This window comes from Dreissena polymorpha, chromosome 10, assembly GCF_020536995.1.
Source record: "Dreissena polymorpha isolate Duluth1 chromosome 10, UMN_Dpol_1.0, whole genome shotgun sequence".
Taxonomy (NCBI): domain Eukaryota; kingdom Metazoa; phylum Mollusca; class Bivalvia; order Myida; family Dreissenidae; genus Dreissena; species Dreissena polymorpha.
Window position 1 is genome coordinate 39,867,341 of NC_068364.1, and position 121,896 is coordinate 39,989,236.

General features: G+C 36.6%; 4 protein-coding genes across 6 annotated transcripts in view; 1 reads left to right on the top strand and 3 right to left on the bottom strand.

The window, feature by feature from the left end:
* Positions 1-9,313, top strand: part of LOC127848732 (uncharacterized) — a 15,831-nt gene extending 6,518 nt beyond the window's left edge. Inside the window, exons 3-5 of one of the 3 annotated variants that reach the window (XR_008034665.1) lie at positions 2,435-2,612; positions 3,957-6,505; positions 7,359-9,313. Coding sequence is in view for 2 of the 3 variants with exons in the window: in XM_052381340.1 (XP_052237300.1) it covers positions 2,435-2,612; positions 3,957-4,957 (1,179 nt within the window). In the remaining variant the exon portion in view is untranslated. Of the gene's footprint in view, positions 1-2,434; positions 2,613-3,956 lie in introns of all 3 variants that reach the window. The other 2 variants (XM_052381340.1, XM_052381339.1) reach the window with 2 other exon arrangements.
* A 36,684-nt stretch (positions 9,314-45,997) lies between these two features.
* Positions 45,998-117,284, bottom strand: LOC127849062 (uncharacterized). Its single transcript, XM_052381786.1, has 14 exons — positions 116,991-117,284; positions 88,429-88,514; positions 79,343-79,625; positions 74,138-74,667; positions 73,587-73,698; positions 72,766-72,893; positions 71,943-72,143; positions 60,712-60,887; positions 59,726-59,823; positions 56,233-56,376; positions 54,627-55,012; positions 52,633-52,744; positions 51,415-51,542; positions 45,998-48,046 (listed from the first exon to the last, which is right to left on the bottom strand). Coding segments are annotated over exons 2-14 (2,490 nt in total). The 5' UTR covers positions 88,431-88,514; positions 116,991-117,284; the 3' UTR covers positions 45,998-47,856.
* Positions 101,362-111,758, bottom strand: LOC127849063 (innexin unc-9-like). The gene is made up of 2 exons (XM_052381787.1): positions 111,706-111,758; positions 101,362-102,604 (listed from the first exon to the last, which is right to left on the bottom strand). The coding sequence occupies exons 1-2, from the start codon at positions 111,756-111,758 to the stop codon at positions 101,362-101,364; spliced, it is 1,296 nt and encodes a 431-aa protein (XP_052237747.1).
* A 1,237-nt stretch (positions 117,285-118,521) lies between the features above and the next one.
* On the bottom strand, positions 118,522-119,766 carry LOC127849064 (uncharacterized). Its single transcript, XM_052381788.1, has 2 exons — positions 119,517-119,766; positions 118,522-119,144 (listed from the first exon to the last, which is right to left on the bottom strand). Exons 1-2 carry the CDS (start codon positions 119,764-119,766, stop codon positions 118,522-118,524), a joined length of 873 nt encoding a protein of 290 aa, XP_052237748.1.
* Between the last annotated feature and the right edge of the window lie 2,130 nt (positions 119,767-121,896).

A 121,896-nucleotide genomic window follows, 5' to 3' on the forward strand; every position in this document is an offset into this window, starting at 1 on the left:
TAGATTGGCTGTATCTATCCCAAACACTACTGTAAGAGTTCAAACAATTATGATATGGGGTTTGTGTCCCAAACATTGCAATTATTATTCCATAGATAACCGGTATGTGTCCCAAACAATGCATTTCTTTTTCAATAAATAACCAATATGTGTCCCAAACATTGCATTGCTTGTTCCATAGATAACCGGTATGTGTCCCAAACAATGCATTGCCTGTTCCATAGATAACCGGTATGTGTCCCAAACATTGCATTGCTTTTTCCATAGATAACTGGTTTGTGTCCCAAACATTGGATTGCTTGTTCCATATATAACCGGAATGTGTCCCAAACAAAGCATTGCTTGTTACATAGATAACTGTTATGAGTCCTGATTGTTGCATTGCTTGTTGCATAAAATACCAGTATGTGTCCCAAACATTGCATTGCTTGTTCCATAGATAACCGGTATGTGTCCCAAGCATTGCATTGCTTGTTCCAGATAGCCAGTATGCGTCCCAAACATTGCATTGCTTGTTCCATAGATAACCGGTATGTGTCCCAAGCATTGCATTGCTTGTTCCATAGATAACCGGTATGTGTCCCAAACATTGCATTGCTTGTTCCATAGATAACCAGTAAGTGTCCCAAGCATTGCATTGCTTGTTCCATAGATAACCGGTATGTGTCCCAAACATTGCATTGCTTGTTTCATAGATAACCGGTATGTGTCCCAAACATTGCATTGCCTGTTGCATAGAATACCAGTATGTGTCCCAAACATTGCATTGCTTGTTTCATAGATAACCGGTATGTGTCCCAAACATGGCATTGCTTGTTGCATAGAATACCAGTATGTGTCCCAAACATTGCATAGCTTGTTCCATAGATAACCGGTATGTGTCCCAAACATTGCATTGCTTGTTCCATAGATAACTGGTATGTGTCCAAAATATTGCATAGCTTGTTCCATAGATAAACGGTGTGTGTCAAAAAAATAATTATTGTGCCATAAATAACATGTACATGTCCCAAACATAGCCTTGCTTGTTCCATAGATATCCTGTATGTTTCCAAAATATTGCATTGCCTGTTCCATAGATAACCAGTATGTGTCCCAAACATTGCCTTGCTTGTTCAATAGATAACCGGTATATGTCCAAAACATTGCATTGCTTATGAAAAAGATAACCAGTATTATTTTGTCCCACACAATTCATTTCCTGTTCAATAGATAACCAGTATGTGTCGAAAATATTGCATTGCTTGTGCAATAGATAAGCGGTATATGTCCAAAACATTGCATTGCTTGCTCAATAGATAACTGGTATGTGTCCCAAACATTGAATTGCTTGTTCAATAGAAAAACCAGTATGTGTCCCAAACATTGCACTGCTTGTTCAATAGATAACCAGTTTGTGTCCCTAAAATTGCATTGCTTGTTCAATAGATAACTGGTATGTGTTCCAAAAATTGCATGGCTTGTTTAATAGATAAACAATATGTGTCCTGAACAATGCATTGTATGTTCCATTGATAACCAGTATGTATCCCAAATATTGCATTTCTTGTTCCATAGATAACCGGTATTTGTCCAAAACAATGCATTGCTTGTTCCATAGATAACCGGTATGTGTCAGAAACATTACATTGCTTGTTCCTTAGATAATCAGTATGTGTCTCATTGCATTGCTTGTTCAACGGATAACTGGTAAGTGTCCCAAACATTGCATTGCTTGTTCCTTAGATAACCAGTATATGTCCAAAACAATGCATTGCTTGTTCAATAGCTAACCGGTATGTGGCCCAAACATTGCATTGCTTGTTCCTTAGATAAAGGTATAATTCGTTCCAAACATTGAATTGCTTGTCCTTAAATTACTGGTACTGTCCCAAACAATGCATTGCTTGTTCGATATATAACCTGTATGTGTCCCAAACAATGCTTTGCTTGTTCCATAGATAACTGTTGTCTCCCAAATATTGCATTGCTTGTTCCAGAGATAACTGGTATGTGTCCCAAACATTGCATTGCTTGTTCCAGAGGTACCTGGTATGTGTCCCAAACATTGCATTGCTTGTTCCATATATAACCGGTATGTGTCCCAAACATTGCATTGCTTGTTCCTTCTATAACTGGTATGTGTCCCAAATATTACATCGCCAGTTCCATAGTTAACCAGTATGTCTCCCAAATATTGCATAGCTTGTTATATTGATAACCAAGAGTCTCAAACATTGATTACGGTCATAGTGTGTTCAGTGAATGGCATAATTTACAGGTTGCATGTCTGATACATAACATTTTTCTAACAACTTATGTTCCATATATCATCACCCATATTGTGTGTTCCATTCATCACATCTCACACTTTGACTTCCATCTGTCCATTCATCACTGGTCGACACAATCATCACATATTTGCACACATCACTGTGAAAGTTCCCGTCACCAGGTGGGATTGCCCAGCCTGGATGACCAGATGATGGTGCAAATGGGGCGGGAGGGCGTAGAGATCGAGGCGATGCGCGCCACCAACAAACTGATCAGGATCCACAAGGCGCTCTTGGAGAGCAGCCACAGCGCACTGCAGATCGCTGAGGAGGATGGCGCTGCGAGTCGAGCACTTAGAAGTAAGTTGCTTGGTGTTAAAAGGGGCGAAATTGCTAGATTTGAGCCTTACTTTGGGAAAACGGGGTTAAATGCATGTGCATAAAGTGCTGTGCCAGAGTGGCTTAAAGCAGTCGTCACAGGCTTATAAGGAATGACACTTTCAGCTTTTATAGCATTGTTTCGTTGAAAGGAAGTCTCTTCTTAGCGAAAATCCAGTTGGGCAAAGAGTCGCGTCTCCTTTTAGCCTTGGCAGAGTCAGAAGCTCATTTGGGACGACACTTTATGCACATGCATTGAGCCCGGTATTCCTATAGCATGACACATGTTTAAAAGTCATGCACAATGAATTTTGTGTGTGCAATATTTATCCAAAGTCTGATAAATATTATTTTGTTCAATAAGAATAAGTAGTGTAAGTTTTGATATTTTTATGCTCCCCTCCCAAAAAAAATTGGGGGGGGGGGGGGGGCATATAGTCGCCGCTTCGTCTGTCCGCCCGTCCTTCCGTCCGTGCACAATTTTTGTCTGGGCTATTTCTCAGCAACTAATGACCGGAATTCAATGAAACTTTATGGGAAGTTTAACTACCAACAGGAGATGTGCATATTATCAGCGGGTTCTGGTCGGATGATTTTTCACAGAGTTATGGCCCTTTGAAATTGTCCATTGTACATATAGTGCAATTCTTGTCCGAGCTATTTCTCAGCAACTTATCACGGGAATTCAATGAAACTTTATGGGAAGCTTTACTACCAACAGGAGATGTGCATATTATCAGCCGGTTATGTTCTGATGATTTTTCACCGAGTTATGGCCCTTTGAAATTTTTTATAAACTGTACATATAGTGCAATTCTTGTCTGGGCTATTTCTCCCCAACTACTGACTGGACTTCAATGAAGCTTTATGGGAAGCTTAACTACCTTGAGGAGATGCGCATGTTATGAGTGGGTTCTGGTTAGATGATTTATTTAGAAAGTAATGGCCCTTTGACATTTTTATGTTAAGTTTTTAAACCATCCATCGTATTATTTTGTCCAAAGTTATGCCCCTCAAGACATTTACTTTTATCTTAATATATAGTGCAATATTGTGACAAAAAAACACTTTGGGGAGCATCACCCGTCTCCGACGGTTTCTTGTTACCATAGGATATGATCAGTCTTATGTCTACTTTTCAAAAAAAATTATATTGTTTAACAATTTTGTTAAAATTGCAGATCTGATATAATCTTGAATTATGTTTTTAAAACTGTTTTGTTGTTCATCCTTATAGTCGGTTATAAGAGTTTTGAATGGCAGTGAAAGAATTTCAACTGCAAACATGTACACATGTGTATCTTCATGTTGTGTCTGTGGTTACAGAAAGTGGTCGCAGGAGAGTCAGATGCTTCCCATCAGGCATCGAAGATGACAGTGACACACGGGCAATCATCGAGACCACGCGGGAACACTCGGAAACCCTCGGAAACATTGTACTGACTTTGATAACAGAGCTTATCAACAAGTACCGACTCCCGTCGAATCTCATGGCCCGACTTGAAGAAAGGATCGTCCAGCAGCATGAGGAAGATATGGCGGAAAAGGTAAACCAAATGCGGAAACTGAAAAAGATAAAGCAGAAAGAGGCGGGCAATGTTGTAAGGAATAAGAAGGCTAGGAAGAAGGATAAAAGAGCCATCTACAAGCAGCTGGCTAAAGAAGAGGCAAAGAAAAATGAAAGTGGGAACCAAAGTGAAGCCAAGGTTTCTCAGGTTTCAATACAAGGTTCAGGTGGAACCGATTTGGTTGAGGTTATTGGGGAAAAACAAAACGGGTATGGGGCAACAGCTATTCCAGTTGATGAGGCGAAGGCAAAAGAAGATGAAACTAATGATGACTGGGGAAATGACCGGGCATTTAAGGAGAAATTCTGCGCAGTCCTTCAAGAGAAATTTTCATACAAATTCAGCCATACTGAGGCTGAGCTAGAGAACACTGAAAGAGAAACGAAGAAAGAATCTGATGCAACTTCTGAGGAGAAGGAGAAAAAAGAACTGTGTCTTGAATCAGCTCTGGTTCGGATGAACGCGTCGTGCGCAAAGAGGTCGTCGAGGAACTGGAAGAAAACAGCGCTGTTTCAGCAGACAAACGAGATGTTCATGGTGAACTTCTACACGTTGTCAACCGCGTTTATCAACGAGCTGCACTCGATGAAGCATGAGGCGTTGGAGCAGAGAAAGGACCAGACAATGAAAGATCTCCACAACAGACTGCAGAAGATGAAGGATGAAATGGCGAGGGTTGAGGACGAGGTGGCTGCGGAACTGGCCGCAGAACTGAAACTCAGGACAAGACTGATTCTTGAAGGCAATTCAGATATATGATAACAAGGAAATTTACCTTGAAGTTGGTAAATGGTTTTTATTGTTTTATTGAAATTTTGAAAAATTTAATCGAAATAACTCAGGACTTTGCATCACCATTTTTGAGATATAATAATGAGTAAATTTGCACACACAAAATATTTAGTAAATTAATACTGAATATGATGTACATTGTTTTTGGTTCGATTGAAAGTTTTGAAAAAAAATATTGCTGAAAGTACTTGTGATGAAACTGAAATAAGATTACAACAGGTTCTTTGCAATTTGACTATAGTTTAAATAGAACACAGCTTATGCTTTTAGGTAACTAAAACAGAACATACCTAGAACAAAGCAGGTTCTTGAAAGCAGCTAGAAACAGAACTAGGTGTCAGGAAATCTTTATGTCAAATGGATGAGAACAAAAAACTGGAACACACGAGTTTTGTGAGGTACATTAAGAAGAATATTGTAAGTCAAAACTAGAACATTGCAAAGCATGTAAGCAACAAAATCAGAATTGTGTAGGTTTCAACTAGAACACAGCACATTTAAGATGACCAATAATGCAGAACATAGGAGAACAAAGCCACATTATGTCATGTTTTTTTAAAGCGGTTTGAACAAAGCCTGTCGGAGCAGGCCTAGAATGCATCACTTCCTTGTGGCAGCCAGACATTGACATGATAGACCAAAATTCCAGCAGAGCATCTCATTGATTTGGTACAACTACAGAAGAAAGAAGAAACTATATTTTAGATCTTTGAATGCTACAAAACGTTGTTTTTTTTAAGATACTAGTAACTCGAAAGAATCTAGAACAGAACATTGTTGAACATTACTTGAGCAGGACATCAAAGTATGTATATTGAAGTGATGTCTTGTTTGGAATATTCAGGGTTTTTTAACAGCCAGTGGCTTTTGAATTGGGGGAAAAAGCGCACAAAACATTTAAACTGGGAAAAATAAAAAGTTCAAAAGAAATTAATATTCCTTGTATGCTGATATTTTAATTAAATAAATAACGAACAAATTGAAAAGAAATAATTCTGCACATTGTTGAAATACTTTTGGAAATGTTGATTTAAAAAGATTACATGATATTAATGTATGTGATATTAATGTATGTTTAATTCTTGTTGTATGATAATTGATATAATACACTGAGACAAATTGAATTGATTATTAAAGCAAAATAAATTACTTAAAGGACATGTTTTTATTCTTCTGACAATTTTTTTGATATACTGGTCAGCATTTCGTTTGATACATGTATTCTTATATGGTAGTTATTATTTCTTAAGCATTCTACAGCTTGTTTGTCAAATGATTGTTTGCACAAGTCATTGTTTACATAGCTAACCTTGGCTTTTTGATTTGATCTCTGTACATAGGTGGACATACAAAGCCCCCAAATAACGATAAAAATAGATTAAATAAAGTCTTTGTTTCATACATTTTCAGAATAGATATTTGAAGTGATATCATTTCACTGAATATAGTATTTTTCTTCTATACTGTATCATTGTTATTTTTTTTCCAATTTTAGACAGGGTTTATTGAATCAAGGTACATGTTATTTTGATGTGTTTATACTTAAGTATAGTCATTTTGGGCATTAAATATTTATGTTTTTTGTTTTGTTTTGCAACATGTTTTAATGACAGGGACCTATACAAACAAGTTTGTATAGGTCCCTGTTTATTATAATGTTATATTGATTCAGATATAAGTGTGGATGGTGTAAAAAAAATACTAAAATAATTAAATGTGAGTGTGCTAAATATATTATAAACTGGTATATGTAATAATAATTTTGTTATTATGTATTGAATTGTAAAAACATATTTTTTAATAATTGTTAATATATATTGAATCTGAAAAATATATTGTATATGTCTCTCAGTTCATTTGAAGTTTGTACTAGTATTTATATCATTTTTTTGTCCGATACCGGTTTCACCGGAGGGGACTAATGGTTTGCGCTCTGTCAGTCAGTCAGTCAGTCAGTCAGTCAGTCAGTCAGTCAGTCAGTCAGTCAGTCAGTCAGTCAGTCAGTCAGTCTGTCTGTCTGTCTGTCTGTCTGTCTGTCTGTCTGTCTGTCTGTCTGTCTGTCTGTCTGTCTGTCTGTCCGTCACACTTTTCTGGATCCTGCGATAACTTTAAAAGTTCTTCATATTTTTTCATTAAACTTGAAATATGGATAGATGGCAATATGGACATTATGCACGTCATTTCATTTTGTTCCTACGTCAAGAATTATGGTTGCTATGGCAACAAATAGACTAGAAATAGCTGCTGAAAATAGTGGTTTTCTGGATCCTGCGATAACTTTAAAAGTTCTTCATATTTTTTCGTGAAACTTGAAACATGGATAGATGGCAATATGGACATTATGCACGTCATTTCATTTTGTTCCTAGGTCAAAAATTCTGGTTGGTATGGCAACAACAACAACAACAAAAATTGTGACAATAGTGGAATTTCTGACAATGTTGGAGCAGGTAGGGGACATATATTGCTCGGCAATAGTCTTGTTTTATAAGTTCTGTAATTGTAATGTGTTTCTACTTGCGACCTTCACTTGATTTATTTTCTCTTTTGGAACTGTTCATAATCTATTAATATCATTTATTTTTTATTTTGCAAATTTTCGTATAGAATATTAATTTGTATGTGATTGTTTTATGTTGTTGTTGTATGTTAATTTTATGTTCTTGTTTTGGTCTCAGAAGCTATTTTAATGAACTCTAAAATTGTAATTTAAAGTTACTTACTTTAAAAACGAACAAAATATAGACAGTTAACTGTATATTTGGTTAAAACATAAGATTTTTATATTTCAATATGACACTTCATCTTTGTAAAATTGATATTATTTTGATTGCATTTACAGTATTTATAGTCAGTTTACAGTTTGTTCCTTTAAAGGGACCTTTTAACAGATTTTGGCATGTATTGAAGTTTGTCATTAAAATGCTTTAAATTGATAAATATAAGCATAGGATCTAAAAAGCTGCAGTAAAAAATACCAAGAACAAGATTAAAGAAAGAAAAGAGTAACCCTCAACTGGGCTCGAACCACTGACTCCTCCAGTAAGTCTAACGCTTAGACTACATGGCCATATGTGCTCATACATTGAGTGCTGTATTGTATACTTTATATAAGCAATTCTCATAGTGTCACAAAATATAACGACAACAACAGAACTCTCCAAATTATTCAATCGTTTCGCGTTTCAAACACTTAATAATTTTCAGGTTTTTAAATGGTAAAAAGATGCATATCATGGATATTTTATAGCATGAATGTTCATTATTATTTTCTCCTCACAAATATCATAACTACAACAAAAATGTGCTGTCTGTCTGTCATTGTGTCAGTCAGTCACTGTATGTGTATGTCCCAAAACTTAAATCTTGGTTAAAGTTTGATAACTTTTGCATTATTGAAGATAGCAACTTCATATTTGGCATGCATGTGTATCTCACGGAGCTGCACATTTTGAGTGGTGAAAAGTCAAGGTCAAGGTCATCCTTCAAGGTCAAATGTCAAATATCATTGTATTTTTCTTTCCTTAAACTTTAACCTTCGTTAAAGTTTGGTCATAACTTTTTTAATATTGAAGATAGCAACTAGATATTTGGCATGCATGTGTATCTCATGGAGATGCACGTTTTGAGTGGTGAAAAGTCAAGGTCAAGGTCATCCTTCAAGGTCAAATGTCAAATATCATTGTATTTTTCTTTCACTCTTTTTTTTCATAGTAAATTATGTTATATAATTATCTGGGAGAGGATCCAGATAATGTTGCAAAAACTTGTAATCCAATCCCATGCATATTTGATGCAATAAATACGTTTAAACTATTTTTCTTTCCTAAAACTTTAACCTTCGTTAAAGTTTGGTCATAATTTTTTTAATATTGAAGATAGCAACTAGATATTTGGCATGCATGTGTATCTCATGGAGATGCACGTTTTGAGTGGTGAAAGGTCAAGGTCATCCTTCAAGGTCAAATGCCAAATTTATGGCTTCAAAGCGGCGTAATAGGGGGCATTGTGTTTCTGACAAACACATCTCTTGTTTAATTTTGTCAATTTGCCAAAACGTGAAAAGGTCCCTTTAAAGCCAGACAGTTCACCTAATTATGATGATGAGGCCGACTTCTCATTTACTTGACGATATATTATGTGTAAAACATGAACGTCTCAATGTTATTATGTAAAAATTACTTTACATGCCTTTACATGATAATTGATATATTGTTGAATCAAAAATGATGAATAGGCATCCCGTGGACTTTATTGAATGATTGTGTATGCTCATGTACATTTTAAATGGATGAATAACATCAGGCTGATCTCTATAGATAAGAGTCGTTGTTGTTACTTCCGCCAGTCAAACGGATTTACCAAACATTTCCTCGTCAGGCTATTGAAAGCCCAACAGGGCGTATCAGTTATTTTTTAACATATTTGTATAGACCATTTTGGCTATCAATAGATGTTATACTATTTTATAATGAGAAATCATCGTCTCCCCCTCCCCTAAAATTTCATACATGCATGTATATTAACGCATATATAGCGAAAATTTAATACCATTATCCGATTGTTTTAAAAATGTTTAGAACGTCGAATGTTTTGCTCGGGAAGATGTCGGGACGAGCGTCAAAACATCGGCAAACATATTAACAACGTTCTAGATATTGACTCTGTCTATCTAAGTTATAAAACAGTCCATTGTTGTCGTCTATGTCACTAGTCGAGTGGGATGTGCCGACTCATCGCGTAGATTGTTTTACCATCAGCTTGGGATTTTAGATAAAAGTTAACATCTCATTTATCTTTTTAATAGATAACTGCTACCTTACATTATGATTAGTATTCAATTACCGGTAATACATAATGTATCACTATTTAAACTATCGGCAAACAGACGGCTTCGCATCAGTTTTAATAATTCGGACCTTTCATAACTTGACCGGCTTTCCCTCCGCTGTGGCGTCTCATCTGGATTCAAACTGTTAGCAAAGGCCTTTAAAATTCGGTTCCAGAACTGAAAGGGATATGCTTTTATCCTCAATACATGGGGCGATATTCACAAAGCTTTACAGGCTAAACTTGACAAAACTTTAAATAGCATATCCAAAGTTATATTTTTTTACAAGAGGATACATAGTTACACTGTACGGAATACACTGATGGTTCTAGTTTGAACATCTAAATGTTAAGACAAAAAAACTTAAACGACATTTATATGACATAAACTGGGACAAGAGTAATTATTTAAGTGTTAGCAAATTTTAGGACGAAAAGATATCCACATACATGCAGATCCTATGTAATCATTATTGTACTTGGGATAAAATATATTGCTTGTTAGATTTGATGTACTAAATTACTCCAATATACTAGAATACCGGGGGAGTTGATATACTAGGGTACAATTTATAACACGTCTCAGAATAGATTAGATGTACTAAATTACTCCCATATATTAGAAAATTGTTTATATACATGTACATGTATCGATATCACTTGATTATCGGTCACTCCACTGTCGCGCAGTACAGTAAAGCCCTTGCAAAACTAGAAACGTCCTGTAGAAGTACAGTAAAGCCCTAGTAAAACTAGAAACGCCCTATATAAGTATGCGAACGAAGAAATGAATTTTTAAGGGGGCTGTTCTGGGTATGTGCATAAAATGTAAGCGGATTAAAGCTGCTATGTGTAAACACCGTGATAAACTACGAAACACACGCGGAATTTCAATACTTAAAAAACCGATTGTTATACAGGAATTTCGGTTTTATATATTCGTGCGTTCCGTAGCGCTTTCTGGTTGTGGCCGTGGCGTGACGGTGGTGGCTTTGATGGCCAATGATCAATTTCACCAGACACGCAGAGAACCGTTAATTTTTCGGACGCTATCAAAGTAAACTCCGCAATTTAATATCATTCTCAAGGGTGTCGTAAATGTTAACATACCACTTTGGTTATCTTGGGCGCTCAAAACGATTTTTGAGTGTATCTGTTTCGAGTGATTAATTGTAAATTGGGGTTATCTAACGGTATGTTTTGACATGTTTAATACCCCTTCTCGATAAAGTTCACATAGAGGTACTTAAAGACGTTACATCGTCAATATGCTCCACGTGAACACCATGTTTTGAAAGTTATCTATAATTATACTGCGAACCATTTAGGTTGATGAATTGTTTAACCTGTGGTTATTTCTGTTTTATTGCTCTGCATGATCACATTTTTCAACAATCATTGTTTTTCTTCACAAATCTGTGGACAATGTTATCGGATTTGTAATATTTTAACGGGCAATAACGCGAATGAAATGAAACGACAAACGCGTCGGTATCGAAGAGACGAATCTGATTCTAGTACATATCAAAAACAGCATGCAATCCATAAGTGCATGCCACAGGCATTCGGCATTAGTTGCTACTCCCACTGCCCCGCCCCCCCTCCAACAAATAAACTAATTCCGAGTGACTGTGGTGCATGTAATACAAAACTAGTTATGAAAAATAAGACTAAGATGAGTCAAAGTGTGATGATATTTTATTAATTATGAGAAGAACAAGCTCTTTTTTTTCACCGACGTGAAAACATATTGCCAAACGTAACTATTCGCTATTCGATAACGTAAATTTATGCAGTAAACTTGGGGTTTTTTTACCGAAAATATTGAAATGGTAATGTATCTGGTTTGCTTTATTTAACACGTATTATACTGTGCATGATGTTGTTGAAGATGGCATTGAATCGATTAGCTCCGATGTCATTAATCAAATGATGTGAGTGTTCGATGTTTTTCCTGCAATTTGATTGACGTTGTTAATGAATATAACGAATTGATGTCGATTGAGATATTGACGTATGTATTTGAAATTATGCAAATGTTTTTACATTTCTGGTTTCAGTTCATATAAGTAAAACTTTAAGACGTGAACGCATACTTGGCTAGTGATCCGCCTGCAGGATTATGAGCCTCGCTCTGGGAAAACAGGGCTTAATGCATGTGCGTTAAGCGTCGCTCGAGATAAGCACCCGCAGTCCGTATAGGTAAATTAGTAACGACACTTTCCGGTTGTATAAAAAAAAATTTCGTTTAACCCTTTGCATGCTGGGAAATTTGTCATCTGCTAAAATGTCGTCTGCTGAATTTCTAAAATTAACATTTATTTGATTTTTTTTCAAAGAATACTATCAAAATAGCAAAAAGTTTGGATCCTGGTGAGACGCCACATTCTGTGGCGTCTCATCTGGATCCAAAATGTTTGCAAAGGCCTTTAAAATTCGGTTCCAGCACTGAAAGAGTTAAAGGAAATCTCTTCTAAACGAAAATCCAGTTAATGAGGGACGTTTCGTTCGTAAGGAGCTCGTGTGTACTTCACATGCGTATCTTGGACGACACTATGCCTCGTTTACGCAGAGCCAGAGGCGTAGCGACATTAGTCGGCGCCCGGGGACAATGTATAAATTGTGCGCCCCTTCTCCCAGTGAAACATTGGAGTGCAGTCTTCGGTCTTCATGTGCCACAAGTTTTTCAGTTGTTTTCCACTTTTTAAATCCATCAGCCAATTCAAAGGAAGATTAAATAACAAACAACAAAAGCAGTATGCAGCTTCCTCAACACGAATACAATGAGTCTTCTTCGGGCGCCCCCCCCCCCCTTATGTTGGCGCCCAGGGCAAAGTGCCTCCCCCCCCCCCCTCGCTACGCCTCTGCGCAGAGCGAGGAAACATCCGCGCAGAGATTTGACTGGAACCAGCATAGCTGGATCAAATCCCTGCCTTCATAACCAACCAGGTGATGATAGCCGAGCAACGGGGTACAATCATTGTGCCGTTGTTATTTTTCGGCGTAAGCTGTATTAAGCCAGCTTTTCACCCTGACTTGACCTTTGTAAGTGTCCAATAATACTCAAATAAAATTTCCCGCGGCTAGGTACGAATGAATACACTTCATTTATTCCATTGGCTGATTTGAGTATAACACCAGAACATTGGAAACATATCCGCGTCTTTGTAGCACTGTTTTACTGCATGATACAATTTTATTTCTAATGAAAAGGCTCAATAGATAGAACAGTTTTACAATCAATTTTCGACATAAATACAGTTTGTGCGTTCACCTTTTATTTTCAGAGAATTACCAGCGCAAAAGCGTTTATACTAAAGGCTATGTTGTCATATTTAGTACTTACTTGCATTGCATTTCAACCCGCGAGGTTTCGGGTCAATTCGCGGCCATTTGTGAAAGTCAGAGTTTATATACAGTTCATCACCGGAGTTCGCAGAAGGGGTTGCGATCATTGTGTTACACCGGTCTTACTGACAATAACGTAGTGACTGTAATGCATTGCATTCCAATCCGCAAGGTATCAAGGTCAGTTTGCGGTCAGTTGCAGAAATCTTTATATAAACGCCGTCTCGTAAACTTTGTGCACTTGAAGTCTGTTTTGATCAGAAAGATACTAAATAAAGATATTCGGCGATATTATTGTGGTATGTCAATCATCGATTTTTAATATGGTTTCAACATTTGCATGATAAGGACCAATTTTGATAAAATTAATTAGAAATATTTATCCATTTAGACCAGTTTATTAAGCATGAGCACAATAATTCACTATACTATAATTATGCAATTAAATAAGATTCGAGTATTGCCGGCTGACCTATATGCACTCGTTTATTTTCATGTTTCTTGTGTTTTTCTATTCTGTAAATATAGATATCTGAGTAATAATATCACATAAAGCAAAATAAGCCACGAAATCTGGCGCAAAACCACGTAATTGATTTGCTGATGATGTAGCTAAGAACTGCGCAGAAAAAAGGCATCCGCTACTTTTTATCTCATAGAGATAACTTTTGATCGTTCATAAACATCGACCACAATCAACGCCGTATATCTTTTTTAAAGATATTTCTTGTTTACTCTATTTTTAATCTGTTTTTTTTTTATTAATTATTAATTAATTAATTTTAATAGTTATGAACCTACACTAATACACCATTTTCAAAATTTAAAAGAAAATTAAAATGCTTTTCATAATATAAATATCCTGCCAAATCTGGTAGAATTGTCTTGTGATGCCAGAGATTGTATGTGAGAGCGAGGAACGACAACTCTTCGTGGATATTGAGAAAGAGGCTCGTGTGATACCTGGCTACGGACGATATGCAGAAATAAAATTTGTACAAAGTAAAAAGCTTAATTCATAAAATAATTTTCGTCATTTCTTATGTGACCTACTGACTTTCCCTTTGATTTGATATCTAAGTACGAGATGACGGAAGGAATGTTTCTGAATGACATTGCAGTTGTATTTACATGTCTACGCCCTTTTTGGATATTGAATCGTTCACATCTCTATTCTATTTTACTTATCTATTCGAAATATGGAGACATGGGGCGATTTTGGCTCTTATATTTTGAAATTTGCTTATTGCTTATGGATTACAAACTTTACACATGTGCATGGTTTTTTAATTAAACAATAAACATGGTAATGGTATTTCATACACATGATCATATGTGCGACGAGTCACGTAATTTGCGAACACAAGATCGGCATTGAACGTAATTGCGTAGATAAATCCGTTGAAAAAAAAAGTACGAACAGGATTTGCATTGACACTGAAGAATTACCCTTCATTATCGCCACGCGGTGCTAAGCATTTAACTACTTAAGTACTTATTTACATTGAATTCGAATAAATCTTGCAAAAGCTGTCATGATTTGTGTTTTTTCGACCCTCGGTGTTTCAACATTTCGGTGCGCGACGTGCTATCGGAGAGGTCTTGCATCAGGTGCTTGTAATCTGTAACGTGTGGGGTAAAGATACGGTTACACACAAGTTGGGATCGGATCGAATTATTAAAGCCTTGCTCTGGGAAAACGGGGCTTAATGCACGTGTGGAGAGTGTCGTCCCATATTAGACTGGCAGTCCGCACTTTCCGCTTTTATGATATTTTCCGTTTAAAGAAAGTCCCTTCGTAGCAAAAATCAAGTTTAGGCGGAAAGTGTCGGTCCTGATTAGCCTGTGCGGACTACACAGGCTAATATGGGACGACACTTTACGCACATGCATTTAGCCCCATTTTCACAGAGCGCAGCCCATATAATTATACAAACTTATTATGTCTCGTGCAAAAAATTGCTAGAATCCATCGTTAACGCCTATGTATGTGTACTAGCAGTTTAATGGCATACTTTATTATAGTATTATTAACAAGACTATTGCCAATCAATAAAAGTCCCCTACCGGCTTCACCATTGTCAGAAATTCCACCATTGTCAGAATATTTTTTATTTGTTGCCATAGCAACCAGAATTTTTGACCTAGGAACAAAATGAAATGAAGTGCATAATGTCCATATTGCCATCTATCCATGTTCCAAGTTTCATGAAACAATATTAAGAACTTTTAAAGTTATCGCAAGATCCAGAAAACCACCATTTTCAGCAGTATTTCTAGTCTATTTGTTGCCATGGAAGCCAGAATTTTAGACGTAGGAACAAAGTGAAATAACGTGCATAATGTCCATATTGCCATCTTTCCATGTTCCAAGTTTCATGAAAAATATTAAGAACTTTTAAAGTTATCGCAGGATCCAGAAAACCACCATTTTCAGCAGTATTTCTAGTATATTTGTTGCCATAGCAACCAAAAAAAATTACGTAGGAACACAATGAAATGACGTACACAATGTCCATAATGCCATCTATCCATGTTCCAAGTTTCATGAAAATTTTTAAGAACTTTTAAAGTTATCGCAGAATCCAGAAAACCACCTTTTTGAGCAATATTTCTAGTCTATGTGTTGCCATAGCAACCAGAATTGTTTACGTACGAATAAAATGAAATGACGTGCATAATGTCCATATTGCAAGTTATCACAGGATCCAGAAAAGTGTGACAGACTGACGGACACAGAGCGCAAACCATAAATCCCCTCCTTTAAAACCGGTAGGGGACTAATAAGCGTTATATAGTTAAAGTTAATATTTCAAAAAGCGTTATCTACGTAATAGCAATTGTTCTATTATAACAACTTCTTCAAAATTTTAAATCCGCACTTGTAAAGTCTCGCTTTTAAAACCCTGAAGTGAGAACGATACGGGTATATGCTAGACCGTTGAAAAAGTAAATTTTCTGTAACGCTGCAGTTTGAATGCGCACACCCGGCTCCCTTAGAAGTTTACAGCGTTGATAAAAAACTCATTTGTTAAAGTTAATGTCTCCGGTTTGCCTAAACAGTCACTTTTTAAGTTGTTAAATATTTGCTCATTTGTATTGATTGGGATTGAAGCATGCTGTTAAACGGTTTTTATAATTTTTCCGTAGCGAAAACACACTGAACATCACTGTACGATTTGAAGCCAAAGATGTGTTCCGTTCGTTTCTTAGCGATTATGCGGAGGCTGGTCACGTTGTTGGTGCCGATGATGACTGTGGTGATGAAATGATGATGAGGACGACGATGGTGATGATGCTGACGACCATACCAATGTTGACAACGACTATGATGATAGTGTTGTATAAAATGATGATGATTTCGATGCTGTGGATGCTGATGACCTCGGTTATGATGCCGCTACTGTTGTTGATGCTGATAATTATTATGACGACAGCGATGGTTACGATGATGATGATGATGGTGGTGATGATGATCATGATGATCATCATGGTGGTGACGGTGACAATGATAAAGATAGATGACGTGTTGATGAATCGCACGTATGTATTAATTGCGACTGGTAGGACCTACAAATGCGTTGTGACATAAGACTCCCAACAGCTAGAGACTTTTGTCGAGATCCTTTAACTCTTTCAGTGCTGGAACCGAATTTTGAAGGCCTTAGCAAACAGTTTGGATCCAGATGAGACGCCACAAAACGTGGCGTCTCATCAGGATCCAAACTGTTTGCTATTCTGATAGTATTCTTTGAAAAAAATCAAAGAAAATGCTAATTTTAGAAATTCATCAGACGAAATTTTAGCAGACGGCAAATTTCCCAGCATGCAAAGGGTTAAGCAGCCTTTATGGCACTCGAGAAACTTTGATTGGTTTGCACCAGGAAGACTGTTTTATTACGAATGCCCTCGCACTTTCTTTGTAAACCCCCCCCCCCCCCCCAAAGTGCGTATTAATCAATATCAAAGTATCGTCAATGTTAAATCAAAGACCTATAGATAATCTATAGGTCTTTGGTTAAAGTTAAGCGAGTTGTTTGTTTTACTAGGCTTCTACGTTTTCTCTTGCATCAGCCGCTAAGGTGCAGCTAATCTTTATCTACGTATATATGTTTCTTTACATGCCCTTCAAGTCTGATAAGGGTGTTATTGAAACGTGCAACTCAATACAGACTGCTACTACGCCCTACATATTGTGAGTCCTTTGTAGTAAACTATACAGTAAGCAAATGTGACAAATTTATGGTATGCGCAAAGGTACGCATTTATATATAGAAGAAGAACACATAAAGGGCAAATATTGTTACAAACTTTGTTTATGTAGGTGGCTGTGGGGTTTTGTTTCAATAAAACCTTTAAGAAAAATTCAAGTGGGCGGATATGCAATACACGATATAATATTTCTGTTATGAATATTTAAACCGTTTCTCTTCATTTTAAACGCGGTCAATTTGTGCGTACATTCTGAAATTAGCTATGGATCGCTTACATTTAAATAATAGTTAATACGTCAAATTTTCTTATTTATTTTAAAAAGAAAAAACCGATATGTTTATGCAAACAATAAAAAGTAAAAAAAAAATCGCTAAATAACGACGTTAGATTGGTCGGTAACTTGTTTTTGTTTAATTTGTATGATTACTTTATTAAGATATGCAATGAAATGCAGAAATCTTCCCAAAGTCTATCTAATATTATTTTTGTTGTGTTCAATCGATTTAATGATCATATTCAGCGTAAATTATCGAATTAGCAAAATTATCGCACATGTTATGAGACGCGTTTTGAGAAAACGGGACTTAATGTATGTGCGTAAAGTGTCATGCCAGATTAGCCTGTACAGTCCGCACAGGCTAATCAGGGACGACACTTTCCGCCTAAATTGTTTTTTTGCTAAGAAAAGACTTCATTTAAACGAAAAATGTCATAAAAGCGGAAAGTGTCGTCCCTGATTAGCCTGTGCGAACTGCACAGGCTAATCTGGGACGACAATTTACGCACAAGCATTAAGCCCAGTTTTCTAAGAACGCGACTCAAATTATTGATTTCGTGAATGTTATCGAATGTAGCAAAAACTGATCGCAAACTCAACATTGAATCATAAAAGTTTAGAGTGCGCTAAACATGGAATTCAAAAAAGTTTAGAGTCGGCCAAAAAGTTGAAATTCGGTCGGGGTAAGTGGTAACACACAACTTGTTTTCGCCTTATTTATACGGGACTATCATCAGGTATGTTATAGTCCGTGTTCAGCCGTTTTTGTTTACAAACCTTGTCAGTACACTACAGATGGTGACAGGAAACGCTGTGCCTTCCAGTGTGTTCAACTTTGCCTTTAAATACGATTCATACCTCAAAAGTTTCATATAAATTGTTATCAATACTAAAATACGAAATATGAGCCTCGTTCTGTGAAAAGGGGGTTTAATGCATGTGCGTAAAGTGTCGTCAAAGATTAGCTTGTGCAGTCCGCACAGGCTAATCAGGGACGACAGTTTCCGCTTTTATGATATTTTTCGTTTAAATTCTCTTCTATGCAAAAATCTAGATAAAGCGGAAAGTGTCGCCCCGGATAAGCCTGTGTGTACAGCACAGGCTAATCTGGGACGACACTTTACGCGCATGCGTTTAACACCATTTTCACATAGCATGGCGCATTTGTTTTAGTTACTGTTCTTTATTGTATGTGAGGTTCGCTCTACAAAAAAAACGTAGTTTGATGTATGTGCTTAAAGTGTCGCCCCTGTGCATTCCGCAAGTCTGCTTAAAGTGTCGTCCCTGTGCATTCCGCAAGTCTGCTTAACGTGTAGTCCCTGTGCATTCCGCAAGTCTGCTTATAGTGTCGCCCCTGTGCATGCCGCAAGTCTGCTTATAGTGTCGTCCCTGTGCATGCCGCAAGTCTGCTTATAGTGTCGTCCCTGTGTATTCCGCAAGTCTGCTTAAAGTGTAGTCCCTGTGTATTCCGCAAGTCTGCTTATAGTGTCGTCCCTGTGCATGCCGCAAGTCTGCTTAACGTGTAGTCACTGTGCATTCCGCTAGTCTGCTTAAAGTGTCGTCCCTGTGTATTCCGAGAGTCTGCTTAAAGTGTCGTCCTTGTGCATTCCGCAAGTCTGCTTATAGTGTCGTCCCTGTGCATTCCGCAAGTCTGCTTAAAGTGTCGTCCCTGTGCATTCCGCAAGTCTGCTTAAAATGTCGTCCCTGTGCATACCGCAAGTCTGCTTAAAGTGTCGCCCCTGTGCATTCCGCAAGTCTGCTTAAAGTGTCGTCCCTGTGCATTCCGCAAGTCTGCTTATAGTGTCGTCCCTGTGCATGCCGCAAGTCTGCTTTAACAGAACCGGTATAACATCCTTTTTACAAATTTCAATATTGAATATTTAGTTTTACACCTTTTTAATGAAATTACATAAAAGAACGCAAAATAATACCATTTGGTATTTCACCATTAACTTTAAAACTGGAACTCGACTTCGTTAAATAATCGAGTTAAGTCAGTTTTTCTTCAAATTGATTAAGAATTTTCGAGAAATTGGGTCTGGTATTTTAATTCAAAAGCAAATACGCTGGTCAATCAAGAACATACTATGTTGATATTCAAGAAGCAACGGAACAAACAAACAACGTTTCTGAGACCTTTGGCATCATGCACTATATAAAGGCCACATTTATTTGAAGACCACGCGGTTGCATATATGCGTCTAACTGTTTTATGTAGCAGTTAAATCTATTTGTTATTTAAAAATACGTTTGCCCGCAAAAATGCAACGGAAAATGCTGACGAATTTCGAAGTTTGTGATGTCCGTCCATGCCTTTTACTGCCGTTTGTGTGGATCTTGAGTGTGTTCCAGCACACCTACCTAATTTGGTTAATAGTCTCACAAGTTTGTTGTGGTATTGTATTGTGGTCGACGGGGGAGGCGGAGTACCCGGAGGAAACCCCACCTGTCCAGTAAGAGGAACACCAGCCAAACTGCCGTGCTTCCGGTTGGTGCTTGAATAGCGGGTTAAATTTATTTGACCTAGATCTATCTACAATCAATTCATTCATGTCAAGAGGATCGGACATAAACATCTCATTATTTTAGGACTACTTATCTGCAATATACAGTTCAACAAGCAATTTGCTGCAAGCCTTGCGATGAACTGGAAAATTGGATAACATGATTTCGCCTTAAGGGCCTTCAACGTCGATTGCCAGCGATAGGTATCAACAATCATCACATTATTGTGCATCAACACCAGACGATATCTCCGCATCCCCGGAGCTCTCAAAGCCATAATTAACACCAGTATTTGCAAATCGTGTTTGTTCCTGTTTGTTCCACCTTTGCAAACATTGTTATTGCATACTTATGTGGCCATTCAAGAAAGAATGGCTGTGTTTATAGCGGTGTCTTTGTGTAAACAACAACGACAACAATATTTAGGTTATGCAAATTATAGTCAGCTATGTTCTTGCGGTGATAATCCTTTGTGATTCATGTATATGATGCAAATTTTGTTATTCCCAATGTATGTGCACATGAGAGAACGAAATACTTTGTTTACAGCATTCAAAGTGTATTTGTATGTTGAATGTATTTGTATACAATGGTCGATGTTTGTTGATATTAATATTGGTCAACAGTGATTATTTGTTATATCACAATATCACGTAACAGTGTGATGTAAGCCGTCTCGACTTGTTACAGAGCGTTACACAATACACTATTTGACTGCCCCAAAAGGATCTCTCATTGCGATAAATATTGAGCTAATGTGATAAGTATCAAACAGATAAAAATATCGGAATAATTTCCTAAATACACACATGTTGTTCCCAATAACATGTTGCCTATGTAGGCGGCAACCTTTTATTTGAGAACAAGCCGAACTCTTCCAAAACTAGATCCAATAATATTCTGGGCTGGTTATTATAACAAAAACATTATACGCCCAATTAACTGCCGAATACATTTATTGCACAATACCACAGCGACCCGCAATCATCACATTTGTATTATTTAAACATAAGACATCGACTGGGGTCAAATTGTTGACACGTCTTCCAAAGCGTGCCTGGTAACGTCAACGTATTTTTTAAACGTTATTGGCATGCGTAGGCGCACATTTACATCTCTTTGCGCTGGACACAGATTTAACACTATAGTTTCTGATTTTGGTATTACCAACGTATTTAAAAGTTTATTTCTTAGATGGCATACGCATTTGGAATTAAATTTGCAGTAGAAAAAGCATATCTACAGCCGTTGTAAAACTTTTAAGTCATCGCTATACACCCCCACCCCTTGCGAATTAAAGGGAGTGTACTGGAATCATCATGGAAGTTTGTCATTCAACGTGCAATTTTAAAATAACATCAAAGGTCAAGGTCACACTTATATTTTGAAGGTCGGATTTGGGCCATAAAACAGCTTGTTCGGACTGTAACTTCACCAGTCATGCAATTTTTAACCTGTTCACCATAAAAAAGCAAAGTGAAAATGGCATTTGCAACCAGCATAAAACCAGAACAGCCTGCGAGTAACTCGCAGTCTGTTCAGGTTTTATGTTGTTTGCTGCTCATCAGTATCCAATGATTTGCAATCAAGCCTGTAAAACTTGAATTTAGCGAAAACTGTCTTAAATTAAATTTAACTTCCTATCGAATGCGTAAAAATACGTATCGATGCACAGACGGCGTGTCGCGTATAACACCAGTCTTACTACTTCAAAGATAAAGGGTTTTCATCCAGTTTAGACCAGTATTAAGTGCCATTTACGGTCTAAGTATATTACGTCAAAGATCAAGACGGCTTTGTTTATATTTACTGCAGATGCTGTAACCACGATTTACCTAACATTACGACATAGCTGTTAGATGTCGCAATCCGAATATCGCACGAAGTTTGCGACACAATCAAGTGGCACATTTAATGTTTGGAAATTAAAATGACGCAACCTAAAATGTCATCCACACTAACTTGTGAAACGGTCTGACACATCTGTTGTTAAGTCTGAAACAGCTTTTCCCGCTGTTAGTTTTAAATAAAATATAATATTTATCTTCTGGCGAAAATAATTGTTAATTGTTTAGTATTGTCTTGTATCGTAAAGTCAGTTGGTCACTTGCCCTAAATGAACGACTGGTCGACGGTCACATTTCTTTCCTGATGATATTTTGGGGGTTTAGTCATTCCATATTGTAAGGTCACCTTTCTACAGTACACTTGTTAATATTTTAGTGTCGTATTCTGAGAAAACTGGGCATAATGCATGTGCGTAAAGTGTCGTCCAAGATTAGCATGTGCAGTCCGCACAGGCTAATCAGGGACGACACTTTCCGCCCAAATTGGATTTTTGCTAAGAAGAAACTTCATTTTAACGAAAAATGTCATAAAAGCGGAAAGTGTCGTCCCTGCGGATTGCACAGGCTAATCTGGGACGACACTTTAAGCACGTGCAGTATGCCCAGTTTTCAGAATACGACTGTATATTGATATTCGAAAGGTCATACAATTATATGGACCGCGTTTTGGGGAAATTGGTTTTAATGCATGTGTATAGTGTCGTTTCAGATAAGCATATATAAAATTCGCACAGGCTAAGTTGGGTCCACAATTGCAGCGTACCGGTAGAATAGATTTTCGCTAAATAGAGACATCTTTTAAACAAAAGATTCCATAACAGCGGAAAGTGTCGTCCCTGATAAGCTAATCACGGACGACACTTTACGCAAACGCATTAAGCCCGGTTTTTCCAGAACGAGGCTCATTGATTGATAGTCAAAAGGTTCTTTCATTATACATGTATGTGCACACATGAAATCTCATATTGACCGCAGGCTTTAAATGGCGGATATTTTGCGTGCGAGTGACTGCTCGTTTTTGATCATTTTTGACAAGCAATAGTGTCCTTCGGCTAAATGCTCGCCCAAAGGTGGTCACATCTTTCCAGATCTGATGTCCTGCTGTTACGCCTCATTAAGTTAGCAAGTCATCGAACTTAAAACTTCGGCCAGTGGGTCAGGATTGGCGCTAAAGTCAAGCGTTCGACATTTATGTATTTGTGTTAACCTGTTAATAAAGCTTGCGTGACGATAGCATCTGACATAAATAACTCTGGGTGTTTGAAGTAGCCAAAATAGCTAGTGAGGGCAAAATAAACGACGTTTATTTCCTTCGGGGAATGATAATATGGTTCAATAAAACAGCAAGGGAAAACCTTGAAAAAGATTGTTATTGAGCGAATATTCATGAGTTTTATTATCATTATTACTATTATTATTATTATTATTATTATTATTATTAAAATATATTAATAATACATGCATTCATATTCTTCTTCTTCTTCTTCTTCTTGTTCTTGTTCTTGTTCTTCTCCTTCTTCTTCTTCTTCTTCTTCTTCTTCTTCTTCTTCTTCTTCTTCTTCTTCTTTTTATTATTATTATTATTATTATTGTCGCCTATCGGCCAAACCGGAGGGGACTTATGGTTTGCGCTCGGTCTGTCTGTCAGTCAGTCCGTCTGTCACACTTTGCTGGATCCTGCGATAACTTAAAAAGTTCTTCATATTTTTTCACGAAACTTAAAGCAGGGACAGATGGCAATATAGAGATTATGCACGTAATTTCATTTTGTTCCTACGTCAATAATTCTGGTTGCTAGGGCAACAAATAGACTAGAAATATTGCTGAAAATGGTTGAGTTTCACCGGTAGAGGACCATTTTGCTTAGCAATAGTCTTATTATTATTATTATTATTATTATTATTATTATTATTATTATTATTAATTATTATCATTATTATTTTTATCATGATTGTTATTTTTATTATTATTAGTAGTAGTATTATTATTATTAGTATCGTTATTATTATTATCATTATTATAATAATAATAATAATAATTATTATTATTATTATCATTATTATCATTATTATTATTATTATACCTTCTTAATATTGACAATCAAGTATATACATGTAGTAGATCAGTGTGTTATAGAGAGAGGTCTATTTATCTAGTTATAAGACTGTACGTTTTATGTAAGACGTATCTAAACTGATAACAAAACGTGTGTTCTGTGTTACAATACCTATTTAGCGTCTCTTTTGTTGTTTTTCTTTCAAGTCAAAACTGTTTAAGTCCTTATTCTATCGTCTTAATCACCTCAAGCCAATTTTAAATGTATTGTTATCAGGTAAGATTGATAAGATTTCGGCTTTTAATCAGATAATCCCAAAGTTGCGGCTTAGTAATTGTATATAAACATGCACATTTTAAGTGCTTATAATTAGCACGTGATTTGATAAGAATGTTAATCGCATTGAGTAAGGTGATTGCGACTATCTGGATCGAAGCCGCTTGTTAAGCCGAGTAAAGTCATTTTGGTACAATCACTATCTAAGTATTGCTTTGTATGCAGATACGTTTTGCATACTTAGTATTAACTACGGAATACCGTAAGTGCCATCGTGGTTACACATTAAAATCCAGAGGGCGACAATGCGATAGTACGATGGCGACAATGCGATAGAACGATGGCGACAATGCGGTAATACGATGACGACAGTGCGACAATACGATGGCGACAGTGCGATAATACGACGACGACAATACGATGGCGACAGTGCGATAGCACGATGGCGACAATGCGATAGAACGATGGCGGCAATGCGATAATACGATGACGACAGTGCGAAAATACGATGGCAACAGTGCGCTAGTACGATGGCGACAATGCGCTAATACGATAACGACATTACGATAACGCGATAATACGATGGCGACAATGCGATGATACGATGGCGACAGTACGATATGACTATCGCATTGTCGCCATCGTACTATCGCGTCGTCGCATTGTCGACATCGTATTATCGCATTGTCGCCATCGAACTATCGCGTTTTTGCATTGTCGCCATCGTACTATCGCATTGTCGCCATCGTACTATCGCATTGTCGCCCTCTGGATTTTAATGTGTAACCACGATGGCCCTAACGGTATTCCGTAATTAACAATATGTTAGCCTTGTTCTTTGAAAATGCATGTGCGTTAAAAGTCGTCCCATATTAGCCTATAAGTCCGTATTGGCTATTCAGGGACGCCACTTTCCGCCTTAACTTGATTTTAATTTTTAAGATAGTACTTTCAGATAGAATAACACTACTTTTGATATTGGGAAACTGCAAGCTTTGCTGTTCAAATGCATTAATAATCGTTATAGTTGAATCTAAAAAACAAGGTACACTTTAGAATATGCGTACATTTTTGTTCGATCAACTTTTTTTCTTAAAACAGAATTACATAAGCTATCTATGAGTAGAATATACGACGAAACAGTGTTTATGTTTAGCCCTTAATCAACACTTGGAAAGAACATTTTGTGTAAACATTCAAAGCAATTCCGAATGTATTTTTTGGTGGTTATGCATGTGTATGCTATAATTAATTACACCTTTTGAGTGTAAAATCGAAAATAAGTTTATCAAAGCTTGCTTATATCAATTCAGATTATTAAGCCTTTACGAATATAAGCACTCCTTAACCAATTTACGCCTAGCGTCTTGAAAAAAGGCCTTGGCAAACAGCGTAGACGATGATGAGACGCCGCATGATGCGGCGTCTCATCAGGGTCTGCGCTGTTTGCTTAAATGAATTTCTGTAAGAAATATTATAAATATAGAAATACATATACTAGACATCCCTAGTTTTGGAAATAAATTGATCCAATTTAGAAGAATGGGTGAGTCCACTAGGCATAAATGGGTTAAATGAAAGATATACCTTTTGACAATTCACTGCCTTATGACTTCATGGTATATTCATTCGAATGCGAGTTTTTCCTTATCGGGGATTTGGGAGAGAAACATCTGGGAATATTAACTTCATCTGGCATAAAGAAGTCATAATTCAAATGTTCATTTTTTACATAAATGTATGTATATCGAAAGTGTAGGACGAAAGCATCATAAAATGTCAACCTGTAGAACAATCCGTGGGGCATATTGTGATAAATTAAAAGACATAGGAACATGTTTTAGCCCACGTGGGTTTGGATTTTTTTTACATTATCAGCTATGAGGACAATAAACATACATAATTGTGCCGTGCTCTGTGAAAAGGGGTTTCATGCGTGTTCGTAAAATCTCGTCCCAGATTAGCCTGTGTAGTCCGCACAGACTAATCAGGGACGATACTTTCTGCTTTTATGATATATTTCGTTTAAAGAAAGTCTCTTCTGAACAAAAATCAAGTTTAGGCGGAAAGTGTTGTCTCTGATAAGCCTGTGCGGACTGCACAGGCTAATATGGAACGGCAGTTTACGCACATGCATTAAACCCCCTTTTCACAGAGCACAGCCCATATTATCTATGCAGGTGTAGGTTGTTCTGGTTTTCAATGATAAAGTTATCTAGGATTGACAATTACACGATTTAAAGTGCAATATTTATATGCTGACTCATGACACGATTGCAACAAAAATACTCATTATCTAATTTATGTAATTTATTCTATTCACAGGTGGTTAGCGTGTGACTATGATATTAATTAGTAAAAACATCATTTTGATTGAAAAATAATCGAATTATAACGAAAAATCAACTTCTCTGAAAAAAAATCACTATCAAATAAATATATATTTGAAAGTGAATTATTTCCCCAGAAAAGTAGATTTTTCGTTATAATTTGATTAGTTTTCATTCAAAATGATTATTTACTAATTAATATCATAGCCACACGCTTTCCACCTGTGATTCTATTAAGTTACAACCAAAGAAGAAAGAAGTTAAATACCGTTATTTTGAACAAAATTCTACCGTGTCTTATAATTATTTTATAAGGAAGCACATTGAAAATGATATTCAAAGAGAGTCCCGATTAAAACACGATGATCTCACTTTGCATGTATTTGTACATATGTGTCATACCAAAATCTAGGTATACATTAATAAACATAATTAATTAACTACATCTGGTTCATGTACACACGATCGTTTAGACATAAAGTCTGACAAGCGTTGACATTTGAACCGCGGTAGCCAAGCAACCGGGCGTACCTGTCACAGAATAAACGTCGCCGACGTCAACGCTGTACACGTTAACGCGCCGTTTTTGGCCTGTGGCGACGTTGATTCACACCGTTACGTTGCTAATTATAAGCAATTAAGAATAAAAGGTTTAATATGATTATAGGTGCTACCTAATTTACGGGCAAAAGCTTTTTAAGTTTTTTTGATAACCATGTATTATTAATAATTGATTGTGTTCAAAATATGATAATTGTTGCAATAATTTAGTAATGCATCCAAAAAAATCAATCTTAAAACGAGTTACATGTTCCAAGCTTGAAGATCTAGCATCTTATAAATTTTTTTGTTTTCTAGCCACAGGAATTTATAGCTGGTTCGGTGTTTGTGGTATAGTGGATGGGGTGTCTGCTAACTGGCTTAGTCACTGGGAGGTCTCTGTATTGATCCTTTAAGTGGGAGTATTCTTTAGATAACCCTAAAGACATACTATGGCGTACCATTTGGGTTGAAAGTCAAGAAGACCTACACGTTAAAAAGAGAAATGTACGTCGAAGTACAATAAGTACGTCGACATGAATATAAAATACACTTCAAAGTATATATACATGTTTGTACTTCTACGTACACATTTTCTGAACAGCCAATCAAAACACTAGTCTCTTGAGCCGCTTTTCCTTCAGATTTATTCATAATAAATGTTTAAAACTTTAGTTGAGGACAAAATGAATAAAAATATCAGAATGGCAAAATAACGTCACATAGAAGTTTCAAGTATTTAATGCATTGAAATAAATTATATACAAATTTGAAGAAGATTCAATTGTTACCTTTTTAAAATTAAAATTGTTCAGCATATTGTGTGTCTGAAATGATCATGCGGGGCGGAGTATCACGACCGTCCAGCGCATTACTGTGTTGGAAATTCCCAACGGTAACCAGTTACCAAGCATTAATGGGATAAATAATGTATTATAAACTCCCCGTTGGTGGTATTTTGTGATAACCATATTTTGCATAAGTCAGAGGTTAATTCCGCCACGCCAGGCCAATAAATACGCACAATATCTATGAGTTAGCGGTCGATAGTCGCATAATTTGGTATAAATTATATTAATAATAATGTTTCATAAATACGCACAATATCTATGAGTAAGCGGTCGATTGTGGCATAATTCGGTATAAATAATAATAATAATGTTCAATGTCAAAAATCTCTAAAAGCAACAGACGTAAGGTGTCTTCTGATTGGCTAACACTCAAGGGTCGGTGAAAATTGTACGTCGAAGTACATTTCTCGATCTACTTAGTAGGTCTTGCAGACTTTCGACGTCATGGTACGTCATATAGACACTAAGTACTGGTCCTACTCAGGAAACAGTTTGTTTCATCAAATGTCTCAATTCAACTTGACAGCTTGCTAAAGCAGTTGCATTTAGCATACAGTACACTGATTTAACATAATCAAAATCATGTGATGTGTCAAATCAATTTTGATTGACAAATTTGACAGGATTTTTGTTTAATCCAATAAGTTTTAGACTGTCAAATAACACACACTACGTATTGAAAGCCATACCTGGAGCTTTCGTCTGTATATCACTGACTTCATCAGAAGAATGATTTCTACTGTTGGGAAACGTTAACACCACTAATTGTCTTCTTATTTATTATCAATGTATAATTATGTGTAACAGCATAACAACATACTTGATTCGCAATTAAAATATTTAATAAATACAGGTATCTTGCAGGTTTCTAATTTTCTTTCGCAAACTATTGTTGAATAGTTTAAATTTTGTCGCCACTAAAAAACTAGCCATTTTGTAGCAATTCTAAAATCACAGTCTAAACTGCATACACTTAGCTCTATAGTTACAATATGAATGCAAATATTAGAATGCATCATGTTATATCATCCATTTTTTTTTATTTAAACATTCAAATAACACATAACACAGTACATATATAAAAAGGTATGTGGTATTGTGTGGAGATACAAAACACTTCACATCATTTATTTGCACATAAAATAATAGTTACAAAATAAGTAAAACTAAAACACAATCATCAACCTACATTTCAAGAATATTTACGTATATGAAATTACTAAGTGGTGTTATTGTATTACCTTTTACAAAATTAACATTGCTGGTTTTGTACTAGCCATAAAACATTTATCATGGATTAACAAGTAACAACCAATTTATTAATTACACAATAGAACGGAAATCATATTAATTACATTATGCATTTACTAAACAAGCTATTTGCTACTGTTTAGAATTACACTATCTTACTAAAAATGATCACAGGTACTTAGTGCTTTTACATACTTGTGGTAAGTTTTGTATTACTAGTTTGACAATTATCGGCAGACACTTGTCGATATACAGACAAAATTTGCATGGGAACTTCCATTTTTTTTTCAGCATAATTGCCTTCAAATTGTTAATTTAACAACCCTTTGACATTGTTTGCACATCTGATCTTATTATACAATAGCTGATTTTTGTTTATAGATAGACATATATAGACTTTTCAAAGTTCTATAAAAGTTCACACATGTTCCATCCAAGTAAACAAGCAGAACCAATAAAGATCACCACAGATAATAACTGTGTGTATAGCTTGGAAATTTGATAGATCAGGAATCCCTCCTTTGTTGATTTCTGTAAACCAAAACTGTCAGTTTTGCTGGATAGAATGGCTTGTATGATGCTCAGCTCTTGCCTTCGGCTTCGCAGAACAGCTTCTAAAAACGGAAAACCAACAAATATCTTAAAATTTGATCAATAATGCAGACAATTTATAAATGTCTTGTTTTTTGTTGATTTCGAATCTGGAAGATTTTTTACGTAAGATTGTAGTACGAAAATCCAACGGTATCGGATTTTGTGGTTTTAGGCCTAAATTAATTATAGTGATATGTAACCTTTCGGGATATCGGTAAAGTGCGAGCAGACGAGGTGTAAATACGTTAAAAATTAAAGCTAAAAGACTAAAAAGTTAGATCGGAATATCTTTAAATTTTGTGAATAAATGTGTTTCTGGTGGATAACAACGACAACTTACCAGAATATTGCTCATAATCACACGTAAAACGTCTTTCTGAGACATTGTGTACACACCGGTCTTACTCGCAATAACGAAGTGACGTCACCATCTATGTATAGAATGCTTTTTGAGAGCGAATGAAAATGCGTCACATATTCTGACAAATAAACAGTAGGGTGTCGTTATTGAAATACCGCGAGAATACTGGAAGAATAGAGATGCCAACTATAATGTTTAAAACAAATAATTTTTTAACAAGCGTTTGTGATTTGTCTGGATAATAATAACATTAAGATATCGAAAAGATCAAGCAAATAAATTCGACAGAAATCTAAGATTCGGCAATATATTTAAGACGGGTTATGTTCACTTAAATTGTGTTTGGTAAAGACTGTAACTATATGTAGTGAACCAGTCTTCGGCTTATACTCACTGAAGAAGAGCATTGAGGGGAGATAATTGAGTAATGACTTAATTCTGGAACGGTTGCGAAGAAAAACAAATAATGCGAGAATATTTAGTGCGATTCGCTACACAATTATGATGTCATTGATATAACTTTTCCTGAGGTATGTATTTACATGTGATTTAGCATATGTCAAAGTGTTTTTGATTTGTTCAAGGCCATAAATAGCATCGCGAAAATATATGTCGCGTGGCAAATTTTTTTGAGACGTATCCATATGTGGTATTCTTATGTAATTTTATGTCTAAATTCCCATATGTATGAACGGTCAACGCCCGCTTCGCGGGCTTTTGCCCGTATAAAATGTTGCCTGTTTTGCGTCGGCAATCAGCTAATGAATGTGACACTAATTAATGAAGCGACTTCTACAAGTAGGTCAAATGGTTGTTATCCATATATATACACCTTGGTATTTGATGATTTTTTGGCATACTCTTTTTCTTTTGTGTACATTTATTCTAAATTTGTCTTAAACCGATTTTTTAATAAAGTCAGAACTCCCTTTTATGTTTCTTACAAAAAGCTCTCAAAGTGTATAGTAAAAAGTCATTTCATAAGCGTTTTTGGCACTAAAAATGTATTCATATCGTTTACATATGATGTGCATACTTCATGAAAGAAGAAATCGCATGACTTATAGATTTTATAATATACTATAAATATGCACAGCATTCTCCCCTTGTTTACGTTGTGAGATATATCGACCAGTCCCAGGTCCACCACATCGTATTGATTATGAGCCGCGCTCTGTGAAAAGGGGGTTTAATGCATGTGTGTATTGTGTATTTTTCAAGAAGAGATCTTAGCAAAAATAAAGTTTAGGCGAAAAGTGTCGTCCCTGATTAGCCTGTGCGGACTGCACAGGCTAATCTGGGACGACAGTTTTCATATATGTGTGAAACCCCCTTTCCACAGAGCACGGCCCATACACATGTACAAAAATGGAATTGTTTTTTTTTCTTCTTCACAAAGTTTACTGCGAACACAATGTTGATTTATTTGTCAGTGTTTGAAAGAGCTAGGTATAAACGAACAGTACAATTGTTCAAAATTGGGTATGCCACTTCAGCCAGCTGCACCTTTTGTCAAACTGGATGTGAAATTATAGAACATATATTTTGTGAATGTAAGCATATCAATAAGTAAATAACATAATGGTTTTCTGGATGTATTCATTTGTTAAACTGAATAGATATGCTTGCCTTTCTATTGGGACATGAACATACAAATGGACCATAACATTTAATATGTGCTGTGATCAAAATGTTTAAATACAATTGTAAATGAAAGAGACTAAATGCACTCTTAAAACTGCAAAATCCTTGCATTGCCATGTACTTAATGAAATTTTAATATACCAGTATGCTAATTGGCAAGATTTAATTTAAAAAAATGACAAATTTGAGCTACACAATTATTAAACGTGCGTTATTATGTTTGATATATCGATATTTCCCAAGGCATTTATCAAATGTACGTGAATTGTAATCTAGCGTTCGAGGAAAAGGACACTAGAGTCGTTGTTGAATAATCATAACTCCCGCTATCGATGACAGGAAATGATTGTAAAACGTCTAGCGTGACATGTTTCGAACTTCCTGTAATGATGTAATAAATGTTGACAAATCGTAAGGGTCGTAGGTGCGCAAACAAATTTACTGGTGACACTTTCTGCTACGTCGCTCGCATAGTGGTTGAGGCATATCCTTTATCAAAATATGGAATGCTCACTTCGTTCTTCGTTGTACCTCTTGATACTTCAGCTCATCTCATCTTCGCCTTAAGTCACGTCTGGGACATAGGCCGCAAAGCAGCTTACTTTATGCGTCTCTGGATTCCCTTCCGCTTCCGATCCGCCAAGGTCTTCAAGACTTTGGCCAGCAGGACCAGGAAAAGTGAGAGTATAGCCTTGTCTTACTCCGGTTCTCACTTCGAATGCGTCGGTGAGCTGTCTGCCTTGAACGATTCTGCAGGTCATCCTTTCATAAGACTTTCCGATGATGCTGGTGATCTTTCCTGACACTATACAGCGTCACAGAAGGCTCCAGAGAGAATCCCGGTCAACGCTGTCGAAAGCCTTTTTATAGTCGATGAAGTTGACATACAACGGCGAATTCCACTCCAGGATTGTTCCAAAATGATGCGCAGGTTTGCGATCTGATCCGTGCATGATCTCTCCTGTGGAAAGTCGGCTTGTTGGTCACGGAGATGCGTGTCTACTGCGTGTTTCATTCTACATGTATTTGATATGATGCTATATAACACCTTTCCTGACATGGACAACAACGTGATTTCTTGGTAGATAGAGCAGAAGCTGAGGACGCCTTTCTTGGGGAGCTTGATGAAGTATCAATCTTTCCACTCTGTTGGAATATCTTCTTCCCATATCTTGCTGATACTAGGAGGATTGCTTATATGAAGTATAAAATACAGCAATCATGTTATGAGCACGGAGAGCCGAGTGGTCTAAACGATAGACTTTTACTCCAGAGTTTCAGCCAGGTGTCAGTGGTTCGATCCCAGTTGAAGTTTACCTTATTTCTTAAAAAAAATATTTTTTTTTTTTTAATGGAGCTTTTCAGATCCAGTGTTTAAATTTATCAATATAAAGCATTTAATGACAAACTTCAATACATGCACAACTCTGTGAAAAGACCCCTTTAAGCAGAATCATGCGTGGCTATAAGAGGTCACTGACCCCAGAAAAGGTCATTCCGTGCAAAAGTGGCCAAAAATCCCTACATGTAGCATATCCATTTACCATCGACAGCCCCTTTGTTCTCATGTTTTGACATTTTTAACTACATCATTGTATTCCAGACATGCACGCCACATTTAACTAATAGCCCTGTAATTATAGACGAGTTATTTCAGATAAACATTTCAACTGATTGGAACGTAAAGGTCAATGTTCGAGGTAATGAATTGTATATATTTCATTAAAGGTCAAATGGTCACGAATTTCACAAACATCAAGTACACTATTTCGGTCATACGAGAGAGTATTTCAAAGGATTCAATAGGGTGGTTAAACAAATAATTAGGGGTTTCAAACTTTATCCACTGTATATAAATTACCTAACGGCCTATTATGTTTTTGGCTACTGGCTATTGAAATACTACTGTTAACTTACATCAGCCTGGATTTTATGTCATTAACAACCTGCCTCCCATGATGCTACTTGACAATTGAAATCTGCTAACGAGTGACCGGTTTTAAGATCTTTTGTCAAAATTTGTTTTGTGCTCACACTTTACAGCAAACAAATGTGCCCGTTAGTAAATAGTTCTAACAATAGCGATACATCTTGTGTTAAAAATAGTCTTGCGTTTCAAATTCTTCGATGGTTACTTTAAAACACCAAGTGACGCTCCAAACCGTAAAAAACCCATTGCATTGCAAACTAAATAATGTGAATATACTGTACATGTATTCATCTTAAATGATACATGAATATTGATAAATAATTTCTCTAAATGATGAATACTGAAATTTAGTAGAAGCTGTAAAAGCGAATCTAATGGTTTCTATTAGATCTGAAAAATAGTTGAGCCTCTCTCGGAGAAAAGGGGGGGGGCGGTAATGCAAGTGCGTAAAGTGTCGTCCCGGATTAGCCTGTGCAGTCCGCACAGGCTAATCAGGAACGACACTTTCCGACTCAACTTGATATTTGCTATAAAGAGATTTTCTTTCAACAAAATAATGCGTATGAAAGTATGACGGACAGTGCCGTCCCTAATTAGCATATGCGGGCTGCACAGGCTATTCTGGAACAACACTTTACGCGCACGCATTAAACCCCCTTTTCACAGATCACGGCTCATTTAAACATAGTTTTATGGTATGAGTGGTGAGACGTGCAGGTGCATTTCAGAAGTTAACAGAGAACATTGCTGTGTAAGCAATCAGACAGGGTTTGCATACTGAATGCAATTATTTGTCATAGGCCGCAGTAAACACATGAGAGATCATAATTTAGATACTTTATATTCAGGACACTAAGCATGTGTTCGTTTTTTAGAACGATCTTAACAACTTCTCATTTCAGAACATAATCTATTACTTCACAAAAAACTCATTTCATATGTTTATAAAATGTGTGCAACCCATCGTGCATGAGTTCGTTTTGTAGAACGATCTAAATAACTTCTCATTCAGAACATAATCTATCTCTTTATAAAACCTGATTTCACGTCTATATAAAATGTACCGGTATGCAACCTGTGGGATGGACAGCATTGGGCGGCGCTTTGATTTGATGTTCGATTTATGAGTATATGAGTCTTATCCCGCATTATCTTCAGAGTAAATATTGGTCGCTAAAGTGCAAATATTGGTAGACATCGTTCATCATCTAAATAATGGACGTGTCTGTACGCAATCAAACAAATAGTGACGCGCGATGCCTTGTCATGGTTGCACTTTGTTTTTTAAATCTTTGCGGTATGGTCATGTTGCACTGTGGTCACGTAAAAACCCTTTTCGTAGTGGTCGTTTTTAACTACGGTTACGATGTAACTGTGTTCGTACCAATCGTGTGTAACTACGGCCATGTTTAACCCTTTACCACGTAGATGCGTATTTTGGCACATTTTAGTCGCTTAGAAAGCTATATTTAATTAAAGAACATTCTTACTAGATTTTAGTTTTGAAGGCTTCATCTCGAAACCTTAGATACTGATGAGCAGCAAACAGCAAAAAAAATATGAACAGACTGCGAGTTAGTCGCAGGCTTTTCTGGTTTTATGCTGTTTGCACATAGCCATTTTCACTTTGCTACTAAGTGGGAAGGGGTAAAACCATGCACACTTAATCTCATCGTCACGTTCAGATTAAACTACGATCACTTTTCGTCACGGTCATGTGTTAAACCCCTTAGGTGGCATAAGTCTACGTTTAAGACTTCACTCCACTTAAACAGCAGTTTAGACAAATAAGGTCAGATCCTTTTAAATCCATCGAACTAACAACGGGTTAACACACACAGTACCCTTTTGAAAAAGAGATATACTGATATTCTTAGGACATGTACTTCATTCTTATGACAACATTAATCTTCGGATTTCTCTAAGAAAATGTGATGTAAACTATTCAAACAAGTTTAAAATGAATACAAATGATACATTGATAAATGACCGCCTCTCGTATTTCTCGTAGAACAGGTGATATGAACTGTTCACAAAAAGTCTAACATGAATAAAATGTTGCTTTGACACTTTCTGCATAATTGACCGCCTTTCAAATTTATCTTAGAACAGGTAATGTGAACTGTTCATAAAAGTTTAAAAGGAATTTAAATGTATCTTTCACACTTTCCACGTTCTTGCCCGCCTCTTCATATTTATATTTTGTAGTGAGAGATTGCATGGTTTATCTTTATTTGCTTTGCGTATCCTTGTAATCCGAGGATTAGACAAGGAAGATGAATGTGAGCAATTGAGTGTATTGTTGTATGAAAAATATTTAAAGGGACCTTTTCACGTATTGGTTAATTGACGAAATTAAAAAAATAATGTTTAAGAATCGCAAATTTTCGTTGTAGTTATGATATTAGTGATGAAACAGTAATAATGAACATTTACCATCCTATAAAATATCCATTACATGCATCTTTTGACGATTTAAAAACCTGAAAATTATCAAGCGTTGCAACGCGAAACGATTGAATAATTTGGAGAGTTCTGTTGTTGTCGTTATATTTTGTGACACTACGGGGATTGCTAATACATATAAAGTATAAAATACAGCATTGATTGCATGAGCACGGATGGCTGAGTGGTTTAAGAGTTAGAATTTAACTTTAGTGGTCAGTGGTACGAGCCCGGTTGAGAGTTACTTATTTCTTTCTTTAATCTTATTCTTGTGTTTTTTAATGGAGCTCTTTAGATCGAATGTTTAAATTTATCAATAGGCAGCATTTCATGACAAACTCCAATACATGCCAAAATCTGTGAAAAGGTCCCTTTAACTCTTTCAGTGCTGGAACCGAATTTTGAAGGCCTTTGCAAACAGTTTGGATCCAGATGAGACGCCAAAGAACGTGGCGTCTCATCAGGGTCCAAACTGTTTGCTATTCTGATAGTATTCTTTGAAAAAAAAATCGAAGAAAATGCTAATTTTAGAAATTAAGCAGACGACAATTTAGCAGACGACAAATTTACCAGCATGCAAAGGGTTAAAGGGAGATAACAATGTGATTGTCAAATTGAAATATGCACATATTCCTCCTCAAACTCCGATTCACAGGCTGAAAAATGTATATGAAAACCGCATTGAGCAAGAGGATATAACTCATCTTAAAAATGAAAAGAAAACAACACCAGAAACTGAGTCAGAATATTAACTTAAGTACTCTTGTTTTTGTGGTACAAGGCCGAAAAGGATTGGGGGAAGGGAATGAATTGGTAAGTGGTGTAGTGGATATGGTGTCCGCCCAGCGATCGGAAGGTCACTGGTTCGATCCCCACTGTGGGAGCGTTCTTTAGGTTTCCCCCAAAGACAACAATTACTGGATCTAGTCTCAGGAAACGGACTCGAGAGCGTTTCAAACAAGCCTTTGGCTTTCTATGCAATCGAGCTAAAATAGATAGGTTTAAACTAAAATAAAATGGAGAGGTGTGAATGTGACGGGAGATTGTGTGAGACATCGTGAGTACAATGCATAAGAGTGAAAATAGTGGGGTCTGTTGGGAAACAGCGATGTAGAAATTTAGAAAGAGTTGTGTAATCGTGAAATGGAGCAATGAAAGGGTGATTGTTTGAGATCGTTAAAATGGACGAATTTGAGTGGAGATTGTGTGAATGGTGAAAATGGAGAAATGAGATGGAAACTGTTCGAGATCGTGCAAATGAGAAATAAGAGGGCAGATTGAGTGAGATGGTGAATATCGAGAAATGAGAGTAGATATTGTTTGCGAGTGTTAAAATGAAAGAGATGCGAAAGCAGATTTATATGATGGTTTAAATTGTGAAATGATAGGGGGAGTATTGATATGGGAAGTATGGTTAAAATGGCGGAATGAGAGTTTAGGTTGTGGGAATGTAAAAAAAATAAGAGGGGAGACGGAGTGAAATGTCAAAAATGTTGCGAAATGAAACAAATATGAATTGAGAATAGAGAGTATTTGACATTTTGTTCAGGTGTAAAAAAATGGGGGGGAGCTTGGGTGTGATTGTGAAAGGACAACTGACAAAAGAAAATTGGAAATTAAAATTCAGTACTGGAACCCTGACTCATAATGTCTAAATAACACTGTTAAACAAAGTCCATTTCACGGTGATGCCAATCGAGATATTGTGGACTCTGTTTTCCTAAATGAGACCAACAATCAATTGCCTGATTAACCCATTTATGCCTAGTGGACTCTCCCATCCTTCTTAATAGGATCAATGTACATCGTATTTCCAAAATTAGGGATGTCTAGTATACTTATTTCTATATTTAGAATGTTTCTTACAGAAATTCCTATAAGCAAACAGCGTAGACCCGGATGAGACGCCGCATCATGCGGCGTCTCATCTGGATCAACGCTATTTGCAAAGTCCTTTTTCAGAACGCTAGGCATAAATGGGTTGACACCATAAGGGTTATTAAAAATGTCAACGGTAGAGACTGGGTTATGTTTAAGAGAAGGACGTGACAAAAACGCACGATGATACGTTCTGACTACGTGAGCTACTCGATGTCGCCTCGAAGACCACCCGGTTACAGCCAGAAAGGTTTATCAGACTTCTTCGCACTTATGTCGTTAGGACTTTATGTCTTAAACTTTAAACTTGACGATGTCTTATGTTATTTGTTAATTCTGCGATAGTGTATGTAAATATTGTCTATGACATATATAGAAGTGGCTTTTTTCAACCAAGTGCCCCACTCGAATGTAACTAATTCAAATGTAAAGAAGCTTTGTACAGTTGTGTGCTGTATCTTAGCTGATTGTTCTGATTACTTTAAGTCCAATGTTTGCATATTTAATGCTTCAAAAAGACCTTATCGTTGTTGGCATTGTGTCCACTGATTACTGTACACAAAGTGCAGTGTGTTTGCCTACACTATGCTATTAAGCGATTATTTAAATGGTATGATAAACAGAAACACAGGTTACTTTTCTACTTTGTAATATAGCAGACTCGGCACGAGTAAAAAATATCCCCGTTTGGTTTTATTTTAACCCTTTCAGTGCGGGAAACAAATTTTGGAGGCCTATGCAAACAGTTTGGATCCAGATGAGACGCCACAGAACGTGGCGTCTCATCAGGATCCAAACTGTTTGCTATTCTGATAATATTATTTGAAAAAATATCGAAGAAAATGCTAATTTTAGAAATTCAGCAAACGACATTTTAGCAGACGACAAATTTCTCAGCATGCAATAGGTTAAGACTCGTCTGATTCCTTGTAAATTACTAAACGATGGGGCATTTACTTGTTTATCTCTACATATTGTATACTATTATCTTAAGTATGTTCTCTTTGACGCAAAACAATAGATCCGGTAGTGAACGTGTGGTAAATCTAGATCTCAAAGTCAGATCAAAGTCCGTTACGTCGCCCACTCATCGTATATCATATAGCTCAGCGCTTTTTATCTTTTAGCTTTACAACCTATCTTATAAGGTTATATATTTTGGTTGAAATTGGTAAATATTTTTAAACATGTTCAGATATTGTTTTCCGCCTGCGTGCGAACGTGTTTTATCTTTCCATGGAAGCCATACGATGCTATCGCGTTTTGTTGGCGATCAGGCTCATGTTTCATTCTGGCACATATGAGCATGGTTGATAAATGACCCGCGTCATGCGAAAATGGGTTTTATGCCATATTGAGCCAGCGTCACTACCAGCACCCTTGTCTGCTTATGAGACCAGTTTGTGCATTTCGAAGTTTATGAGGTCTTTCCGCGCCTGAGTCTGCATTAAATAAGAAAACTGAGTGCCCCACAACTCTTCCCTTATTCACCATTTGACTCACGAACGTTTGTACGAATTTTTAATTTGAAAGATATTGTTTATCCCATTAATGCCTAGCGTCTAGAAAAAAAGGCCTTGACAAACAGCGTAGACCCAGATGAGACGCCGCATCATGGTCTGCGCTGTTTGCATAAAGACAGTTCTGTAAGAAATATTCTAAATATAGAAATAAATATACTAGACATCCTTAATCTTGGAAATAAAGGTATCCAATTTGGAAGGATGGGGGAGTTCACTAGGCATAAATGGGCTAATTATTTTGGTGTGGTCGTGTGTTGTTGAGAAAGCCGCAGTACCCGGAGGAAATACCAATGCTGCGGTATGGTGACCACCAACCAAACTCACATGCTTCCGGGAACGGGGATTGAACCCGAGTCGCCAAGGTGAGAAACGGGTGTACCATCTATTGCGCTAACCGGACGCTAATGAGACCACGAAACCGTGTGTGACCGGCATGACAAGAAAGAAGTAAAACTAGTTAAGCTTCATCTAGCATATATATTTGATATGGTTTGCCTTTAAAAAATCATGTACGGTAAACAACTGAAGAAAACTAGAAAAGATTCATCTAGCATCTGATATATTTGATATGGTTTGCCTTTAAAAAATCATGTACGGTAAAAAACTGAAGAAAACTAGTAAAGATTCATCTAGCATATGGTATATGTAATATAATTTGCCTTACAAAATCATGTACGGTAAAAAACTGAAAAAACTAATAAAGCTTCATCTAGCATCTGATATGTTTAATATGGTTTGCCTTAAAAAAATCATGTACGGTAAACATAATAATATACACACATGTTCTCAATCTGATGAAATGTCATTCTGCGAAACTCGCTGAAGTTCCGTGAAGAGAGGTTTCTTACAAATATCTTCTAGTGAAAAACAACAGACAAACACAAAATGCGGAATTCTCTACAAATACCAAGAAAGATAAACCATCCTTTTCAAGTTAAGACGGTAATAGTGTTGTGGTTTTTGTTGTTGCTGAACAATTTAATCAATTCTAGGAAAAGAGCACTTAACCAACGCTGAGAGCCTTTCTATATTTTTTCATCCATTATTTACATGTATAGTACGTGTATCGGTCTTTTCTATCTTGATCACTTCAGTTTGTTAAAAAAAGTATTTTTATTCTAAGAAGTGATCATCTTAAAGCTCCCGTGCAAAAATATTGTCAAAAAACAAAAATTGTTTTAATTGACGTCTCAACGACTCGAAATTAAAAAAAAGGAAATCGCTCAAATATTTAAGAAGTAGCATTTGTTAATTGCAAAGTTTCTAAACACGCCACAGCTGTCACGAAAACACTATACGAACCGCCTCCTTCTGTGAAAAATGGTCTTAATGCTTGTGCGTTAACGCTTTGCATGCTGGGAAATTTGTCGTCTGCTAAAATGTCTTCTGTTGAATTTCATAAATTAGCATTTTCTTTCATTTTTTTCAAAGAATACTATCAGAATAGCAAACAGTTTGGATCCTGATGAGACGCCACGTTCTGTGGCGTCTCATCTGGATCCAAACTGTTTGCAAAGGCCTTCACAATTCGGTTCCAGCACTCAAAGCGTTAAGCGTCGTCCCAAATGAGCCTGTGCAGCGCAAACAGTCTCATCAGGGACGACACTTTTCTCGTGTATGGTATTTTTCGTTTAAAGGAAGTCTCGTCTTTACATTATTCCCAGTTAATGCATGCATTACTAGCGAATTATTTTTCATTGAAATACACGAAATTTTCGTTCGTCAAAATTCTTGCCTTTTAAAATAATTGCATTATTTTCGATTGTCTGCGTCTTTAAAAAATGTGTTTTTTTCTTGGTATGCATACAATTTTGCTTACTGTAACAATCCCAATGCGAATCTCATAAAATTTAAATAAAAGGCAATCACAGCGACAAATAAATCTTTTTCGCTCTGGTGCAATTTATTGCATCCACGTTGATAAAACATATATCATTAACCCATTTATGCTAAGTGGACTCTCCCATCTTTCAAAATTTGATCATTTTATTTCCAAAATTAGAGATGTCTATTATATTTATTTCTATATTTATAATATTTCTTACAGAAATTCCTTTAATCAAACAGCGCAGACTCAGATGAGACGCCGCATCATGCGGCGTCTCATCTGGGTCTACGCTTCTTGCCAAGGTCTTCTTTTTCTAGACGCTAGGCATATATGGGTTAAGTTAATCATTTCAACGTACACGTAGACGACATGATATCTAACATGTACATGGTTCGAGTTCGTACGTTCACCTTAATTAGGACTTGTATGAGTACTTAACATATCACTTAAGATATCACACCTAGTTGTTAATCACTATAGATTGCACACATGACTGAAATGTGGTTATCTCAGTATAAGTCAGCTATCGTTTTTATTAGTTGATAAAAGGACACACGACCTGGAATGAAACACATACATTGAACCCTTTTTATTGTGTTTAAATCCGATAAACAAGACCCATATCGGCCACGAGCACTCGAAGGAAGATGCACATGTTTTATGTTGGGCTGATCATGTTTTTTGTGTGCACGTAATGCTATCAGTTTTAGCTAAAAACAGCATGTTAACGGTAAGCAGACGTGTATTGGTTGTTGCTCTAACTTGTTTGGGTTGTCTAAGAATTACGAACAATATAGAAGTTACAAAAATACGAAATATGTTCGTGAGATATCCCTATTAAAGTAACACGTAGAAAGAACGGGTACTCATAATAAAGATATATACAACTTTACCTACGACTTAGAAAAAAATGAAGAAAAATATGCATTGACAAGTTTGAAAAAAATACCATGAACGTGGTGTTTGTATTTTATGTCTACATATTAAATTTGTTCGTGACTGAAACATTTACGTATATTTAACGCTGCGACTATGTTGCTAACCCACAGAACATCAATCCTTCAGACAACGTACAAACGTTACTAACTCCGCCATGGACGGTCCCAAGCCCGTTTGCGAAAGATTGGGCGTGTGGCTAGCAACCTCATCCCGTAAACAGCTACCCGTTACAGAATCCGAATCAAAAGTAAATGAAAACCAGCGCTCGATTCGAGACGATGCCTCTACAGAAGGACATTTGACGCAAGTTGGTGAAAACCTCACGGAAGCCCGTCTACCGACACATCTTATGACGATGAAGGCAACAACAAAAATATTGCCATCTGGAGGCGATCGTGTGAGGAAGAAATGAAGACCTATTACATGTCATGGAAAGAACTAAAAAAAGCAGCTCAAACATAGTACGCTGGAGGACTGTTGCCGAGGCCCTGTCCTATGCTCCACAAGGAGCTTTAGGTAATAGAAATAAGTCAAGTAATTAAGACACACACGTTGCTTAATCATTCGGACAACGTTCTACCGTTGCTTAGCGACACAGAACTCATCCGAACAACGTATATAACACACGCTGCCCTTCTTATGTTTTAATCAAACGCGGAATTCATGTTAAACCCAGATACACAAATAATGCCTATGAGTAAACTGACGCGTTATGTTTTGTTTCATCCCAAGAAAAATATGACATGCACAAGATTAAAGCTTGACCCGAGCGCAAAAAAACTTTTGATAGCTATGCGTCATGTGGTAAGTCAAGTGTTTGACAATGTTTACATTTATCAATATAAAGCATTTAATGAATAAGTTAAAATAATGCCAAAATCTGTGAAAAGGCCCCTTTAATTTGAGCACAAGTTGAGTCTTGGTATTGTTTATTTGGTGGAGAATCTAAGTCGAAAATAAAACATTTTGCAGAGTGTTGAAATGTTATTATCGCAATTTCTGCTAATAAATTGGCTTCACCCTTCGGCATAAATGTTTTACTACGATGTATTTAGAATTGTATACGCCCTTATAATAAACAGTCGAATCGCGAGAATACGAATTGACCTGATAATTAGTATAATCGCATTTGACGTATACTCGCATGTTTCATAACAATACAAAACATCATTCGATATGTGAATGAGTTCTAATGATGTGGCATACACACGCTAATTCATTGCAAGATGAGTTTCAAGCACGACAAAGCGCGAAAAAATTTCCTTTATTTTGAAAAGATTCAGAATCAGTCATGACTTTCTGTAAGCATGAATGCAACGATGATTATCTTTGAGCTGATTGGCTGGCATCACGTCTAATCATACAAGTCAGCTTTCTTGTTCGTAAAATACTGCATCTCGAGTACGCACCTTATTCGACTGTACGTCCGGCTGTAGGTACGTCCGTACGTTCCTAAGCTTGTTTTTTTTAATCTCCTCTTTAACTACTGGGTAGATCTCGCCCACTCCTTCCCTGTTGAACAGCCTTTTAGCGTAGTCTCCAGTAAAAATGACCAAAATGTTGCAGACATATATAGGATACAAGAAATACCGACAAAAAGAATACGTGCAATAGCTTAATGGCGATTATACTAGAAGAGAAAATTAACTCTTCAGAAATAGACACTAATTTAGCCACTTATTTAATGGAATGTAACCAATTACTAGTACCGGTATGTCAAGAACGAATCTCGTAAGGATCAAGATGTATGCGATCAAAGCAATATGGACGAGAAATATTCTGTTAAAAAAATCATATATATATATATATATATATATATATATATATATATATATATATATATATATATATATATATATATATATATATATATATATATATTTACTGCTGGAAAATAATTTCGTGACAATAAACCTTGTCTGTTTTTAATAAGATTGTCCATTGATCAAATGCATAAAACGCACGTGTCGTAAAAATATTTAATAATTGTAATTTTATGCAAATGTATTGGATGTTCAAAAGACAGCCAAGCTGTACTTGAAACTTTCGTGACGGTGTAAAATGAGTTTTAATTAATTGCTTAATAGACGACGATGTTTTTTCCCGTCAGTTCAACATAAGGTGAACTGAACATCTGAAAATATGCAAATCCTCAATGCAAAAAGACATGGTCGTAAAGTTGTTTGTGCTCACCGGACGGTGCACTCTCTCGATAAAACAAAACCTCAAAAGGATGTTTATATGTCCTCAAACATTCCTTGTCGCTTCGTGTCATTTACTAATTGATGTAAAATTGCTATGACGCATAAAGCCGCCAGTGTCGCTGGGCATGAAACTTGTTTCAAACGGATGAGAACTTGCAAACCACTGAGCATAACATGCACTGCATACCTTTAACATGCATAGGACGTCGAAAACTGATGAAAAGGCATTTTCGTTTCCAAAAGAAGGATCTTAAATTACAACATATGATCTACAAAACGCTTTGTCGAATGCCGTTATCTTTACTTACGTGTATGAAATGTGACTCAAGTAAAGGTTTTCATGTGCATTTTGACTATTCAGATTAATACTTATTTCGAACATTATGTTATTTACTATACCAAAGCGTCTAATTATAACATCGAGTATATATGATTTTCCTAGAAGACATTTAGCAAAAATAGTAGATGTATTATTAAAAAACTTCTAATTCCGTTTCATGTTGATACACTGTTGTTCTTCTTGTCTGATATGTTGTTATGGTACGAAACTTTTTATTACAGAAAAACAAAACAACGATAGCATTTGCACGATATCTTGATTTTCTTATAATTGCAGGCATATAAAGATGCATCGCTGATGCAATACTTCTGCCAATTATTTGTCGACCGTACTCATAACTTCGAAACCGGAAGTCGATGTCAGATACGGAAGTCACGATGAAGACAACACCCTGATGATGCAATTCTTGGTAGGCTAAAGTACATATGATTTGTACGTGTTACGGTATCTCTTTTTTAAAGCGTAAAAAAAAAGCTATAAAAAATAATCACTCCTAAAACTGACATTCGTGTGGTTTAGAAGTAACCGCTGAATGTTGTTCGCAGATTTGTTGATATAGCAATCAGCGATTAATTGAGGTTAACGACAATTTTGTAAACTATCATAATTTAGATCGAGATCCGTATAAAAAATAGCTATTTACGCACTGTTCAAACATTTTAAGCGGAAAGTGATGTACCGTTAGGTCACTCACGTTTATCGACACGCTGCAGGAAGAATATGAATTTTATGGAGCGCAAGTAATATTTAACGACTTGTACTGTGATTAAATATATTAAATAAACATACATAATTTAAAATGTATTGCTAAAAATACGAAATATATTTATATGTTTATCTGATTGGTCGATATTAATAAACAAGTAAAAATGGTGAGAGAAGAAAAGAGACATAATGCATACCAAACATTTATTGTATCAACATTTTCGATTGGTTTTCGTACACACAAATATTTTTCATATTTGGAACACCTTATGAAAGATTTTAAATGTTGATATTTTGGTATTCAGCAAATCTGTCAAAACACAACAATAACACAGCGAAACACGTACACATTTGAAAATAATAAAACACATTAAAAAACAATGTAAAATACAAATTGATAAAAGCAATAAAATTAGGTATAACTCAAACATAACTAACAAATTTGTGATGTATGGGATGGGAAAACTCATCACGTGACCCGGATAATTTTACATTAAATTACGTGATTTTATCTAAAAACATAATTTAAAGTACATAAATCTCAACAATTTGGTGAAATGCCGGACATAAACAAGCATTTGATATAAATGCAATAGGTGCGGGTGAAAACGCATTATCGAACATTACAAAAATAAAAGATCTTTTCCCCAACATATAAGTTTATATATAATATATCCCCCAGCATTAAATACAAGGAATCACAGTAAATTATAACTTGGGATTTATTTAATGACTTGCAAATGAGATCAAATTTGCGCGTAACGTCAGTGAAGCATCTTGCGAAGCCTTTGTGCTTATGCCATGACAAGAATTAACATGAACCAAACGACAAAAGAGCTCCGAGCACTTGCTGCCATTGTTTTACGGGCGGCATTATTTTACAGATAGATACGACACACATAACAGATAACAAATAGATAGTACACGTCAATTAAATGAGCATTGATACAGTTAATATTTTTTACAAAGGTCCCTTACCTTAACCCTAACCCTACCCTAAACCTTACCCGAACCCTCTAACCCTAACCCTAACCCGAGTAAACACCGCACTACTTTTGTGCAATTTCTCTTTGGGTGATGAATCTCTTTGGAATACAATATTCTCGTAGTTTTACAAATGTACTTTACAAGCACACGTAGCGTGTAGAAAAAGTTTCAAAATTTTGTAGAATATGATCGAAGACAGAATTTTAAATACTGGTGAACTTCGTTTAAAAAAAATAGGAAAGAGTAGGAGCTTAGTCCTATTAAATTTTGTTTGTGAACAACTAATGATGAGTGTAGCTAAATGGCTACAACGCCATTGGTTACTGCGATTAAACAACAACAACAACAACATACGTCAAAATGTTTAAAAATAGCTTAAATGGCACACATATGTTGCACAAACAAATAAATACAAAATACAAAACACATCACTTCATTACACAATCACAACGAAAAAGAGATCCTTTCATGTTCCGTGCAAAGTAATGGCACACATGATCATACTGGTTTTTGCCTCTTTTTAACCCATTTATTCCCAGTGGACTCTCCCATCCTTCTAAATTGGATCAATTTATTTCAAAATTAGGGATGTCTAGTATATTTATTTCTATATTTAGAATATTTCTTACAGAAATTTCTTTAAGCAAACAGCGCAGACCCTGATGAGAAGCCGCATCATGCGGCGTCTCATCTGGGTCTACGCTGTTTGCCAAGGCCTTTTTTATACACGCTAGGCATAAATGGGTAAATGGATGATAAAGCAATCGCATCAATTGTTTGTGCCCAATATAGCACACTTTTTTTATATAATATTTTAAGCCTTGTTATAAGTGGCAAATAATATGAAATAATATAATGAATTTAAAATAAGAAATGAGCCTCGAAAACGGTGCTATTTAGATACCGGTAAAATGTCGTCCCATATTAGCCTGTGCAGTTCCGCACAGGATTATCAGGGACGACACTTTCCGCTGTAATGGTATTTTTCGTTAAAGGAAGTTTCTTCTTAGCGAAAATCCAGTTTTAAGCGGAGGGCGTTATCCTGATAAGCCTGTTGGCACAAGCTAATTTGGGACGACATTTTCTCACATGCACAAGCCCCGTTTTTGAAGGACGCTTCTCAAATAATCTATAAAACGAAATGGCTAAAATTGTGTTGATATTAAACTGGCGATGCGTGACTCGCGGATTTCCCGTCGGTGGTGTCGGCTACATGTTCTTCGTCGTCGTTGAAATGCACGCGTCGGCTGGTGTTCTTGACGTACAGCCCCCATAGTTGTTCGATGAGGTCCATGACGACTAGGTCCGACGTGTTCATCCCGATTATTTTCAGAACGAAACAACCATCATCCCTGTGGAAAGAAAACCATGGAGCTATGCCCTACTGGGGCTCAATTGGTCGTTGTCGGCTCAGGTACGACTTAAAAGTACCCCGGGCACTCTTTAGGTATACTACAATGTACCCCGGGTATGGACAATACGCTTAAAGGCACCCGGTGGTACCCAGGGTACTTCTAGTATATCCTCCGTACCCGGTACTGTGTTGTATACTTAAGAGTACCCTGCGTACTTTTAATTTGTATTTGAGCCGACAATGACCAATCGAACCCTACTGGGTAATACACTGATTATAAATTAAACAATATTCGCCATTTCTTACTATACCTTTCATGGAGATCGCCAGATAAAAGCTATCGATCTTCTGCGTAAAAAAACTTAAAAGTATGCATTACCTTATAAACAGAAATATGCGCGATTCCTTACTTAATAGGAAAAGGAAACTGCGAGCAGACGTCGCCCCTGTAAGGCTGTGCAAAGAATACTTAATAAACATAACTGGCTGATAAATAGAAATAGTTCCCATTATTTACTTAACTGAATGTGGAAACTGCCTGAAAAACAGAATATGGCCATAATCGCCACGCCCGATCAAGCAGAACATGGAAATTCTCCAATAAACTTAACAAGGAAAGATGATACTCTCTACTTAATAACGGAATATGTTAACTGTCTTAAAGATGATAAAGAAATAGTCACATCTTCTTTTTTTAAATGAGAATGGTTAATCGGGAAGGGGGGATAATCACGTGATTGTGAATATGACGACGTCCATGACGAGACAGGTATTTTTCGCCGTTTTAGCGGAAATTTCTTAGCGGTATGACCTAATTACAGCTCCACTAAGACAAATTGTGGGGAGTAAAGTCTCTAGATATTAGGAAAACTTTAATACGAAATAAACGCTTATCACTGATATGTCTGGAATCTGAGCGTCATTTAAAACTTAAACACAAGTAATAAAGGGCATGTTACTGTTTCTGTGCACACGTTACTGTCTCGGCATGTACGTCGCCATCTTGACTGTCACGTGATTACCCCCGCTGGATACTGTCTGAGTGTTTATACCCAAGTGAATGTACAACAAACAGATTGTTCATTTCTTTGCAGGGTATGAATAATTACATTGCTTATTTGCATAATTGCATTGTAAGTTGTGTGTAAACAAGGTCGAAAAATAAGGTCGAAAACAGATCATTCTGGAATACGATACGCAGTGTAAACAATTACTTATCTTTTTTATTTATGGCAAGTACCCAGTGCCAAAACAGTACGGCACAATACGACACAACATACACACACAGTAGAATACAGCTGGGTTCACCGCTTTTGAATGGTCAATGCTAAGCACTAAAGGTTTAACCCTTTGCATGCTGGGAAATTTGTCGTCTGCAAAAATGTCGTCTGCTGAATTTCTAAAAATAGCATTTTCTTCGATTCTTTTTCAAAGAATACTATCAGAACAGCAAACATTTGGATCCTGATGAGACGCCACGTTCTGTGGCGTCTCATCTGGATCCAAACTGTTTGCAAAGGCCTTCAAAATTCGGTTCCAGCACTGAAAGGGTTAAACCGGTTATAGAGCGCTCAACCTCACACATGGTCGAGCAATATTCATGGTACATATAAGTGAAAATAAAATATAACCTCATAGCATTGCATCTCAAATTAAGCAATAATACAAGGATATTGAAACGCATTCAATTTAATTATCATTTAATTACCCAAAGGTAGGAAGGAGACCAGAGAAACAGAGTTACAACTTTTTGAAGAACGATGCAATGAAATTACGAACGAGTGTCAATTACATCCCTTCATTTTACAACAAGATTTAAGAATATAGCATCGTGTAGTTAATATTTCCGATCACAATCACGCAAATACAGGAAAAATCAGCAATATTGGGTGTGAAAGATCCATATTACATAGCTTCAAAACAAAATAGAATTACATTAGCACCCGGAAAAGCCACTGTGGAGCAAATGCCCATATAATATCAATTATGGCCAACAAAGTGATTTTCGGCACAGCGTTTCCCAGAAGCCAGAAAGGACTATAAGCTGGTAACACAATCTACCTTGTAAAATTATTTCCAGACGCGTAGCTTCCTAGACTAAATTACGCGACTCATGCCCCGTTTTGAGACAAAAACATTGTTTAAATGAGCCTCTCTGATACACGGGGCTTAACTCTTTCAGTGCTGGAACCGAATTGTGAAGGCCTTTGCAAACAGTTTGGACCCAGATGAGACGCCACAAAACGTGGCGTCTCATCAGGATCCAAACTGTTTGCTATTCTGATAGAATTCTTTGAAAAAAATCGAAGAAAATGCTAATTTTAGAAATTCAGCAGACGACATTTTAGCAGACGACAAATTTCCCAGCATGCACGGGGCTTAATGCATGTGAGTATTTCCTACGCAGATTGCACAGGCTAATCATGGAGGACACGCCTGAACTGACGAAAAGTTCCATAAAAAAGTGCGGACTGCAAGGGTAAATCTTGTACGACGCATAAAGCAAATCTGGGACAGCACATTACGCACATGCATAAAGCCCTGGGGCTCGTCTTATCAAATATCGTGCGACAATGTTAACTTACGATTGAATTTTGTAATTTTAAAATATAAGTGATTATGATTTGTATGTTTCAAATATAATGGATATTTGACAGCTTCTTTGGAAATGAATGGAAATGTTCAACAAAAGTAATTATAAAAGTGACGGTCACATAATTATGGCGCTTCGAAAATTGCATCGTTAGGTGAAAATGTCGTACGATGTTTGATAAGACGGGCCCCTGTTTTTTCCTCAGTTAGCATCATATAATGTTTACACACAAGCAAACACGAGGTATATATTATAGGTTTCAACTGATTTCTTCAAAATAGTCTCCAAACTCGATCATCGCACTTACTAGTAAATTGAAAATTAGAGATTTTCGCCAGAATTTCCCTTTAAACAAATTCTTATAACCTTGGAAGTGTTCAAGTTTGTTGATCAATTATCCAAAGATTCAGAGTTAAGACAAAATGCACCAAATACAACTTTTTTACACTCAACTATAGGTGGGTAAGGTTTGAATGTATGAATACCCGAAACGCAAGAAAAAAGATCCAGGTACCCCACTTATTGTTTGAGTATACCTCGTGCTGGGGAAACTGAGGTTAATTCTTGTGCGTTAAGAGTCGTCCTAATCTGGGACGACACTTTCCGCTTCAACGGTATTTATGCTATGAAAATATTTCCTTAAAACGAAATTTAACATAAAAGCGGAAAATGTTGTCCCAGATTAGCCTTTGCAAACTGCATAAGCTAATCTGGGACGACACTAAACGTACATGCATTAAGCCCAGTTTTTCCACAACGAGGCTCAATGATACCTCAAGTAGTAGTCGGAGAACTTCCGGCACAGCTTCTTGTCGTCTGCGGTTCTGACCCTGTCCATGTTTTTCAGATACTTCTTTACGAACATGTAGTTGTTGCGACGGGCAACGTGATTTACAAACCACTGAGCATGAAACAAAGAGAGAAAAACATGAACCGGACTGAAAATGAGAAAACTGATTAAATATGATTCACAAATATAAGTATGGGCATGTGACAAAAACAGACACATAGAAGACTGGTTTCATTTGCAACGTGATTTACAAACCACTGGACATGAAACAAGAAGAAAAAATGAACCGGACTGAAAACTAGAAGACTGGTTAGATATCATTCACATATCAGTGGGCATGAAACAAGAAAAAAAAGTAAATCAGACTGAAACTGAGAAGACTGGTTTCATATGCAACGTGGTTTTCAAACCACTGGGGCTGAAACAAGAGAAAGAGTGAAACGGACTGAAACTTTGGAGGATGGTTAAATATGCATGAAACATAAGGAGAAGAGCCAAAGCGGGTCGTGTTTATCGTATAATATTGCTATTCAAACAAATGGGCTGGATACGGTTGAAACATGCTATCTAAAGAATGTTGACCTCATGCTGACACTTGTTTGGGGGGTAAAATTGTAAACTTTGAAACATTTGGCTCCTGAAAAGTTTATTCAGACTTATAAAAAATAATATACCGAGCTGTTGAAGTAAACATATTGGCCTTATTACGTCACCATACTGACATATTAAAAATTCCGACCTTATGACATCAGGCTGTTTAACTGATGACGTAAGAATGCTCACTTGAAATAGATTGATGCCGACCTTATGACGTCAGTCTACTGACTGAATGAAGTGAGAATACTGACCTGATAAAGTAAACATACTGGCCTCGTTACGTTATAATTCTGACATATTTAACATACCGCCCTGATGACGTCAGACTATTAACATGATGACGAAATAATTCTGACTTGAAATGTAAAACACTGACCTGATGACGTAACATGTTGGTCTGATTGGGTCACAATACTTACATATTAAATATGTCGACCTGCTGACGTCAGACTATTAACATGATGAAGTAAGAATTCAGACCTGAAAATGGAATACTGACCTGATGACCTAAACTTTTTGGCCTGATTGCGTCATAATATTGACATATTTAATATACCGACCTGATGACGTCAGGCATTAAACCTGATGACGTAAGAATTCTGACCTGAAACAGATTGATGCAGGACAGGACTGCGACCATGAAGAGCCAGAACCAGAGAAAGATGAAGACTTTCTCGTTGAACAGATTGATGGGGAGAACGCACTGGACCGTGTATCTGAAGTGACAGACATGCTTATCAGATTCTGCAGAAATGAGCCTCGCCATAGAAAAACGGGGCTTATTGCATGTGAGTAAAGTGTCGTCTCAGATTTGCCTGTCAGCACTGGATAATCAGGGACAACACTTTCCGCCTTAACTAGATTTTTGCCAAGAAGAGACTTCCTTTAACCCTTACAGTGCTGGAACCGAATTTTAAAGGCCTTTGCAAACAGTTTGGATCCAGATGAGACGCCACAGAACGTGGCGTCTCATCTGGATCCAAACTGTTTGCTATTCTGATAGTATTCTTTGAAAAAAATCCGAAGAAAATGCTAATTTTAGAAATTCAACAGACGACATTGTAGCAGACGACAAATTTCCCAGCATGCAAAGGGTTAAACGAAAATTACCATACAGGCGGAAAGTGTCGTTTCTGATAAGTCTGTACATGCATTAAAACTAGTTTTCGAAGTGCGATGTTAAAGTTCTTTAGTATTGAACGGCGGCCATCTTGGCTACCCTTTTAAATTGTCATTTGTATGTACAGATTGATAGTAGATTTAGTTGATTTAAAAATGTGAGACGGTGGAAGCATAATATCAAAATTGTTATTTTTGCCCCAACTGTTCCTGTTATTGTGTCTCTTTCATTACTAATACATAAAACAATTCTATAGTAATATCATTAACATTTTACACGAAAATTCATTAATTCTGTTGAAGGGGAATACCAAAGGGTCATGCTATTAACATTTCTAGTACAACTTCCACTAATCATACTTTTACTCCTGTTTTATATTACCGCTGACACTCTTTTATTACAGTAAAGGTGGGTTCCCACTGCCGATCCGATCAACTCGATCATCCCGATCACCAAAATTTCCCGACCAAACCCGACCAAGCTCGACTAAAAAGGGTATACACGACTTCTTCTCGACCTCTTGTCTATAACACACGACCCCCACACGACTCATTCACGACGTCCACTCAACCATCTTTCCGATTTCCGCTCGATCATTTCGACCTAAACGATCTCAGCTCGACCAAGTGGACCTCAGCTCGATCGCCTACAGATCTTCACACGACCAGATCGTGATGGTCGTACAAAGTCGTACAAAGTCGCGAACGGTCGTGTATTGAAACTTTGAGAATAAAAACTTCAAACATTGTTGTTCCCTAATCACTTTAATCATCATGGATTTGTTTTACTAGTTTTAGCAGTATCAGTCGGCTTTTTGCCATTTTTGGCATCTTTGGATGTTTACTCGTCCGATTCTAAGAAGGTTATGAGAGACAAGCACGACGTTTTGTTTTAGTGACATGAGCTCGTGTATGGTCGACTAGCAATCGGGAAGTGATCGTGTACGGTCGAGTAGCCGTCGGGTAGCAGTCAAGTAAATCTGTACATCAAATCGAATAGAGGTCGAGTGGATCGTGTTGCGATCTAAAATAACTCGGGTAGAGGTCGAGCGGATCGGGTAGAGATCGTGTAAAAGATGTCAATACGATCGCCACACGATTGCTTCACGATCAACTCGATGTTCTACTCGACTAATACACGACCACTTGCCGAGCGCTTCTCAATCCATTTCCTACTCGACCGCTACTCGATATTTTTGAACATGTCAAAAAATATCGGGTAGGAAGCCCGACCAATGCCGACCTACCCGACCGCCCCAAATCACTCATGCCGACCGAACCAGACCAGTACCCGACCGCTTGGTCGGGCTTGATCAAGTTGATCTGATCGGCAGTGGGAAACAATCTTAACTGCTCATCGTTCTGCTTTTACGACTCGTCATGAATTCTTTTGCTGATTTTCTATTTCGTCTACTTCCGACTCAACTGAACCATATATATGCATCCATTTTTTCGAACAAATTAACCAACGTTACGTACCGTTGGACGTTCTGCAGCTGACGTATTGTGAAGTCACACAACGTAATCCTGGGAAAACGTGGACTTTCGGGCCAAGTGTTGACGCTTGACAGTCCGTTCAATACAGCGTAACCGTAACTGGTATAATCCATTCCGAGAAACGCGTTCAGAATATAAAACTGCGATATGACGTTGATGACGTAGAGGATTTTCACACTAAAGTACAACGCCGAAATGTACTTTCCTTCTTTTTTGTTGCATACTATACACAATACCCGGGAAATTCGCGCCTTCGTTCGCGTGAAGACGTTCTGTTTGTAGTAGAAATGCGAGCGAATCCAAATGTCCATGAATTTGGCGATGTTGGCGATGGCCTCTTGACGTTTTTTTGGGTCCTCGTAATATGCCTTTAATTGAAATATATTTGAGCCGCGTTCTGAGAAAACTGGGCTTAATGAATGAGCGTAAAGTGTCATCCCAGATTAACCTGTGCAGTCTGCACAGGCTAATCAGGAACGTTACTTTCCGCTTCTATGGTATTTTTAGTTTCAAGGAAGTCCCTTCTAACCGAAAATCACGTTTAGGCGGAAAGTGTCGTCCCTGATTAGCCTGTGCGGACTGCACAGGCTAATCTGGGATGACACTTTACGCACATTCATTAAGCCCAGTTTTCTCAGAACGCGGCTCATTTATTTATTTCCAGAGTTCTATTGGTCGTTCTCTGTCAAGGTACTACTTACAAATACCCCGGGTACTCTTAAGTACACTACAATGTAACCCGTGTACGGGAAATATGCGTTAAGGCATCCGGCTATGCGCCGGGTACGATATACAATCAAACTAAAAGATATTATTCTCTATTAGTCAATGTACACGCGTAAGTTAATGCTGTTATTATGATTTGTTAATGCAATGAGCATTTGTTTTACACTGTATGCAAACAACTGGGTGGGGTAACGACGTAGTAACACTACCAACTGACCAACCTTCTTAAAATTGTGATCCGAATTCAACGGTCACCTGTGGACAACGGTCACTTTGATCATTTCCCTTGACTGACCGCTGAATTCAGGTTTGACTGTATTTCCCAAATATGGGGTATATTTAAGTATACATAGGAGTTCCCGGGATACTTTTGAGTATTACCTTAGCCGACAATGACCAGTCGTGAGAGGCACAATTTGACACCGGGTACTCTTATGTTTATACTACAATGTACCCGGGTACGGAAAATATACAAAAATGCACCCGTCCACACTCTTGTACTTGTAGTACTTTGAAGATTATCCGGGTAACATATGAGAAGAACTGAGCCGGCAATGACCAATTGAGCAACACTCATTTTAATATAAGTAGATGAAGTATAACTTAACTTTTACTTAATTTTGTGTCTTCGATTTTAGTTGCCACACCGAAACACGCAGCTTTTTATAAACATCTCACATGACTCGTTTCGATGTGACGTCAACAATGACTTCATTTAAACATATTAGTCGATGGCGTTTACAATCCGTTTTATATCGGGAACCGTGCACAAAGCGGTTAAATAACAATATTCTTAATGATATTTTTCTTTAACATGATCCCGCTGGAAGGCAGGAAGATTATTAAAATAATGTCATCGTACCTTGTGTGCAAGTGTCGACACCTTGACCATGTTGAAACCCGAACGCGGGGTCAAAAATACCCACAGGAAGTTCGGGAACTTGAACATGACGGCTTGGAAGACCAGGATCAGCGGTACCCACTGGTAGTACGTGATCTCTGCGTTCTAAAAAACGAAATGAGCGTAGTTCTGTGAAAACGGGGTTTAATGCACGTGAATGAAGTGTCGTCAGAGATTAGCATGTGCAGTCTGCATATGCTAACAAGGAACACGACACTTTCCGCTTTTATGATGTTTTTCTTTTCTTTTTGGAAGTTTGAAGCGACCATGAGACCTCGATCAGGGCCGGATTAAGCACTAGGCTAACAAGGCTGCAGCCTTGGGCCCCCGATTTTTAAGGGGCCCCCAACGGCAAGGCCAGTTTCCCAATATATGATCTTTCTTTATGACGCCATTTAACGACTCTATCGGGTTTGCAGTAGCAATTTTCTGTGTGATTTTACCAGTTTTTCGATGTTCATATATCAAATTGTAACTGTTTAGTTCGCTTTGATTTACTATGTTATCATTTTTCTTTCTGTGTTGTATATACATTCAGAACCATTTGTTTCTCTGTTTATTATGCGACTTGCCCGTATGGTCATGACAACATCTGGACAGTTTTGTTCGGGTTGATTTGCTATGCTAGCTGGAAGCGGTCCAAGACAGAACCATCATCCACATGAGTGAACTGTTGAAGTTAGATGGAGGTTAACTAGAGACAACCTTTACGACTCCAATAGGTAGACAATTTTGTATTCTGATTTTTTTAAAGAAATTTTGAAGTTATAGAACGGTAAAGATATATTTGTGTCTTGAAAAAAAGTAGCCTTTAACTAAGTTTGACCTTTGCCTCGAAAGTAGCAATGCTGTTTTTACACACAATACATCATCTTACATAGGTGTTAATTTACCATTTACAAAACCTGTCTATGCATGTTCCAGTTTCTTACCCTCCTTTGCCAATCAAGCTTTGAATTTCGACTTTTTTTTATTAACTTAAGACCTTGATATTGAAGATGGCCACGCGGTTATTGCATGTGACACACTGTTTTATATAGCTGAACAATTGTGCTATCTTCTTTTAAAATCCTTTAATGCATCCACGCCAGTTGAAGTCCGGAAAGAAGTTAGAACAAACAGACATCCACACAAAAGTATAGGACAAAGTGAACTTGTATACCGCCCCCCCCCCACACCACCTTCTTGATCGTGAGGGTTTAAATATTATTCTTGAAATGGTCATTTCCATATAGTTATACAGTTCTTAATGAGGAGAGTGCAAATAACAGCAAGAAATTTTAAGAGAAATAAAATCAGGACTCAGCCAAAATACATCTTTGTTAGCAAGGACATAGTTCCCAAATCTTTCGATTCAAATCAGACAATATCAATGACGAGGAATGCAGCTCGGTACTGTTCAGTATCTCACATAATGGTTAATGGGATGTTTTAACTTGATTGCAATTTAGTAAACACCCATTCAGGAAAGTTATATTTACCTCAATAAATTACCACAAATACAATCACAAGGCAATTTTGTATCTTGATAACGATTTAACAAATCCCTAAACATGAAGGTTATGATTTGTGTATTAAAACACTTCTCATGATAGAGATCTGCACACCCTATCTGAACAATTCAATCCGATCTAGCATACCAAAAGGAAGAAAATTCAGCCTATCTGTGCACCATCATCACTGTTTTTGAACAATCTTGTTTAAAGCATCAGGAAGAAAATATAATTTATTTTTGTCCGATGTTGTTGTGACCAAACACACGCGTTCACTTAATTACATGTATTTGTACAACATTTTTTTACGAGTTAAGACATTCATTATGAACAAATCACCACCATTATTTTAATAGACTGGTGAATGTTATATACTAATACATTTGCTTAAATGCTAAAAATGTACAGTACACGATTAAGTCTGACAAAAACTAATACAATCTGATTTTTATTTTCATGTATATCCCTGACTAAAAAATACTGGCACCGCATCAGGCCATGGCCGGATTAAGCACTAGGCTAACAAGGCTGCAGCCTTGAGCCCCCGATTTTTAAGGGGCGCCTAACGGTGCCAGTTTCCCAATGTATGATTTTTCTTTATGACGCCATTTAACGACTCTATCGGGATTGCAGTATAAATTTTCTGTGTAATTATACCAGTTTCCCGATATGCCTATATCCCATTGTAACCGTTCGCTTTGATTTACTATCCTATCAATTTTCTTTCTGTGTTGTAAATACATTCATAACCATTAGTTTCTCTGTTTATTATACAACTTGTCCGTGTGGTCATGACAACATCTGGACAGTTTAGTTCGGTTTGATTTGCTTTGCTAGCTGGAAGCGGTCCAAGACAGAACCATCATCCACATGAATGAACTGCTGAAGTTAGATGGAGGTTAACTAGAGACAACTTTTCCAAACGTTGCCATTGCTGAACGAATACATATACTTAACAATCCCAGTTAATAACTGTCAAGGTGAGAGGTCATTGTCAACATTATAACTCGTGAAAATCTTTTGAGGAACGCCATGAGTCAGGAAAGGTTGGCAGCATTGGGGGTACTGTCTATTGAATGTCAAGTCCTCCGAGAACTAGAGTTCACACAGCTGATTGATGACATTGGCCTGCTGAAGTGCCGTAGAAGATACGTATAGGCTGGAATCTGTTACATGAAACATGTGTGTTAAGTTCAGTAATAAAATAGATAAACATTGTTTTACTTGTTTTGCTATATATAACATGTTACTGTCAATTGTGTACACATGCAAGTTTTATAATTTTTGTAGTTGTAGTATCAAGTATGCTTTTCAATTATACAGAAGTGGACCAGAGGGAAAGGGGCCCCTGTAACATGTGCAGTCTCCGGCCCCAAAACAGCTTAATCCGGCCCAGACCTCGATGTTATAGATAAAGATTTGAAGTTGAAGAGGAATGCGAGGTGTAGAAATATTGATGTGTATCATAAGCTGGCGATTGTTGTGGCGGAAAACAATGTGTAGCAGGAACGGATGATGATGCGATGATTATGCGATGATTACGATGGAAATGGTCAAGACAATAATTAAGCATAAAACCATCATAATGTTAATGACGAGGCAGAAGACGCTCATATAACAATGCGTCCACAAATGAGTATCTTCAAGATTATGAAAAGAAAAAAGAAAGAAAAGCAGTCATTAAAAGAAAAGAATGAAAATCATGTTTTAAAATAAGACAAAATCTGGGAAAACTAGACTTAATGCATGTGCGTAAAGTGTCGCCCGCAATTAACCCAGACTACCGTAATCACTTTCCGCTTTTACTGGATTTTAGTTTAGAATGACTGTCTTTAAACGAAAAATTCCATAAAGCGAACGGTTTCGTCCCTGATGAGCTCTGATGAGCTAATCTGGGACGACAGTTTGTGCACATGCATTATGCCCGGTTTCCCCAAAGCGCTGCTCAAATGATGGCTCACCGATCTGACGTTTAGATCTCGTGGCAGCGTGTTGGTCATGGGTATGAAATACGTGTTCTTAATCCAGCAGTAGGCCGATGTGTACTTATTCCAGGCACCTGGAAAACAACAGGAGGAACTTATGGACTTGAACGTAGAGATCCATAGAAACATTAAAACAAAATACAAATGACCTATAAGCAGTACCATTTGTTACTTAAGTTTTCGTTTCAACGCATCGTTCTGTTGGTTTAAATTTGTTATGTCCAATTGTTGAACAGCTGATGGCTTACCTAACGTATACAGCACAATTCAAGCGACTCTCGGTTTGCCGAATCTGTTTACTTAGGTGTGCAACGAACTAAGTGCTACCATTTATATAGGGCATTATTCGGGTTGCCATAGTTTGATAAAAAAAAACATCAAGCTCGTTTAACTGATTAACGCCACAAAAAGTAAATTCTAATTATTGTATAGCCATACCGTTGAGCCTTCATCGCGCTCTTCAAATCAAGAAGTTTCAAGTAATACTATGAATTGCATTCCCGGTTAATTCCACTGGTCTCCGTCAATTAATGCATTCGAAGTCAGGGATTAGAAACTAACTCTTTATAATTTGTTGCCAGCCAAAGAGGAACGAGCCAAGAACCATGTACATACCACGTGTATCTAATCATTCGTTTAAATATATTAATAGATAAAAGAACAAAAACACCGCTGACACGAAGGAATTTCAATACATCATGCCCTCTTACGAGCCTGAATTGAATAATGTCATAGGCCTAAATAAATGAATATTATTACATGTAATTTTGTTACTGTTCCACTGTAACCAAATTTTATTCGATGATTAATTGCACGGAATTGTTTCAAGCTTTAACAAACCTAGATGCCAAGGCTGACCAAGAACTTTTTTAATTGAGTTTCCGGGCAAAAATCTACTCGCCCTGGGCTAAAGGGATACCACTAATTTCTATCTCTGCAAATAATGCTATTAATGCCACTACCGCTGAATTCCGCCGGACTCCAGCAGTGTATTGGGTCGCCTACGAACTGCGAGGTGGAGACAATGGTGGCGAACATGAGCACGAGCACCGTCGTGTACTTGTGGTTCAGCTTGTCGATCCAGTCATCCGCTGTAGGATTGAAGAACTTCCGGATCGTTCCAAAACCGTCGAGTGCCCTGGATATGGAAATTGCATAATCTTTATCGTTAATTTTCCTATCTAGCTCTATGGGTAGAACCTCAGTAAATTTACTATTTAAAACACTTATTCCCAGGTGTTTGTAACCACATAAACAACACCATCAATTTCCCAGTTTTAGTCAAAACGACGCACATTTTCCCAATCTAAAGGGTCCGATCCCATTCTCTAAATGGTCAAGAAAAAAACACAACATGTTTATCCTCGATTATTGTTAATCAATACACTTTAATAATATCTACATTTGTATGTTATTCACTGGTCTTTGAAAACCTTTTAGCTACTTGTCTCAATCGCGCGAAAGTAACCTGAAACATAAGTATATTGATAAAATAAATCATACTTACCAAGACATTATGGCTGTATATTGCGATCACAGTCACTCAAAGTCGTGAAATGCTGGATCACGTGACACTGCGGCCCTGACTCGTCCGGTCGTAGATTTCCTATGTCACCGATAGAGCACCATACATACGGACTCCTATGTTCGGATTTCTCGTTTGATTCGGACAAAATCTTAAAAAAACGTTCAATGTTCACATAAATGACTCACATTTAATCCGTTATTGCTTGATCTAGTTTAATTCATTGAGTGTTCTTTCTTAAAGTGGCACAACGAATCGCTATAGATCGAAATGACTAAATACCACGAACATTCTTCAGTTCCCATCCGATAATATTTTTTAACTAAAAAATATATGCGATATAACGAAAACGAGATGGAACGAAAGATGCGATTTTGCATTGCATTGGTCGATCCATTTGTTAAATTATTACTTAAAATCTGTCGCGATATTACTATTATATTCCTAACCGACATTGACTTTTCAAACCCTGTTGAAAAGTTGTTCACATAAGCCGGAATTTGGTCGCTCAGCATTCACTCATTTTCAACGGAATGTTCAACAACAAGATTATTGATATAATATATGTTTATATACACATATATTATGGTATTATTATCAGATGTTAATAAACAGCATGTAGCCGTGGCGGTACCGTGTATTTTCATTCTACGAAAGATGCGATACTACGAATATCCGTATCTCCCTTGACTATGTTCCTCGTATCACGTTTCGTTCGTATATGTAGGTAGTTTTGTGTACGTATATATATCACTATTACTTATTCGTATCTTAAACACATGTAAATGGCATTCTTTTCAATAAAACATCTATGGCACGTAGAACCTATATGCTTTCTCAAAATTGAACTGTACGTTAATTATTCTTATAAAGGCACACTTATAATTCATTGACACAACGTTTACATTTGATACGGAGTCACGTTTGTTTGAAAACAAGTCACCGTTGGCGTTGAAAGACTTGTATATTTGCCGACATTCCGTTATTTGATAAGTATTGATAGAATGCAAAATAACACGATGACATTATGTTTAGTTTTGAAGGAAGTTAAATGTCAGCGATTTTACTTCTATAAACATACATAACAACTGTATACAGTGCATAACAAGTCTCAATGGTTAACGACACCAGAGAAGTGTTTATAACCGACTTGGAAAAAGGTGCTAAAACACGTAAATACTTAAAAGCCCATTTTTTAAATGGAAACGACCACAAATATGAACTATTTCGGTCACTGATATATATTTTGAAAAAAAGAGACAGTTTACCGAAAGCCAAAAGGTTGTGACAGAAGCTATCAAATATATGTACATGTATTGCATATCAATTGTAAATCATTCAACAAGTAATTATAATAGCAAATAAGTAAGAGAAACGTTCAGAAATAAAATCACGTGTTCCTTTTTTTTCAAGGTTACGGGTATGTTCGTGGTGCTGTATGATTAAAAACAGATTGGCCGTGTGAATGTAACGGAACTAAGCAACAATCCATATCGCGTGAAGATAACAAACGGTGCTTTTAAGCCATTGATGTTCTCTTATACGAAACGTTACATCACTACGACGACTTATGGACACTTGTTATTACAGACAGTTACATACAGTCTGGACAAGTTTTGATATGCGGACCAATCTACATACTTTTGAAATAGCTTTCCCCTTACCAGTCTCTTAAACGTATTCGGTCGTCTGTTAGACGCTTTCTGCTGTTAGGTGTTGTCCTCTGTTAGACGCTGTCGTCTTTAAGACGCTGTCGTTTTTTAGAGGCTGTCGTCTGTTAGACATTCTCATCTGTTAAACCCTGTCATTTGCTTGACGCTGTCGTCTGTTAGACACTGTCGTCTGTTAGACTATGTCGTCTGTTAGACGCTGTCATCTGTTGGACGCTGTCGTCTGTTAGACGCTGTTGTTTGGTAGACGTTGTCCTCAGTTAGACGCTGTCGTCTGTTATAAGATGTCGTCAGTTAGACGCTGTCGTCTGTAAGACAATTTCAATCGTCTGTTATACGATGTCGTATGTTATACGTTTTCGGTCGTCGGTTAGATGTTTTAGGTCATCTGTTAAACATTTGAGGTCGTCTATTAGACGTATCGGTCGTCTTTTCGAACCATTATTTTATGTTCCAAATTGAGTTCATCGTATGATTGATTCGAAAAATAAACAAACGTTAAATAGCAATGCCTATATGACTACTCTAATTTTGCGGAAACAAAAACGACTTAACCGAATGGAAAAGGTACACGCAGTTCGCAACTGTCGCGCATTATACGTTTATTGCACGTGAATGACGTCAAAAGCATCTATGGCGTCATCAGATGGCTGAGCACCGAAGAAGGCAAACTCCACGCAGTTATCTCCGCACGGCTACTGGCGATAACCACTGTCAAATCTCTGCGCGGAGGTTGCAATGAAGGTAACGCATGTGCAGAAATACATAAATTATGTGCGTCGCATTCTTATGAAATATTCGATTTGATGTGCACTGTTGGACTTTGGTGCCATTTGGACTACGAATGTACTCGTATTTGTTCTATGCTGTTAAAATGATTGTTCTGGCGCCGTATTCACAAAGCTTCGTAAGCGATTTGTAATATAAGTCAGAAAGATATATCGAATTTCGTATGTTTAGTAACGTTATAAGTATGCGAGATTATATATTATTGTATGTCGAGTATTTTTAAATAATGTTTAAATTATAAGCACTTGTCAAACGTGTATGTGCGAAAAGTGAGACAAATTTCGAAAGAAACAAATGTAAATAGACAAAAACGTACATGGAGAGGTCAAACACGTGTCATGTTCGGCTAGAGATTGATCGCCAACCCTTTTCTTCTTATCTTAACCCATTTATGCCTAGCGTCTAAAAACAAAGGCCTTGGCAAACAGCATAGACCCAGATGAGACGCCGCATCATGCGGCGTCTCATCAGGGTCTGCGCTGTTTGCCTAAAGGAATTTTTGTAAGAAATATTCTAAATATAGAAATAAATATACTAGACATCCCTAATTTTTGGAAATAAAGTGATCCAATTTAGAAGGATGGGAGAGTCCACTAGGCATAAATGGGTTAAACACTGGTGTTACAGACAAAGCTACGAAAGCATTCACCGGTTTCATTCAATGATTTATATCTAGACGTATATTTCTAGGTTTTACACCATGACAAATGCGAAGGCGAATGTAAACTGTAGATGTACTATTAACGCGATTGACAGCGTCGAGTATTTTTTAATACACGAATGAATAATGAATTAACTGAATGATGATTTGAAAGTAAAACATACAGTGAACACTATTGATAATTATATCAATTTTCTTCACCTAAAATTTGTAACCGATAATCCGCGTCCATGTGTATATTCCGAGAACTGTATAAAATGCAAAATTAATCCGTCGAAATTGAATAATTGCGAAGTCCTGTCGCCTAGCCTTAATGTAAATCCAGCAAATTAGACTAACACAACTTAGATGGAATTACTATAATATTTTTGACTATTATATAGGACTCTTGTATGAAATAATTTCAACGATAAAACACGATTAGATAAGATTTTAATTTTAAGTCAGTTAAATAGCGAAGATACCATCTTAAATAGATGTATTGTTTTTACGTGAATTATCTTTTTAATATCTGTACCGGTTGAATAGCGGATTAATATAACGGTGCTATACGGTTTAATCAGAGTTAGTTGTCAAACAGATCCAGGAATGCATGTTTATTGCGACATACGAATGATATGTACTGATCATATCGCCCCATTGATGCAAAAAGGTACCATGTGACGTTTAAATTAGAAGGCACATAGAACCTTTGTGCACCACTGGGGCGATAATGTATTTACCGGCATTATTGCTGAATAAGCAGATAACATTTTAAATTACCGATGCTATCGCGATCATTTATGACTATAAAGACAAGCAAGAGAATTCGCCATTGGGGCTTCACCAAAAACCATTCAGTAGTCATCGTCGTATAGACCGTTCAATAATCGATAAATTGACCGCCGCCATATTGTCAGTCACGTGACTGTCCGCCATTACACTTCTGCTAACTTGTGCGAGTCTGCGATTCCCCGCTTTTCCGATGTCGGATAAATAAATTACTTAATGAATTATTTTCAGGCGATTATCACATTTTTGTTGTTAAAATGATTGTTTGAAGTTGATATTGATTGTTACAAAAAAAATGTTTTAAATGCTTTATTTGTTTTTGTGTGCGTAATCAAGCGGTAATCATCGGCGAAAATTTGCCGGTTCAGTCGCTCATATTATGCCTTTGATTAGACTTTTTACTTTTAACTTTTTACAAACAATTCACTCATGTATTGTTGTGTTGAATTTAATAGCCGCAACATCAAGAAGATTATATTTTAATTAATACTTATTAAAGATTCTCGCGAAATTAATTACCGCTAATTGTTTGAAAATTGGTCTCAGTTGGTAAAACTCTATATTCTAAAATCATAACATGAAATATTAAGTATGATATTTTGATACGTCTTCCATGATTTTTTTTGTTCTAAATGAAATCAGAGATAAAAAAATTGTTGTTTGGATTTAAATAAAATTGTGTGAGCTGGAATTATGTCACGTAAAAAACCGAACTTTTTATCAATTGGGAGTGATATTGATATTGACGATCTTTTTGGTGATTATACGTAAGATGAAGAGAATGTGAGTATATCTATTTGAATAGATTTTCATCTTGGAATCATTTAACAGCTATAAAGCGTCTTGCAAAAGGGGTGTCAAAACAAAGATTTAAAATAAACGAGAGGACCAATGACCGTAAGGCGCTCATCTGAGCTCTCAAAGACCTTGAAGATTTCACAATAGACTTTGACGGACAACTGCATTAACAACTGCCGGCACTGTATGTGAATAAACCACAATCTTTTTTTTTCCTCAGACCAGATTTCATAGCAACACATTTTAATGTTCTGAGCCGGTTTAAAGAAACGAGTAGGTTAAAATTAGAGTTCAAGAATGTTTAAATGGGGTTCACTACAGCAAAATAGGAAAACTACGAGGCGGCCATATATTTTTAATAACCGGAACAATATCTCACTCAGCGGGAAATTATAAAAACAAATCTACAAGCAAGTTTCATGAAGATCATACTAAAAAAAAAGACTTCTAGTGTTTACAGGATTTCTCTTGAGGTCGTTATTGGGACAAATGGTCTGCCAATTGATTATTTAACAAGGGACAAAATTGTCACAAAACCAGGTTTTCAACTCAAAGTGTGACCTTGACCTTGGAGATATCAACGTAATTCTTTCGCGCGACACACCGTCCAATGGTGGTGAACAAATGTGCCAAATGATGTTAAAATCTCATCATGAACGACATAGTTATGGCCCGGACAAGCTCATATGGCCATTTTTGACCTTTGAACTCAAAGTGTGACCTTGACCTTGGAGATATCGATGTATTTCTTTCGCGCGACACACCGCCCAATGATGGTGAACAAATGTGCCAATTGATTTTAAAATCTCACAATGAACGACATAGTTATGGCCCGGACAAGCTCATTTATGGTCATTTTTGACCTTTGAACTCAAAGTGTAACCTTGACCTTGGAGATATCAATGTAATTCTTTCGCGCGACACACCGCCCAATGATGGTGAACAAATGTGCCAATTGATTTTAAAATGTCACAATGAACGACATACTTATGGCCCGGACAAGCTTGTTCCGCCCGCCCGCCCGCCGACATTCGCCAATCTAATAAAAATAAAACCTAGTTAAAAATGGACATTAACTTTTTCCTTTCTAGCGATAACAAGCTTGTTCTTAAATTTTGCCCAGTGACCTAGTTATTTACTCAACGTAATTCTGTTACGAACTCGGCCGAGATATCAGTAGGACAAATGTTCTGACCAAGTTTCATAAATGTGACTTCTATGGTATTCACAAGGCAAATGTTGATGACGCACGACTTACAAAAGGCGATCACAAAAGCTCACCACATGCATCTTGTGTATAATTAGGTTCTTTCTTCCTCTTACAAGCTATTGTGAAGATGGAGGCTTTAAGATTTAAATAATTTAAGGGCATTTAGGAGATGTTAGTTTGTTTTGATGATGTGTATTGTAGTCTGTTTTGTTGTGATTTTTGGCAGGTGTGGGGGTGGGTGGAGGAATACAATGAAACATTAAGTGAGTAACAGAGTCAGTTCGCACAATTTAGTGTATTTATTGTTCCCTTGTCTATGTATTACATATTTACACATAAAACACAATGTAGTAAGTATAACACACAAACCAACATATTATGTACACATGCTTATTATTTTTCCAACGGCATTATATACAAGGTTTTACTGACATGTTTATTGAACTTCGATTATGTAATGACAATGATATAATAGCTATGATAGCTAATTACTAGAACAAAAGCGCTTCATTATAAAATTCACTAACCTTGTGGATTGCTTAACTTTTTATAATTACAACCAAACCAATTAGTATAAAATCGTTTCAGTGAAATACACACTAACCTGTAGATTGGTATTACATGTTTGATAAAAAAAATATCGCATTAACTTTTGATTTCCTATTGCGCTTGTTCATACAAACGTTCAGAAAGACATTTGACAAAAATAACGGCAAACAAAACGTTTATTGTTCAAACTATATTAACGAGACTATGTACATACATATACAACGACTCGAAACTTAACCCATTTATGCCTAGTGAATTCTCCCATCCTTCTAAATTGGGTCAATTTATTTCCAAAATTAGGGATGTCTAGTATATTTATTTCTATATTTAGAATATTTATTACAGAAATTTCTTGAAGCAAACAGCGCAGACCCTGATGAGACGCCGCATTATGCGGCGTCTCATCTGGGTCTACGCTGTTTGCCAAGGCCTTTTTTTCTAGACGCAAGGCATAAACTTACACAATCGCTGTAAGATATTACTCAACATTATTGAAAAAATTGTTGTTGTTTTTAACACGAAACATTTATAAATGTTTTTCGTATAAATATTTAATTATTCAATACATTTTGACTAGGGGTGAAATGTAAAAAAAAAATCATTTGGAGAAAGGTTAAAGTAAAAAGTAAAGTGGCGAGTATATACGTTGTTGAAATCAACATTATTTCAATCTTAACCAAATACATGAATATAAAAATAATTTAATGAATTCTCATGATGGTTTCAATGATTTCAAATTAACCATCAATTGGTACAATGTATAAAAATGCTGATTTTTCGATATCGCTAATGATGGTTATACGTCTGTATTTTGATTTCTCTAAATATTGTAGGAAAGATAATTGTGTCGATAGAAATAACACAATAAGAACAAATTTTACATTAATGGTGTTCATGTTTTATTTACATATGATTGATTAGTTACTCTAAAACATCAAATTAAATTGTCTAAATACGTGTTTTACAGCCTAAGAAAAAAAAAAGCTGCAATCATATCACTCACATGAAACGAAACTGATATCTTCAGACTTTCTTTAACTATTCAATAAACACCCAAACAGATTAAATCTAACTATAAACGTTAAACAAATCAATACTTGTATATCGTTGTACAGAGGTATGCATATGTACTTTATCAAGTATAATGTACCAACATAAAGCATGTGTAAAATTTTGAAAAATTAAGACAAAATATCACTAGGTTACAGGGGTGGCGAAATCAAATGTCCGAGTTGCCCGAGTCGTACATTTGCTTGTCTGGGCAACTGACTTTTTTCAATTAAGTTGTCCGTGGACAACAAGTTTTTTTAAAAGTCGCGTCCAGGTATACAAAAATACATCGTATAAAAGCCGTAATTAAGTTTTACAAAACCGGATGTTGACACGATTACATTGTCAGTGCTATTTGCGGAGCAATCAAGCTAAAATACGTGCACTTTCCTGCGCAGTGATCTCCCTTATTCTATAAGAGACCGGGAGCATGCAGCATTTTCAACATTCGGCCTGACTGTTAGACAGTGTACAGACTGGTTTCTTTATTTTTACAATCAGGCGGAAATAAAAAGTATCAATCTAAGATAATCAAAACACGGTCTACCTTGTTTTTTAAGACAACTTTAATGGTAAAGATGAAACTTTTTTCTTAATCTTCAACAACGGAGCAGAAACCCTAAGCTTTGAGCAGCCCACCTCCCAAAAAAACTAAGAAAGATTATGATAAAAAATATAAACTAAGTAAACGCACCAGAACTTTTCAAGAAACTTGGCTAACAGATTTTCAATGGTTACCAGTTTATATAATCAAATTGCTACCAGTAGCGGAGCCTCAGTCTGATGAGGTCCACATATTGGACTTGTTTAATTTGTTAAGATTACAATGTACTTATGTTCAGCACATGTTTTAATAACACTAGCTTCGCAGGATTTAAAGTTTGACAAAGTCTTTATATTGTTTATAATATACTGCTATAATGAATGTACCATTGAAATACAATTATAAACAAAACAAGCAAATCGCACTCATTTTGATTTATTCATTATTTAACATTAATCAATAAATGCGTTTATAATTATATAAACATTAACGGACAAGTGTAGTTCAGCAACGGACAAGTTAAATTTCCTAAATGGTTGTCCGTGGACAAGTATAGTTTTTTGAGATTTCGCCACCCCTGGGTTATTACGACTGGCAAATAAATCTCTACAGCAATGTTCCATTTATACCATTTGAACTCTTTTTCATGCCATAATAAAAGTTCAAACATTTATCATTTGATAAGTTATCGCTGTTTTACAATGATCATAATTAATACCCGGACCTAATTCATGTGCCGTAAGATAATAATTTGATATCAAACTGCTTTGTTTTTGTTCAAAAAGCTTGAATATGATAACATGAGACATAAAACAGATGCCTTATGGAATCGACATTAAATACCATACGAAGTACGCTAATCTGATGAAATGGTGAACAAAAATACCGGAAAAAGTTCAGCACATCAACAAACGTTTCTGTCATCGATATTACATTGCTATTACAAACATGACGCACGAATACACGAGAGAGCAATTCGGGTGTTTCCGTACATGGCCGGTGTGTTGCGTTCACTATTTCGGATATAAGTTTGTTCGACCGTTTACGTACACTATAAAGAACATCTCCGTCCTTTTTTCGGGCATCGTATACAAAGTACGTTTTGTGCGTAGACTTGAGGATCGGTTTTCCTGCATTTTAGCCTACCGTCTAGTATCATAATTAATCATATTTAATGGTGATTAATTCATTGCTAAGAAAGGCTTGGTTCATGGCTTTTTTGTGCAGACTTTTTTCTGACATCCGCCCAGAGAACAGTTTGCAGCACACCGGAAATCGCCCAGAGAACAGTTTGCAGCACACCGGAAATCGCCCAGAGAACAGTTTGCAGCACACCGGAAATCGCCCAGAGAACAGTTTGCAGCACACCGGAAATCGCTCCTCGCATTATCGGTTTATCAATCAACATGCATTTAACCCTTTGTATGCTGGGAAATTTGTCGTCTGCTAAAATGTCTTCTGCTGAATTTCTAAAATTAGCATTTTCTAAGATTTTTTTCAAAGAATATTATCAGAATTGCAAACAGTTTGGATCCTGATGAGACGCCACGTTCTGTGGCGTCTCATCTGGATCCAAACTGTTTGCAAAGGCCTTCAAAATTCGATTCCCGCACTGAAAGGGTGAACAAGCATTTGTTCACATTCACATCGAGATATCGAAAGATGTTATTTCAAATAAGAAAATGGAAGAATATATTGTTATACGTGGAAGACAACCTAATAAAACAAAACAAACTCATATTGTCTTATGGCTAATGTGGTCCCTTAACATTGATATTGGGGCTAACAAACACTTTTCGGACTTTTTATTCACAACCTAGATCGACAGTTACTATCGGACTTTTTATTTACAACCTAGATCGACAGTAACAAAAAGTGTCCATTGAAATGTGGAGCGTTAAAACGAGCCCATTGCAAATTTAATGAACAACATTTTCCATTTAGATCGACTTAAATATTGCGACAAAAAAAGTTTGACATTGGTCATATGAATAACTCAATAAGTATTCATTATGTAAAACGAATAAACCATTATTTGAATCATTTGGACCCTTTTTCAATATATTTCAAGTTAAATTAAATCATCACAAAAATGATGCTCCATTTATCATGAGACGAGATCGGCATGGTACATTCGCTTGCTGATTCACAAACACGCCTTGACGTTATCAACTTTCTGACGTCATCGGATGGCGTTTGTTGTGATACAGCCTGTACGCACTTAATTCAATACCCATCAATACTGAAGTTGTGTTGTTTTCCATTCCTATGGACATTTCTTTAAAATAAATGCTCAGGTCTTATTTAATGTATGTTAACACTTTTTAAACCATTAAAATCGTATAGTATTCGCGCATTTTTGTCTTATGAACATATAAAACAATTTCCAGTAGATCTACTCAATACTGATTAAAAGCATAAGATATTATTATTAATTTAAAAAAATCTGATTTTAAAATCATGAGCAGGCTAAAACGTATTCAACTATTTAAAGAATACGCGTGGATAAAAAACGTCCCCCTGTCGTACTCAATTTTCCTCCACACAACAAATCTTTTAAAGTTCACACTGCAAAACGTCTATGACCGTGCCCTATTCAACGCGGTACATTTACGTCACTTGTTATCAGTGGTTTCCACGGAATGCTAGGGGGTTGGAATCCTTCTCTTTGTCCAGAAGTTTGGCCTCGTCCTCTCCATCCGGGTAATCCGCGGCCTTGGGCTCCTCGCGGAGGCGATAGTTCCGCCACATGCAGTCGAGCAGATCCGTGATCACCATGTCCGTCGAGTTCATGCCGATCATGCGGGCGACGAAGCAGCCGTCATCTCTGTCGGAAATAATAGACACGATTAATAAATTATTGAAATATCATTGAAGAACATTTGAAGACTCTGTAAATACTTAAATTTAAACATCAATTGATATTCGTTTGTTTTTTAAGGAAAGAATAGACACGATTTATAAACGGAGATTCGTTCTGTGAAAATATGGCTTCATACATATGCTTTAACTCTTTCAGTGCTGGAACTGAATTTTGAAGTCCTTTGCAAACAGTTTGGATCCAGATGAGACGCCACAGAACGTGGTGTCTCATCAGGATCCAAACTGTTTGCTATTCTGATAGTATTCTTTGAAAAAAAAGAAAATGCTAATTTTAGAAATTCAGCAGACGACATTTTTGCTGACGACGAATTTCCCAGCATGCAAAGTGTTAAGTGTCCTTCCAGATTAGCCTTTGCAGCCCTTGCATGCTTTTCATGTACGACTTTTCCGCGTTTACCGTATTATTCCTTTAACGTATTTTCTTAGTTTAGCCAGTTAAAACGGAAAGTTGTGTCCCTGATAAGCCTGTGCGCACTACGCAGGCTAATCTGGAACGACACTTTAAGCACATGCATTAAGCCCAATTTCCAACGACGATGAAAAGTGTATTGAAAATTATTCTGTACCTGAGATACTGTTCGGCGAATCTTCTGCACATTTTCTTATCGGACGCGTTCTGCATCTGCTCGGTGATCGTCAGGTACTTCTTCACGTACATGTAGTTGTTGCGCTTGAAGACGATCAGGAACATCCACTGGAAGAAATAAAGATCATTACATTCGCGTTCTGAGAAAACTGGGCATAATGCATGTGCGTAAAGTGTCGTCCCAGATTAGCCTGTGCAGTCCGCACAGGCTAATCAGGGACGACACTTTCCGCTTTTATGCCATTTTTCGTTTAAATGAATTCTTTTCTTAGCAAAAATCCAATTAAGGCGTTAAGTGTCGTCCCTGATTAGCCTGTGCGGACTGCACAGGCTAATCTGGGACGACACTTTACGCACATGCATTATGCCCAGTTTTCTCAGAACACGACTAATAAATAAACTTCCACTGATTTTAGCCATGTTCTGGGAAAACGAGACTTAATGCATGTGTATAAAGTGTCGTCCCAGATTATCATGTGAAGTCCGCACCGACTTATAAGCAAATAAGGAACGACTAATCAGGGACGATTACATACAATTCTTTTATGGAATTTTTCGTTTAAAGGAAGTCTCTTCTAAATGAAAATCCAGTTAAGGCGGAAAGTGTTGTCCCTGATAAATCTTAGTGGATCGCACAGGTTACTTAAAGACTAACAGGTATAGGATTGTGACTCATTTTATGTGAGACATTTAAAATACGCTCGACATGTGTTAAAACTCAATCATTTTTATCATAATACAACACATATAATTAGCGTTAATGTCAAGATGATGAAATTATCTCGTGAATCACTTGCGAACCTTAAGGAGGTTGAATCCGCAGAGGCAGGCGATGAAGAAGAACCAGAACCAGAGGAAGATGAAGATTTTCTCGTTGAACAGATTGATGGGGAGCACGCACTGTACGGTCCACCTGTAACGGGAAAACAGAAGAACCGTAAAAAGTCAGTCATAAGTCGAGTTTTTGTTCCTTCAAAAATCTATTAAAATTAAAGACCCGACTTGAGTCAGTTCATTAAAAGAAATACAATTCGAGGCAGATCAATCAGAGCGTGGTTGTAGTAACGGTATGAAAAGTTAAAGGTTCGATGTAACAGTGATTGCGTGATTTTGGTAAACAAAAAAGTCTTTGATTAAAAAACGGTCTTTTCGTTGTGTTAAATTCAAGAACATTAATACATTGCTGTTTCATTGTAATCAGACGAGATTTCCTATATTGTGCTATCCTTCACTGTTCAGAAAATCATCTTTCAATGCAAATGCTACTTACTTTTAAAAATTGACTGTCCATGACTTTATAATTGCAGACAAAAGGGTAAATAATTTCTTGAATTTTAACTGAAGGCGGTTACCTTTGAATGTTCTGCAACTGACGAATCTGGAAGTCACAAAGCGTGACCCTCGGAAATCGCGGGCTTTCTTTCATGGACTCCCCGGTATTCAACATGGATATAAACTCGAATCCGTAGACGCTGTAATCGGTGGACATGAAAGCGTTGAGAAGGAAGAACTGGCCGATGACGTTCGCCAGGAAGACGACCTTGATACTTAGGTACAAGGCGGTGAGAAAAGTACCTTCACGCTTGTTGCAAAGGAAGCAAAACAGGCGAGACGCCTTCGCCTTAGCGCGGGCAACGAAATTGTGTTTGTACTGGCGGTGGGTCAGCAGCCATCGGTCTAGGAAGAAGGCCATGTTCTCGATCGCCACCTTGCGGTCTTCTGGAGATCCCCACTGCGTCTCGTCTGCGAGTTTACAGATCTTGTCCAAGTTCAGACCGGAGCCGCTGTTGAGCATCTTCCATAGAACGTTCGGGAACTTAAACATGAACCCTTGGAAGAGCAGGATAAGCGGCACCCATTGGTAGTACGTGATCTCCGCTTCCTGAAACGTAAATGGTATGGATGAGAACGAATATTCAATTGTAAGAAAATCGGTCTAATAATCGAATCCTACTTTCCGATTCGAATATAATATTTGTAAGTTAATAAACTCCGAACAAAGTATAAGTGCAAAGTCGGATTTTTTGTTTTGTGCAGACGACTTTCGTATTTCAGTCAGTCTTTGGATAACATCTATAATCTTACGAGATGATAATTGGTATATGGGAGGGTTTTTCGGATAAGAGTAGTGTCTTTAGCGATGTTATCTTTTAGTTTGCACGGGTTTCATTACAGCGTGTTAACTCTTTCAGTGCGGGAACCGAATTATTTAAGGCCTTTGCAAACAGTTTGGATCCAGATGAGACGCCACAGAACGTGGCGTCTCATCAGGATCCAAACTGTTTGCTATTCTGACAGTATTCTTTGAAAAAAATCGAAGAAAATGCTAATTTTAGAAATTCAGCAGACGACATTATAGCAGACGACAAATTTCCCAGTATGCAAAGGGTTAAAACTATTGCCCAAGATAATTGACATGTAACCCACGGTTCACCGTTTTTCAATAAGATAACAGAAGCAACCCGGACTTGCATTTCTCTAAAGGTAATTGTTTCATTAGTTTCTAATTACGATTGAATAAGTTTCAGTAATCATTGGCTGGATATTGTTTTAAATTTGCAAATATAAACATTATCTCGTGTGTGTTTTGTTCAGTAAGCAAATGGGGTACTGAGGATGAACTTCAATTAAAAAATTGAGCCCGGTTACATAATTAGTTACATCAACGTATTTTAATTTATTGCCGTATAAAATATAAACGAGTTTTGTTATCTACCTGCTATGAGTGGATTTTAGAGGTAATCACATTTAACCTGTAGAGATGGCATGTTTGCCATATTGGTAACAAGACCTGGTATAGACACGCAGTCGAAATAGGGTTATGAGATTATTGAAATACCGGACATCAAATAGTTAATAAATTGGTCCAACCAATGCGAGATGTCATATTGGTAACAAGACCTTGTACAGACAGGCAGTCGCATTAGGGTTTTGAGGTTATTGAAATAAAGAATATCACATAGTTAATTGCCCCAATCAACACAGGACATAAGATAGTTCTTCGATACAATCACAAGCTATAATGTTAGGTCTCAAGGCACGAACATTGTGAAAAAGGTTTTAGGCTTTGACCTTTCTTGTGGCTCGATAAAATTCCAAAATAAATTAACATGTATGGCCAGAGTCAAGTGGTAATCGTCAGTAGCATCGAGAGGTTCTTTCATCTTGAAAAAAAAATCGGCTCAAAAACCTTTTGGCTTTAAAATGCTGTAAACTTAAAAGAACATAATTGGTGAATGTGATATATCAACTGAGAGAATGTATCAAACATAGGTAGATACTTTCAATTTGAATGTTCGGGGATAAGCAACTTGATCTATACAAACTCTAAATCCATAGTAGTGTTATAACGGACTGCTATAAAAAGGTGTTGGGCACGAGAATTGAAATGCAAAACTAACATTATATAATGCATTAAAACTTATATTTGAAATGCTGTTGTTTTTTTAATTATGAATATTTTTTTTAACTATATAATAAGTATCATGCCTTTTACGGTAAAACAATGGTAAGGGCTGTTAGCTTTGCAAGTCATCACGTCAGTCATTAATATACATCCATCCCTATCAGATCGTTGATGAATGTACAGCGGGCATTTCCCATACAAATAAATATTCTTTGACGTCTTCGAAGTCACATAAATCAACTTAAGTGTACAATATCGCCATTATCTTCCACCGATGGCCATAATAAATCAGCATTTATAATCATTGTTTCGCCCTAAGCAGTGCGATTATTCTATAACAACGTCGGTCAATTCGTTTAAATATAAGCGGTGCTTTGAGAAAACCGGGTTTAATGCATGTGCGTAAAGTGTCGTCCCCGATGACACTGTGAAGACCGCACAGGCTACTCAGGGACAACACTTTACGCATAGATTGGATTTTTTGTTTAATAGATACTTGGTTAAACGTAACAATCCATAAAAGCGGAAAGTGGCGCCCATGTGGACCGCACAGGCTATTCTTGGACGACACTTAACGCACATGCATTAAGATCGGTTTTCCCAAACGCGGCTCAATGATCACAATTGACACACTCAATAAAACTGTAGGGATCGTGTTTTATTTGATACTCCGAAAGACGTCGATGATTAGTTTAATTGAAATTCGGCGTAGGAATGTACGAATCCCAAATTGATTTATAAAGATCATGCTTAACCAAGCAGATTTGTATGTTTGGTCTTCTGTATACATATTGGATTAAATGTTCGTTGACTTGTTAAGGCAGTTGTCCCATGGTATTTAAATTGGAAAGACGCCACAAGATCTTCGCCAATATAGATACGTAATAGTATGAAATGTGATTGTGACACATAAGAAATCGGTCTGTTTATCTTAAAGCTTACGGTGAAGTTAACATGTTTTTATTGTAAAACATATCATGAAAGCATTTAAACGGATTTCAATTTATATTGTCTGACACGACAATTCAATATCGAGTTCTACAATTCAGTTATTGAAATTTTATCTAGTTTGATCATTAATTTATAATGCTAATAGAATTGGTATAACATTATTCCAACTATTTTGAAATATCCTATATATATATTTTTTACAACTTAGTTGTGGATAATGGACATATTTGATATGGATCATTTAACGTAAATGAATTCAGTGGGGAAGGCCATTTCAAATTGGAGCTATTAAAGTCTTCTTGTGTTTTTAATATAGATTTCAAACTCTATAAGCGGACATTATATTACATTGAGGGTTGATTATCTCCACTATACTTTGTCAAATAATTTTATCAACTCAACAGATCGAAGCAGCAAACCCCATTTTCGCCAAAAGTGTACTAAAGAAGAAAAAGACTAAATAGACCTGTTATTCAATAATATTGTGCTTTTCCCATTTTATAAATTATTACCGTGACGTGAATAAAACTGAAATAAGCTAAACGACATCTCATTCAATATATAGAGGGTGTTTTAAATACACACGGTTGATTTCAATCAATTATAGCAAAACTGGGTCATTACAATGGATTGATGTTGAATCTTTGGTCAGGATTTAATTTGGTGAAATTGATGAAAGAAATTGTGATCATGTAAAAACAAATCTATTTCAAATATCAGCGTTAAAATGCAGAAATATGCGTCAATTGAAATCCCTGGTTTCCTCGGTCTTTTTCGTGCACGATTTGCACGAGTTAACGAGGCAATAACAATGTACTTAAGTGAGGAATGGTTCAATCGATTTTAATCGCTTCGAGTTCGACAACAATATACTCATCGTCGCGGTATTTTTAAATATATATGCTTAAAGGTCAGTTGCATGCTACTATTTGCTGACAAAAAATGGTTGCTATGGTAAGTGATATTGAACGGATTAAAAAAAATGCCAGCCTTGAGCGTACCACCAGATTTGTGGGTTTTTCCAAAACTTCCGTCATGATACGAAAACTGGAGTTAACCCTTACAATGCGGGAACCGAATTTTTAAGGCCTTTGCAAACAGTTTGGATCCAGATGAGACGCCACAAAACGTGGCGTCTCATCAGGATCCAAACTGTTTGCTATTCTGAAAGTATTCTTTGAAAAAAAATCGAAGAAAATGCGAATTTTATAAATTCAGCAGACGACATTTTAGCAGACGACAAATTTCCCAGCATGCAAAGGGTTAAAGTTTGTTTTAAAATGTGGCCTGGACAAGTGCATATCAGAAACCAGAGCGAAAACTGAATAAGTGCCAAATATTGCAAGTGTTTTGAATGTGACTGTCAAAAACTGGTTGACTTAATCGCTTTCAAAACTTAATGATCATTAATAATCTTTCACGCAATGTGCGGTAATTTAAATGAAAAGGTGGATTACCACTGAAATATAAACGTGGTGCATTTAACAAGACTTTTGGGCTTTTGCGGTTGAGATTTATTTCTTACTTCGCATTGTAGTAATCGGTGTAATGTATATAAATAGAAGATATAAATTTTATTAAGTAGTTTAATTGAATTTAATTTCAATGACATAAACTTGGGTCAATAAAATTAGAACACAAAGGTTGTGAGATGTTTTACATCGAGCGGCTTAAAAGTAAAAACAAGAAAAATTAAAAATGTAGGCCTTCAAACACATGAAATACGACACGCATTAAAAGATAAGTGTTGCGTCTTAAAATACCTTTTATTATGAATATGTGAAAAGTTTTAAAAGACGTAAAAGGCCGATGGTACGACTTCAATGAAAATATTAAAGGTCGACATATCGAAAAATGTAATGAAATGGCAAGGGAAAAAAACTTAATGCGTCATCAATTTAGCCTCGTTTTTTTTGGAAAACGGGGCTTCAGGCATGCGCGTCAATTGTAGTCCTAGTTCAACCTGTGCAGTCCGCAGAGACGATTTTCGTCCGCTTTAACTGTATTGTTCTTTGAACGGAAACATCTTGTTATCGAAAATCTACTGTTATCGAACTGCAAAGACTTCTCTAGGACGACACTTAACGCACATGCATTGCCGATGTTTGCCCCATATTAAAGCTGATGTAATCAAAGCATGACGGCAAAGTCCTAAATACGCCATTCATTGTACTTTCGTCATAATAGTGACGTCACTGACCTGTCGTTTGTGGATGTCCATGGGAATGGTCTCCATCATCGGAATGTAATACGTGTTTTTAATCCAGCAGTAGTTCTTCGTGTAGCTCTCGAACGCGCCCGTGAACTGCGCCGGGCACCAGCAGTGGATCGGGTCGCCCACGAACTGACCGGTGCTCACGAGGACGGCGAATATGACGAGCAGGAAGACGGTGTATATGTGCGACATCCGGTCGATCCAGTCATCGCTGCGCGACGAGCTGAGCTTCTTGAAGGAGGGCACCGCCCCCAACAAACTCGCGACCCTATAAAAATTATAAATTTTATTTATTTTTATATTGAGCGTCAATCAAAAATCGACCCCCTTTCATGGAGCGTTCTTTAAATCTTCTAAAAAAGACAAGGTACTGGTTCAACCCAGGACACGGACTCAATGTATTTTAATAAGCCTTATGCTTGTTTCGATCGAGCTAAAATCAATAGGTTTAAACTAAACTAAACGTAATTACAATTGCGAGACGAAAATGTAATGAATTCTTTTCGAGCTAAAGTAATGAAATGACTTCGTGTGCTTTAGTTGTTGCTGGTATTATTTCCATTGCATCATAAAACAATAACATAGAAAGAATACTGGTAGATTAATTCATCACTGGTGAAGGCAACGAAAACGGAAAATACAATAATGGGATATATGTATGTTCATGGGGATATTAAGATACAAAAGACGCAGTTTAGGAAACGACAACTTGGAAAAGTGCACATTACTATAATATCATTACTAATATACAATGTTTGATTAGATATATCTTTTTTAAACAGTGTAGACATCGTGACGATAGTTACGAAAACAATTACAAATGAGCCCTGGAAGAAGTTGAATAATACTAGTGAATTGAATATAACTGTATACAGTTGTACGAAAAGTTACACGCGAAATGTATTGCCGCAATAAATATTAACCGTTAATGCATGAGATTGCAAGTACAAGGTAATAACCGCAAACGAATAAAAAGCTAACACCTCTCATATTCGAATAACAAACAAACACCTCTCACATTAGAATTCGCGTATGATCAGTTAGCAAAAGAAACTTCTAAAATGAACGGCAAACTCAGCAATCCCGAACTTTTAAACTTTGTTTGTAATGCAGAATGAATCAACGTATTGCAAAATCCGAAATGTGTATTCATAAAGAAAATATATCAAAATTCAGTCCGATAACATGTAAAGGATAGGAAAGTTTATGTACGTAAACTCATGGAGCAGTTGTAAATATTTGCACAGTTTGCATTATTTGTTTGACGGCTTTTAATATTTAAAAATATCAATGACCAACTTATTTAGGAAAGGTATACGTTATGAATGCTTTAATAAATCTTCAAGATTTACAAATGAACTGTCAACATTGTTTTGCTCGGTCCGATTAATTCTTGTAGTAACGACGCTCCGTAAAATAAAAGTTAGTGTTTTTGTCATAAGGAAAATCATACAATGAAGTTACAAGTACAAAGATCTTTTCAATTTAAAACCAGTCTAAAAAATATTCTTTTAAGTACGTCGCATGTTTAAGATAAAGATTAAATAGCTGAATGCGCGTACTGTTATTCTTAACAGTCGACAACATCTTAAAGCGAGCAGGGTCGTTAGAAGTATTTTACCCGTTAAAAAATGACCGGCCATGAAATAGTAATTAACGAACGCACATGCACAGGGCTCAACATTAACCTAAAAACCAACTTGCCCTGCCGGGCAAGCACTTAGAAAATCTCCTTGCCCTGAACATAAAGCCACTTGCCCAAACATGAAATATCACATTAACTGTAAACCTCATATTTTTAAATAAAGATCAAAATGATACACCACAAAACCTTTTTTTTTATTTTTGAACATTAAACAAAATGATTTCATCAATTAAAGTCTTATTAAAGTCAAGTCTAAATTAAATGCTCTTTGTTCTTTTTTGCACTTGCCCGGGCGGACAACTAGATTATAAAATAACTTGCCCGGACCCAACTTTTACTTGCCAGGGGCAAAAGGACAACCGTTAATGTTGAGCCCTGATGCATTTCACCGGCAGTTAAATGTCAAGTGATACCCCTTATTATTTAAATCATTTAATAAACATAAATGTCATTGACTGTATTAAAAGTAGATTCACTGACATTAATGTTCATAAAAAATACTTGTATAAATCCCCAAGCTTGTATAAAGTACAAGAACAACTGCTTAAGTCATAATAACCTCAATTATATAGCATAAATAACATGTTTGCACATTACAAACAACAAATAACAAAAGTCATCAAATTTAATGCAAACAACAAAGAAAAAGTATGCTCCGGTACGCACCTGACATTGGATTATTTTTTACGCATATTTTAAACATACGAACGTACTAATGTCACCGTTAAAATCATAAACATGCAACGACTGTTCTCACTGTTCGTGACAGCCAAAGCAGATGCGGTGTTTATTATTGCTGTCATTTACTTATTATGACAGCTTATGACACAAATTTTGTCCAAACTGGAAGGTACCAGTTAGAGATTTCAAACCGTTTGCCCTCAGAAATCAATCCACTAACTTGCGTATTCCAAGTGACAAATAATTAGCATTACGACCATGTTTCTACAATTATGGTTTTTCGGAAACTGAGTCAATATGTAAAGAAAACCGTCAACTATATACTTACATTGAATTTGATTTTTGTCGTCAAAATAAAAGGGTACATGCAACATACATTTTAAAATAGGTATTGACAAAATTGAAACATTTAGTGAGTAGTCAAAACGAAACGTCATTTCTTAACGTGCTTCAATGCACATGGTGTCAGTGCACCAGCGAAATAAAAATTGAATAAGATTGTCGAAATATGATTCCATAATACGGGTATGATATCGATCAAAGGTGTAGTTTAACAGTTGGCGGGTTTAAAATCAAATCCGTCGATAATAATGTTATCGATTATTTATTCATACTAATAGTAAATATAAGTCAGAACATTTGTTCCCACGAACGTTGCAATATCCCACACAATAATGACGCCATGACCGTAAAACTGTGAAGTCTATGGTCAATTTGTGTGCACCCGATTGCGTCGACTGTGAACTAATTACAAGGTATGTAACTCAGACTAAATCCACGAAATATTGCGCAATCACGTCGAGGGGTGCTTGTTTCGCGTCACGCATTTCTGTCAAAATAATCGACTAATTTACAACTCCATGCATAACGATTGGTTCTATCAGAATCTGTTCTCAGTAGAACTTGTTTAATTTAATCATATGCTCCTTTAACTTTTAACAGTGTATTTCGAAGGTGATTATGTACATCTGCACTCAAGGCTGCATTATGTGTTGACCAGCAGTGTTACCCAGCACTCCTACCTAATTAACTAACTCGACTCACGAAAGGTTTGGAGTAATTTTTAATTGCAGCTGCAATTTCCAGCTATTTCTAGTTGTTACTGGACGATTTTCAATGAAGGTGTTGTCGAGGGTTGTGAGGGAAAGCCGCAGTTCCCGGAGAAACCCCACCTATCCGGTTTTGTGTGACCATCAACCAAACACACATGCTTCAGGGAACGGGTTTTGAAGCCGGGTCGCCAGAGTAAGAAGCACGTGTATCAACCACGGCGCTTATCGGACCACCACTCACTCACCAAACATAAATTTTCTCGTTATACATGTATTTGCGCTGTAATTAATAATTTCGAATTTGCATCGTAGCATTTACTGTATAATTCTTAGCCAAGCTGTTATTTTACTTGCCGTAACAGCATTTGTTCACGTACGGCGTATCTTTAGAAGGTTTTACCCGCCAGTAAAATTCACGTATGTAAAAAAAGAAAACTCGGATTATTTCAACGTGAAATGCGACCAAAGCTTGTTCGTAAAGTGTCATGCGTGCCCAATATATCATGAATGAGTTAATGACTTAATAAAGGTCCAGCCGTATAGAACCATTTCATGATCAAAACACATTTCACCCGGTGATTGCGTTCATATTACAACGGGGTGTATCATTAGTAGAAGCAGTAAGACAGTGAGTAGCATAAATCAAAATGTTGGCCATTGTGCGGTGACCATGCAGGTGAATGACCACTATTTATAGCCCCTTAAATCGTTGCTACCCCGAATAAAATGCCTTGTATGATAAGGGCTATATTTATTTAATGAAGAAAGATATAGTCTGGAATTAAATATGTGAGTTTAGTGGTCACCATACCGGACAGGTGGGGTTTCATGCGAACACCGAGGCTCCCTACCCTTCCTCGTACATAACAAGACCATTCCAAAATTTAAAATATTTCAGTAACGACTACAAGGCTGGCAATTGCAGCTACAATTCAAAATTCGTCCTAACTTTCGGAGGTCTAGTAAGTAAATTAGATAGGAGTGCTAAGATACCTTCCGGTTCTATACATAATGCAGCCTCCGGCGCGGAAGGACCTTATAAACTTCAAAATACAAAAACAATGGATTTTGGTCAAAGTTAATGATTTCAGAGAATACCAATCAAACTTTGTCCAACCTTAGAAACCAGTTTGTTTTTATTTAGAACGATGGTAATGTCACAATATACACAGATTTTCGGGATGCTGATGTTGGCAATCATTGGTACATGCCAGATATTTTAACGATTAGGGCCCAGCTTTAGTTTTTTACGTTGATAACGCTGTTGACGTTGATGCGAGGAGGACACGGAAAGTGGTGATAGTTCGTCAGTTAGAAAAAACTTCAACCGACCGATACTAATGTGAACAGAGAACAAATATGCGTCCAATGAATCCAGAGCTATAACACAATTAACGTTATTTACCGTACTCGACCAAACAAATGTCACATTTTTTTCAGGAGTCGCCATCTTGAATCAGATGACAGACTTATGAAACTCGCAAAAAGGTTAAGTTCAGCCTGTCGGCTGCGCCCGGAGCGGTTCATTTGATTCACGCTTGGTATGCGATTGCCGCAAAATATTTGTGTTAGAACAAAAATGTCCCCGCCTCGGCTAGAACGTTCGGCCAACCAGAAATGATTAATTGTCGGTGTCCGCTTAAGTAAGAATACATGTACAAGTTATAATGTACTCAAGATCTCGGTTCGATATAAGCTATATCTTACAAGATTGCTTGGGGTTGACTTGTAAATTACCGTGATTTCACATGAGAAATTTATGGTATTACAATTACTTTGATTGTTCTGTAATATATATTTTTCCATTTTATGAACGGAAGGCATTTTCGTGATGTGATGATATTTTAGCTGGGAGAAGGTGTTGAACCTGTGTGGTCGACTTTAATTGCAATTCATTTGGTAATAACCTATATACATGTCCGAATAACATCACCTAATTCGAAAATACATACCCGAATTACCCAATTTCGGATATACATGCCCGAATAACACCATGCAGTCCGACATTCAAAATTTTGCTTCGGTTTCGATGGTATCTGTGACAAGATGACCGCTTGAAAATTCATACAAGGAATGCGAAACGCTCTAGGATCCTCGCTGCCTCTTATTTGACTAAGGTTACTTGTTAATAAATACGGTCTGGGTTGCAAAAGATAACCAGCAGTGGATGTGACTTTAGCTTTACTAAGATTTTTTTATGGAATTTGTTTGAATTGATAATACCCAGTTTTGTACATGCACAACAATACAAACTACATTATTTCTTAACTGTAAAAAAAGCACTTGAATTACACCAATTAACTAACGGGTGCGAGTCGTTATGAAAAATTGAACGAAACTTTACGGAGGTGAGTCGGTGCATTATTATAATTTCGTTTCACGCATTTCTATCGCCATCGACATAATCGTTTAATTTATAACAACATGCATCCCGATTGGATCAAACAAAGACTGTTCCCTAAGAAATATATAATGTAATTAAATTTTTTAACTCCGGTAACTTTACATCTGAAATTTAATAAGAGAAAACGCCTTGCAATACGTGCTCTGCAATTACCGATTCGCACTTGCTTCGTTGCATTCACGATTCAATGCTTAGACATTAACCCTTTGCATGCTGGGAAATTTGTCGTCTGCTAAAATGTCGTCTGCTGAATTTCTTAAATAAGCATTTTCTTATTTTTTTTTCAAAGAAAACTATCAGAATAGCAAACAGTTTGGATCCTGATGAGACGCCACGTTCTGTGGCGTCTCATCTGGATCCAAACTGTTTGCAAATGCCTTCAAAATTCGGTTCCAGCACTGAAAGAGTTAATTATTGTACAGGATTTTGTGCCATGCATTGTACAAGCACGTTATTCACTAAATATTGTTTCAAAATTTTGGGTGTAGGTATCGAATATTCAGTGAAGGAGAACAAATACTTTGTCAGCTTGTGTTGTTTGTATCACATGATCCACATCGTTCTTGAAACTCCATAAGATAGATTTTACTCTTATGCGTACAACTCATCGACTGTGATTGTGAACGGATTTTAAATAAGTGATATTTGTCTATTTCGTCAGATTAGTTGTTTTTTTTCTCCAAATAAATTTCATTCCGAAGAAACTACATTATAAACACGTTTTTCTTTGTGAACATCGCTCGAATCGCAAACAAAACCTGCTGATTCTTTAAAAACTTAAAAGCAAACTCAGCAACTTTTTCATGTTCGATTCGTTGTTATAGCATAAGAAAGAAAACAACTTCATAAACGTCTAGACATACAAAACATATTTCGTGATCAAAACACATTGTACCGTCCTAATTACACGTGCCATTCGTGTTGGCAATTGAAACCGACGTCAGGGTGAGTCAGGTAACAACAGAGTGTATAATTAGTAGCAACAAGTCCGACAGAACGGGAAATAAATAATCATATTCGGTATTTTTCTTTGACAAAGGAGGTGAATGACCTTAAGTTTAAAGGATTTTAGTCGTGGCCCCATGTATCAAATGCCGTGAGTGCTCTGGGCTCTATTAAATAGAGACTGGGGATACAAGACCTATACGTATCCAAAAATGTTTTTTTTTGTGAAAATTAAAGAAGAATAAAAACTGAAATGACGTTCCGTCAGTGTATTAAAGATGTGACAATTCATGATTTAAATGAAGAAAATCATTAGACCTTCATTCGATTATAATTTTTACAGCGTTTGCAAGTGTATTCGGGGCGGCATTAATGTCATCATCCGTACTGTTGCTGTGGCTCCTATCGATGACTATCATGAGGATAAGCCACACGATGAGTGATATCAAATTGGTGGCTTGAATTGTGGTCATTGCGGTCAGAGCGTTGTTGATAATTATGATGATGATGTTTATGAATTTCTGATGATGATGATCACGATCGTGATGATGAAAATTGTAATGGCGGCGACGATTATGCTGGTAAAGCGATGATGCATAACATTTTATAAGATGGATATACATTGTACAATCAACCGCTACTTATTTTAACACTGGGAAATGAGCATGCAGTTAATATTGATTTAACATGCACATAATCAACGCGAGGTTCGGCCATAACAAATCAAAACATGTCATGCGTCGATCTTAAATCAGATGACAGGATTGTACAATCACTTTGAGTTCAGCCGGTCGGTAGGGCCCGGAGCGTTCACCGTTGGAATGCAATAGCCACAAAGTGTCCGTTTTTTTAACGAAAAATGCCCCTTCTCGTCAACCAGAAAAGATTAATTGCACGTGTAATTATATATATGTGTACATTTTAGCATGTGTGATATTCATGCTCGCAATGCCCTATAAGCAAGATCTAGCCAGATGCCTCGGGGTTTGTTTTAATTAGTATGATACACACGGACAAGTACTAAACATCAACGCACCCATGTATGCGATAACTAGTTATGACATGTTGTGTAATAGCTACGCTGTTCCCTGTTTAATTATTATCATCATTTGAATATTTGTTAACTGAGAGAACTATAGGAAACAGTACTGTTCGGTCGAATTAAATTAGCCTTGTTCTGAGAAAACTCGGCTTAATGCATGTGCGTAAAGTGTCATACCAGATTAGCCTGTGCACTTCGCACAGGCTAATCAGGGACGACACTTTTCGCCTAAAGTTCATTTTTGGTAAGGAGGGACTTCCTTGAAACTCAAAATACCATAACAGCGAAAAGTGTAGTCCCTGATTAGTCTGTGTGGACTGCACAGGCTACTTTGGGACGACACTTTACGCACATGCATTATGCCCCGTTTTCTCAGAACAAAGCTCTGGTGAGGTCGATTGATAATCCACTACATTAGGCAATATAATTAGGTACTATCCGAAATGCATGTCCGAATTACTCCCCATTCCGACATAACAAAGGCTAGCTGCGGTTTCAATGGATCTGGGTCAAGATTACCACTTGTCAATGCACAAAAGAAGGGCGAAAACCCCTTGATCATGACAGCGTCTTATTTGACCACAGCCACTTGTTAATTTGGGTCAAGATAACAAACTTTGGCACCGGTGTATGTGTCATTCTACATTTTTGGACCAGTCTGGGCCTCTTTATCGGTGTTGACTGGACTGATGCAACGAAACATTGGAGCTGTCTGACGTTCTTAAATATTTGAGCCTTGTTCTGAGAAAACTGGGCATAATGCATGTGCGTAAAGTGTCGTCCAATATTAGCATGTGCAGTCCGCAGAGGCTAATCAGGGACGACACTTTCCGCCTAAACTAGATTTTTGCTTACAAGAGACTTTCTTTTAACATAAAATATCATAAAAGCGGAAAGTGTCGTCTCTGATTAGCCTGTGCGGACTGCACAGGCTAATCTGGGATGACACTACGCACATGCATTAAGCCCAGTTTTCTCAGAACACTACTCGAATATGAGAAAAAAAACACGGACGCTATCGATGTTGTGCTCGAACAATGAACGCGATGACGACGGGAATTATGATTATAATGACGAGGACGACGAATATAATGACTTTGATCATTATTATACATAATCCGACGACGATACTGATGATATTGGTAGTATTCACCAAACTTTTATCATTATGAATAATGCAATTCATAGGAATGATATTGTTATTAGAAATACATAACGTAAATAATTGAAAAAGAACAGAGAGATCAAGCTAAAAAAACAATAATTATAAAGCCTTTTTTAATAAACAAAACGAACACTTACATGTTTGTTGATCTTTTCTATGCGGTTGTATTTTGAAAGTCCACAATTATGTGTAGTTTTTTCTGGCTGCTCACGAAAGATGTCAACTGGAACGAGAACAAAGACTCACCTTTACTAAATGTGTACTGACTAGGGTAGTACTTGCGTGTTCATATACCTGGGCAAAACAAGAATATAACGTTGTAACACAATGATGTGACACAGGTGGTTAGCGTGTGGCTATGATATTAATAAGTGAAAACATCATTTTGAAGGATAAATAATCAAATTATAACGAAAAATCAACTTTTCTGTGTTTTTTTTAAAAATAATTCACTATAAAATGTATATATATATAACGGGATGTGACATTAATTTACTTGATAAAGGGGTTTTGATCGAAATTGTATTGTTTATAATAGTTTGCAAAAATATCCTTATTGTTTGACGTAGGACTGACTAGGTAGAATACAATGAACGCTTGAGCATTATTTAACTTATCGCAAAAATTAGAATCGGTAGATCTAATTTCATTAATTTTGTTAAGTTACACAAAACATATGGTCGCTCTTTAAATGAGTCAAGTAGTTTAAAATAGATAGTTGCGGCATGTAACCTCGAATGTGCATATACACCTGTCAATAACACCCGTAAGGGGAGTTAGAAAGTATAGATAGATAGATAGATAGATAGATGTTTATCAGTTTTTACTGAATGTCGAAATGTTTATCCAATAAAATGTGACAAATCACCGCAGATCCGAAATTGCGATAAACACCTTACCTAATTTTCAATTACGGATTGCATTTGACGATCATTTTTAACATGCCAACGTTGAATTCCAATGCAAAACCATAAAATGCAAGTTCTTTAAAAATAATTGCAAGAATATCCCTTCTGGCAAACGCAAAAGTTCAATTCAAATTGTTAGAATAATTGCAAGTTCTCTGCAACATAGCAATTACACGGAAACATTTTAAATAAATAATATATAACCAAGCATAAATACCGTCTAAACTCCATAAAATATCCCCACGCTATGCAATAAAACTATTATCATGCACGATTGTTTGAAACCTAATTCTGTAACTGTTATAAACACACATACTTTCCGATAAACATACATACAGATGCACCGCAGTATCGATCCTTATCGACATAATTGTACTTTCTTTGTTAGGTGAGATGGGGGAACAAAGGGGGTGGGATCAAGAAGAGGAAAAACCAGAATAACCCGGTCCATAAAATCTTCACCAGTCGAGAGATGCACAGTTGATTACACCATAAAAGCTCATCTCAAAGAGTGTCATCAAAATTCACGGTGTGGAAGCTTTGATTATGACACTCAAAAGGAGGAGAAGAATTCATAACAATGGCCATTTTATTTTAATCTAGTATTATTACAGAAAGTTTACTTGCAACTGCAGCATATACAGCTCATCGTCATAAACAACAAAGCAATAATGTCAACATAAATAAACATATTAAGTAGATGCATGCCATTCTCAAATAATAATAAATTATTTTATCAAATTTCCAGAGTACTTTTGACCAACTACAAGCCAAGCCATTTGCTTATCCCCAATAACTTTTAAAATATCACTGGGATACAAGCCAGTTTTCTTAAACAGACATCTTGTGCAATGAACGTACGGGATAATTGGAATGTGTTGAAATGACACTGATATCAATCCACCAGACGGCTGTATAGAAATAACTGCAGCTTTTTGCGTATTAAATTCTAAATACTATGTGAAAGTGATTTGTAAAAAAATGATTTTGTTCTTTTGATTGCAGATTTTCCCCGAAAAGTCGAAACAATAAAAGTTTAAAACGTTTTAAAAAAGCAATACAAATGAAGGCTATGGGAGTCAAGCATCGAATCGTTTAATTTAATAGAAGAGATCGGTCAAAAGAACATAAATTCTTATTTTTATGTGGCGAAATTTGTCTACGGACAATAGAAACAAATACCGATATTAATTAAATAACTTAAACAACTTATAAAAGATAAACTTGAAATACGATTGCTTACGTTATCGTCAAAAAATAAATAAATGTATATTGTGCACGAGTTGTCCTGCATAAAAAAACCCATATATTTTTTATCTTTTCAGTTATAAAAGTCACCAGAATAAAATAGTCCTTTAATTAAAATAGAATAAAAAATATGCAACCCACTCACAACGAATTTGAAAACCAAGCGTAATGAACAATACTATTATTTGAACTACGCAATTCTTGCATATGACTGTGAGATTACTGTTTTCTTTATTTAATTTAATCGTATATGGTATGTATGCGTAAACAACAACAACATTTAAGTTGTTGTTGTTTTATGCGTCAACTTCATTGGGTTATTCAAATATCATTTAACAAACGTCTGTGTTGTTTGTTTTTGTCAAAACCGGGGCCGAAACTCGTCCCTATTATCAATCTCAAAAAGTATATAATATTTCAAAATATCTTTCCCCATTGAACGTTTCCATAAAAATACATAAATGTCATTTTTTTTTCATTTTCATACCCAGCTGCTTAAGTTAAATCTCAGTAAATATAACTGACACCACATTTATTGTCAATGCTAACCCTTTCAGTGCGGGAACCGAATTTTAAAGGCGTTTGCAAACAGTTTGGATCCAGATGAGACGCCACAGAACGTGGCGTCTCATCAGGATCCAAACTGTTTGCTATTCTGATAGTATTCTTTGAAAAAAAAATCGAAGAAAATGCTAATTTTAGAAATTCAGCAGACGACATTTTAGCAGACGACAAATTTCCCAGCATGCAAAGGGTTAAAGGATTTTTGTACAAACAAAAGGTCCCTGCCACATTCCAAAAATGTTGAAAACACACACACTGAACGTAAATGCCATAGCTGAAGACTTATTTAGGAAGTGCGAATTCTGTGGATTCGACCTCCTTATGACGCATAGGCAATGTTTCAGCGGCGTTTTGAAGATTTCCAGAATATATATATAATATAATAATAATAATAATATAATATTAATAATAATAATAATTATTATTATTACAAGCGGTACGCAAATTAATTTTGCTGTATGCAATTATATGCATTTTTATTAACTAAAAATAAAAATTACAAATAGGTGCCTGTATCAAACTGCCTTTTAGCATGTTGATGTTTTTTTAAGCCAACACCAACACAGAGGGATATCCGATACAGAAAATGACGTCTTTCAGAGGGCACAATTCATGCAACTTGTCCAAATGGAACTTGTTATTAGGAAAGGTAGAAACAAAGCCTATTACTTTAAATGGAAGCCACACTATGCTTAAAGCATATGCATTAAGAATACTGACATGCCAGCCTAGCTGTTCGGGATCAAAATTTAATTACAGTATGGGCCAAAGTGATTACAGAATTCGATAATGAAAGATGCATTAATTAGCTACCAGCGATTGTCTGTTTGCGTTGCAAGTACATGTATATCGATGAAAGTTTGGTAACCTGCTCATCGAGGATACAACTTATCTGTGTTGTCAAGCTTGACAATTGTGACACGGCGAAACATCGCAAGTTATTTGGCAATACCCGGAACCTATTTTTTGTACACCGTATACAGTATACAGTCACGTAGTTGTATTTAAAATTGTTATGTACATATAATAATAACTTATGTTTGTCAATTAACTTTATTATTACATCGTATACAGTCTGTAATATAAGTTCACACATTAAGTATCAGTTAACACATTAAATACCAATAAACCCTAAATATGGGCAACAAATAATATATAAAACAAACACTGATTGCCTTATTGCATAAGACATCAACATTTGTTTTTTAATGTTGGACCAAGTAAGACACATGTCTTCTTAGTATAAACGAGCGAATTTTGTGCTTTTTTTAAATCACGAAGTTGAAAGAAATTATCCGATACGTCAAATTAAAATATGGCTAAAGATCAATACCAGTTAGTAAATAGTTTTTACATTACCTTGACTTGTTGAGCGATCGACATTACAATACATCCTGCGTTACAGGCATTAAATATTTAATGTATACAGTTAACGATTATATCGAGTTTGAAAACGTAAATCATACAGTTAAATAGACAGAAACCCAACATAATGATCAGCAATACGTGATTTTTACAACCGTTTATTTACGAACCTTAAGTCTCAGATGTGTATTCCACGGTTTACGATTTCACTATCGTTGTGTTCAAAATGGCTACTGTTCAAAACGACAACCGAAAGTAGAGAAACTGAACACTCGATTAACCCTTCGCGTTTGGTTAACACACCTGAGTTAACATCAGATGATAGATTATAGTATATTGAATCCTTTTCAATTACAGCGTAGAAAGTAAAACTAACAAATAAATATACATTTCGAACTACGCGCACCACAAACACAGCTCCCAAAATCGAGCCGCGCGGCAGCTTTTCAAAATATCTTCTGAATTATGCTTAATTATGTTATGAACAGAAACAATGATAAATAGGGACACATTATATTTACGCGTCGTATCTTATGATATATTAACAATTACCTCAACCTTAAGTTATTCTTCTCGGATGTTGATATCTCTTAAAACGCTATTGTCCGTTCCATCCCAAATTGTTTCAAGTTCCAAATGCTTATTATCGTGGCCAAATAACCGCTGAATAGCACACACATAAAATAATGGCAAATATTCATATGCATTCTAGTTATAAAATATATTTTCTATAAGACAAAAACATGAAATGGTTCGGGTTTTCCTATATTTCGTTACATAAGCCGACAAACTTCAATGGCTCTAAAACAAAAGGATTTCTCATATAATAGCAAGTTGAAACAATACTTACAAAACATTCTTTGTTGACAGTCGGTGGTATTATGACCTATTCATTGAACAAGCGCTATTACATTTCACAATTCCTCGTTTTGTTCCTTTTAGTGTTTTTCCAATATCACATTATGAATAATTTTGTAAGAAAATATCAAAGTCTAATGACAGGTCAGAAAAACCTGTCTGCAATGAATTGACAATGACATATATTATTTTCGATATTAATTAATACTGGTAAACTAGAAGACAATATTAAGCTATTGTTATTTACAATTTCAAACAAATGCAATGTAAAACAACACATTTAATTTTAAAAATTCAAAAAATGTAATTGGGAATATTAAAACCTTTTTTTGTATAAAAAATAACAGAAAGAACATGAGATGTAATGTTCTTTTATTTAACGACGCGATAGCCTTTGACTATGAGAGTGGCTGAAAATATTGACAACAAGAGGACTAAAGGCCCTATGGCGCTCACCGGAGATACGTTTACCTAAAATGTTCCTATCTCTGATAGTCTCAGATAGATAGTAATAACTCAGTAAAGCCATAAGAAAAGCTGCCTCGTCAGCCCCCGGCATCTCGTAAAGGAACCATTTTCTAACACGGCCTAAGTTTTATTATGATTTGGCACAAGAATGGAAACCCTTTTTTATACAGACCAGAAACATTTTCAAACAAGAACAATACATAATTAAAATAAATATACTGAATACTTGTAATTTGCTTTGAACACGAAATTACACTTATAAAGTGTTCAAAAGGTTTGACTATAGCCATCTAAGGAAAACTGCCCCGCCCATCCTCTGTCGGCCATGCTTTGAATCGGATCGAAACCAGCCCCAAGCAATTCTTTTTAACCGAACGGAACCATCTAGATCGGCCTTCATATAATTACAACAATATTCTGCACACGTTTTATGGCGACTGAACAAAACATGTGACGTCTAGTATTAACAAATGTTTTACTATAGCCATACAAGAAAAAAACTGCTTCGATCATCTTTTTTTTAACGAACAGCATTTTCAACATTTTTTTTATGTCCACACGATGGTTATAATTAAGTAAAGGCTTACTTCATGACCTAAATCTTGCCCCTACGTGACCTAGTTTAGAACTCGGTCGAGGTATCATCGGGGACACATTTTCTGACCAAATAACACAAAGCTTTCGCGATGTAAGTGGCGTCCAGAGTGTTCACCAGGCAGATTTTGAGTACGGACGACGCACAACGGACGACAAGCGGCGTAAAAAAGGTAGTAAACAACAACTCATTATGAGCACGTTAACCCATTTATGTCTAGCAGTGCTCCAGCTAGGATTTGAAAAGGGCAGGGGGGCTTTTTTGTCAAAAGGGCACTTTCGACGCGCAGTATATTGTCAAAAGGGCACTTTCGACGCGCAGTATTTTGTGAAAAGGGCACGTTCGAGCGCGCGGATGTTTCTGGAATGCTTCCTATTGCATGTTGATGTATATGTAATAAGTAATTGTATTATTCCCTTTATTATTAAACCATTCAAATATAATGTCTACAATCAGGATTAAAATAATTACAATGAAATAAGAGATTTATGAATGATCATATGTAAAAAAAATAATTTTTTTTTATTTTTTGAGAGGGGGGGGGCAGGGCGGGGGTTCGGGGGGGGGGGGCAGGGCGGAGGTTCGGGAGGGCAGGGCGCGGCGCCCTTCGATTTAGGCCTAGCTGGAGCATTGTCTAGCATCTAGAAAAAAGGCATTGGTAAACAGCGTAGACCCAGATGAGACGCCGCATGATCAGGGTCTGCGCTGTTTGCTTAAAGGAAAATTTCTGTATGAAATATTCTAAATATAGAAATAAATATACTAGACATCCCTAATTTTGAAATAAATTGATCCAATTTAGAAGGATTAGGAGAGTCCACTAGGCATAAACGGGTTAACAAATCTACAGAGTAATCAAGTGTCAGACAGGGAGATCGCTAATGTAAGATTCAAATGATGCTGATCTGACACGTGTACCAGTGCAGACCCAGCTAATCAACAAACATTGTCTTTCAAATAAAACATGAAAACAAATGTAATTGTATTCCTGACGTATATAAGTGCGCTTATTCGATCGAATATTATTTTGTTAACTTGCATTCGTTCCTTCCTTTTTCCATCCTTTCTTCGTTAAAGCATTCGTTCTTGCGATAATTATTTTATTTTTGAATTAGTTAATTACTTAATTTATCAATAACTGACTTAATGAATGCATTGACTAATAAGTGACCTATATGTTTTAGTAAATGATCCATCCATTCATCCATCCATCCATCCATCCATCCATCCATCCATCCATCCATCCATCCATCCATCCATCCATCCATCCATCCATCCATCCATCCATCCATCCATCCATCCATCCAGCCATCCATCCATCCATCCATCCATCCATCCATCCATCCATCCATCCATCCATCCATCCATCCATCCATCCATCCATCCATCCATCCATCATACAAGATACGATTAATTAATTATTGAATTACTACTAGTATCGAATCGTCCAATATCGTATGTCCACTTTTACTAGTCGGAGTCCAAATATATGGCCGTATTCGGCCTAATGCGTTGATATAATCTAATAATTAATTATTCTACGTCATGGGCATATATGCTGTACCGAAAATGCAGATACGCTTTCATACTATTTGGTCCGATGTCAAGCTGTGTGATTGAATACGTCCATTAGTCATTTTTACGTGGGCATGAACGATCTACCCACTGGTTAAACAATGACTTAAGAAATCTAAATTTCTTAAATCAATATTGCTAATCGATTGTTTGCTTTAATTGATATATATATATATATATATAATTTTTGTATACCAATAGGCCTAGTCCTTTTAAGATATAATTTCCCTAAAAAGGAAAATGCATTTTTGCGACTCTTTCGCATTTTATTTTTGCATACACAGCGAGTGAATATTTGGAATGTTGTCTCTCCAATACCCATCTGCGTTGCATTGTCCTTTCCTATAAAACAATATACGTCACGATTTTGATTTGGTTTTACATAGTCCTCTTTTTGTTTTTATAACCATGTTTTGAACGACCTGAGACTGAAACAAGAGACGAACTACAGTTATGTTATTGAAATAAAAAGCAGCTAGCGAATCGAACACTAATGCCATCTTTATGATGTAAATGGTTGTAATTCTGTTGCTGTTGCTTTGTAGAGGGGTGGGGCGACAATGGCTTGCCAGGAATTAATGCGCAAACACGAATCAAAAGCGTTGCATTCCAGGTCATAACAGTTGTGTTATCACGAAACAATCAAAGTTCAACGGCTTCTTTGACCCAAATACCTACGTTGCTACCGTATACATATATTTTTGTCGATTATCATGAGAGTTCGTTATCATTGAACAAGGTGACTTTTTTGACATCGAAAATAATAGCCTTGTTTGGATAGGACTTTCAAACGCATCACAGCGGGATGTTTGTGATTCGAATAGTCAACAAGTATGTACGAGGGTGTTAGACCTATTTTTGTGCTTGCTGAATAAATAACTTGAAATTATACAGTCAAACAGGTTCATACGATGTGATAACTCAACAAACAATACCCAGGTAGTTCGAGACATGACTTTGCTCCAAATGACGCACCACAATTTAAAGTTGTGTGTACATGAACAGCAGGGGTTCCGTTTTCTGTAAGAGAGCATAATTAATTGCAAATAACTTGGAAACTGCGAACACATAAGCTTGATTGAACTCTTCCTCACTTAGAAGCAAAAGTGAAACTTGCTATGTGCAAACAGCGCAAAACCAGAACAGCCTGCGAGCAACTCGCAGTATGTTCGGGTTTTATGCTGTTTGCTGCTCATCAGTATCTAAGGTTTGGAGATGAAGCCTTAAAAAATTAGTAATAATGGAATTGTATTAAATATTATTTTCTATTGGAATACAAATGCGTCAAATAACATTTACAGGTGGTAAAAGTTAAATGTTCAAAGCACACAATGTTATGTTCTTTGTATGCAACAGAATCACACTCCTTGCTGCTGATTAGAACCATGGAGGCCCATAGGCGGTGAAACGTTTGGGGCCCACGCCCCTATATGGCCTAGTGCCTTCTAGAACGCCAGTGCCCGACTGAGTTCACTCGTTCAAATTAGCCTTCCAGTGCCAAGGCTGTCAATACATAAATGGTGACGATTTCCTTTTAGAGGTTTAACATGTCATAATATCGTAATTCCGATACGACATTATAATTATAAGTTAAAACCTATTTATTTAAACTCGATTGCATAGAAAGACTAAGGCTTATTTAAAACGCTCTCGAGCCCGTTTCTTGAGACTAGAATCAGTACGGGGTGAAATCTAAAGATGCTCCCACCATGGGGATTGAGCCAGTGACCTCCCGGTCGCTAGGCGGACACCATATCCACTACACCACGGACACTCAAAAAAGAAAACGAATTTTAGAAAACAATCACCGAAGCCTGTAAACATACGTTTTATTTTATATTTTACGTATTAAACTATATCTGTATATTTGTCAAGTCATAAGATAAGGCTAATTAGGCAAAACAATAATCGCGTTACGGTCTCATCCTTAAAGTCTCGGGGCCCATCGGCAGTTTCCTTCGCTGCCTAATCGGTAAGCTGGGACTGCATTAAAGTGACCTACTTTGCGATGAAGTCACTTAGAAGTAAATCATATTTGATTTAAGTGAAAGATTACCAGTAAATCAAGATTTAAGTGTCAGATAACTATTTAATAATTTTCCTTAATCTGCATCAGGCTTGATCTGCATGTAATGGCGACTTATTGTGACCAATTTTGAATGAACGTAGCAAACATCTTCATCCATAAGAAAAATTCACTGCATAAACTGTAGGGGAAACAAGACTCATGTAAAAGAAAAACACTGTGTTGCACAATAGAAACATTTTATTTGGTTTGCTGTAGAGCAAAAGTCTCTTAACCCTTTGCATGCTGGGTAATTTGTCTTCTGCTAAAATGTCGTCTGCTGAATTTCTAAAATTAGCATTTTCTTTGAGTTTTTTCAAAGAATACTATCAGAATAGAAAACAGTTTGGATCCTGATGAGACGCCACGTTCTGTGGCGTCTCATCTGGATCCAAACTGTTTGCAAAGGCCTTTAAAATCCGGTTCCAGCGCTTAAAGGGTTAATAAAGTATCTATGTTCTGTCTATCCGACGGTTACTTTATATACATAAATATACATGTAAAAGAAGGCTCACACATAAACATCAAACTATTTTTAAAACAACAATAAAACACAAACCCGAATGAAAGCGCAACCAGTCGTGAATATGTCTAATGACATCACAATTTAATTTGCAAAAGTGTAAAAAAACATACAAGTATGTCCTTCATACCAAGACCGTTAACTACGAAGTTAATAAATTATAAACAAACAATAAAAGACATAAAATGCATACTGGAGACACTAAAATCCATGCATAAATATAATGACCTAAAATAACCAATAATCCTTTCATAATATCGAATATGGAAGTTAAGTGTTTAGATCTTTTTTTTTAAAATAATACCAACAAGTCGGTATTGGGTTATAAGATAATTATAATATTTAACAGCTTCAGCATGAAGCAAATCTGAAGAAAAACGATTTAAAAATATGTGTATAGTTAATATCTATATAGCTTGTCGACGTCTTTCGTAATAAACGAATTGACAAACCAACACAATTATTTGGCAATAGTTAACAAAGCAATGCCCGTACGAAAAAAGAAAGAAACCTCGGCGTGCGTTTGTTAACTAGGCTCAGAATCTTAACCCTTTGCATGCTGGGAAATTAGCATTTTCTTCGATTTTTTTTCAAAGAATACTATAAGATTAGCAAACAGTTTGGATCCTGATGAGACGCCACGTTCTGTGGCGTCACATCTGGATCCAAACTGTTTGCAAAGGCCTTCAAAATTCGGTTCCAGCACTGAAAGAGTTAATTTCATGGAAGAAACTTACCATTTTGAAAATTATGTAGGTGGTTATCCCAATTTGAAAATAATGTCAAGACTTTTCAGTAGCTGCACGATTTAAATTTCAGCAGTTAATCAATGTATTTCTTTGTTGATTGAAACTTAATGAATAAAATACTGTCATTACCATGTTAACCGAGCATCATATAGGGACATTGATTTTGCTTCAATGAAGTTAAATGGGTTACATTAGTGCTAGTAACGAGTAAACACATTCGATTGATCAGTATTGCACCTTTTTGGTCTCAATAGTTTACCAATCCACAATTTGCGGCCACCAAGCATTTGTGGGCGTTAAAATAGAAATCCAAAATGATTAAGAAAATAATCATAATTGTCCAATGCTTCGGCTGTAAGTAGATACCAAATAATTTACGCATTGAAATATCCAAAGATATAAAGTTTACATATTTAGTTTTTACCGTTTTTACGCGAAACAAACAAGAAACATAGCATCTTTAATCTTAGTACTTGATGTAACTTTTATATAGGCAAAACAATTTAGAAATATACGCTTTCAACATGACACTTGAAAAGTTGGAGGAGTACTTATAAATCATAGATTTAAAATTTACACGCCACTTTACAGTTTTCAGCATCTATGAAATTATGAAATTTGTTGAACCCATAGCACCAGTTTGTTAAACACACGTTTAACCCAGTTATGCATAGTGGACTCTCCCATTCTTCTTAATTGGATAAATTTATTTCCAAAATTAGGGATGTCTAGTATACTTATTTCTATATTTAGAATGTTTCTTACAGAAATTTCTATAAGCAAACAGCGCAAACCCTGTTTAGACGTCTCATCATGCGGCGTCTCATCTGGGTCTACGCTGTTTGCCAAGGCCTTTTTTCTAGACGCTAGGCATAAATGGGTTAAGGTTATCTGTTAATGCACGTTATGGACGAATCGAATAAAAAATAGTGTGTATATAAACATTAAATGCAGCTCATTACAAAATCCCCGTCAATGGAAACCAAAATGCGTGATTAAACAAATTGCGAGAACAAAAACACAATTATGAATTTTCACACAATGTTTTCTTAATATTGTAATATTGAACAGTTTTTACTGCAAAGACACAGATTACATTGTAGAACAGGCTTTGAAAAAAGGCAATGTACCGCGTCTAAAGAAAATTTAAGAAAATAAAAGTTATTCTACTAGGTTTTGTATTTAAGTACTGTTAACATTAATACATTTAAAACAACATAATTTATTCATTAAGAAAATAAAAACTTGTCTTTTAAAAACAATACAAATCTTATACAAATGCCACACAAGCTTCCATTACAAATTAAAACATATCGATGCAAAATGCACACGATCATAGAAACTTTTATGTTATTTAAATTTTCTGTTACACAAAATAAAAGTGAAACTTTAAGAGGAACTGAAATGAAACTAAACACTTCATAAACACTTTTCAGTGATTTTTGTATTTATCTATTAATGTTTTGATGCAACGCCTCCGTTTGAAATGACCCATCATTCATTTGAATTCATTTCAATCAATATTTCTCATACGCAAAACCCTGCAGATCTCTATTGGTCCATTCGTATTGGAAGACAGTTTTTTATCATGACAAATCTTTCTATGAAACAACAATACTGATCGATCACTGCAAAAATCACGAGTCCCCTTACTATAACCGAATTCACAAAATCTTCTTAGTTGTCAAATTGTCTACCTTTAATTGAATGCACTTCTAAATGCTCTCTGCGTAACAATGCCGTCATAAGTTCTTATGAAAAATAATTTTCGATGATTTAAAAATGTTGATTTAAATTGAAAATCAATAAAGGCGATATATGTGTTCATGTTCGATATGTGTGTTCATGTTCGATATGTCGATGATAATTTGAGCCTTGTTCTAGGAAAACTGGGCTTAATGCATGCCCGTAAAGAATCATCCAATATTGGCCTGTGCAGTTTGCACATGTTATTCACGGACGAGTCGGCACTTTCCTTTCTAATGAAATTTATCGTTTGTCTCATCTACATGAAAATCCAATTGTCGCCTTGATTGGCCTGTACGCACGTCACATGCTAATATTACACGACACTTGCATTTAAACCCAAGTTTCCCAGAACGAGGCTCATTGATATCCGAAATAACGCGGAATGTGTTACGAATTGTCACCCTCAATCCTCCGGTAGCGGCTGTTTCTCGTTGGAAAGCGGCGACATTTCTTCGGGCCTTAGAGTTCCGTCGTCATTGTTCGGTCGTCTGTTCTGCTTCTCTTGGAACTTCCGCCACATGGCCGTCACGAGGTCCGTGGTGACGAGATCTGATGAGTTCCGCGTGACGATGCGCAACACGAAGACACCGTCCTCGCGCAGGTAACTGTCGGCGAAGCGCTGGCAGAGCTTCCGGTCGAAACCGTTTTGGAGCTGATCGGTGATCTTCAGGTATTTCTTGACGAAGGAGACGCGGTTTCTTTTGAAGACGATGGTGAAGCACCAGACTAGGAGGTTGTAGGCGGACACGAACGCGATGAAGAAGAACCAGAACCAGAGAAAGATGAAGATCTTCTCGTTGAACAGATTGATGGGGAGCACGCACTGGATCGTGAACCGTTGAATGTTCTGAAGCTGACGAATCTCGAAGTCGCAGAAGGTCACGCGCGGGAAGCGAGGGCTGTCGCGCCACGGGGTGTTCTCGCTGAGGCCCTTTAGGACCTCGAAACCGAACACGTTGTAGTCGGTCGCCATGAACGCGTTGAGGAGGAAAAACTGGCCGATAACGTTGGCCATGTAAAGGATCTTCACAAACAGGAAGAGTCCCGAAAGATAGGTTCCGCTGCGTTTGCTGCAGATGATGCAGCATATTTTAGACACCTTTTCGCGGGCGGCGACGTAGCGGTTCCAGCTGTAGTTGCGCTCCGTGTCCAGCCACTTGTCCAGATGCGAGGCCATGTGGTCGATGATGTCCTGGCGTCCTTTGGGGTTCGCGAGCTGCGTCTGATCGGCCATGTTGACGATCTTGTTCAGGTTGAGACCGCAGTTGGGGTGAAGCAGCTTCCAGACGACGTTGGGGAACTTGAACATGAACGCTTGGAGGGCGAGAATAAGCGGCACCCACTGATAGTACGTAATCTCCCGCTCCTTCCGCTCGCCGATGTCCACGGGGAGCGTCTCGGAGAACGAGACGACGTAAGTGTTTGAGATCCAGCAGTAGTACTCCGCGTATTTTTCGTACCAGCCTTTGAACTCCGCCGGGTGCCAGCAGTGTATGGGATTGCCGACGAACTGCGACGTGCTCACGACGACGGCGAAGATAATTAGGACGATCACGGTGTAGACGTGGTTCATGCGATCGATCCAGTCATCGTTTCGCGACCCCTGGAGACGCTTGAAACCCGGTATAGCCCCTAATATGGCGGACCTATAACAGAATAGGTAGCGTTAAAGTTGGTGTTTACATTAAACCCAAATGCGTTCATTTTAACATTAATTCCAAAATGCGTTCAAAGCGTTTAATGATGCTACAGATGCGCATTGCCGAAGACAGTAAAGGGTTCTATTTGAAACTTTTTAAAAAGAGGAAGTTACTTTCGTTGTCGGATAAAACATTGTATTTGCAATCCGCTTGATAACGGAAAAGGTGATTCAATTACTTATTGCTTTTGGACCATTAAATGTAATCATTAATTTGTTAAATAATTTGACTGGTTTAAAATAAGTGAATGTCTATAATTTTGATAAATAGAAACCGTGAAGAATATCGTAGTGCCATATTTATGTTTAAAAATAGGGGCTATACCGGCTTCAAATTCAACCCTTTTCGGCGTCACAAATGACGTCATAGGCGCCACAAATGAGGTCATATTTGGAGTAAACAAATCAGAACCTTTTAATGCCCAATCATTCAAACGCCACAAAGTCCAGACATAGCGTAAACCACAGTTTAATTCAGCTAGAACTACACTTAAAATTATGTTGCAAAGGTCTATTGAAAAGTCATAATCATTTTAATCATAATTAAAAAAGAACATACTTTCATACAGAAATTCAAAAGAGAAGAGAAAACACACATAACACGTACAAGCATCGGTATTATAAACTTGAAGATATAAACGTGAACGGAGACAGGTTTTTGAAGTTCTAAAAAATATTTAACACGAGTGCTTACATGCAATATTAAAAATAACATAAAGTATGTACATCGAATAGGAGGTAATGAGTGTGCCACTATGCATCTTGATTATTTATTCACTATAAAACTCGTTTGAGTACGCAACGACATTTGAATTTCGTTCGTAATTGTTCACAATTTATGACGCTAATGAACATTAATTTTTTACTAAGATCGTGAGTGTCAACGACTTCTACTAACTTCTTCGCGCGCGTTTTTATGACGGTCGCTAAGACCGTTCGTCGTTAATACGACAGCAATTATTGTCAGTTTACCGTACTTGTCTGTCGTCTTGAGTACCACGGTTAATGACTTATTGAAGATAAAAGTTAATTGCCTCAAAAACACCGTAATTAAAATATAAATTATACTCAACGGCTTTAAGACAGACTGGGCACGAGAACTTTTCGTGAACCCTCGATTCACATGCAAAGGCTTTAAATGTAACTCATTCAGTCTGTTTTTCAACATTTTTGGCCGGGTCCTGTTAGATTGAGAAAAATCGCGGCGTTTGACTAAAATGGGGAAATAAGTGTTGTTATAGCTTCAAAATTGAACAAGATGTGTTTGTAAAACACAATGCCCCCCTATGTGATGTTTGACCGTGTAGGATGACCTTGACCTTGACCCTTCACCACTCAAAATGTGCAGCTCCTTGAGATACACACGCATTTCAAATATAAAATTGCTAGCTTCAATATTGAAGAAGTGACATTACATGCGCAATTTTGACCCATATATTTGACCTTGAAGGATGACCTTGACCTTTCACCACTCAAAATGTAGAGCTCCATGAGATACACATGCATGCCAAATATCAAGTTGCTATCTTCAATATTGCAAAAGTATTCATAAAATAACCGATTTGGGCCACATATATTTGACCTTGACCTTTCACCACTCAAAATGTGCAGCTCCATGAGATACACATGCATGCCAAATATCAAGTTGCTATCTTCAATATTGCAAAAGTATTCATAAAATAAGCGATTTGGGCCACATATATTTGACCTCTGACCTTGAAGGGTGACCTTGACCTTTCACCACTCAAAATGTGCAGCTCCATGAGATACACATGCATGCCAAATATCAAGTTGCTATCTTCGATATTGCAAAAGTATTCATAAAATGAGCGATTTTGGCCACATATATTTGACCTCTGACCTTGAAGGATGACCTTGACCTTTCACCACTCAAAATATGCAGCTTCATGAGATACACATGCATGCCAAATATGAAGTTGCTATCTTCAATATAGCAAAAGTTATTGCAAAATGTTAAAGTTGGCGCAAACCAACCAACCAACCAACAGACAGGGCAAAAGCAATATGTCCCCCACTACTATAGTGGGGGACATAAAAAAGATGTTTTCAATATTATATGTACTCATGTTCAACTTATATATCTAAATGTTGAAATCTTAAAAAAATTGAAACCTGGGAATTTTATGTCCCATTTTGGGTAATAAATATATACCATTTCCCACTGGGGATGAGGCCGAATACCGGCCCGAATTTAAACAAGGAGCAAACACTGTCAGTTAAGCACGAAACTATTGAAGTTTATTACTTTGCTTAAGAGCGCTATGCACCTATTTCAGTCCCAACTGTATTAAAATACTTCAGCCATTCGACATTCCAGATTTTAAGATGACACATTTTGTTCACAATACAAGGGATGCAAATCTTTATTTCGCAGAGCGTTATCTCCCTTGCCTATGGATTACAAGATACTGAATCAATGTCGTATACTGCGAGGTCAAAAACAAGTAAGGACTATTTTTGGACCGATATTTCAACGACTTGCCGACTATGTATATTTGCTCTAGGTCCGTATTATAACAATTCTTTGTAATTTCGGAACTATTTTCACATACGTAAAATAGTTAATGTTCAAAAACTTCTTGCGCCTTCTTGAACTTTTAAAGTAAAAAAAATATGAGAATGTTTTAAGGGTTATCAAATAGGTTACATTTTCATAACGACTATGATAGTACTTACAATTATGATAAATAGCATTTATCTTCATTGATATATTAGATTAAGGTGACAGTAGTCTTAAAGGGATCTTTTCACGGTTTGGTAAATTGACAAAATTGAAAAAAGTTGTTTCAGATTCGCATATGTTCGGTTTAGTTATGATATTTGTGAGGAGACAGCATAACTGAACATTTGCCATGGTCTAATATAGCCACTATATGCATCTTTTGACGATTTAAAAACATAAAAATTATAAAGCGTTGCAACGCGAAACGATTGAATAATTTGGAGAGTTCTGTTGTTGTCGTTTAAATTTGTGAAACTACGAAGATTGCTTATATAGCGTAAAAAATACACATCTATGTATGCTTGGCAGGATAGCTCAGTTGGCTAATGCGTTTTTACTTCAGGATTCCGGGGTCACTGGTTCGAACACTGCTGCGGGCTACTTGTTTTTCTTTTTTAAATTTTATTTTTGTTTTTTTTCTGGAGCTTTTAAAATTTAACGTTTACATTTATCAATATAAAGCATTTAATGACAAACTTTAAAACATGCCAAAACCTGTGAAAAAGCCCCTCTAAATTGGTTTGTCAGGTACTGGTATACTAAATACAAGAACTGATAGCTATGTTCAAGAACTATTTAATTAATGCAGACTACGTCTCTTTAAAAAAGACAACCCAATAACTCCGACGAAAAGCCGAAGACTTCAAACAATATCTGATACCCTTAACTGACAATAATAAATGGCGGTGAAAGATATGTTTATACATCCATTTACAGTCTACAATGGACTTGGGTTTAAATATTTCGTTGTTTGCCCACGTAGGTCCCGAAGATAGCGTAGCTATGGGTTGCTATTTGCCCACACTCTTAAGGAAATCCCGATAAGATTTTAAACGAAAAACTGGGCTGTCCACAAAAGGTTTACGTTCGTTACAATATATTATAGCCAATGTCCACGCTCGCGTCCTCGTATCTTTACATGTATATAGGATCGTAGTGTGTGTTATGTGGAGGGTTAGGAAACAGCACGAATTCCAAAGTGACTGTCTTTAAATAATATTTTACAAAATACGTTCCTTAGTTTTTCGTGAATCGAATGCTTACACTGATAGAAACAGACGTTTGTATAGGCTACTTCAAGAGTTGAAGTCGTAATTTGAAAATGAAATACGACATTTAATAAGACGAGTAAGGTAAGGTGAACTACTTTTAACCCATTTATGCCTAGTGGACTCTCCCATCCTTCTAAATTGGATCAATCTATTTCCAAAATTAGGGATGTCTAGTATACTTATTTCTATATTTAGAATGTTTCTTACAGAAATTTCTATAAGCAAACAGCGCAGACCCTGTTTAGACGTCTCATCATGTGGCGTCTCATCTGGGTCTACGCTGTTTGCCAATGCCTTTTTCTAGACGCTAGGCATAAATGGGTTAAGACTTATACATGTGTGCATAATCTGATTTCAAATCACGAGTTACCACACAAACAAATACTTCGCACAGTGTAATTATCACAACTGTCTGTTTAATATTCAACAGTGGCAAGCGTTGTTTTCGAAAGATAAGAGTACGGCGTTCTATGGTAAACTACAAGCCTGCAGTCATGCCCTGGCATTATTTAAGATCTTCAGAAATCAGACAATCGAATCGAAATAAAAGGCAATACAAATTTTTTTTATCACCGAGTACCGAATTATTTAGTTGTTTAAAGAGTTGGCAATTAACATATTTGAGAGATAACGTGTCGGTTGACCCTGTCCAGAATTCTTAAAACCTTGTATGTGATGGATCCAAACATTTTTTTTCAAAGCCTTTAAACAATAAAAATATATCTGTATTAACAGATAACAGATGATGAAGATAGTTGTTGAATTTGTGAACGACTTCAAAGATAATTAACCCTTAAAGCGCTGGAGCTGAATTTTAAAGGCCTTTGCAAACTGTTTGGATCCAGATGAGACGCCACAGAACGTGGCGTCTCATCTGGATCCAAACTGTTTGCTATTCTGATAGTATTCTTTGAAAAAAATCGAAGAAAATGCTAATTTTAGAAATTCAGCAGACGACATTTTAGCAGAAGACAAATTACCCAGCATGCAAAGGGTTAACAAAAAGCAAAACAACACAAGGCCAGTACGCTATTGTCTTATATATGTTTGCGACTGCATTCAAAATTGTGCGATTTAAAATCAACATTGAATAAAGTAACGTTTTACTGTTTGTGAACAAGTCATCATGACCGAAAAAGCGTCGTCTACTGCAATTTTTCATAATTTATGAAGTCAAATAATAACTTGATTTTAAATGAATATTTTTAACGCTTGAGTGTTATAACTGTTTTACCTTTTTAACGTCTCTATATCAGGTACGTTTCAAACTCTTCCCGCGACCAGTTGGATTTTGAAAAAGATTACCATAAAATTCTTAGTTGTTTCTTAAAGCGGGTATATACGATTTTTTATATGTGTTTAATTGTAATATATTGATAAAATATGTTACAATAACACAAAATAGGCAAGAAAAAATATACATTAAAGCCGAATTTCATAAAATGCAGCAAAGACAAATTAGCGCCCCGAGCCGATAGTGACGTACATATTTTCCTACAATAACCGAAGCATTCGTCTTTGTATTAGGATCGGAGATAGTGTTCGTGTGTCGTATGAATAGATATTGTTGCAGGAATTCAAATAAACCGTTAAACTAAGTTTAGATGCACATCGTACATGTATGGTATACATGCTGGCGAATTCGGCTGTACAGCCGTTTTCAATTTCAGAATTAAATATCTGGCTTATTTCGCATTTTTCGACATATGTTCTTCTTAACTTTAATTTTAATTTATATTGAAATATATATATAATAAGTTTTGTACACAGTTTATATAAGTTCATAAATATTTGACAAAATCGTATATACCCGCTTTAAAAATTTCTGACAAAAAAAGACTTCTTAAAAGGCTGAATTTCTTTTTGTGGAATGAACGTTTGACCTGTGGTCAATTTTCAAACTTAATTCAATCCATTGTGAGCACATTCGTGACAGCTGCCATTTAATCACGAATCTTAATAGGAATGCAGACGAATGCACCCCATTACGCCTGTTTTTTTCCCCTGCTTTGTGCGTATTTCGAAATAAATTAGGTCTTTCCGCGCCTAAGGTGCATTATGTACGGACCCAGAGAATGTCCCAACACTCCTACCGAATTAACTCACTAGACGCACACATTTTAAATACTAGTAGCTGCAATGTCAAGCTATATAGTTGTTAACTTGTTACTGAAAAGATTTTCGATTTTCGAGTGTGTTGTGGGGGAAGCCGGAATACCCGGCGAAAACCTGTCCGGTATAGTAACCACTAGACAAACTCAAATGAATACGGGAATGGTGATCATTTTTAACCCATTTATGCCTAGTGGACTATCCCATCCTTCTAAATTGGATCAATTTATTTCAAAAATTGGGGATGTCTAGTATATTTATTTCTATGTTTAGAATATTTCTAACAGAAATTTCTTTAAGTAAACAGCGCAGACCCTGATGAGACGCCGCATCATGCCGCATCATCACCTTACGGGCTATGTGTAATTGAAAACTCAAATTACTTCACGTATATCGGATCATCGGCAAAGAGCAAACTAATGCGGAAAGCATGTATAGACGACTTAAAGGCTTTTTACTTCACCGTATATAAAGATAAGGAAGCTTGCGCTCTGTGAAAATGGGGCTTAATGCATGTGCTAAGTGTCGTTCTAGATTGGCCTGCGCCGTCCGTTGTTTTACTATTTATTTGCTTACTCCCCTATATTAAAAATAATTAATAATTGGGCCGTGCTCTGTGAAAAGAGGGTTTAATGCGTGTGCGTAAAGTGTCGTCCCATAATAGCCTGTGCAGTCTGCACAGGCTTATCAGGGACAACACTTTTCGCCTAAACTGGATTTTTGGTAAGAAGAGACTTTCTTTTAAACAGAAAATACCATAAAAGCGGAAAGTGTCGTCCCTGATTAGCCTGTGCGGACTGCACAGGCTAATCTGGGACGACACTTTACGCACATGCATTAAACCCCCTTTTCACAGAGCGCGGCTCAAATCTATAAATCTCCCTCCCTCTGATGGTAGTCCCCTTGCTTTCAAACATCAACATATACGCTGAATGCTTGATGACATACTAGTTTACTCTTTTCAAACATCTGTGTAAGGTTAACTCGGTGTGGCATTATGTTAACCAAAACGACCTGTTGAAATTTCGTCGTGTTGTTGCGGAAACTGTGGGAAATGCCACGTGGAATCTAACTTACAGCCTATTGAAGTAAACTTAGGGAAAAACAACACTACATAAAAGAGACGTTTGCAAATATACCGTCATGAAAATTGACGATATGGCCCGAAATGTAGTGTATCAAAACAAAAAATATTTATGTGTGCTTGCACGTCACTGTCATTTTTTAGAAACATATAATTCAATGTTTACAACATCATCAATAAAACAATTGCTAATGCTGAAAGTGTCATTCGCAAAAAAAAATGTCAATTAAATTAGCACCAATGATAACAGTTCAGTATTCATCTGCGAGTCGTCTGCTATTGAATGTTTCCGGAAATATAAATTTAGCGCATGCGCAATAATAACATCAAACGTTTTCCGTGTTTGGATCATGACCAATTAGCAAGCAGACGACATTTTGACATTCACAAATTGACAACCACATAATTACCGTGCATGCGATGACATGTGTTGACTCGATTCGTACATATGCGTGTGTATTTTTAATTTTATGATGTCATTCCATGCCCGAGGCAGCCTAGTGCACGGACCCAGAGTGTCCCAGCACTTTTAGGTAATTATCTTAGTAGACTACATAAAATTGGGACGACTTTTGAAATATTGCTACCATGTCCACCAATTTTGTACTGAGAGATTTTCAATGTGGAGCGGTCTTGGGGCTATATAGGGGCCAGGGAACCCGGAGGAAGACTACTACAATTCTAACATGGGCCGCTAACGGGGATTGAACCTTGGTCGCTTAGAACAGAAGTGTGCGAAACAAGCAATCAGAGTGCTAACCAGAATGCACCGTAGGCATGCCTTCATAAGTTTATATGTATTCGTTTTATGGGCTTTTTAGTATGATTGTTTATGCTAATTTTACACGAATAATATGACATCAGATGCGTTGTGCATAACAATCCCTCTTATACATTGCACACTATCACAAAACTGTAATTAAACAGATGCACTGAAAAAGATTTGACGTTGCGTTTAAAGTCGTCTGCCAAGACGGGAACAAAGAAAAGTGTCGGCATAAGTGCCTCGAGCAATAAAGGTCGGTATATTGCAAGTTGTAAAGTTCTTATATGCATACTTAAGATTACAATCTAACAACAACATGCTGTCACAACATAACGCGATAAACCCCGTGGAAATGTATTGCAGATTTTACATTGATAAGAATATGTTAATTCAGAGGAACAAAGAAGTGCAGTATATTAGGTCAGTATATTGCAAGGTTGTAAAGATTATTTACGATTATAATGTAGAGAATTCTAACAACAACAAACTGTCACCAACTTACATGTTGACAATAATCCCCGTGAAAATTGAAAAGTACTGAAGATCCAAACTTGATATGAGTAAGTTAATTATCACGAAATGTCTATAAGTATATCATTATTGTGTAATAAATGAAGATCTGATAATTGAATAATTATTAATGGTGAAATGTTCAAAGTAAATTTCGTTGTAAAGGTCACTATGCCGTGCAACAGATAAAAGATGTTTCGTCACTCGTCTTACTAATAAATGTGTGTACTACTTATCACCTTAAACTTAGTCAACCTATTAAAACCACACATTCCCTTATATGTAACAAAAATATTAAATTGCGTTGTATATGATTTACAGATTAGGTATCGGAGAATGTCAACGCCCACCTGTCAACGCCCACCCTCAAACCGCCTAATTTTAAGCGTTTTTAAAAGTATCAAGGCGTTATTCATACATTTAAGATTCTCTTATTTATTTTCGTAATTGTGTTGTGACCTTTTTAGAGTGTGATGAAATATCTTAAAATTGAGTGTGGTGAATTATCTCAAAGTAATGAACCACCTTAATATCCAATTTTATCATTTTGACTACAGCCAAAACGAACAGGTATTCAAGTATGTTTTTTCGGATCATTACTATCCGGTTTCTTATGTACGTAGCAATTATACTCGCATCATATACAAGCTGGAGACTAAACTACTTGTAATAAACAAACCCGGATCTACAATACGTATCATGAACGAGTCGGGAGCCAGACTACGTGTCATGCACGAGCCGGGAGCAACACTATTTTTCATGCACCAGTGGGGAGCCAGACTTCATGTCAAACATGTGACGCCCCTTCTTCAGGCCCTTATCTTCCTCCCGCATCGAGATCCCAGACGATAAAATTGTTCTGCAGATTTCCAAATAATCTCGCCACAAATTAAACCCGCACATCTGGAAAGCGCATTAAGTGCACGCAAAACTATGGTGTACGAACTGGTCCAAAACTATTCTAGACCGTCCCGGACTTTACTTTGGAAGTTTTACTCTATTTTTCTCGGACAAAACGAATTTCAAAATATTCAATCAATCATTGCTGCCAAACACGTTAAAAATGAATATTTTAAGTACTCGAAATGAATGTTTTGTCCGAGAAAAATAGACTCGCTCCAGATGACAACGATATTACATTACGCTCGTAAAACTTCCAAAGTAAAGCATTATAGTAACCCTACTCCAGCAATAATACCGTGTCGGACAGATTAAACTGTCCCGGATGGTTTATGCGTACGAACGGTCCAAAACTTTCCTCAACCGTCCCGGACGGTTTATAAACAGTCCCGGACGATGGGACTGTTTATATACCGTCCGGGACGGTTTAGAATAGCTTTGGACCAGTTCGTACACCTTACAAAACGTCCCTTCGCGAGGAACGAAGCGTATTCAGTGAACATGCAGAGTCAGTGTTCTCCAAAAACATTTAAGTAGCCAGTTATATTTACAAACAAGCCGGCGACTAAGAACTAAGATGGGCGTTTTTTGCGCTGTTTTGAATTGAAATATTTGGGGAAAAGTAGCCTGCGCCAAAATTGTTCATAACCGGTGAAATCGCCGGCTGACACAGTGCTTCCGTAGAACACTGCAAAGTGCATGGATCGGTCAAAATATCGTTAGTAGTGGACTGCGGATCGGTCAAGTTGGTATGTAGGTCAGTGCAATAAAGTTAATGACATTAATGGCGTGTAGATGACAGGGCATAATGGAATTTACATGTTCATGCTAGGTTCTGTATGGTATTTTAAGAAAACTTAGCAAGATAATCTACTATATGTTCACCTGATTTGTTTTGTTGTTTTGTGAACAGTCGGTGGACTTTTTATAGTTTATGTCTCTCTTAAGGGAGTAAATATCCCCCTGATTGCTAACACATTCCCTTTAAAAAGAATGAAAATCTAATGATTGTGGAAAGAACAACTCTTCATTAAGTATTTTAAAAATTACCTTTCGTTCATACATTGGATTAACATAGAAATGTGTAAGTCCGCAGTCCTGGACAGAGAGTCGTACATTCCCATTTGGAGGACAAACAAAAGGTTTCTTATAACCGTACCATAATTATGACGAATGCGGTTATAAATAAAGTGGTAACAGGTAATGTAAGTCCAGACAAGCAGTGTAAGGAATGCCTTTTAACCCATTTATGCCTAGTTGACTCTCCCATCCTTCTAAATGGGATCAATTTATTTCCAAATTAGGGATGTCTAGTATATTTAGTTCTATATTTAGTATATTTCTTACATAATTCCTTAAAGCAAACAGCGCAGACCCAGAAGAGACGCCGCATCACGTGGCGTCTCATCTGGGTCTACGGTGTTTGTCAGGGCCTTTTTTTCTAGACGCTATGTATAAATGATTTAACTGTTTGCACTTTTTCCACCAGAATTTATACGGCAAAAAATAATGCACCTAAAACACATAAACACCAAAAAAGCTTTAATACAAACACGTCGACAAAACGTCGATACATAAACCTATAAAATTGCTCCCGGATTTGTTGAATGGGTCTTACGCAATCTTAATGGTGATAGGCCAGATTTTAAAGGAACGGTATTGAAAATGTGTACATATCTTAAATATCAAAATCATCGTGCTAGTAACAGAAGTTTTTTCGTTGCGGCTAGATAGTGGTAATCATATATTTGATGTTGGAATTCTTAACATGTTACACGTGGTGTATTTGTGAATGTTCAAACGTCTTCAGCAATAACCATTACCAAATGTCGAAGTTCGAACCATAAACATTGTGCACGTTGGTGCTTTTACCCTCTTTTTCGCCCCGAAAGTTTTAGTAACAATAAGATTATTGGGCCACACGCGGCAACACAAACCTAACAAAAATTGCTTTCTTTATATGTTCAAGTTACAGATGTGAGTGAAGCCATTATTTAAACCTAATACTATTATTATCGATTAAGCTTTGTTTGTTCAAGTAACAGAGGTAAGTGAACCCATCTCCGAAACCTGATAGTATACTCATCAGTGCTCCAGCTAGGATTTGAAAAGGGCAGGGGGGATTTTTTGTCAAAAGGGCACTTTGGACGAGCAGTATTTTGTCAAAAGGGCAGTTTTGATCGCGCGGGCGTTTCTGGAATGCTTCCTTATGCATGTCAATTTATATGTAATTAATAATTGTTAGAATAAATTATTCCCATCATCATTAAACAATTCAAACTTAATGACTATAATCAGGAATGAATTAATTACAATGTATTTTAAAAAGAGATTTATTAATCATCATAATATGTAACAATTTTTTTTTATAATTTTTTTTTAGGACAGGGGGGCCCTAGGAAGGGCAGGGCGGAGGTTCGGGAGGGCAGGGCGGAGGTTCGGGAGGGCAGGGCGGGGCGCCCTTCGATTTAGGCCTAGCTGGAGCACTGTAATCATCGTCGATGAAGTATATACATACGTGATAAGGATTAGCGAAACCAGCGAAATCTGTCCAATTTAAAGGGTACCCCAAACCACGCATACAAACGTTCGTTTACAACTTTGTTAAGCTCCATTGCGTTTTAATCAAAGCATTCGCCTTCAGTCGGGAAGTTTTGTGTATTTAAAACCCACACAAACACAAGCGCTTTCATGCGTATCTCTCCTGGATTTATCATTTGTGTATTTGCATTTCACATGTAAAAGCCTTTTTTTCTTTTAGCGAATGAAACACTGTTTCATAAGAAGAATAAAATAAGAATTTATAATAAATACATGTATGTTAATTAAATATTATATTTAAGTATAACATAAACATCTGGAAGATTAAACTGTGTGTCGATTCTTTTCTTTAATGTTCCTTGTAACTTTCTCTATTGACCTACGTAGTTCATCCCGCAACTATTCGATTCTAGTCCAAATTTTTGACGCTCTTAAATATTAAGCTACTTTTTACATGGGTAATATTTGGAGCGTTCCAAAGAATTTAGCCCATATAAAAAGTATCTCTAAATTCTTTGCGCGTCTTATAAATGAGACTAATTCGATTCATACATAGACTATGGTACTTGCATTCAAAATATTACAATGATAATCCAACGTGTACGATTTTGTTTCGAACACCTTACACAAACTGAATAAACTTAATAAGATTTGATACTATGTGTCGATTTGTTTCTATTCAATTCTATACAGTTTTTAATCCATTTGATCTGTCAATGGTAGTTATTATTCACATGCGGGCATGATCTCTGTTAACAATGCTTTGTTAATTGAATGCCTTTTGACACCATACAATACCGATACGGGAAAAAGGCAACTGAGAATGTGAGATAAAGTAAGAAATGAATTAAAAACCCAATGTACCACGCAATTATTAAAACATATTATAAACCATTTCTCTATTTTCTCGCCGTTTCAAAATGCATCCCGTGCCGTATTTCCGTCTTTTCTGAGAGTTCTAGTTCCATTAAAATTCATTGCTAAGCAGTTCACTTACAAGTTTGTCCACTTTATATGTTATCTTTATGACTGTGTAGATTTCTCTTTTCTTTTTGTAAAGTTTTATATATACATAAAATTGTCGCCATATTTTCACGTTTTTTTTCGATGCGGGTGTTAAAGTCAAAGTTTTTTCTCAATACTTTTAAGTGAAACATACACACATCAGGTGAATAAAAAATAATGCAATGTAAACGTCTTGTTGACTTTTTTAATCCCATATCAAATTAATGTTGGCCTTCTGTAGAATTAACAAAACAGATCATTTATTTGGCACGAGGCGATAGCGCGTTTCTTGGATGCGTTATACCATCATGTATTCATACTAGAAAGTATTTTTAAGTGTCCAAAAACAAACTGTTTAAACGACAAAAAAAAATGCGCTATACGTCTTTATGTGAACAATATTATACTATTACAATTTTAAGATATTATACACTTCAATAAACAAAACCGTCTCAGTCGTCAGTTTCAAGTTATTCTGTTTACTGTGAAATGACGTCATTTTTTTTACGAAATGACGTAATTATCCCAGCGAAAATTCTCCAATCCACCTCTTTAATTAACAATGTAAATTAACGGCGTAAAATAAAAAGAAAATTAGTTGGATTCGGATGAATATCGAATTTAATTCACGAGTGGTCATAGAAAAAAATATTTACGAGTAAAATCGATATTCCACCGAATCCAACAAATATCCTCTATATCAAACATTACATTCTATATTAAGTTTCGGCAATCATTACATATGACATAAGCGGAGTTTTCGTCGTTCAAAGAAGGAAGACATAGCTCTACTACAAATTAACTATTTGCGTTAAAACCATCGTCACTTAAAGGGATCTTTTCACGGTTTGGTAAATTGACAAAATTGAAAAAAGTTGTTTCAGATTCGCAAATTTTCGTTTTAGTTATGATATTTGTGAGGAAACACTATTACTGAACATTTACCATAGTCCAATTTCGCCATTATATGTATCTTTTGACGATTTAAAAACCTAAAAATTATAAAGCGTTGCAACGCGAAACGATTGAATAATTTGGAGAGTTCTGTTGTTGTCGTTTAAATTTACGAAACTACGAAGATTGCTTATATAAGGTATAAAATACATAAACTATGTATACCTGGCGGAATAGCCGAGGGGGCTAATGCGTTTTTAATTCAGACTAATTCCAGTACTCCGGCGGTCACTGGTTCGAGCCCTGATACGAGCTATGTTTTTTTCCTTTTTTTAATTTTATTCTTGTTTTTTTAACTAGAGCTTTTAAGATCCAATGTTTACATTTATCAATATAAAGCATTTAATGACAAACTTCAAAATATGCCAAAACCTGTGAAAAGGCCCCTTTAAAGGATCAAATCGCGACAGTTTTCTTCTATAAGCTCTTGATACATTTATTTTTTCTGTGCTAAAATGTTCATACAAGTAAAAGCTAACGCTATTGGTAGATTATAGAATAATAGACATGGAATGTGTGCATCTACAATTTTTGTCATAAAATGATAAAAAAAGTGCGCATTTTTTTCACATGGTCCAATACACTCCCCAATACAATCCCCAGCACTCGTACAAACAAATACTCAGTCATAACACTTTAGAACACAACGAATATTTATAAACTTACATGTTTGTAGTGTCTGACTTCCGCTACCAGCGGTCACGTTTTGTTGAAAACTCCTCAAAAAGCGAAATTTTGTCTTCACCTTACTTCACAAAAACACTACACGAAAACGTAAAAATTTCGTGAAAAACGAAATGTTCTCTTTGAGATTCTGTTTAAACCAGTTTTCGTTGTGATAAACATTCGCCGAAGTATTTCAATATCGCATGTCTGTTGTATAAACACCTTTACTACACACTTGTTTGCAAGTCGACTTTAGACGATGAATACATCACAAAGGCCAACCAATCTGAATCGCCGAAATGTGTGCCGCAGGCGTGTCTCTATACAGTAGTCTGGTCCCCAGCTGATGAAACACCACTATTTTACAGGTATAAAATAACTTATTACAAAATGCTTTTTTATTCTTATGATATCACCATGATCTAAATACAATGCAAGTTTTATTATATATCCAAATATATAAAGATTTATTGCACGAGTTTAATCTTTGCATATAAAAGTCAGTTAAAACTATTTAAATCTGGTAGAAGGGAAACAACTCCCACAACACATCAACGTTTTGCAGTGTAGGGAGGTAAGCCAAGATGGTATTACAATTTACGGAGCAGAACATAATATGTGTTTTATTATGATTTACACAATGTACATCATCAGTATAACAAACAACAAAACAAACAAACAACACAGCATGATTAAGAAGTTCATGACGCGTAAATCTTATAATTTCATTTTCTACGGTATACATTTCAGTACCTACTGTATACATTTCAGTACCTACTGTATACATTTCCGTGCATACGGTATACATGTAAATAGTCTTTATTATAAAAACATATGAGAACTCATCGCTTAAACTCTCTTGTTTTGTATAATAAGTTTAGTTTATTAGCATTCGAAATAGTTATTTGCACTCGTCCTCCTCTTCACGCCCCTCTGTACCTGATTCGGGATATTCTCATCGATAAGATGAATGTACGCTAAAGGAACATCGATTAAATTAATGTTCGCACGAAATAGGGGCCTACTCTTCAAACTCTTGCATTAGTTTTACTGAACTATTGCTTATTTATGACGTTTAGCTGTTTTCTGTTATTTTTAAATATAACCATCACCTTCGTTAACGCTAAAATGATAGTTTGTAACAGCTCAGTAGCTGAGAAGTAGCTGATTAAACTCCAAAGATCACTATATGTCATATAGTTTTTCTCTAACTGTTTTATCAATGTATCATGTAATTGTGTAATGACTAATTTATAATGTATATGAACTTACATGTTGTCACAATACATGTATGTCCATTGTATTATGTGACATGTGAAACAAAATAAAGATTTGCGTTGTTTTTGTTTATCTTAAAATGAGTTGAAAGAAACCAGCAGCTAGTTTTTTTAGCAATGTATAGTCTACCTTGCTATCCTATAAACAATAGATTATGTCCATGCATCAGTCTCTACTTCAGGTGGATTCCTTCTTCATAAGACGTTTCGGCGCTGTTCACGACATCTTCCGGAGGTGCGTCGGGCGAGGGTGATCAAATCTCGACCAGAGACTGATTAGCTGTCCACTGCTGTTCTCTCATCTTACATAGCCATTTTGAGGCTGATTCTGCTTGCCTGCAGACATCTGCTATTGCCCGTCTCTTTGCCATTCCAGTGATGCCAAGTACATGTACTCCGTAGACCTTCCAGAGTGACTGCCCGGCCAAGCCCCGACTGCCAACCTCGATAGGGAGGTTCCACGTCTTCCATCCTTGTCGTCGGCACTCATCAAGTAGCGGCTGGCTTTTTGCCTTATTTCTCTCGAGTGCCTCCTCCATTCGCTGTTCCCATGGCACTGTCGGATCCAGAAGCACTAGCTTCATTCTTGCTATCGAAAGCAACAACACATCAGGGTGTAGAGTCTTTGAGGCGACGTCTGGTGGGAATTTCAGCTTCTTCAGGTCTACCATAAGTTCCCAGTCGCTCGTTGATGCTATGATGCCTGAATTTGTAGACCTGTTGTTGCTTGATGCTGATCCTCCCTCTTTTACGAAATTGATGAAGGTTGGCCTTGTCTGCATTGATGGCTTCTTCTTTCGCGCCACACCACAGGCTTGCTGCAATCTCGCTGAGGATCTTGTGCCGCCATCGGTATTTCGCGCTCGTAAGTGCTGTTCTGCAAGACGACAGGATGTACTCTAGGTTTGCTGGCCTTCCACATAACTTGCAGGTGAGGTCATCAGTGAGTTTCCAGGTCCGAAGTTTGGTAGGTGTAGGCAACACATCTTAAACAGAGCGTAGAAGAAATCCCATTCTATGGTGGTCCATTTTATAACACTCCAAGAATCACTTCTTGGTTGCACCCCTTCTCATTTCAACCAACTGCCTTTTTTTTGTTCACTCCAACGGCTGCCGCTTGTCTTGTCTGCCCCTTTGTCGACCGCATTTCACCCTGAACCATCCTCCTCTTCTCTGCTGTTGATGCAGCACTCCAATTGGCTCTAGTGAAACATCCTAATCCCATCCTGCCAGATGTAGTTGCCCCCACGATGTCGTTGTGTATGAGCCTGAATTCTGCGTCGTCGACTGCCTTGACTGCCACCCACTTCCGACCTGTGTTGACTTACACCCGCGCTCCTGTGACTTTTTCGTCCACATTGCCTGACTTTGGTGACCTTGACCTCCTCTGTGGGAGAGGGAAGTGGAAGCTGTAGCTTGCTACCAGATCTGTACAGGCCGATACTTGAGAAGCTTCTTGGAACTCCAAGCCATCTTCTGATGCTTAATTTGTTCTTCATGGCTACGGCAGTCGATATTGGGACGTCGTGCACCAAAAGAGGCCACATAAGTCTTGGGAGTACTCCATATTGGTAGATCCAAGCCTTGTAATTCCCAGGTAGGCCGCTCTTGTCCACGGCTTGCATACAGTCAGTTGCCGCATGTCTATTACACTAATTTATTGCTAATTAATCATGTTAAGAAACAGAAAGACAGAAAATATTTGATGAATAAAACTATTGACATTTTGTTTTTAATTTAACGTGCAATCATAATGACTACGTTTAATTGTTCAAACAAAACTCTAAAGAAACAAATAATGGAAACATCACTGAAAGACTGCTGGAAATCTCGTGCTATGTTGTATTCTTCTGTTATGTGAAACATGAAACGAAATGTCGATATTTTTAACAGCTTTAATCAAGAAAAATGAGAAGAAATTAAAACATGATATATTTATGAAAAATACATAGATTTATGTCTCTGCAGCAATACTAAGTGACAATATGCAATATTATTATGTAATATGCAACATTTAAGTTGAAATAGCTTTTTCAAAGTTCACCTTTAGTTTAAACCTATTTATTTTAGCTCGATTGCATCGAAAGCCTAAGGCTTATATAAACGCCCTCGAGTCCGTTTCCTGGGCCTAGAACCAGTACTTGGTGTCTTTGGGGAAGATCTAAAGAACGCTTCCACGGTGGGGATCGAACCCGTGACCTCCCGGTCGCCAGGCGGACACCATATCAATTACATCACGGCGACTCTTTCAGTTCACCTTTCAGTACTGACTTTGCTTAAATAATAATAATTTCTTTATGGAGATCTATAGATTAAGTACAATTCCAAAGTATATAAGTGATGTACAAAATAATAGTCTGATTGATACTTTGTTATTGTTACTTAAATAGTTCCGGAGATATTAGGAAGCGAAATTGTTTTAGATTATTGGCCGAGGCAGACGATGTGCTGTAAAAATGTAAGAGGAAAAAAGGCTAGATAGAAACGAACCTATGGCTTATAATAATAATAATAATAATAATAATAATAATAATAATAATAATAATAATACTAATAATAATAATAATAATAATAATAAAATCTTTATTTAAAGAAGATAAAATTGTTAAAAATTACATCAGATGAAATTAAATAATATGCAATGTATATAATACATTTCTTATTTTGAACAAGGTCTTTTAACAATATACAATTTACAACAAATACATCATATTTCATATTGAGCAATAAGAACAAAACATAAATAATCATGTATGCATGCACACTTATAATGATATATATTATAATTAAAAACAATTGACAGACATAAAACTACAATAACTATTTATGCAGGAACAGTATTCAAACATTAAACAAATGTTATTTACTTAAACAACATGAAGCATGTCCAGTTTATTTCATAAAGTGTGGAAAAAAGATAAGCTTTTAATTTTTCTTAAATGTAATTAAATTGTTAGTTTGACGAATAGATTGGGGTAACGAATTCCAAATTTTTTTGCTAGAAAATTCAAGCGATTGTTTAAAGTAGCTTGTTTTGGGTTGTTGTATAATGCATTCTTTGCAAAGTTTAATAATGCTGGGCCCTATACCATCAGCCCCAGCAGATTTGTTTGAATGTAGTTGATTAATTAAAGTACTAACTACCGATGTAGTAATAAACTGAACAGAGAAATGCTTAGAATCTAGCTTAGCATCTAGGTATGTTTTCAGTGAGTGGATTTCGTGTTCAGCAAATTCAGTCTTTTTAATAAGTTTCGAGATGTCAACAAAGTGGTCATTAACTGCATTAGCTACATTTGTTTTACCAGATATTATCTGATCATCCTTCCTTATTACGTTTGGCAAAATAGAGGAATCTTTGTGTTCATTTGATGCTAATTTAATAGTTTTTCAGAGCGATTTCGCACTTGTTTTATTTTGTACCGCATTCGAAAAATATTCTTTTTTAGCCATTTTGATTGCACTGTTACATTTATTACGCCACAACTTATATTGTGGCCAATTAGATTCACGTTTATATTTATCCCTTAAAGATCTGGCTTGTTTTACGTTTTCATTGTACCAACCAGGTTGTTGTAATATCATTCACTTTTTTATATTTGATAGGGGCAATCTTATTAAGGACTGAG

Coding starts and splice junctions, on each gene's coding strand:
- LOC127849062 (XM_052381786.1), bottom strand. Junction 73,699..74,137: donor CAGTTGCAGAACATTCAAAG/GTAACCGCCTTC, acceptor TTCCCGTTACAG/GTGGACCGTACAGTGCGTGC. Junction 52,745..54,626: donor CAGCTGCAGAACGTCCAACG/GTACGTAACGTT, acceptor CTGTCACTTCAG/ATACACGGTCCAGTGCGTTC.
- LOC127849063 (XM_052381787.1), bottom strand. CDS start 111,758: ATGCGGGAGGAAGATAAGGGCCTGAAGAAGGGGCGTCACATGTTTGAC. Junction 102,605..111,705: donor CGTCACATGTTTGACATGAA/GTCTGGCTCCCC, acceptor ATTCTGTTATAG/GTCCGCCATATTAGGGGCTA.
- LOC127849064 (XM_052381788.1), bottom strand. CDS start 119,766: ATGAAGAACAAATTAAGCATCAGAAGATGGCTTGGAGTTCCAAGAAGC. Junction 119,145..119,516: donor GGCTCATACACAACGACATC/GTGGGGGCAACT, acceptor GTCGTCTTGCAG/AACAGCACTTACGAGCGCGA.